The sequence below is a fragment of the Tachysurus vachellii genome, chromosome 19, assembly GCF_030014155.1.
Source record: "Tachysurus vachellii isolate PV-2020 chromosome 19, HZAU_Pvac_v1, whole genome shotgun sequence".
In the NCBI taxonomy this organism is placed as follows: Eukaryota; Metazoa; Chordata; class Actinopteri; order Siluriformes; family Bagridae; genus Tachysurus; species Tachysurus vachellii.
The window spans coordinates 13,805,834-13,945,020 of record NC_083478.1 but is presented as its reverse complement, the minus strand read 5'-3'; the positions used below and the strand labels follow the sequence as shown (position 1 = coordinate 13,945,020).

At 37.8% G+C, this 139,187-nt stretch overlaps 6 protein-coding genes across 12 annotated transcripts in view; 3 read left to right on the top strand and 3 right to left on the bottom strand.

Moving 5' to 3' along the window:
• The first annotated feature begins 22,310 nt into the window (after positions 1–22,310).
• On the top strand, positions 22,311–32,484 carry gss (glutathione synthetase). Its single transcript, XM_060894656.1, has 13 exons — positions 22,311–22,464; positions 26,266–26,410; positions 26,520–26,665; positions 26,847–26,922; positions 27,312–27,448; positions 27,565–27,681; positions 27,876–27,956; positions 28,476–28,553; positions 28,652–28,721; positions 28,838–29,032; positions 29,117–29,198; positions 31,489–31,675; positions 31,854–32,484. The coding sequence occupies exons 2-13, from the start codon at positions 26,270–26,272 to the stop codon at positions 31,975–31,977; spliced, it is 1,434 nt and encodes a 477-aa protein (XP_060750639.1). The 5' UTR covers positions 22,311–22,464; positions 26,266–26,269; the 3' UTR covers positions 31,978–32,484.
• Positions 32,485–36,168: 3,684 nt separating this feature from the next.
• Positions 36,169–38,724, bottom strand: rps21 (ribosomal protein S21). 2 transcript variants are annotated; one of them, XM_060893918.1, is made up of 6 exons: positions 38,604–38,724; positions 37,748–37,836; positions 37,589–37,652; positions 37,098–37,169; positions 36,637–36,692; positions 36,169–36,231 (listed from the first exon to the last, which is right to left on the bottom strand). In XM_060893918.1, the coding sequence occupies exons 2-6, from the start codon at positions 37,795–37,797 to the stop codon at positions 36,222–36,224; spliced, it is 252 nt and encodes an 83-aa protein (XP_060749901.1). In that variant the 5' UTR covers positions 37,798–37,836; positions 38,604–38,724; the 3' UTR covers positions 36,169–36,221. The 2 variants fall into 2 exon arrangements, with proteins under 2 accessions (XP_060749901.1, XP_060749902.1); XM_060893919.1 differs by lacking the exon at positions 36,169–36,231 and having other exon boundaries at positions 36,633–36,692.
• Positions 38,725–39,078: 354 nt separating this feature from the next.
• acss2 (acyl-CoA synthetase short chain family member 2) lies at positions 39,079–58,143 on the top strand. Of its 3 annotated transcripts, none has more exons than XM_060893709.1 (20): positions 39,079–39,178; positions 39,748–39,895; positions 40,030–40,225; positions 43,035–43,126; positions 43,206–43,309; positions 44,105–44,177; positions 45,349–45,424; positions 45,508–45,622; positions 46,158–46,202; positions 47,651–47,788; positions 49,209–49,379; positions 49,682–49,815; positions 51,574–51,706; positions 54,079–54,135; positions 54,281–54,361; positions 55,214–55,322; positions 55,678–55,746; positions 55,830–56,006; positions 56,663–56,737; positions 56,912–58,143. In XM_060893709.1, exons 2-20 carry the CDS (start codon positions 39,769–39,771, stop codon positions 57,037–57,039), a joined length of 2,100 nt encoding a protein of 699 aa, XP_060749692.1. In that variant the 5' UTR covers positions 39,079–39,178; positions 39,748–39,768; the 3' UTR covers positions 57,040–58,143. The 3 variants fall into 3 exon arrangements, with proteins under 3 accessions (XP_060749692.1, XP_060749690.1, XP_060749693.1); XM_060893707.1 differs by having other exon boundaries at positions 46,155–46,202; XM_060893710.1 differs by lacking the exon at positions 46,158–46,202.
• Positions 58,144–60,497: 2,354 nt separating this feature from the next.
• On the bottom strand, positions 60,498–61,828 carry LOC132862353 (protein BTG1-like). The gene is made up of 2 exons (XM_060894334.1): positions 61,711–61,828; positions 60,498–60,724 (listed from the first exon to the last, which is right to left on the bottom strand). Exons 1-2 carry the CDS (start codon positions 61,826–61,828, stop codon positions 60,498–60,500), a joined length of 345 nt encoding a protein of 114 aa, XP_060750317.1.
• Positions 61,829–80,995: 19,167 nt separating this feature from the next.
• Positions 80,996–127,204, bottom strand: mtcl2 (microtubule crosslinking factor 2). 4 transcript variants are annotated; one of them, XM_060894983.1, is made up of 14 exons: positions 126,084–127,204; positions 123,149–123,373; positions 116,722–116,880; positions 101,598–101,660; positions 99,934–101,235; positions 95,586–95,714; positions 93,071–93,208; positions 92,190–92,420; positions 89,851–89,994; positions 89,563–89,730; positions 88,004–88,264; positions 87,343–87,401; positions 85,780–87,232; positions 80,996–83,529 (listed from the first exon to the last, which is right to left on the bottom strand). In XM_060894983.1, exons 1-14 carry the CDS (start codon positions 126,903–126,905, stop codon positions 83,377–83,379), a joined length of 5,307 nt encoding a protein of 1,768 aa, XP_060750966.1. In that variant the 5' UTR covers positions 126,906–127,204; the 3' UTR covers positions 80,996–83,376. The 4 variants fall into 4 exon arrangements, with proteins under 4 accessions (XP_060750966.1, XP_060750965.1, XP_060750968.1 ...); XM_060894982.1 differs by having other exon boundaries at positions 89,563–89,733; positions 126,084–127,203; XM_060894985.1 differs by having other exon boundaries at positions 89,563–89,733; positions 93,071–93,196; positions 126,084–127,203.
• Positions 127,205–133,554: 6,350 nt separating this feature from the next.
• The window catches only part of osbpl2b (oxysterol binding protein-like 2b), a 21,966-nt gene continuing 16,333 nt past the window's right edge, over positions 133,555–139,187 (top strand). The window contains exon 1 of the mRNA XM_060893446.1: positions 133,555–133,610. The gene's annotated coding sequence lies outside the window, so the exon portion shown is untranslated. The remainder of the gene's footprint in view (positions 133,611–139,187) is intronic.

Sequence of the window (139,187 nt, the reverse complement as noted above, 5' to 3'; positions counted from 1 at the left end):
TGCTTTCTCTGAACTTTAGGCTTTATTTAAATTTCAGTTTGGATTTTTGCCTTATCCAAACAGATAAAAAAAATCTGCTGAATAAATTTAAGATCTTTCTGAAATCGTGACACTCATGATGAGGGAGCAAATAATGCTCACAAGTTACATGTAGCTTTAACCATGAAAAGAAAGGTTATTTCAGGATTTGACTATTGATTTAAACAAATCAGGATACCAATTAGCCTTTTCTCTCCAGACACACACACACACACTTGTGTATGTGTGTGTATATATATGTATATACACACACGTGTGTGTGTGTGTATGTATGTATGTATATATATATATATATATATATATATATATATATATATATATATATATATATATATATATCTCCAAGTTGTAGGAACAACAAATAATAACTTGTCTTCCAGTCGATCATTCGGAATCAGAAGTAACTTATATGAAAGGCAAAGGCCTCTAGATTACCCTTATTTTACCAAAATAAAATCTTATCATGCCTTGAGTTTTAATTCTTTAATTTGGAGAGAAAGGTCAGACTTTGCTTAAACAAAAGTCTTGTCACTTAACGGAAATAATGTACAGTACAGAACATAAAGTCATGGTGCAGTGGAAAAAGAATTAATATTGTGTATGACTCCCATGAGCTTGGAGGACTGCATCCATATGTCTCGGCAATGACTCAAATAACTTATTAATAAAGTCATCTGGAATGGCAAAGAAAGCATTCTTGCAGGATTCTCAGAGCTCATCAAGATTCTTTGGTTTCATCTTCAATGCCTCCTCCTTCATCTTACCCCAGACACGCTCAATAGTGTTCATGTCTGTTGACTGGGCTGGCCAATCCTGGAGCACCTTGACCTTCTTTGCTTTCAGGAACTTTGATGTGGAGGCTGAAGTATGAGAAGGAGCACCATCCCGCTGAAGAAATTGCCCTCTCCTGTGGTTTGGAATGTAATGGGCAGCAGATCTCTCGCACGCCCCCATACTGAATGTAACCTAAAACCATGATTTTTCCTCCACCGAACTTGACTGTTTTCTGTGTGAATCTTGGGTCCATGCGGGTTCCAATAGATCTTCTGCAGTATTTGCGACAATTGGGATGTAGTTCAATAGATGATTCATCAGAAACATCAACCTACTGCCACTTTTCCACAGTCCATCCTTCCTACAAGCTGTGGGCCTTGGCAAATGCAACACGATTTTTTAGTTGTCTTCTGTTTAATGCTGTTTTTGAGCAATAATTCGGCCATTGAGACCACTGCATGAGAGAATTCTAACTGTTCTTGTAGGTGCAGGGGTTTCTGGTGACCACTTGTTATGTAGCTCTGCTACAGTTGAAAAAGGGCTGGCCCTGGACTGTCGAACCAACAAACGGCCCTCTCGAACAGTTGTCTTACGGGGTCTGTCTGACCGACCTGGGCCTGTTATGAATTTCACCGGTTTCTTCAGATCTTTTTCTTATCCTCTCCACTTGACGTTTAGATACATTAAAGATGTCTGCCACCTCAGCAGGAGACTTGTTCTTCAGGCTCTTGATGATCAGCACTTTGGTCTGTGGTTGAATCTTTGGCATGCTGTCAGAGGTCAGGATGCATTTCAAATGAAGGTTGGGTGTGCTGGGGTTCTTCTTCTACACACCTGGGAATGTGTTAATTACAGTATTTCTCACAGGTGACTCTGTAATCTGTGATTTGGTGGAATCCTTTAAAGATGTGACGAGACTTTTGTCTAAGCAATGTCTGACCATTCTGTCCTAATTAAATAATTAAAAATCGATGCATGATAAGATTTTATTTTGGTAAAATAAGATCAACTAGAAGTCAAGTTATTATTTGTTGGATACTTGGATAGGCGTCAAGACTTTTTTCAGGGTTTTCGTGAGCGTGTGTGTGTGTGTGTGTCTATATATATATATATATATATATATATATATATATATATATATATATATATATATATATATATATATATATATATATAATCAAAGTTCCCTCAGAAGTTTGTTATACTGAGAACAAGTAAATTAGCTTTCATAAAAAGTATGGTTAATTTTCTGAACAATTGAAAAAATGTGAAAAGTGAAAATAGATCTCGCAATTATTTTTGATAAACTGCTATTTTTGTAGTGAACTACAGTGTTAATTTGCAGGTGAGCATGTTGACGGGTACATCTCACTGTAGAACGTGATTTATAGATAATGTAGATATAAGTATGTCTGTACTCCACTGTGATTTTATGAATTGGTTATAAGCATGCCATATTCTACTCACTGACCAAACAGGACTATTAATAGTGAGTGGCCACTATTTAGTCCAAAACTAAACATGAGACCAGAGTCTCAGCCTAAAAGTGTTTCTTTAGATTCTTTTAGATTTTTACATATAAATATGGCCACAGATTTAAATGGTGATGGAGCTTTTCTTGGCAAATACTGTTGAATGTAGACATCACCATATATTCCACTGTGCTCGCTCTTTTCACTCTCAATCTCTCTTTTTGCTGCCAATCAGACCAGCATGGCAAATGAAGACTGTTCACTTGTGACACGTGCATACACATGCCCCTGAATCTGTCCTATCCTAAAATTGCTCTTTTAATGACATTAACATTAATATTGCAATTGTTTGCTTCTTTAACTGTCAGGCATTCTGTCCAATCCAAGCACACAGCAGCCTGAACTTGTTTTGTTTGAGGTTTGTGATGAAAAAGTTGGTTCCCTCTGGTGGTTGAATTTTCACTAAGTGCCAATGAGAAGAACAAAGAGGTTTTTTTACTAAAAAAAAAAAAAAAAACTAAAAGATTTGCACTAACTTGTACTGCACATAAACATTATTTTTATGTGGCATTTTTTATATGGATAAATTGATGCTTTTAAAAATAGAAAACTTTTTTGGGTTATACAGTCACTGGTCTCACTTTTTAAAGTATAGGTTCAGGGATGGAGGCTACACACAGGCTCCACAACAATAAGCTTAACAATAAACTTTCTTGATAGTACAGACAACATCATGCTATTATTGTTAATGGATTAGCCTGCATTTCCTTTTGTCCAGAGTACTTGTATATGGAGTGTCACTGCTTTTATTTTCTCTTTTCTGTTTATCAGACACAGCTTTGTCAGCTTTTGTCAAAACATCTCTCTATGGGAATCTTTCTTTGATAAGTGGAAAGGTTTTTGATTTGTCAAGTCAGTTACCAAAACCCAACTGGTCATATACACACATGCCCACACACAGACATATGCACACAAGAGGGTGATTGATTGGATGGTGCTGTTGAGGAAGCGATCTGTCAGAAAAAGGGGCAATGAAGCATGATGCAGTGACACTTCAAATGCAGGAAGCGTTGTTCAGTTTCAGTGTTGTTCAGAACCTGAAAATGCAGTTACCTATTTTTTTTTTTTTTTTTAATTCTGGCTTATTTGTCATGCCTATTTTTATGATATAAAGAACTTAAAATTGTAAGAAAATGTTTTGTTTTTTTAAACTGAAGATTTTGTGAAAATACATTGTAATTCAACATTTTGTTGGGTACAATTGGAAACGCAAGAATGAATGTAAAATATACAAAAGGAAGCACCTATAAACACCCATCACTGTTCATAAAGCTACATTCTGTAATCTCAGCGATGTTTATAGTCCAAGACCATATCTATGTTTTCATTGTAAAAGACCGTAAGCATACATGATATTACATGAATTATAGTGCTGTTTAGTAGCAAAAAGATCTAGAACTGTTTTGTTGTAAATAGAATGCAGTTTAAATCTTACAGAATGCAGCTTTAACTATCATTTACCATTTTGACAGCCTTACTGTACATTATGCACATCTTTATTTTAGCATAACCAGTAGTCAGTAGTCAATCTGTTTTCAGTTAAAATGCTTTAAATCTGTTCTTTCTCCAAATAGTTTTTTGTTTGTTAGCTTAAATCAGAGTATACTTTTGTGTACATTATTGTACTATTGCCAGACAGGAGATACTTAAACTAGTTAATTTCTTTTTCTGTGTTTTAAGTTGTCATGTCCTGCACATTCCGACAGACTGCTTATGTGTTTTTGTCTGTCTCCTCGCTCATATTGTCACTGTTTGTCTGTCTGTCAGGCCTTACCCAGGAAATTAAGCTAAACACCCAATAAATGTGCAGTTTCTCTTTGCATTCTTTTTTTAATTTGTAGATATTACAGAGCAAATAGAATGTAATGAAATGTAACAGAGCAAATAGCCTTCAGTGCTAAACAAAAACCCAAATGTGGAATCATTTTAATGTTTTATTGAGCACAGTCTTTATGGTGTCATTTTCGTTTGATCGTTTAATTTTTATTTTTATTATTATTATTTTCTTTTCTTTCTTTTTTTTTTGTCATGACCCTGTTGGCCTTTTTCAGAAACAACCGCTCTTTAAAGTTTTCACTGGTCTGTTTGGGTTGATATTTTCTGCATGTTTTCTGTACGGTCTCACTTTATTGGAAACATTTTTGTGCTGTGTCTAAAGTTCACTGTTGTGAGCAAAGCGTGAAAGACTTGTGTGGATGGATATGGAGCTTACGTTTCACAAGCTACATGAGGAAAATATGATTTATATGGATGTAATGTGATTAAATCTAGATTTCAGGAGGACCAGCTTTTGTGTATTTTTATTATATTATTTTTATTTATTTATTTTTTAACATAATGCAATTGCCATTGTTGGGAATTAGAATTATTTGGGTAAAGTACAATATGCTGCACCAAAGTATTACAAATTTCACGAATGCATATTTTAGATTTTAAGATGTAACGGATTGTCGAGCACTGCAACTCCTGCAGCAAGGCATACACTGAAAATTTCATTCGTCACCTGACCAGGTGACCCACACACTTATTCATTAACACCTTTGTTCCTCTCCTAGAACAGGTCAAATTGGTTGGGATTTCTTATCTTACAGGAATGAAAGGCAGGAATGGAAATTATTTAATTTATTTAATATTATTGTTGCTTTTTTAAGATTAACAAAGGTGTACAGCAAACATTAGATATTAGGAGTTCTCTCTGTGCTGTTCCTTTAGCTCTCCAGCCCTTTGCAGATCTTGAGCCTATAAAGCTGTTCCATGATATGTGCAAGGTTAAAACATTAGTGTAAAATACATAAATCAATAGTGTGTATTTTTTATTTATTTAATTATAAAAATGTGCTTATCCTAAATTCAATTAAATTTTATTTGTGTAGTGCGTTTAACAAATGACATTTTCTCAAAATAGAAATTATAAAGTTTAAATTTATATTTATCCCTAATTAGCAAGTCTGAGGCAACTGTGGCAAGGAAAAACTCCCCGAGACAATATGAGGAAGAATTCTTGAGAGGAACCAGACTCAATATAAATAATGTCCTTTTTACAACTGTACATAATCAAGTGAAGCTGTGTAACCTGGAGCTTTTTAGCAACTTATAAATCAGCGTAATTTCTAATTTATAATTTCATTATAGATTTGACATGACTTAAATTCTGCCAAAGCCATCAAACATTCAATGATGGAGACCTGAGCACAAAACTGACCAACAGCAGTTCAAAGTCTGTGTTGTAGTTTTTAAGTTCTATCCATAGTAGTCCCATGTGTCTACAGGCTGTTCACATGGAGTCATCCCCAGCTGCAGTGAGCACCACCAGTTGATGAGACTAGAAGTAGGGCATCCGGATGGATCAGGCAGTTCCAGAGAGAACTAGTGGTCACTCTGGCAATTCTGGACACTGGTAGTAGCATGTGTAGCCCAATGGAGATGGAAACATTATCAGGTATGCTTATGATCATGTAATGTACATTGTATGTCAATGTGGGGGGATCTGCTCCATTACCAAAGAAAAACAGGTTTGTAAAAAGCTTGAACTGAACAAATGTGTATTTAATCTGCAGATCTTGACTAGAATGTGGTGTGGTGATATAACTCACAGCATTGCTGAATTTGCAGGTAGTGCTCAGAAAATAATGTTGTCTTTGTAGATAATTGGAGCACTTTTAAATGAAAAGCTGGCCTGTTAATTCTTGCTGCATAGTACAGTTTTAAAACAGGCCTAGATATTAGATTACAAGCCGGGGCCGAGGAGCAGACAAGAATGCTAATCTGACCCTCTGCTAGCTGCAATGTGTCATCACCAAGGGTTCAAAATATAGAGACTGTGTCTGTTTCCCAAGTTAAACAAAAATGTATAAACACTTGGAAAATTTGTTGATTAAACCTGATTAGCATAAAATTTTATCATATTAAATGCACAGCCAATACCTTTGATCTGAAGATAGAACTGTTAAATATAATCTCTTGCATCTAAAGCACTTATTGTTAATGAAATGATTACTGATTAGAAATTTAATGTCCTATGCTTAACAGAAACGTGGATTAAACCAAACAAGTTTGCCCAGTTATAGTTATATACATCAGCCATGCCAAACAGGCAGCGGAGGAGGTGTCGCCGTTATTCTTAAGGATAAACTAGGCCCCACACAAAAATCTAGACATAAAATCCATTTTACAATCTTTAGACTAAAAAATATGCAGACAAAAGAGTCTACTGAGTCAATTCCACTAATCGTTCCTTACCAACCTTCTGGGCCATATTCTGAATTCCTCTGTGAATTTGCAGATTTCATTTCAAACCTAGTTTCTTTTTCACAAAGCATTAATTGTGGGAGACTTTAATATTCATTTTGAAGAGTTAGAAGATCCTATGACTTGAGGTATTACAAAAAAAGCCCTGCAATTCCTATTAGAGTTTAAGCCTAGGCCAAAAACATATATTTAGTCTAGCTTTTTAATGAATAGTATTTTTTTAGGTAAGGAGATCTGGGATGTTTGGATGCTGTCACTTTACCGCTCGCTCAAGTCACTCAGGTTTACTGACTGGAGTGATTGGACACTTTGTCTCTGGAAGCTCTCATTTCTGTGTTACCTTCTGGTTCTTCTGTTTAGTTATGCTGTCATAGCTAATCTTGCCGAAGTCCCTGCCTGCACTTTGCACATAATGTACATTGTCTTTAACCATCACATGCTTACAGTCATAACTAATATTTCTCTTGTTCTGTCTCTGTCAAGCTATATGTGCCACTCACAAGCTCAGTGTCAGGAACAGCTTGGACTTTTTCCCTGTCTTAACACTAGGGGGATGTTTTTGTCTCGTGCCATGTGATTTTGTTTTGTTCACATGTACCCCTGCCCTTTCTTTATCCGTTCCTTGCCTCTGCACACCTGTCCCTTGTATTTCAATAATTGCCTTCCCTATTTATACCAGTTGTGTTGTGTGTGTTTTTTGTTTAGTCCTTTGTGTTTTTGTGTTCCTGTGTTTGTGGTGTCATGTTTCCATTTTTTTGCCCTGCCCCCCTCCCTTTCGGGACATGGGTCGGCCCATGGCTTGGATGTGGTTGTCGCTATGCCCTTCTGCTCAGCGTTAATGTTTGTGGTGTTTTCGGTTTGTTGTTTTGTTTCCATGTTCCTAGTGCTTGTAGCCTTTGCTGGTTTCCCCATTAAACATTTTTGTGTTATCCCTGCACTTGGGTCTGAATTTTATCTATTAAGACAGCTGCTTTTTCTGACACTCAGTGTTTTGATATACCAGTGGTGACTGCTTCATCTTGCTGGACCTATCGGATCTATCCTGATGTTGGGGTGTCATCGCATGGTGGTGTACTCTGCAGGGGATAGATCTGCATTGACAGCCCGTGACCCATGGGATTGCTGTTAATGGATCTATTTGGAGACTATGACACTCTTTGAAATGGCATTGTTTTGGTCAGCTTTGTGCTAGGACCTTAATCAGTGAACACTTGAACAGTTTGGCAGGAAAGAATTGGTGTGAAGATTATAATTCAATTTATTTGTATGGTGCATTTAACAATTCCCATTGTCTCAATGCAGCTTTACAAAAGTATGGAAACAGAAGACAGAGTGGGGGCAAAAAAAAACACAGACATTACACTGAACTATTACACTACCAGGCAAATATTTTTGGACACAATATAATAGCAATACAATCACCGGATATGCGTTTATACCAACAAATAATATACAGAAAATAAAAATGAAAGAAATACATATTTTGTATATCAAAACTCTTCAAAATAACTACCTTTTGCAACCAAAAAGATTGTAGGCATTCTATTAAGTATTGAATCTAAACATTGTTCTGAAAGTTCAACTCCAGAACTGTTGAGGTTTCCACAGATATTCAGCACTGGTTGGTTGTCTGGCCTTTAACCTTTCTGTTAACTTGATAGGTCAGGTGACTGGGGACCATGTCATGCTTTCCTTCTTGTTTTTTTTTTTTTTCCTTCAAATAGTTCTTACAAAGCTTAGATGCTAATTTAATTCAGCTGGACAGCACAGCCAGTCAACTGTGACACTACTACATAACAAGCACTGCAGTCATTTACAAACAAAATTTAAATCAGCACTGGAAGTTCAAGAATTATGGTGTTCATGTTATTTCATTTCAAATAGCAGATCAAAAATGTTTTTTTCATATTACTTATGAGTACAATATTTGCATAATTTTGTAACATGTATGGAAAGCATCGGGTGTCAAACATTTCACTGGTAGTGTAGTCCCTAAGGAGCTCTTGGTTGCACAATTCCACTTGACTAAAAACAGTTGAACAAAGGACATTGTTTACATGTGCATCTCAAACTCAAATAGTTAAACTCATGTTTTATATAAATTCAGTACACACAGACTGTAGTAGTTTAAGTCTTTGGTTCTTTTAATTGTGATGATTTTGACTCACATTTCTCAAAAAAATTTTATTGTAGTGTATTGTTGGCCTTCTAGAAAGTATGTTCATTTACTATGCATGTACTCAATACTTGGTACTGGCTCCTTTTGCTTTAATTACCACCTCAATTCTGCGTGGTATGGAAGCCCTTGTTTCTCTGATTGTGGCCTTCAGCTCAAAAAAAGCTTAAAAAGCTGGTCAGGAGGAAGCATGAAGTGCTCTAAAATGTCTTGGTAAACGCGTGCAGTGACTTTGGTTTTCAAAAAACACAGTGGGCCAACCCAGCAGATGGCACTGGGCCCCAAATCATCACAGACTGTGGAAACTTAACACTGGACTACAAGCAAGTTGGGTTATGAGCTTCCCTGAAGCAGGGACTAAGAACTATAACAGACTAAAAAAAACACCATCCTCCATAATGGTGAATGCGGACATTTTGTTGGCAGACAAGCTAAACACCAGTGCTAATGGAATTAGCAGTGCTAATAGAACACTGGAGTCATGCCTGAGGAGACTGCTGGAGCGGAAAACACATTTATTATCCCCGAGCATTGGCGTGAGAAAGGCCTTAAAGGGGAGTGAACAGCAGGAAGGCAGCAGGACCAGACAGCATTCTCAGGTGGATTCTCAGAGCCTGCACAAACCAGCTAGCACCGGTGTGGGAACAAGAGAAATATTAAACTCTTAGAAATCAGACATTAAAATTTACATTTACAGATGCCCTTATCCCGAGGGACATACAAAAGTGCTTTTAAGTCTTTATCATTGAATACATTAACTGTGGTTCACTAGATTACAGACTTAAGATACCATAAGCCTGTTCAAAACACTGTTCAAAGGATTTTTTTTAATACACGCATACAAACCCGATTCCAAAAAAGTTGGGACACTGTACAAATTGTGAATAAAAAGGAATGCAATAATTTATTTACAATAGAATATAGATAACCTATCAAATGTTGAAAGTGAGACATTTTGAAATGTCATGCCAAATATTGGCTCATTTTGGATTTCATGAGAGCTACACATTCCAAAAAAGTTGGGACAGGTAGCAATAAGAGGCCAAAAAAATTAAATGTACATATAAGGAACAGCTGGAGGACCAATTTGCAAATTATTAGGTCAATTGGCAACATGATTGGGTATAAAAAGAGCCTCTCAGCATGGCATTGTGTCTCTCAGAAGTCAAGATGGGCAGAGGATCACCAATTCCCCCAATGCTGCAGTGAAAAATAGTGAAGCAATATCAGAAAGGAGTTTCTCAGAAAAAATTGCAGTTTGAAGTTATCATCATCATCATCTACAGTGCATAATATCAACCAAAGATTCAGAGAATCTGGAACAATCTCTGTACGTAATGGTCAAGGCCGGAAAACCATACTGGATGTCAGTGATCTTCGGGCCCTTAGACAGCACTGCATCACATACAGGACTGCTACTGTAATGGAAATCACAACATGGGCTCAGGAATACTTCCAGCAAACATTGTCTGTGAACACAATCTACCGTGCCATTCGCTGTTCCCAGAGTTCCCCAAAACTCTATAGCCTTATCTAAACATGATCCAGAAGCATAGCCGTTTTCTCTGTGCCAAGGCTCATTTAAAATGGACTGTGGCAAAGTGGAAAACTGTTCTGTGGTCAGACGAATCAAAATTTGAAGTTCTTTTTGGAAAACTGGGACGCCATGTCATCCGGACTAAAGAGGACAAGGACAACCCAAGTAGTTATCAGCGTTCAATTCAGAAGCCTGCATCTCTGATGGTATGGGGTTGCGTGAGTGCATGTGGCATGGGCAGCTTACACATCTGGAAAGGCACAATCAATGTTGAAAGGTATATCCAAGTTCTAAAACAACATATGCTCCCATCCAGACGTCATCTCTTTCAGGGAAGACCTTGAATTTTCCAACATGACAATGCCAGACCAAATACAGCATGAATTACAACATCATGGCTGCGTAGAATAAGTATCCAGGTACTGAAATGGCCAGCCTGCAGTCCAGATATTTCACCCATAGAAAACATTTGGCGCATCATAAAGAGGAAGATGCGACAAAGAAGACCCAATACAATTGAGCAACTAGAAGCTAGAAGACAAGAATGGGACAACATTCCTATTCCTAAACTTGAGCAAGGTCTCCTCAGTCCCCAGACATTTGCAGACTGTTATAAAAAGAAGAGGGGATGCCACACAGTGGTAAACATGGCCTTGTCCCAACTTTTTTGATACGTGTTGATGCCATGAAATGAAAACTTATTTTCTCAGATTAAACATTTTATATTTCATCTATGTTGTATTCTGAGTAAACTATTGAAATTTGAAACTTCCACATCATTGCATTCTGTTTATATTCACAATTTGTACAGTGTCCCAACTTTTTTGGAATCGGGTTTGTACAACAAACGGGAGAAAGTGCTAGTTCAAGTATTTCATGAAGAAGTAGGTCTTCAACCGTTGTTTGAAGGCAGCCAGTGACTCAGCTGTCTGGACCCCTAGGGAAAGTTCATTCCACCACCTTGGTGCCAGAACAGAAAAGAGTCTTGTTGTATACTTACCTCTTACCCTGAGAGATGGTGGGACCATTCGAGCAGTACTGGTAGCTCTGAGGATGTGAGGTGCAGAGAGCTGGTCCAATTTTGGCTTTGTAGGCCAGTATCAGTGTTTTGAATCTGATGCCTGCAGCTACCGGAAGCCAGTGAAGGGAGGTATGCAAGAACTTAGGCAGGTTGAAAATGAGTCGTGCTGCTGCATTTTGGATCATTTGCAAAGGACTTTTTGGAATTGCGTTCATAGGTAGACCTGTCAGCAGGGAGTTAGAGTAGTCCAGTCTTGAGATGACAAAAGACTTAACAAGTACGTGGGCAGCCTGTGTGGACAAAAATGGCCAAATCCTTCTAATATTGTAGAGAAGGAACTGGCATGAGCATGTCACATTAGCAAAATGAAAGGAAAAGGACAGTTGAGTGTCCATACTGTAACTACCCCAAGGCTGCAAGCTGTGACTGAAGGGGAGATCAGATCGCAGGGATATTGTAAGATCATGACCTGGAGATGAATCAAAGCATGAAAAACAGTTTCTCTCTGTGAAACGAATGGACAATTATGAGCAACATCAGGGTTTAAAATTGAAATAAGTGATCACAGAGATAATACAGTGTAAAATTCTCTATTGGAGGTTGGCAGCTTTTTTGGTTAACAATGGTTTGTACAGTGCCCGCCTCTCTGGTATAATATCATCATTAAAACCAAGTACGTTTCTCCATGGGGTGTCTACCCTCCCACTCATTTTTTTCTTATTTAAAACTTTAACACAGGCTCTGTAGACACTGTCCCAAAGTCCATCTCCCCCTCACCCCGGCACTCCAGGAGGGGACCTTCGCACTCGTCAAGGTCAGGAGCAATGTTCAGCTAGGGAAAGGGTCCCTCTTCTACAGGATCAGTCTCTATATACTGATAGTCCATGTTCCGAACACACTCCTGTGATGTTAGGGAGGACCTTCAGCGGTGTAAGAGTTGATTGAAAACATGCAGGGACTCAGACCACCTATGCATAGTAATCCACTGGCTGCTGCTCTCCATATCAAATCTTTAGGTCCAATGAGTTCATCTCTGGATGAACTGAAAAAAACTGCGTTTCTGCTGGCTAGCTGGACCAGCCCCTGCCCTCTTTCCTTCTGGGGCAGATGGAGAACTCTGAGGACATCCTTGGGACCAGCTGCTTCCACCTGCTCAGTCTGCCCTTCATATGCTCTACAGTGCCATCCCAATTTTTATTTAAAAACTCATAATTCCAAAGGAAGACATCCAAGTACTTAAAACCACCTTTTTTCCACACTAAACCTCCCGGATGTTTAGGTTGCCCATCTCCCCACTTCCCAACTAAAATGACTTCACATTTTGGCAGAAGATAAAAACTGAAAATCATTTAAAATATCAGTTAAAACATTCAAATCTTTCTGCGATTCAATCATAACTACCAGGTCATCCACATATGCTGAAAGACATAGTGAAGTGAATATTAAAACTAATATTAAACTAATTGTGTGGAATATTAATATTAAAAAGCAAGGCTTTTCCCATTAAAGTTCAGCCATGCAGCGCTTTTCCAGGGTTTTCGTAACTGCAGTGAACTTCAGTCACACTGCCTCTCAGGACAGGCCCGAACAAGATGCCTCATTTTACCACAGTGAAAGAATTTCATTGCAGCATCTGTATATACAAAGATGCTGTAAACAAAACCATCAATGTCGAAGTTAAAAACAGCATTTAGCTCTTCTGTACCTTCCTTAAGAACCATAAAAGCCACTCTCCTTAAAGACACTAGGTGTTTAACAAGTGGGGGCTTACAGCCAAGGGGGATTTTCTTAATGGGGAGACCACTCGCCCGTACCGAGAAAGTTTTTGGTTATCTCATCAGGAATAAAAGGAGGGACATTAGATAGCATAACCTTTTTTAATTGGGGGAAAAATGTTTGTTGAAATCAAAGTTTGTTATTCACCTAATGCTCCTCCACCATGCTGCTCACACACACACAATAAAATGAATCTGAGATGTTAAACGGGATAAACTGCATTAAATACCGAAAAAGCAAGACACCAATCACTTTCCCGCACTCAACATGCCACCCTCACTCTTCGTGGATTTAGCATTAAACCCTGAAGTGAGAGAGCTGTAAAATTGGTAAGTCTTTATTAAGACCATAGAGTAGGTCAACCTGAAATGGTTTGATCAACTAACAATCGGGACTCTATATTTTAGAATGGATTTTTAGAAAATAACAGTGAAACGAATTTGGCTTATTTGCCCTTATTTTTAATATGTAATGGATTATTAAAATGTTTCTCTCATTCTCATAGATCATGTTATTTGTTTTCCAATTGTTTTGTCACATTTATTTAAAAAATGTTTTGTATTAATTTATTGTTCTGTGGTTTTAGAGTTTGCAGACACAATCTAATCTCATTTTAAGAGTTGTAACTTTCAACAATCAATATCTCCTTACTTTAATATAATGGCAGTAAAGCACAATTAATTACAAAAGTTATGATTAGATCATAATATAAAGAATGTTTTTTTGTTCTTTTTGCAAGAGGTTGTATGCACGTTAACCGATATGTAGCACTCTAGAGACTCCATATGCATTTACCTGAAATTGTCAGTGTTTCTCTGGCCTCCAGGAACTTCTGTTCCCTCTGTGATTTCAGTGTAAGAGACTGTTCTATAGCTGAAACTTCTTGTACATAATGAATGCAATGTATAGACCAGCATCACTTTAGTACATTATTAACTCTCACAGTGTAATTGTAAACACCGCAGAGAAAGTACTAGTCCCTAATGCGAGATTTCAATGCGCTTGGATACTTTTATTATACAAAAACATAGACCAACTACGCGAACCATAACATGCATAACACCAAGACTAACATAACGAACCTGGCGACATGGGCATACAACCAATGACTCGCCACCACCTCGCGACCTGGGCAGACATATATAATACACTTAATCACAAACTGACAAGATACAGGTGACGAGACAGAAACAAGGTAAGGGCGTGGCACCGCCCACATAGAAACAACAAACACGTGCGCAAGAGGAGACTCGCCAGCCCGCCCTCCAGTGGTCTGTCTGGGGACCGACAGATCAGTAATATATATACAGGTGGAACATAATAGACTGTTCTATAGCTGAAACCTATAATGAATTCAATGTAAATATATGACCAGCATTACTCTAGTACATTATTAACTCTCATAGTGTAATATACAGGGGAACAGATTTCTCTGGATTCCAGGAAATTCTGTTTCTTCTGTCATTTAATGAATTACATACATTTTCCGTATAAAAGCACATAAAAGAAACTTTATAACAAATAACACAGACCCTACAATATATTTTATTTGTGACTGTTGATTGACCAAAAAAATGTATCTCTGAACAAGAGAATGTTTCTGAAGAATATATTAGTTACTTATATTTGACACGTCAATTCTAGTTCTTACAGACTCAAAAAACGCGCAAACTATAATTATGAAGCATATATGACTAACGATTAAACGATATAACTTCTCATAGGAAAGCATTAAAGCCTATGGAGACTTTAAAGTATGCATGTAATTGCAAACTGTCAAACAAAGAACGCAAAACTGACCTTATTACGCACGCACTAGCGCTTCAATGCAGAACATTAGCGAAAAACGCCATGATTTCACGCATGCGTGCTAAAGGGGAAACAGGAGAACTGCTTTCTCCTCAACACCGGGAAACTTAATTCTCCGGAAATTCCGGATCCACCTGTAGCAAATTATGCAGTGAAAACTGCACCAGTGTATGGTGTTATGCTCTCTGGTCAAGAACGTGTTAATTGTTGCTCTCACTAGTAGAAATTCCCTCCTCTCAGTTTGCTCTTTGGCATTAAAAGATGTGACGTTTCTTCTTTACTTTGAGGGTCATGTGTCACTCTGTATAACCATATAAACTTTAACAATTGAAAAGCACAGGTAGGAGAACACAACCTTTGGTTGTATTCAATGCTGCATGCGCACATCCCACAACATGCCTTTTAGCAGGACAGAATCCCCTCAGTAATAATGGAAATACACATATACTTAAGCTTGTGTTGGCAGACACACCTAGAATTGTAGCGCCAAATGCATACCATTTTTCCTGCTAAATTTTATCATTACATAAGTGAGTCCTACAATCACATGAAAGGGTGGAAGGACGTCAGTGAGGAAGGGGGACTCAAACAAATTGCTGCAATAGAAGAAACATGGTGGTGGTCATAAGACAAAACACAAACTTTCCAGATGGGACGACTATGGCAAAGATAGAGATAGACTCAGGGTTGGTTAGCAGTGTTTGCTCAGCTGGCAAAAACTGAAATATGCTGCCATATTCTGCCATATTCTGCCATATGTCTAAATACAAAATTCTGCCAAGCTTTGGAGGTGATGGTTGGTTTTAGATGATCAGAGAATTTGCACAAACAACCCAGGTGCTCCAGTCAAATATTCCAACACTCTTACAACCGAGCATGCACTACTGCACACCCTTCTTTGAATAGTCATCCCAACATGTTGTTCACCCCATAAATTAACTTTATAAGTACTGGTCTCAGGTGAAGATTATTTTTTTTCCTTTCCTTTCTTTGCTTTCATTTAAAACATGGTAAGTCTACAATAATGAAATTATTAGTGACATTGAAATGGCAGTCAGCTGCCCAATTACATTTTGTGGTCTCATTACTGTCTCTATTTTGCATATTTGAGGACACTTCGGAACACAATTATATTATGATATATAAACAAAAGTATCGTATAGAAACAGCTGACAGGTAGATTTCTTTCGCATTAGACTAAAACTAATTCAAACATTTTAAGGAAAGCATCAACATGCACACCATTTTATGTGTAAAAGGCCAGTTGGGTGGAAACAGGCAGGAGACGTCAGATTTTGCAAAGAGTTATCTTGTAAAAACACATTCACAGATGTCTCAAACCTGATACTTACTTATATTAAGAATAAAATATCTGTAAGGTCCAGCTGCCTCAGAGATTCTGGATTTCTCATTCAACTGAAGGAATCATTTTAAAGGTAAATAGAAAAAATCACAGACATATGTCTATTTTATTTCTGACTTTATTTTTCATTTGTGAAAATGTCTAAATATCCAGAATACACACTACATGATAAGCCAAACAAAAGGACCTAATCATTTATTAAGACACATATTAAGAAAATGGGACAAATATACTCTATAAGAGAAAACAATCATCTAAAAGATTTATTAAACATCAAAATGACCTTATTCATTTAATTTATCCTGAATAACAAACATTCCCTGTTGTGATGAAGGTTGTTTTACAAGGATTTACATAACTTTGAAGATAAATGGTCTCCTAAAAAATGTCTTTAAGAGCTCGTTTCCTTAATACAAGTGCAGCCTACACTAATATTGTATCTTTTTAGAGTCCCGTTGGAGTTTTCATTCTGTTGGTAAACACAGGTTTGAATATATATTGGTACAGGTCTGGCATTCACAATTCCCGAGCATCCCAAATTATCACACTTGGCCTCATGGATGGTTTCTGTATTATCTCTGGAATGGAAAAATAGATAAATCAATAAGATAGAAATTCCTGGATTTCTTGGAGATAATCTAACCAAGCCACATGGTTAGTGGGTGAATTCTACTTACTCGTATGTCCAGGGAGAGAGAGATAAATTGCTCACAGCTTTGTTTAATTTTTTGTATGTGTACAAGATTTTGTTCATGTTGGATATATTTTCAACTGTGATGTGACAAGTAAAGGTATTGGCAGCAGGAATCAAAATCATCACCTAAATTATAAAAAAAAAAATACAGAGATCAGGACAAAAACTGTAATAAACTGTACTTTGCTACTTTTCTGTACTTTTCAAAATCTAAAAATGGTGTAGTGCCCATTAAGACAATATAAACAGATACCTATAATATAAATAATGGTTCCAATATTTTCAAAATTAGATTATTTTCATATAGAATAAAACATATGTTATATACATAATTAAACAAATTATAATAACACAAAAATAAATTCATTTTAAAAAATCCATATTTTGGACTTACCAGTATAGTAGAAATCTTTATAAATGCCTGCATGTTGTGCTGCATGTAGCTCTTTCTGTTGCTTTATGTAGTATGCTATAGTAGTTCTTTCAAATCCAGGCTCAGATATGGAGACATTTGCTACCCTTCACATATATATATATGTAAAAGCTACCAGCATATTTCCTAAACAATTTTGCATACAGCATGGCGCGTTTAGGAGAATCCCTGCTTTGTTTATTTCCATAATGGAATCCGAGCTGAACAAATGAATATTCAATGGCTGTTGACTGTCTTCATTAATCCCCTCCTCTGCTACTGGGTAACCTTTGCACAGTATCAGAAACAAAATAAAAAAATGCAAACATTGTGTACAGTTGCAACTTACTAACACTTACAAAGTGTGAAATTCTACTAACACAATTTCTTTACCATTGCCCTAATGTCCTTATTCAGTTTATGCTTAATTAAACTTGTCGTACATGTCGCAAAAATATACATCAGTGATGAATGAGAAAAGAACCACATCAAACCTAGGGACAGAGGTAAAACTATCATCTGCACCTACACCTGCACTACACTGTAAAGGGTACCATCTCTACTTTAATTTATGCCCATAATTTATTTGATATATTATTAATATACAGTATATATATAATACATGCACATTTACACACATCAATCAGCCATAAAAACCTCCTGCACTACCTAATATTATGTAGATCCCCTTGTGCCACCAAAAAAGCTGTGAACCATTGGCAGCAGATACTTTATGTCCTGAAAGTTGCATTGTGGGAGCTTCATGGATTAGATTTATTTGTCCAGCACTTCCCACAGATGTTCAGTTAGATTGATCTGTGAAGTATTCAGGCATATTCAAGGTCTCCTCAAACAATTCCTGAATATTTTTTGTTGTGTGGCAAGACGCATTATCCTTCTGAAATTAACCAGTGCCATCAGGGGATACCGTTGCCATGAAGGGTTGTACTTGGTCTGCAACAATGTTTCAGTAGGTACTACATGGCAAAGAAACATGAATCCACATCCACGCAAATGGTTTCCCACCAGAGCATTTGGGTAGATATAGATATAGGTATACAGGTACAGGTATAGATATAGGTATATAGATATAGATATACTGCATACCACGGACACCCCACAAGACCTACTGTTTTGGAGATGCTCTCACCCAGTCATCTGGAGCAATATCCTTTTCTTGTGTGAACTCTAAACTTTAAAATGTTTATTCTGTTTCTATATTTATGTAAAGCTGATTTGAGACAATGTGAATTGCCCTATATAAATACATTGAATTGAATTAAATTGAATTGTACAAGGATCTGTAGCACCCCAGCAAATCAAACTATATGAAACTGCATGGTCATTGTCAAAGGTTACGGTTATTAGAACTGGTATCAGATCTGTTACCAAGAAAATGTAATCATCTCTGACAGAAAGGTTCCATTACATTTGGATGAGTGAAAGAGAAAATCCCTTGTGTGAACAGAAATGTTTAATTGCTAGGATCTCCCAGCAGCAGGGAATCCCAATGATGAGTCATACCTATTGCTCTGTTCATCATGGTTTTACCTATTGAAAAACAATAAACAAAACAGGCTGCAAATAGCCGGCAGTAATTTGCCTATTATCTCAACACCACCATTACCACAATACATATGTAGGTTTTGGTTGTACAGTTTGCATTTGAATAACATTCATCACATTGTATATTGTGGTATCACAATACTTTACAATATATAACATGCATACTCTTTTTTTTGCACAGACACACACTCACACACATACACACACAAACAAACACACTTTTTTTTTAAGTAAAAAGCTATTTTAAGTATGTTTAGACAGTTATTTGCATGTACCACACTACCATACCAACACGTCATTGCAACAAATAGTATGGTTTATTATCCTGTACCTACATCCATTTTTAAACTAAAAAATACCCATATACCCATTAATATTATTAAAGAAAAGATGATGTCTCTTGGAAAGATTCCACCACAATTATTTAAATGTAGAAGGAAATCCTCTATGTTGAACGATACTTGCACATCATTATGGTTTGGCTTCCCTGAGACAGAACATCCATATGATGAGTCATACTCTTCACTAAAAACATTTGACTGTGAGCAGAATCAAAGCTCCATACAGGGAGACTGAATGCTTACAAGTAACAATAAGTTATGAAAAAACAGAACCATTTGTGCAATTTACTGAAGATAAATGAAATTATACTGAGAAGTATTTCCATTTTAACGTAAACCTAACCATGGCAATATAACCAATATGAAAAATAGATTTAAATCATCCCCTTAAGTCTATATATATTAATGGTATTCTTTAGAAGATCAGGAAATAATGAATAATATAAATACAAACAAAAATTGTTTGAAGTTTCAGTTTTAATAGTAAGTTAAATATTTTGTTCATTCAGTTTCCTCTTTTTGGATCGTACCTCATGGAGAAAAGAGTTGGCAGTTGTAGAGCATACTGTTATATAATTTTGTAACAATGTTGATGTGAAAAGCAAGTCTGCTGATAACATTTTTGAAATTATTTTTCAAAACAGATCTAATTTTAAAGTGAAAAATCTGAATAGAGGTCTGGGAACTGTGTTTCACAGGTTGTGGAAGGCGAGGAGCTCCCCATGCATAAATTAGCCAAAAGCTGTCTTGTACGTCACTCTGGATAAGGGTGTCTGCCAAATACAAATAAATGGAAATGGAAATGGAAACTGAGTCATTGAAACTGTCCTGTGCACATCCATCATTTGGTGCAGCAACTAAACAGGACAGGAACAGACTGCAACACACATAAAAACAGCAGAAAAAATAATTGGTGCTCCCCTGCCCACTTCCCAGGACTTGTAAGATACAAGAACCAGAAACTGGGCAGGAAAAGTCACTACTGACACTTCACACCCTGGACACAACCTCTTTCAGCTCCTCGCTTCTAGCAGGCACTACAGAACAACAATTCATCATTACTTACCAAAACTGCCAGACCCAGGAACAGTTTCTTTCCCCAGGCAATCACCCTGATTAACAACTCTCCATCAACTGTCCTTTTCCTCTCATGTTGCTAATGTGACTCGCTCATGTCGGTTTCTTCTCTACAACATTAGAAGGATTCGTCCATTTCTGTCCACACAGGCTGCTCAGGTACTTGTTTAGTCTCTTGTCATTTCAAGACTGGATTACTGCAACGCACTGCTGGCAGGTCTACCTACCTGTATGAACGCAATCCGTCCTCTGCAAATTATCCAAAATGCAGCTGCACGGCTTGTTTTCAACCTGCCTAAACTCTCGCATACCACCCGGCTGCTGCGATCCCTCCACTGGCTTCCGGTAGCTGCAGGCATCAGATTCAAAACACTGATGCTGGCCTACAAAGCCAAAAACAGACCAGCTCCCTCTTACCTCAAAGCCCTCATCACTCCTCGCACTGCACCCCGCACCCTCCGATCTACCAGCACTGCTCGACAGGTTCCACCATCTCTCAGGGTAAGAGGCAAGTATACTACAAGACTCTTTTCTGTTCTGGCATCAAGGTGGTGGAATGAACTTCCCCTAGGGGTCCGGACAGCTGAGTCACTGGCTATTTTCAAACGGCGGGACCTACTTATTCAGGAAACACTTCAACTAGAACTTCTTTCCCTTTCTTTTGCATTTATAAAAAAAAACACTTTGAAACTTTTTAATTGTAACTTTGAACAATGTTTTAAACTCATAGTGTCTTAAGTATGTAACCTAGTGAACCAGTATTAATGTATCCAATGATAGAGTTTTTAAGCACTTATGTACGTCGCTCTGGATAATGGCGTCTGCCAAATGCTGTAAATGTAATTGTATATTCCCTGCTTCATATCTATAAGTACTGAATTTTCAGAACAGTCAGCCATCACATCATCCATATATGTTACACACACTACTGCTTCTGCATATTGCACAAAAGCATAATAATGCATAATATTGTTATTTGCATTACCATGCACTTCTCACACTTTATGTACATAACTGATACAGTAAGTCTTATATTTTGTATTCATATTTAATACTTATACTGTCTATTGTATCACATCTGCATTGTCTTGTATAGTCTGTATTATCTTGTTTTGTATAGTATAGTGTTATGTATGTCTGTACTTTTTTTTTTTAGTCACAAACAGCTGGAACCAAATTCCTTGTGTGTGTCAACACACTTGGCCAATATACCTGATTATGATTCTGATAAGCAAACCAGAAGAAGTGGTAGCAAGAATAAGTCCTTGACCTGCGAAAGGCCTCACCGTGATTGAGCAGGAAAGCACTGCCTGTCTAAAAGGGAGTACATATCAGGCCTTGTAACCAGACTATCATCCATCAAAGACTGATTTATCTTCATTATTGGCAGCAGCATTTATAACAACTGAGAGCTGTGCTACAGAGCTGTCAAGTTTTGAAGACAGGCAAGCGTCCCCCCCCAATATATAAATAAATAAATAAATAAATAAATAAATAAATAAAAATAATGGGGGAGTTGTTGTGTTTGGTAAGGATCACTGACCGCAATTTTACCAATATTTAATTTCCATTTATTAATTTGTGTGTGTGTGTGTGTGTGTGTGAGAGAGAGAGAGAGAGAGAGAGAGAGAGAGAGAGAGAGAGAGAGAGAGAGAGAGAGAGAATGACTGGTGTTGATTATTGTAAGTGTTTGTTGCCTTTTTGGATTCCTTATCATTTGTAATGTTGCTCCCGAGTGGAGGATGAGTGGAAGTACGATATCTGGACTTACACTTGGCCCATGTGCAGATGCATCCCCAAACTTAGAAAACCACAGTGATGGTGTCCTGGCAAATAGAACATTATTTTAAACATTTATTTATATTTCTGTTCAAGAGTTTTACTAGTAGTAGCAGCAGCAATAAGTCGGGGCTCTTATTTTGAAAATCCCGTGGCGTGAACAATGCCGCGTCATTTCTGTTTGCTTGTGTGTTTAGTGGTTTAGTCAGACGGACTTAATACATTTGGAGCACTTCTAAGGTGCACTCATAGCAACGATCTTAAGATTCACTAAAATCAGAGAAACATAAGCAACCTTCAAACGATCTTCATTTCATTGGGTAAGGTTTCTATGAGTAGTTTAATGACATTAAATTTACTGCTTAACGGATCAACAATTCTCTCGTTACTTGTCTTTTATTTTGACACGCAAGTCATTTCGGTGATTACAGAATTAGAGCCCTCAAGTCTTATATAGTAATAGTAATTTTGCTATTTTCAGTTTATTGCTGTTGTACTTTGAACTTTTGTTCCTGAATACAGTTTAAGTTTTTATAGGTAAAATATTGCTAAAGGTTCAGAATTGTTGTACATCACTTATTACTGCCTGATAAATTAGACGTTTTGTATGTGTATACAGTGAGTAGATATATAGAACATCCGCTTATGATAATTCTCCCAAAATACATATCAAAACACATCAAACACAAGTGCGAGCATGTATTCCTGCTTTTTGGTAGCTTTTATTTTGATACAGTGAGTTAATATAAATTCTAATAAATCCTTGGTGGTGAGAAAAACTTTCAGTATCTTACATTTGTGGATAGAATAGTTTGCAATCAAAATAAGTTACAGATCATCAATTTTCATATTGCTGCTCAAATGTGAGAAATCTCACATAAAAGAAACCTCTTCATGAATGCAATTGACATTTAACTGGCAAATAATTCCCAGCGTTTTCTAGTATGTTCACAATGGCAAAAAAGAAAGAAAGAAAGATGCACATCACAACCAGTCTCTGTTTGTGAATCACAAAAAAAGTGCAATTCACATCAATACTCAGTTTAAATCTTGACACAAGGAAGGTTTTTAACAGGATAGTAGTGATGAATAATATTAAAAGAAACCTTTTAAACCTTATTTACAAAGTTCTTGTTATGTAAATAAGTAACTGTCCTTATTAAATAGTTTACTAACTTGATTGATCCTGTTTTTAAACCAGTTTTTAAAAAAAACTTGTATTCCAAGTGAGAAATAGATGAATACAATTTGTCTGCATACAAAAATCATAGACCAAGCTATTAACACTTGTGGAAATTAGAAAGTGCAATGGGGATCTTACACCACAGTTTCAGAAAGATATAAATGTAAAATTTTCCAACTGAGAAAAGACCAGTATAATATTCAATATAGCAGTGGTGTCCAATCTTAGGGGGCACGGTGGCTTAGTGGTTAGCACGTTCGCCTCACACCTCCAGGGTTGGGGGTTCGATTCCCCGTTCCAAAGACATACATGGTAGGTTGATTGGCATCTCTGGAAAATTGTCAGTGGTGTGTGATTGCGTGAGTGAATGAGAGTGTGTGTGCCCTGCGATGGGTTGGCACTCCGTCCAGGGTGTATCCTGCCTTGATGCCCGATGACGCCTGAGATAGGCACAGGCTCCCCGTGACCCGAGGTAGTTTGGAAAAGTGGTAGAGGATGAATGAATGAATGAATGTCCAATCTTATCCACAAAGGGCCGGTGTGGGTGCAGGATTTCATTCCAACCAAGCAGAAGCCACGCCTGATTCCACCTGTTTAATCAGTTGTTCTTGGCTTTTAGTAGACTCTGGTGTGGCTTCTGCTTGGTTGGAATGAAAACCTGCACCCACACCGGCCCTTTCTGGATAAGATTGGACATGGCTGCAATATAGGTTGGATGGATTTCTCAAGTAATTCCTTAACCAGTTGATTAAAAGTATTATTTAATCTTACTGACATTAATGTAGCTATTCAACAAAACTTTACATTAAGGTAGAAGGGAGAAATCCCACACTAATTCTTTCATTAATTACTTTTATTTAAAAGGGGGTCAAGTCTTTTGTAAATCTTGATAAAATTCCGATGTAAATCCTCATCATCGACATCTAGCGATTTATTTATCTTTAAATTTTGTGAAAGACTCGAGAACTTCAGGTAATGTAATTAACTATCATAAAAGGAACACTATTACAATTAATATTGCCTACAGTCTCCATACATGAAGTATTGTTGTCACAGCAGATCTGGCTGCTATACAGATTCTTATAGAATTCTTGGGTCGTCAGCAACAGAGACCAGTTTTCAACTGATCAATGTTGTTTCAGTGTTATTTTTAGTCAGAGATTTTTCTAATCTAAAAATAAACTGGATTTTGTCCACCTTCTCAATAAATTAGAATGTCACTATTCATTTATTTCAGTAATTCAACTCAAATAGTGAAACGTGTATTATATAAATTCAGTAAACACAGACTGTTTAAGTCTTTGGTTCTTTTAATCGTGATGATTTTGGCTCACACTGAATAAAAACCCACCAAGTCACGATCTTAAAAAATTAGAATACTTCATAAGACCAAGAAAAAAAACATTTTAGTAAATTGTTGAACTTCTGGAAAGTATGTTCATTTACTGTATATGTACTCTGTATTTGTCTGTGGCACTGCTGAGGTGGTATGCCCAGGTCTCTTTGATAGTGGCCTTCAGCTCATCTGCATTTTTTTGGTCTCTTGTTTCTCATTTTCCTCTAGACTACCCCATAGATTCTCTGTGGAGTTCAGGTCTGGTGACTTTGCTGGCCAGTCAGGCACACCAACACCATGGTCATTTAACCAACTTTTGGTGCTTTTGGCATTGTAGGAAGGTGCCGAATCCTGCTGGAAAATGAAATCAGCATCTTTTAAATGCTGTTCAGCAGAAAGAAGCATGAAGTGCCCTAAAGTTTCTTGGTAAACAGGAGCTTAAGTGGGGCTTACAAAATGGCACAGACTCAGAAATTCTTTAAAGTAAATTCTTTTTTTTAAAGTCTTTACAAAAAAAGGTTTGAAAATGGAAAAAAGGAATTTAGATTATTCCTTCGTAGTGATGTTATAGATAAAGCAGCTCCAACCACAACTGAATGTTTGTTGTAACATTACAACAGGAGATCATGACTTACTCTGTGCTCAAAGTGATGCTTGCAGCTCCAGTGGTTTTCTCTGTGGGTGAACGAGGATGATGCTGAACAATTCCAGGATATGCTTTTTTTTCCATTGGTTGTTGCGTTTAATCTTACCCAGATACAATAGTGCTATTTTCTGATTGGCTATTGTGTAGCCTCTTTTTTTGATTGGCTGATAAGTGGCAGGCTTGACTAAGAACTCCAGGGGAGACTTGAATCCTGCCCGGTCCCATAGAGACAGCGGTTCCATAGAGAGAGTGACAGATACATATTAAATATATGATAAATAGTAAGTTATTCTGCGTGACAAATACAATGTGTGGTGGGAGAGCGTGACAAAAGACCAAAATGAGTGACTATCACGCTAAATGCGTGACACTTGAGACCCCTGATAAAGATATCAAAATTATGATGAATGGTTTAAATCTTATGGTCTCTATATTCCTGCTATTGAAGTTGTCTTTAAATTGTGGATTATGATACTGTGATACTGTCACCTCTGTGATCTTCACCTCTGTTCTGACAACTGAAGTTGTCTTCAGTGTTTAGCAAAAGCAAAATTATTAACCTTACTGTTCCAATACTTTCAGAGTTGACTGTAATTCATGCTGCTATTTCTTACTCTTCTCTACTAATTTTTATTTATTTATTTATTTATTTTTTTGAGCACCAGCATGTTAAAGTGAGGTCGCAGAATTACGACTCAGATTACGAAGCCTGAGCTCTGAGAAAAACCTGACTTTCCAAGTAGGAAATACAATTTGAAGAGCCATATAAATCAATCTTCTTGGAAACTTTTCAGTTTCCACTTAATTATGAATGCAGCTTGAATAACATCCAGACTGATATTCAATAAAACAGCATTCCTGCTCATATTGTATTGCTTAAATATGGTATAAGTTGAAACAATTAACTTTATTATTATGTTTTGTTCTTTACATTATATTCTTTCATTTCATTCCAGGTTGATGTCAATGGCTTCTCAAAGGATTCCAGATGAGCTCTTAAGAAATGAGGAGTTAATCAAAGATCTGGAAAAAATTGCTAAAGATTCTTTACTGATGCATGGAGTATTAATGCGCACAAAAGAATCACCAAACTCTTCAGAAGTAAACCATTTTTTTATTTTTTTTTATTTTTTTGCTGTCAGTCCCACTTGTTAAAATAGATCAAGCTAGACTTATGTGGGAACTGTTAGTGTGTGTTTGTGTCTTCTAGGTGGTGAGCTATGCACCATTCACACTCTTCCCTTCCCCGGTGCCTACAATACTCTTTAGTCAGGCTCTAAATGTTGCAACTCATTTTAATCGTCTGATAGACAAAGTCAGTCAGAGTCCATGTTTCCTTGAGGAGGCTCTTGCAAGGTACCGCTCATGTGGCACACAAGCTTTTTTGGAACTAAACTTTTTTTATGACTGTCTTTTATAGTAATAAAATGTCTTTTTTCATTTCAGTTTTGTTATTAGTTTAGGAAAATGTACTTTTGTTAAATGGCTGTTGTGTGCATGCTCAGAAGGTTACTAATTGTTATATGTATCTTAACAGCACCATTAAGGTTGACAGTTTTACAGCAAAACTCTTCAATATTTACAGAGAAGTTCAGCAGGAACCTCAGGACATGGTAATATAATGTTTGTGTGTGGTAAATTTACATTACTTTATATCTACACAACATTTCAGAAGCTTGCACCTTCCATTGTTTCTACATGAAAGAATGAATCCACAAAAGATAGTTTTACACAATTCAGTATCAATAATAATAATAAAGAAATAAATTAACAGGAAAAATCTGTAGTTTTTTAAAGGTTTACCATGACCATTCACAGGACATGAAACAGTTTGGAGTCACTTACAGTGGCAAAGAAAGAGAATTAATCTGCGTTATATTTGACTTTATTTTGTTTGTTATAACGGGAGTATCTGTGTAACCTAACACACTAAATGTCTTTGTGGCCAAAGGGTATGCATACTATTGGATTGAATTGGATTTCATACTGTTTCTTATTTTAGGCAATAGTGCTGGGCTTGAATCGTTCAGATTACATGATTGACCATGCTGATGGAAAAGAGGCCTTAAAACAGATTGAAATTAATACTATTGCAGCCAGTTTTGGGGGACTTTCCTCACAAACACCAAATGTTCATCGGTGAGTGTATGCTCTTGAACGTTTAGTAGCATGCAATCAGTGCATTAGCCAGAATGCTAACTGTGGGGAAAAAAGCTGCATTTTGCCGTTTAGAAGTTCACGTGTTCTTATCCCAGGCACATTCTGAAGGTTGCAGACCTGATGGAGGAAAGCAAACTGATCTTAGATAATAATCCAGCAGCAGGACTGGCAAAAGGCTTGGCAATGGCCTGGGAGCTGTATGGCTCTGAGAGGTTAGTTTAACATAATGTCCTTTAATTACAGAAAAAGCTTTATGTATACTGACTGTTAATTTATGAATGACAAATATACATTATGAATTACAAACATTTGATTCAGCAGAACATTGTTAACTGTTTTATGATTCATAAAAGATTGAGCTTTCACTTTTCTCCTTTAATAGTAAATTGATGTATCCTTATAACAGGGCAGTTGTTATGTTCCTAGTTGAGGAAGTTCAGAGGAACATATATGACCACCGATTTGTAGAGAATGAGCTTTGGGCAAGGTAAGATGCTTTGTCATCACATGCTAAATTATTATTTAATGTTTAATATTATTTAATGTGTCGACTTTGGTCTGGACTCACTTGGTAAGAGGTGAACAGAGATGAATGCTGATGCTGAAGCAAGCATGTTGCTTGCTAGCCAGAAACTTACAGAAACTGGCCAGAAACTTACAACACTGGAAATAGAAGGTTCTAACTGAGATTTATTCTCCATATACCATAGCAATTTCACTTTTTAACCACTTAGATACATTTACATTCAAGTTAGCGACATCAACAACAAACATGGCAAACGATACCATTTTTCTAAATATTATTTGTAACTTAAAATATGAGCTCTTCATATGACGATGAAATGGAAGATGGGGAGAGAATTTCACCACATGCAACTTTACATGTACAAATCATTGAAGGCTTGTTAGCCAATTAGACAATATACTGTTAGCTGCTGCTTCTTTGTGATTGATTTGCATTTGCTTATAAAAATAAACAAATTATTTGCATGTTGTGTATTCACAGAAACATTCGTGTAATAAGAAGGAAGTTTGAAGACGTGAGTAGAAGTGGATATCTGGACCAGAACAAGAGACTGTTTGTGTGAGTGTTTTAATTACTTCCCTTAATTAGAAGATACATTTTAACTTTTACAAACTGATTTAACAAATCTGATGGAAAAATTGTTTCTCTGCTTTCAGAGATGGACAAGAGATTGCTGTTGTTTATTTCCGTAATGGATACATGCCTCAAAATTACAAATCAGAACAAGTACAGTGCTTATTTTTAACAGCTGAGACTTTACTTTCACTTCCATAATGTTTCCATTTGGTCTTGGTTTTACTAATCTAAAAACAGTTTTTGCGGCTTATGCATTGTAACTACAGAGCTGGGAGGCTCGGCTGATGATGGAGCGCTCGTGTGCTGTGAAATGTCCAGACATCAGCACCCACCTTGCTGGCACTAAAAAGGTCCAACAGGAATTGGCTCGGCCAGGTGTCCTTGAGACATTCTTTCCTGATGAGCCTGAAACAGTGATTCAGATACGTGCCACTTTTGCCGGCCTTTACACATTAGACATGGTATAGCACTAACTTGCACAACTATAGTCAATTTCTGTGCTTTCTGAAATATGCCAATTGAGACAACCTTTTTCGTCTTATGAGGGAGAGGAAGGGGACAGGAACATGGCTATGGCTTTGGCCAAACCAGACCAGTACGTGTTGAAACCACAGAGAGAAGGTGGAGGTGAGCTTTAACTGTACATTTTCCATCATTTTCTGCTGTTCTCTAACCACAGCTATAGTGAAAACTGTATATTAATACATTGTAATATATTCACTGATGCCTTATACATTCACATTAAAAGCAGGCAGTCAAGAGAACGATTTTTAAAAGAAAACATCTGTTAGATATACTGATGCCTTGACTTGCTGTTATTATTTTATAAAATTCTGTAGTGATAGAATATAGAAATAGCTCTTAAAATTAACCTAAACTTATAACTTATTACAGGAATTTGCAATTGCATTTCATAATGTACAGTTATGAGGCTGTGATCAAAATTTTACTAATGACAGAATCCTGTTTATAAGTGCTGGGGGCTGGGAGTGTACGTAAATTTTTATGTTTAATGTAAATAATATTAGACTTTGAAATGCACTTGCAGTTAGAATTTGCTTTACAGTTTGAAATTTAGCAAATATTGTACAATAATGTAAATTATATACTTGAAGTTATCACAGTTCATGGGTCCACAAAAGGAGGGAACACCTAATGTGTGACTTATCATTGGCAGACTGATTAACTAGAATGAGATCTGAGGGGCTTATAGCGGCTTTCCCTCTTACTTGGGGCCTATGATAAGATCAGGATCTCATGCCAGGAAGGAGATCAATCAATCACCCAATTATTTGATACTTAATTTTAAACCTTAAATTTTATTTATTTATTTATTTTGTTGTTGTATTTTTTTTAACTTCTGTAAAGCTGCTTCGAGACAATGTGAACTGTTAAACATATGCAAATAAATTGAAATTGAAAATTGAAATCCAAAGAACCATATAAGTATAAGTGATGCCGCCACACAGCCAGTAAGTACTTAAAGGTGCCAGAACATGACAAAAATCTATTCCATAGCCAGTTAATTCAAGGAGCAAGAATGATACTCTATTCAATGGGCTGTGAACATTCATTGGGTTTGAGAGAGCTGAGAAACAGCCTTTAGGTCTGGGCTATTCAATTGGCGGCTTGCAGTTAACCTGCAAGGTAATTTGTTCCAGTTCTTCAAGTAGCCTAGTGTGAAAAAGACATCTCTAGAACAAATTTAGTTCATTCGGACAATGGACCCTACAATTATGAAGTGAAGCGTCTCTGTTCCATTCAGCACGAGCCGTAGCTGCAGCACAGACCAGAAGTCATGTGACATTAGTCTCCTTTAAGACTGACAGGACAATGACAACTTTTGTTACTATCATTTCTTCTGTTCTTTTCTTCCTTCAGTTTTTTCACAAATAAATTGGGAAATTCAGTGAAACAACATTAACCCTGATCAATTCTAAATGAGTGTGATATGGCCCTCTGATTTACCCATTTGAATGTAGAAAAAGCTTACTTGGGCATCTTACAATGCACTGCTGTTATGGTTATGCAGTTTCAAAATACAACACAAGCATGTATACATGTAGGAAAAATAGCTTACCTAGGTGTCTTATGGTGCAAAAATACAACACATGGGCTCCTATTTTGTTGTTGTCATTGCAAGCCATATCTCTCTGGACACTCATTTTGGATGCTTGTCAGCAAAGGGAGTCTTCACTTCAAGCTTAACCCCTGTAGACTAAATGGCATCACATCCACTCAAAGCTTCCCTGGCATTCACTCAAACCGGCCCTATACTACTCCTTAGGTAGTAGACCCAGTTTACATCGTGAGCCATGTATCCAAGTCTTGCGTCCCTGGCACAACACTGCTGAATCAGTTACTAAGGGGACCTTTCAGTTTTGCCTCTAAAATCCTGGCTGTGTAATTCTTGAACATTACTCAAGTCAAGAAGTGGTGTTGTCAATTCGACCATATATAGATAACGCAGTACAAAGTGAAATAAAACAATGTTCCTCCATGACTATGGTGCTACATAAAACACAGAGCTACATAAAACAGCATAGAGCAAAGGACTAAAAAGTAAGTTAACCTAGCCACATAAAGTGCAACCTAGTGTAAACATTGCAAGACAAAGATTTTAACCCACTGAGCCTGTGATAAGGACACACCCCCTAAATTCAAGTTCCTTTTTTGCTAATATATTTTAGCATGAGTGTGAACAAAGTGGATTATTTACTCTTAGAATTTTTGCCCTAAAATGTGTTTGTAGAAGAAACAAAAGGTTGGTTACTGTAGCACACATAGTCTAATGACAGTAAAAACACACAGCACACAATTATTTGGGTACACAAAGTATAACATTCATGTTACATTTATCTAGATGCACAGCCTGTTGATGCTGCACAATAATTGCACTCCACATGTCTTCTCACAGGGAACAACATTTATGGGGAGGAGATCTGCCGTGTGCTGGAGAGCTTGAACAGCACAGAGAGAACCAGCTACATCCTGATGGACAAAATCCAGCCCCGGTCAATATACAACTATTTTTGCCGAAATGGGGAACCAGTGGAGCTCAAATTGTGCATCAGTGAATTAGGTGTTTTTGGAGCCTACGTTAGGTACGCTGTGGAAAAAAAACCTTGCTGCTTTCACTCTAAACAGTCAAACCATTTTCTGTTAAAAAGATACATTGTTAGTTAATATCTCATGGTTTGGAGAAAAAGCAAAAAATACAATCAAACTGACTTCTTTATTGCCAGACAGGAAAACCCACTAACCTGTTTCACTGTCATACAGGAGAGGAAAAGAGGTTCTGATGAACGAGTGTGTGGGTCACCTGCTCAGGACAAAGAGTGTGGAACATGCTGATGGAGGTGTTGCTGCAGGAGTCGCACTGCTTGACAATCCATTACTGATTTAAATCTGAACATATCAGGAGCAGAACTGTATGCTGATATAATATATAGATATATATTATCTTATGTTCATTCCACTATTAGCACTTAGCAGGAGAAAATACACTTAATTCATTGAGGCCTGTGCTTAAGTTATACATTCCCTGAATGAAGATGGTGCTCATCAAATTCTGAACTACTGCTTTCCATAAATAGATTACTTTACAACTATTGTCTAAAATTATCCTTTTCTAAAAAATGCTGTTTACTGATTTCAGTAGCTCTATATCAACTCTCTGCTATTGGCAGTGTTAGCAACTTAGCCTTGGTTGCCATTTCAGAGCATTAGGATGCTCTCATTGCAAATTTTCAAGTTTGGGAAATCACCGGTTTTTACTTAAAGAAAAAATATTTTAATGTAGAAGACCAGAGAATGATATTTTGTCAAAATATTACACTTGATGTATCTAGGATTTAAATGAATTAAATCAAAAATTTATGTCATCCAATAAATATCTGAAAATCTGCAGCCATTCAGGTGTATGCTGTATTTTATGCTCTTTACTCTTATGTAAATACACTGCAGCATATGTCTATTACATTTATTTTTAATTCAGCATACATTTAACTTGTATACAGTCATACATTGTAAACATTTAACTTGTATACATAATTTGTATACAGTCATTTTAAAAATAATTAAAAAATAAACTCAACTGAGGTACAGAGAGGCTGGATTCTCCATCACTAAGGGATGTCCATAATTTATTAATTTCCGAGATTCTATTGGATGGTTTCCATGCTGTCAGCAGGCAGTCATAAAATGAAATCAAATCTGTAGCCCTAAATTGACTTCTATTATTTTCAAATAAATAAACAACCACTAAATCTATTTTACAATACTATCTTGAAGGTTATCATACTGACTTTAGAGAGAAACTAGTTAGCTACTTACCCATCTATACACAGATTATCTGTTAAGAAATGGTCCACATATAGTTATTTTTAATAACACCACACTTTTATTATATAAACCAATAATTTCCTGTTACAATTAAAACAATATTTTTCAGTGATATTGTTTAATCTTGCACATTGTTGGTTTGGATGTATGAATTGGGACATTGTCATGCTCTAAGGTCAAATTCAGGTTTGCTTTATTGTGCATTCCTTTTTTCTCAAATTATTATTGGAAAATTGAATAATAATGAACTTTTGGAACTGGCCTTACCAGACCATAATACATTTTGTCACATAGTTTGGTAATCTGGCAGCCAACCTGAGAATATGTGAGATTGCTGTTACATGCAGCGAGTAATCAGTTCTTGTCAGATATTTCTGCTCCTTCAATGACTCCCTGACTGCTATTTTAACAGGGGCATGTAGACCATTGTATTGTAAGGATGAACCCTTGAACAAACTCTCTACTCTACGAAGCATTTATGATTAATTGATTGTTTCATTAAAACCAATTACTGTAAAATATTGCATTAATTATAAAATGCTTCTACTGACTTGCCACTGAATGGTCTTGCATCACAGTATCTGATCAAATTTTGATTTACTATGTTCTACCACGCCTACTTCAAATAAAAGGAGCAACATTTTCTTCTTTCAAAGCCCTGCAGATATGGAACAGCTTTTCTGTACAGTTCATGCTCAGGACTAAGTCTCACTGTTCAGGTCCAGGTTGAAACACAGTTTAGTCCAGCCTTGTTTAGTCAAGTCTTTTATAATAAGCATTTTCATAAGTAAAGGACCAGATATGGATGGGATAATATGGGCATAGATATTTTTTTGAACTTAGATGTTTGGATGTTATTTTCACTCCCACCTCACACACATTCACTCAGTTTGCAGTGGAGTGGCTGGATGCTTAATGTCCAGAGATACAGTATGTCCTCTTCATGTCTGTGTCACTTTCTGTCTCTTTTAGTGATGCTGTCAGATTCCCTGCTTGCACTCTGACATAATGTGCTCTCTCAAGTCAAGAAGTCATGTCAAGAAGCTTTTATTGTCATTTATAAACATATATAGCTGTTGCAGTACGCAGTGAAATGAGACGTTTCTCCAGGACCATGGTGATACATAAAACAAAGACAGAGCTAAGGACTTAAGAGCTAAGGAGAAACGTTGTCTCATTCCACTCTTTGTCTTGCTCTCTCTCATGCACACTGGCACAAGTCCTACTCAAGTGAGTCTGAGTGCTTCTGCTATTTGAGCCTGCCTGATCCATCATGGTGTCTTACATCCGTTTGGAGTCTCATCACCTGGAATGATGGAAGCTTGCAAGCTCACTGATACTAATGATGGCCCCATGCTGACAGGCTGGAGATTGGACATGGGATTGCTACGAATAGTACCACTTGGACACCATGGTTTTGGTCAGTTTTGAGCTTGTGTTCCATTATTTACATTTGATAGATTTGGCAGGAATTAATTTGTTAAAGCTATAATGAATTTAGAAATGCTGATGCTTATTCCCTGTTCAGAGGTCACCACAGCAAATCTTCTGATGCCCTTCCTGACACAACACCCATATAATACAGGCTTGGTCACTGAGCATTAGCACTTCAATGGCTGGATTAGATCCCTGCCCAGGAATCTAACCCAGGCCACAGAAATGAGAATGTGGGTTCCTGCCAATGTACCACCAGCAAGCACAGCAGTTGCTCAAAAGCTCCGTTACACAATTGCACTTGGCTAAATTTTCGAGTCTGGTTCCTCTCCAGGTTTCTTCATCGTATGTTCTCAGGGAGTTTTTCACCGTTGCATCTGGCTTGCTCAGTAGTGATATATATAAATTACAATGCCAAAATCTGTCATTTTTATTCTGCTTTTTGATATTCTTCTACAGCTGCTTTGCAACAATGCCCATTGTTAAAAGCACTATACAAATAAAATTGAATTGTATTAAGTTGTGTGTGACCTGTTTCCCATTTTCTTGTCCTGCCTCCCCCTTTTTTATTGGGTAATTTTAATGCCGGAATGACAAGGTATAGTCATGTGAATAAATTAGGACACCCCATTAAATATTAAGTTGTCCATTAAAAAGTGTCAATTTCTGATCTTGTTATAATTTGTACTTGTAGATGAAAGTGATTGTGTGCTTGTAAACAACAAAAAATGATTCAATTCTCACTTTAACAATTAAAATCAAAATAAATATCTTATGTTTAAATGCAGCAAGCCTTCTTCAAGCTCTGTAACAATGTTCTAACAATTTGCACCAGATGTGATGCACATATTTTACCCATATTAAATGCAAATAAATGTGGGCATGACCTTACTCTTTCCTCTCAAGGATTTCAGTTTGTTTTTATTACATTTTACAGATCATTTAAAAACCCCTTAGGTTTTATTTGTTTAGTTATATTACCTGAATCTTACAATATTAAAAATGGCCATGTTAATTGTCACAACTGTATATATCTGTTGAATAAAATAATGTGATTTGCTGTTTATATTTAAATGTTTAACAATAAACCACTGAATTTCGTATCACAACTTATAATTCTGGCCTTTGGTCATCTAACACCTACACATGGTTTGGAAACTGTCTGCAGACCATGACATCAGCAGTCAGATTAAACCATCATATCAAGGAAATGATTCTGATGAACCCCAAATGAAGACCAACTGGTTCTCTATGATTTTCTTGATAACGCATGCATGAGAAATACTTGTTTCTCCATTTGAATTTTGTTGGTTGCTAGATTACATTAAAGGTGGAAAAGGATCTGTCATTAACAAAATGATGCCAAGATTTAAGCTTCATCATAATACTGAGACATCACTACATAAAGTAAATGACCTTGCTTGATCTGAGATCAGCATTTAACAATCATGAATCATGATATACATCTAGAGAGCACTTATTTTTTTCATTTTTTAAAAAAGGAATTGCCACACTCAAGTTACATAGCTTTGACTCAATAATGACAACACCAAAGCTGAGGAATGGGTAAAGACCGAACACTGGCTCAATGAATCAGGTCATTCTCTAATCAGGTTTCTGGGGTTCTTGGTGCATCTTTTACTCACTTTTTTGCCAAGCATGTGGACACATTCTATAGGAGAGCATACAGTATGCACAAACTCAAATCTGGCAAGTGTTTAAAAAATAAAATAAAAATAAATAAATTAATTTCCATCTAAGATATTACAAAATCTGTAGGTAAACATTGTACAAACAGCATAAAAAACAACACAACTCCTTTTTGTTTACATTTTATTTTACAAAGAAACACCAGATGTACTTTCTTTAAACTTAGATGTTCCTGCAACAAGAAAAAAAAAAGAAATTAGAAACAAGACTTTTATCCCCACTTTGTCTGACCTGCAGCTGTTCAAATGTGAATAATATTTGCTAAAACAAAATTGAACAGCCGTCTATAACGTTAATGACAACAAACACAGCAAACTCAAATCCATGTTTAAATGGAATGCTCAAAATCTAAAATGTTTACTGACAAACATACTAAGGAAGATGCTAATTTTACTAGAGGGAAAGAAAAAAAAAAAAAACACAAGACCAGGTTTATTTTAATTGAACAATCAATCAATGAATGAGTTAAATGTATTATTAATAAAAATAAAATTCCAAACTCCTTCCCATTGCTTTCTGGCCCAAAGAAAATGTTTTAATAATACAGTCATTTACACAATTTTAAATCTGTACTTACTTTGACACAATTGAGTCATTCTTTGCCAGCCTCAGGAGAGAGTCATCGGCTTCACCCTAGGAATAAGAAAGCAGCTTTAAAATCATGTTTTATAGGATTTTTCATGAACCTTGTTGAGATTTAAAACCACCTGAGGATTCAGAGCAAACAGCTAATTGCCTAATATATGGTCATGCTTCAAGGAAAAGGTCAGAACCATGGAAAAGAAATTCTGGGAAGCTTATGCTTTTTTATGGAAAAAGCTTTTATTGCATTTACATATCTACATTTCAGTTTGGGAAACACCAAGGTTATCTTTGAAAAGGAAAAATCCTTGTGATTCTATGGTACTGAAAGCATTTAGTTCATCACCAGCAGACAATCATGCAGAGCATAAAATGTCATTAGACAAAAACCTCACTTGATTCATCCTGATCATACTCCACCTACATGCTTAACGACAAATTCACTGTACATCTTACCATTCTACGAATAGCACCACAGATAGCGTAGGTCTTGAATTGGCCATTGAACCTGCCGGTGACTTTGTCAACCTGAAAAAAGTTGGAAAACAATGGAAAAAGAACTAATAGGTCATTTAATGTCACACAAACTATCAGACAGCACCATAAACACACATGAACAGCATTACTGAGAAAGAACCTGATTCATGTTGAAACTTTAGAGGTATTTATATTGATTTGTAACAATAATACGAAGAGGATGAAAAAAACTGACAGAAATAATAGGCTAGATAAGTGTGAAAAAAAAAAATCTCAATGCATTTGGCAGAATTCATATTTCATTACAAGACCACCAAGTACTTTGATTTGCATTACATCACAGCCTAGGTAACAAATGTGAATCTGTTTAAGCCCTGAAGCCTTGTTTAAATAAGACAAAGACAGAACTTCACTATTGCACATAAAGGCTTTAAGATTACATGGATTTACACAATGATGAGCATGTTTACCTCAGCAATGTTGATCTGGATGGAAGCATGGTCCTTTGCACCAATAATCCTGTTGCTGGCAGAGCTGCACAGAAAAATGCAGAGTGTTTAAATGCTCAATAGTGAACAATATGAAATAACACATCTACAATATGACAACATAAAAAGATTTATATTTACCATTTACGAGGCACGTAAAGGTCCACGAATTCTCCAGCGTCGTTTTGCATGGTGGAGTTTTTTAACGGCCGTTAAAAGGCTTTAAAGACCTGAACACATCACAAGCGGTAGAAACGTTAGTGAACAACTACAACCAAGATAATCTTTTAATATTGTTTTTAGGTCAGTCTCACACACATTATACTATCTATCTACCTACCTACCTATCTATCTATCTATACACCTATATCTATCTATCTATCTATCTATCTATCCACCTATATCTATCTATCTATCTATCCACCTATATCTATCTATCTATCTATCCACCTATATCTATCTATCTATCCACCTATATCTATCTATCTATCCACCTATATCTATCTATCTATCCACCTATATCTATCTATCTATCCACCTATATCTATCTATCTATCCACCTATATCTATCTATCTATCTATATATACACCTATATCTATCTATCTATCTATCTATACACACACACACACAGTATATGCATACATATACACTCACACACATTCTCTCTCTCTCTCACACACACACACACACACACACACACACACACACACACACACACACAAATGTAATGACACTGCTCGAGAAACTAATTAATTCAATCGCACGGCTAACGAAAACTAGCATTATGTAGCAGGTCGGCTAATGCTACATAGCACAGGAGCGTCTGCGCACCGCCTTAAATGTAAAAAGCCGACATTATTTAAGAGGTTATTGCACCTATATACACAAATTACTCCTTACACCGGCGTTACATACAGAACTATCTAAAATAACCTAAATATTCCAGACAACGGACAAAGAAACACAATTTTATTATGGAGCACGTTTTCTTCTTACCGCAGACTACGAGTGGCTGACGGAAAAGGAAGAACTCGATAGCGTCAGGAAATTACGTAAAGGTGAAAGTTTGCATGAGTCGCCTGAGCGCCCTCTAGTGACCGTGGTGCTGCACTACATGTTTGTTACATTGATTTAATAATAAACCGGACGAATGGTGTGCACGAGTGTGATGTCGTGTCATTTATCTGGTTCTCATTATTATTATTATTATTATTATTATTATTATTATTATGAAAACTGTGTTTTTACTTGTAACCATGTGGTATTGATGTGTGCACCTTTAATCTCAGCCAGTTTTATTCAGGCTAAACGTTACGGTCACTGCAACTACGTCGCTGCTCCGTCTCAGCCAATTAGTTCTCGGGGCTTTGTATTACTTAATGAATATTTATAAGCTTACCCCGACTTACCCTCCAATTTGAGAGTTTGTCTTAAGTCCCCGCCTCCTTTTCAGAATCCTAAATGCTGATTGGTTGACTATTCTCCTGTTGTAAAGCTAGTATAGTGAGCGTATTGCATTGTGTGTAAAGGACGTAAGAAAGGATTTTTTTGGACATGCGACCGATGTGAAAGTAGGTTTTACTACGTGCTGTTTTGCATTATAAATGTCGATAAGCTCGTTATTCGAGCGGTGGGGTTCAGTGTGAGTAACCAGGACTAAACGCAATTGCCAAGTTTATTTCAAAGAGCTAGAAAATGATACAAAACGGCCTTCAAGAGCAAAGTGCAATAAAAATGTTTGACTTTAACAGAAAACCTACTACAAAGTAACTAAACACACCGATACGGTGCATCATACAGCCTGTGATCTGAGTATATTTTTACTAGTTTGTCATTTAAACAGAAAAATGTCACCCCATGTCAAGGTTCTTTGAGTAAAGTAGCTCGATTTCGCTACAGGATCCTGGCTGTTATGTAGCTAGCTGTTAGCTTGATGGTTGCTAACAGGTTCTATTCGAACCGTAGATTCGGTCACTTTGCTTGTGTTGTTTGTACGCGGAAGTAACTGTCACAGGACGCCTTTAAACAGGACTGAAGGACGTCCAGTTCAGCAGCTGCTAAGCTACTTCAGTTTGACGTGATTTGGTGCTGAAGGATCAGTAAACAGAACGAAGTGTTGTTGTTGTTTTTACTAAAACAGGTTTGGTTCCTATTAGCCACAATGTTACCTTATAAAGTTCCGTCAGAAGAGACGCTGTACGCCCCCGAGGAGCTGAAGAAACAAGCTCATGTCTGCAGCTTGGAGAAATACACTTATCTCTACAACAAATCAGTCGACTCACCAGAGGGTATTAATATGATTCTTTTGTGGTGTTATATATAATATAACATGTCTGGTGTCTCCTGGATGTTGCTCACATGAGACATCTTTTGAACCTAAGCTTACATTTGCTTTGTAAAACTGGCTTGTCTTTATGTTTAGAGTTTTGGGGAGATGTTGCCAAAGATTTTTTTTGGAAGACCAAACACACTGGCAAGTTCATGGACTACAACTTTGATGTGACTCATGGGGAAATTTACATCAAGTGCATGGAAGGAGCCACCACAAATATCTGCTACAATGTCCTGGACCTCAATGTCCATGAGAGGAAGCTGGGAGACAAAGTGGCTTTTTACTGGTAAGTCTATGTGATTTTTTTTTTCTTCAACCATGTATTGTACAACCACTCAGATCTCCATCAGGACTTGTGTCTGTTGAGAATATGTTTACTGCTCCCTTCTGTCCCATCAGAATTAGAATCAGAATGAGTTATGTGTCATACGCCTCCAGAACACGGAGACAGGACGACACACAGGCCATAAAAATAAGATGAGAATTTAAGGAAATACACATATGTAAATACAAATAGACAAAAGTTTTTAAAAATAAATAAATTGTATGTACAGTTGTGATATTGATTAGAATAGAATGAGATGCAGGGATGTATTAGGATGGAGGTGGTAACAAATAAATATAAAATTATTGCACATTGTTATTGCGTAATAGGGGAACATTTAACTGTTCACGAGCTAGTTTGACTGTTCTTGTGCCTGGTTGTGCTGGTATTTTGGGCTCTGTAGCAACGGTCAGATGGTAAACGTTCAAAAAGCGGATGACTTGGATGTGAGGGATCCAGAGTGATTTTCTGAGCCATTTTCCTCACTCTGGATATAAACAGTTCATGGTTGGAGGGCAGATGAACAACAATAATCCTTTCAGCAGTCCGAACCGTTCTCTGTAGTCTTCTGATGTCTGATTTTGTAGCTGAGCCAAACCAGACAGTTATTAATGTGCACAGAACAGACTCGATGACGGCTGATTTGAAAAATGGCTGTTTTGAGCGTATCGAGCTCCAAGATGTTGTGACTGCACCAGACAGCCAGCTCTTTAAGCTCCTGTCTATAGCCAGACTCGTCTCCATCCTTGATGAGGCCGATGACTGTAGTGTCGTCCGCAAACTTCAGGAGCTTGACAGATAGGTCATAGAGGAGCTGTCGTTGGTGTACCGGGAGAAATGGGGAGAACATAACCTTGAGGGGCGCCAGTGTTTCTGTTTGACATGAATTTCCCTTGTCTCCCTAGCTGCTGCCTATCTGTCAGAAAGCGGGTGATCCACTGACTGATAGAGCTAGGAACAGAGAGCTGGGTTAGTTTGGTCTGGAGGTGCATTGTATATTGTGATGGTGTTATTCACTTATTCTGTAACTTGCACATTAATTTAAAAATTTGACATACATTTTAAGTGTGGTCTTCTGATTTAGCTGGAATGGACTGTTGAAAATTTGGTACAATTACTAATCTTTTTTGTTGTTGTGGCTCAAGAGGTTAAGGCACTGGGTTGTTGATTGGAGGATCAGGATCCTAGCCAACCTGCCACTGTTGGCCCCTTGAGCAAGGCCCTTGACTCTCTTTGCTGTTTGTTGCATTGTGGCTGACTCTGCACTCTGACCCTAACTTCCAAAGTTGGCATGTGCAAAGAACGAATTTCACTGTGCTGTTATGTATATGTGGAAAATAAAAGCACTATTCTGTTTAATACTGTAAATGTATTTAACGTATTCAAGTTTGGATAAAAAACATTTTGAATTGTTCTCTGTAAAGTTAAATCTACCGCAACTATATGTCATTGGAATAGACACAATAATAAGACAGTTTGAAATTGCAAAAGTATGGTATATGAAGAGATAAATAATGGTATATGGAACGAAAATTATATGATTTTAAGTCAAAGATGTTGATGTTTGTATTGGTTTGTGTTCTTATGCGTACATTTACACAGTTTCTGGATTTACAGTATGTTCAGGAATAACAACATTTCTTGAGTAAATGTTTATATAAACCATTTGCGAATAAATCCTTTCACATCAACGTTAGTAAATGAGGCTCATTGATAATGCTTATACTACTATTAATAATTGTAGTAATAATAATAATAATAATAATAATAATAATAATAACACCATAAAACCTGTTGCCATAGTGGCATGCAAGAGCAGACTCTAGTCTGTTTTTTAAGAAGAATAGTTTTATTTGGTGATATGTAGACATGTGGGTAGAAACTGAAAAAAAAACCTGTTCTTCTGTATGTACCCATCTGTTCTTGCCAAGTTCCTAAAAGAAAATGCAAACAAACAGCTAATGTTTGATGTTTTTGCATCCACATGATTTTTTTCCTATTTATGTTCCACTAGGTATTTTACATTATGAGCTTTTAAATATTGGTAGAATATATACGTTCAATTCAAGTTTATTTGTCTAGAGCTTTTAACAATGGACAATTGTTGCTGGCAAATGATTAAATTAAAATGTATTCTTAATGAGCAAGCCTGAAGCAACAGTGGCTAAAAAAACTCCCTGAGATGATGTGAGGAAGAAACCTCGAGAGGAACCAGACTCAAAAGGGAAGCCATCCTCATGTGGGTAACACCTTATATTGTGACATTACATTAGAACATCTTGCAGCATATTGTAGGAAGAAGGGTCGGTTATGTCACAATATTAGTAAACCTTTTACTTTTTAGACAGATAGATAGATAGGATTTTATTCTACTTCATTGCATAGTACAAGTACATAGCAACGAAATGTCGTTTAGCATCTTTGCAGAAGTGCAAATAGAAAATTTGCAAAGGAACAAGTTCAGATAAATATGTTAATATGTGTACAACAAATAAATAAAGGTATGGAAGGTGGTGTGTGCATAAGAATACGTGAATGTGCGAGCTGTATATACTGTATATACAGCATGTTTAAAAATGTGTGCATTATATACATTGTATGTGGAACCGTAACCAAGATAATATTCAGTGTTAGTACAGATAATATACATAAATGGATGTAAACTAGGGTAGGCAATGAATTTGCAGTTATCTACATTTATAATCAAGTAGAAAGGATTATAAACCATGTATTATTATTTATAAATCTGTGTTTTTGTTTATGGATTTAGGGAGGGGAATGAGCCAGGAGTGGAGAAGGTGGTGACTTACAAAGAACTACTACAGCAAGTGTGCAAGTTTGCCAATGTTCTAAAGTCCCAAGGTATGTTAAGTGAGAACCAGCTGACTTTTTAGAAGATGGTAGAAATTTGGAAATTCAAATGATGTACTCTGTCCCAAAGGAGTGAAGAAGGGGGATCGTGTCTCCATCTACATGCCGATGGTTGTTGAACTGGTGGTGGCCATGTTGGCTTGCGCACGTATTGGAGCTGTGCATTCCATTGTGGTATGTTTATCCTGTAATTTGTTTTTCTCCTCAGATTATTGCTTTTACTGTGGTGTTAGCATTTACTATTGCCATACAAAAGTTTTTATCACAATAATTCCAGATGTCTCCAGATTTATTAAAACATGCGGAGAATATGGGCGTCACCAAATACAAATATGTTATTTGAATTGAACAGATAATGCGTCTAAGGGGCAGATGGCTAAATTTTTCTTTAATGTAGCTCATTAAAGGACAGGTCAAAAAGGACCTCAAAAACCACACAAGACATCACAAAAACTGATCCCTTATTAAAACAACATCTCTGCTTATAAGTGGATTGTTCAATGTAGCTCCTAATAAAGTACCCAGTTGTGCATTGTGCATAGTCTCCTAATTAAAAGGAAATCCTTTTAGAATAAACTACTACAGGCAGTATAATGAAGTGCTGCATTAAGGACCCCATTTTGACTTGCTGAAGCACTGCGACCCAGCTTTATAATGTCCAAGTGAATGTCCAGTGGGCTTTCTGTAATGTAAAAACTTAAGTAGGACTTAAAAATCTTATGACAATAAAATAAATGTAATAAAATATTCTGTGGATAGATGTTCTTGATTTCTGAAAGATATCCTTGATTTGAAACATTACATTGATCACAGATACAAAGTTTCACAGGGCCTGTGGTGTTGAATAAAGTTATGATGGGTTAGAAATCATAACCCATGTTTTGGGAGACCTTGGGGTATGCACATATATCTAGTAACATTATAAATAGTATGTGTATTACTTTTTTAAAAATGTGTGTCATGCTCCAGTTTGCAGGCTTTTCAGCTGAATCACTCTGTGAAAGAATTATGGATTCTCAGTGTTGTCTGCTGATTACATCTGGTAAGAATTATGTAATGTTGAACTTTATTTTAGTTATCATTAATAAGTTAAATTTACCAACACAATTGCAGCAAGGCCCTTTAACCAGTAATGGACAATGTAAAAGTTACGTATTGAAAATGAAATGGAATTAATTATCTAAAGCTGTGTTGGGTATTATTTGCCTCAGTCTGTGGAAGACAAGAAGTCAGAATCTATGTAGTTTTTGGACTCACTCTAAGCACCACTGTTAATAAGGATTACTTTTGAGTTTGAATGGAGTTTAAAAGTCAGGTTAGTCCACTTATTCAAATAAAGTGTCAAGTGGGTTTTTATTGTCATTTCTTTATACAGCTTGTAGACACAATACAATAATACAGGACAATAAGCACACAGAACTTGGCCTGTAAACTCTAAACTGTAGTAGCAAGAAGTATAGCTACAATATTGGCAGCAAAAAAATAGTTCCTTAATTAAACATGTCTTATGCAGCTTGGTAAATTGCAGTTTGCGGTCGTATTTGAGTTAGGTGACTAGAACAGATGAACACTGGGAGCCAACGATGTTGAGTAATCTGACTGCCTCAGAGTAGAAACTGCTGCTGGTGGCACAGATACCAGTGCGCAAAAGTTTTAGAGGTTTTTTGTCCATTTTTTTCTTCTATGATGTGAATATTAACTGTAGCTCTTGACCTATATCCACATGTTTTAATGCATTGTGCTTCTGCCACAAGACTTGATTGGATATCTGCACAAATGTACAGGTGTTCCTAATAAAGTGGACTGTGTGTGCATGTGTGTGACCATTACATGACCAAATGTGTCTGGAATATTGAATGAATTGTAATTTGGTGTCTTATGTGTACATAACCAAGTAAATTTAGATCATTTATACCTTTCATTATTGTTCTTGTTCTTGAATTACATAATTATTTAAAGACAAAATAATAATAGTGATAATGACAATGGAATGGTAATGATAACCTTTATTAGAATATGACATTACTTATGTATATCTAATAAACTTTATATCTTTGGTGTGTGTACGTACAGCATTATATAGAACACACAAATCACTACTTTCCAAGGACTAAATATTAGATTGCAATTATTTATTCCTAGTAAGTACAAGTGCCCACTTTAAATTTAAGGTTGTCATCTAATTTTGTTTACTTTCTGTGTTTCTTTCTTAGATGGCTTTTACAGAGGTGATAAGCTCATAAATCTTAAGGTTATTGCAGATGAAGCGCTACAGAAATGTCGAGACAAGTAAGCTATACACCAAATTTATAAGGGTTAGATCTTTAGCTTACTGTCTGAAAGTTGTTTGTTGAATGCACTCTGTGTTTTAGGGCTTTTCCTGTAGAGCGGTGCATTGTCTTAAAGCACTTATCAAAGGATGAACGAGAGATCCCTACACCAAGCTCCATGTCACCCCCAGCAAAACGCTCATGCCCTGACCTGCAGGTGACTATAGATTTTGCTTATTAATCACTTTGGGTTGCAGTTGAAAAGCTGCAGTTCTATTCATTAATGTTGACTTATTTATTTTATTTTATTTTATTTTATTTTATATATTTTTTTTGTTCATAACAGAAATATGGCAACACCCAAGAGTACTTTTTGGGTTTATTATATAAGCCAAGCTGAGTTCAGTTCATCCCAAGTTGCAGCAACAAATGTACTTAAAGTTCCGTTGTTGTTTTTTTTGTTTGTTTTTTTAAACACGCATCCTAAATTTTAAAGGCACTATAGGTTTACCTGCACATTTTTTCATGAATTAAAATTTGAATATAAATGAAATATTGACTGTTATTGCTGTTGGTACAGACAGCATCATCTCTTTAATTATTTCATTCTTTTACTGCTTCTAATTCTTTGGTAATATCAGATGTCGCTGTGTTTTCATTCAGTGTGGAGCTAAATGTCTTCACTTACATTGAAGTGTTGCCATATTTATCCAAATCCTTTCACTTTCACTTCCTGCCCACCCTTTTAGCAGAAGAATCAGAAAGAAAAAGTAAGGAAGGTTCGTCAAATCCCCAAGGTATTTCATGTCCTCCCTCTGTTTAACTCTCCTTATCTCCCCACACTTTCTTTAACACTTGGTTGACCCGATTCCTGGGAGACCATAACGCTAACAGTTCTTGAACCGTTCCTGATGCTTGCATCAGTGTTCAAACGCTAACATTGTGTGTCTGTGTGCATCTGTTCACGCACATTCATACACTTTTCAGACTTGGTACACCTCCGCTGCTTTAAAAAGAAAGCTGTAAAAAATGCCGTTTCTGTTGACGAACTTGGTTTGCACGAGTTTCAAATTAATTGCTTATTTTTTGGTGGTACCGATTCTGAAACGTGATAATAACTTAACATTATATCTGGGGGGGAAACCCAGATAACCTGTGTCCCACATATTATTTGTCCCACTTCATTTGTTTTGGGTTCTTACTAGAATGTCAATACTGTGGATCCCAAACATGTGACCTTAGAATATATATTTTAACAAAATGTTGTTAGTCATTTGTTAGTCATCCACCTCTACAGCAGATGTAAAAAGTATGAAACCAAGATAAATCATGTCAAAGTTGTTTATGTGAAATTGCAATATATTAAAGTGGAAAACAATAAGAGTTGTTATTTTAGGGGAAACATACTGTATATGATTTATCGTGGACTATGTCTATAAGATGCAAAATGTCTGTACTGATATTGTGAGATTTTCCCCCCACTGTTCATAACTGATCATGTCTTAACATTTCACTTTGACCATTTTTCTTACTTAATAAAAGTGCATCTGTCAGGCGTAACAAAACTAAATGTGATTTAACGAGAGAAATGAGATGCAACAGCTGGCCAAAAAAGCGACCAACTATGAGGCCCAGGCTAACACTAATGAGGATGTGACTAGTGTTTCAAAATCATTTTTCTTTTTTTGGTATCATAGTTAAACAATACTTGGGTTAAACCTGTTTAAGACTGAGGGTAAATGTGTCTGGAACCACAGTATTCAGCACAGAATCATTCACATCCCATGGGTTTGTGAATGTCAAAATCTTGCTACTCTTTTCCTTGCCTACTTTCTCATGGAATTGACTGTTCTCTCTTTTTAAAGCTAGCTCGCTATTTATTTTCATTTCAACACTCTTGAAATGTAGTTACCTGGTTCTGTGTGTTCTGCTCTCAGCTACTACCATGCATGCTGGAATTGATCCAACCAACTTGCTTCTGCTCAAGTTCTTATAGTGCTATTAAGATTAGTAGCTCTAAGAGAGTACAACACTATTTTTATTTGGACTTTTCTCTTGTTTGAAATTTTACTCCTGTATTCCAGATTGCATGTAGTTGATTAGAGATATGTGGGAACCCCTGTATGAGAATTGCACCTCAAATGTTTTGGGTTGAATCTTTTTAAACCATATTCCTAAAATTTCAAGGCAATAAAAAAATAAATCTAGATCTGCTCTTCTGTTTCATGGTTCCTGGTTGGCACAGACTCCCTGGAATCCAGAGGTGGATGTATGCTGGCACAATCTGATGGATGGCGCATCAGATGAGTGTGAGCCAGTGTGGTGTGAATCTGAGGACCCTCTCTTCATCCTGTACACTAGTGGTTCCACTGGCAAACCAAAGGTACTGTGTCACTAAACTTATTGCTGTCCTAAAGTCTACGATAAGTTTTTCCTCATGGAGGTTTTCCTTGCCACTGTGGCTTCTGGCTTGCTCTTTGGTCTATATATATTTCTAAAAACGTATGTCTAAAAATATACATAAGTATTTCTATAAAGCTGAAATGTGACATCTATTGTTAAGAGTGATAAACAACAAATAAATCTGAATTTAAACGAAGCATTAAGCATTTTAGGAAATGGTGCCCGGTCGCTAAATCTGTTCACTTCATTTGTCATCAGACTACCTGTAAATGAAGTTTAGGTGTCAGAGTGCCCATGTTGACCCTTGTCCACTGCCAAAAGCACGGAAAGTGTTTGTGAGTGTGTGTGTGTGTGCGCGCGCATTGCTTACTTGGGGGAAGAAATGGCACCACGTGTCACAGTTGCCCCTTTTCTACCGAGGCAGTTTGAGTGCTGGTTCGGAGCCAGAGCCTAATCTAAAATCAGTTCTTTCTTTTTCGACACCCAAAGCTCCGGCTCTGAACCAGGAAAAGTGGTTCTTAAGTAGCACCAAAATATTGTTGGTCTAGACTTAAGAACCGCTTATGTCAGGGGCTGTGGGCGGGGCTACTGTTAGCGAATTTGATAATGTACCTTAGGTTTACTAGTGTTTAATACACTTTTACTTTACTGCAATATGATCAATTATCAGCACACATGATAGTAGGTAGCTACATGGTAAGGCTAACTTTTTTTTCTGTGTTATGATAAAATAATGTTATGTTCTCGATTACAATCTCGATTACATGGAGCTGCACTTACAAGTTGGATTTGCCATGTTGGATGCCAATATAGGTCCACAAAGCCATGAGCATTAACAATAAAGCAACATCCGCCATTGTTTTTGTGTTTGTGTTTGCCGCTGCTGCGCTAAAGTTCCTGGGAAACGTGACGCGTATACAGTGAGTGACCTCAGACTCGGCTCTGTGACGGCTCTCTAGCCCATGGAAAGGCAAACCGGTTCTTAGAAGGTTCACCAGTGGAACCAACTTTGAACCAGCACCAGCACTAGATCTGAACCAGCACCCGGTTATTTTTGGTGGAAAAGGGAATATGAGTAGAAGGCAATGAGGCAGTCTGATGATTCAGTGTGATGCTCCTGGTAATGTTCTTCTAGGAATGCTTGGGTCCATTTGAATGTTGCTTTGACAAATAGCACATGTACCAACTATCTAAACATGATTACAGTGATATACATATTTCATGTACTGATACCACAAAAGATTCTAGAGCAAAACAGAAAAAGAAGTAGAAAGAGTGGACATGCCTCCCTTTTGTCACTGTCCAGTTTGCAATGTGGGGAAATTACTTCATCAGGTTGAAGTAGGTTCAACAGTTGTTCTGTTTTTTAAGTCCTGATCAGTGTTCTTTTTTTTTTTCAGGGTGTTTTGCACACTGTCAGTGGTTACATGCTTTATACTGCTGTAACATTTAAGATGGTGTTTGACTACCACCCTGAAGACATTTACTGGTGTACAGCAGATATAGGCTGGATTACAGGTCACTCCTACATCACCTACGGTCCACTGGCTAATGGGGCCACAAGTGTTCTGGTGAGTGAACAACCTATACACTGTAGATTTCAACAAATTCAGAATATCTGGTGCAGTAGGTTCCTAATACTTGGTCATTTTATTTATCAAATTTTTAAAAGCACCTTTAGTCAGAATCTAACTGCTATACAGAAAGGTAGCAGAAAGGTATAACTGACTTGTATACCTGTATTCTTCCTTACATTGCATTAATAGTTTTCAAAATATTAATTAATAATATTAATATTATCTAATATCTCTTATAATAATAACAATAATAATAATAATAATAATATCTGATTTTTTGCTATCCGTGCTGACAGTTTGAAGGCCTGCCCACCTATCCTGATGTTAGCAGAATGTGGGAGATTGTGGATAAATACAAGGTCTCCAAGTTTTACACAGCACCCACAGCCATTAGACTCCTCATGAAGTACGGCAGCGAGCCAGTCCACAAGTAAGTCCTTTTTTACAACTGCTTTGTTGTTTTTACTCTTCGGATACTGTCATAATACTAAGAATATTATGTTTTCTCAGTCAAGGCACTTAGATCTGAAAACCCGAGGTCCGACCCGAGACCTGAGCGGGTTTAGGTCTAAAAGTTTCACGTGTGCCTCGGACACGGGTCGGGTATAATAATGGCGGCATCGGGTCTCAGGTAATTTAAAATGAATGTGTTTTTACCGAATGGACCCGAGAAGACCTGAACTACTGTATCTCGCGTGTGTACATCGACTCGAGTCCTTTTCCAACCTCTCCTCTGTTTGCCAAGACCGCTTGCAATCCACGGTGTAGCGGTTACTTTTCTGTCGGACTGGTGCGTGCAGGGCTGCATCAGTGTGTGCAACATTCGGGTACAGTCGGGTTAAAAAAAAATTGCTGTCAGTTCGGACTGGGGTCTAATTTTTTCGGATTTGTCTCGGGTCGGGTCTTTCTTAAAAAATAAATAAATAAATGAACGTCGGGTTCGGGTAAAAAGTGATTCGGGTCACTTCGGGTCGGGTACATTTCATTAGACCCGAGAAGACCTCTAGTTTATCCACACAGTCACAGCATGTATAAATGACCATGACATGTAAATGGCATTCTAACAGGGCAGGAAACCGTGGTGGGGTGTAATGATTGATGCATTGGGTTGTAAAAATTTCAAGATGTGTATCGCAGTCTGTTAACTGAACATCTAATTATCACATTGTTTGGAACTGCCCAAGAAAGAGTTCATAGAATCTGGCATTTTTGCTGAAGAGTTTAAATGATGCCTCAGATAGTGAACCTGTAGTTCACTATCTGAGGCATTTTGTTTAAAATATTTAATCTCTCTTTGTAGCATTTTTTAAAAATTATTTTTCTTTTTTTATTCAGATACAGAAAAAAATACAAATTGCTTTGTATTGTTTATAACTCAAGAAAAAAACAAACTATCATCACTTTTCTTCATTCAGATTTTGTTTTTGAATGCAATTCTGCGAATTGTATCGAATCATAAAACCAATATTGCAAATCGAATGGATTTATGACTGGAGTAACAGAAAATTGCCAGACTTTACAACAATCCCCATACAATCTGTGCACATGTTCTCTAATCTGATTACTGTAGGTTGTTTGGATTCGCATCATAACACTATATACGTTGTATTTATTTTCACTTCACTATCTCAAGAATCAGTCAATTTAATTTTATGGATAAATAAGGTAAATTAAATGTGAAATTCCAATCTATATCTTACAGTTTCGGATACAAGCAATTTTCATTTTGTGTCATTTTTTTAAAGATATTACTCAGAAGTCTGAGTAGAAGAAATGTATTTTATTTCTCTCTCTCTCTCTCTCTTTCTCTCTCACACACACACACTCACACACACACTCACACACACACAGGTGTTATGACCAGGGTAATGTTAGCTGTATTTTGGGGACATGGGGGCATGTATTAATTTTAAATAGTGTTTATACATTTTGCCTTAAATGTGTTTTTGTGCCTGCAGGTATGTGCATTTTCTTATTTAAATGTATTGTATCAAAATAACTTAAATCATTATGTAATTTAATGGCTGATCGATGTGCGAATGTATATGTATGTATGTATGTATGTATTTATGCATGCATGTGTGTATGTGTATGTGTGTATGAATGTGTGTAGTCAGATAGTAATTTGAATAAAAAAAGATTTCTTTTTGGTGACTGAGGTATAATGTGTGTGTTTGTGTGTTCTCAGGTATAAGCGGAGCTCTCTGAAGATCTTGGGTACAGTGGGGGAACCTATTAACCCTGAGGCCTGGCAATGGTACTACAATGTAGTTGGGGAGAAGCGATGCCCTATAGTGGACACCTTCTGGCAGACTGAGACAGTAGGTGGCTACTTTTTTAGTGTCTCGGACTGAAATTAAGTATGGTTATACTCATCCTGTACCATTAAGCAACTCAAGAATTAAAATAAATCTAGCATGATCTTAATTTTTTTTTTTGCTTTTGTCAGAGGTTTACACTGGGCCTGGGATCCCTTAAGACACTGAGACACAGCTGGAGGTTTTTACTCTCATTGAGTGGTGCTCCGTTTACTGCATTCTTTTATTCACCTATGCCCCTTTTCCACCTATGCAGTTTGAGTGCTGGTTCGGAGCCAGAGCCTAATCTAAAATCAGTTCTTTCTTTTTTGACCGCCAAAGCACCGGCTCTGAACCAGGAAAAGTGGTTCTTAAGTAGCACCAAAACGTTTCTGGTCTAGACTTAAGAACCGCTTGTGTCAGGGGCTGGGGGCAGGGCTACTGTTAGTGCTTTAATTATGTACCTTAAGTATATCAGTGTTTAATACACTTGTACTTTACCGCAATATGATCAATTATCAGCACACGATAGTAGTTCGCCACATGATAAGGCTACCATTTTACCTGTGTTAATGATAAAATAATGTTATGTACTTTCCGTTATTCTCGATTGCAACCTCCGTTTATACAAATTACATACACCTTATTTGTTATGCCTTGAGTATGCTTTGAATTTTGCTTACTTTTTTGTGACTGTCACTGGTGGCTGGGTGTCTTTTGGTGTCTGTTTCTTGTTTCAGCCCTTCCAATTACGTCACGTTTCCGCCTGTAACTTCATTGGACGATATTCATATTACACGATATGCCCTGCCTCTTCGCCGTGCTATTGGCTGGATGGGAATTTCAGGCGGACATTTAAACCACGTCAGAGAGTTCCAGAGAGGGGAAAAAGCCGGTTTTGAATGGTTGTGTACTGTGGCTTGCGTGCCGTGTTACCTCGTTGTGCGAAGCACCGTGTGTTGTAGAGCTTGTGTGGAATTAGTCATTTTGTGTTTTCTGCCTTGTTGTATGTGTGCCCTGTTGTATGTGTTTCCATGTAGATTTTGTAAATACGGTTCTATGTAGATATTGTAAATACACCCTGTTTGGTGGTTTGTAGGAAGTCAGTCCCAGTTTTGGTTATTCTGTTTATATTTGTTTTTGGCTAGATAGGGAGCGAGGGAAGGGCATGTATTTTCTTTTATTTTCTTTGGATCAGGTTAACTGAGTTGTATTTGTTGAGTTAGAAGGAGTTTTATTTATTATTTTGGCCTTGCCGACTTCTGAAGCCGTCACCACCTAAAAAACAAAAAAGAATCCAAGAAGGAAACTGTGTCGTGCCACGTTTTTTTTTCTCCTTTCCTATTTTCATCTTGGTCTGACCTAGACCAGGTTGTAACAACACTTTTACTTTACCGCAATATGATTAATTAAAATAAAAATATTTTAATATTCACACATGATAGTAGGTAGCTACATGATAAGGCTACCTTTTTACCTGTGTTAATAATAAAATAATGTTATTTACTTTCTGTTATTCTTGATTGCAACCTCCATTTATACAAATTACATTGAGCTGCATGTACACGTTGGATTCGCCACGCTTGGATGCCAATGTAGGTCTGCAAAGCCATGAGCATTAACAGTAAATCAACAATATTGATGTTTGTGTTTGCCGCTGCTGTGTTAACTTTGCTGGGAAAGATGAGACAGATACAGTGACATAAGTCTTGTCTCTGTGATGGCTCTCTAGCCCATGGAAAGGCAAGCTGCTTCTTAGAAGGATCGCCAGTGGAACCAACTTGGAACCAGCACTAGCTCTAAACCAACACCCGGTTCTTTTTGGTGGAAAAGGGGCACGACAGACAACGGTTTATCGTGGTTATAAGTGTGGTCCTTTTAACGGCTAATTTTTATATTTTGGGTAACAGAATGACTGGGTTATTTAAGAATAATTTTAAATATATAACTTGATTATAATATATAACTCAATTACTCAATTATTTAAAAATAAGCCCTTGATGAAAATTTCAAGTAATTTACCAGATAACACTGGTTGTGGAGCTTGTCTCAGTGAATATATTTAAACTGAGATGCTTTTATCCGTTACTATGCTTGGACAATATGATTACTGGATGCAACAAGTGGAAATGTTATTGTTTGCAATTTATTGTTTAGCATCTCCTCAGGTATACTTTGGACTCTAGACAGCATTTCTTCAATCATTTTCATTTCATCTGTTTTTTAATACTTTTTTGCCCTTACTCACCTTCTCATTTGTATAAGAACCTTTTGCTTGAGTATTTTTTTCTGTGTACTAGTAGTTTTATTTGATCTACACCATCTGCACACTGCCACTTACAGCATGGTACTAGATTGAATTCAGTATTAACTTACTCTGTATTTGTGCTTTTCAGGGAGGACACGTATTAACACCTCTTCCAGCTGCAACACCTCTGAAACCAGGATCTGCAGTGAGTGTTTCTAGCTTCTGATCTTCTGTCATAGTTGTCTAAAACTAGTGGCGCTGAGGCTTTGAATGTGGTATTCTAGAGATGTCCTATTTCTGTTGGATTTAGTTTATGATTTTGGCCAAGACTTGTTTTATTGTGTCTACAGACATTTCCATTTTTTGGAGTCGTTCCTGCCATACTGAATGAGTCAGGAGAGGAACTTGAGGGACCAAGTGAAGGTTACCTGGTAGGAGGCCACTCTGAAGATTTTTAATAATGTTTTATCATGTTTGCTACTAAAATCTCTCAGAAATAATGAAATATGAAGCATGTACAATTTAACATCTGAATATCTCTCAGCTGCTGTTTTAATTAAATTTTGAATTATTTGTATTTGTTTATGCGCAAATATATGCACCAAAAATCCCAAAATCACGGTGAAAAACTAAACGGATCTTCAGTGCAGCTGGCTGGGGGTTTGGGGGGAGCCTTGGGGTGGACGGACCATTTTAAAAACATTTCTTGGGACATCCAGATTTTTATTTTAGATTTAAATGTCTCAATGTTTCAAGTGCCTGGCATTTCTCCAGGCCAGACATTCAGTTTATGTCCTGTGGCATAGGTTAACAGCATCTACCAAAAATGCTGCTTGCAACCCAATATGCACATCATGATTTATGATTTACTTCCAACAGTTGGGTTGATCCAAGATCTAATTGCTTCCTTAGTGCAATTGAAGGAGTGTTTTTATGTAAAATGCCCATCCCTAGATGATAGCAATTAATACAATCCATTTGTTGACCTCCAATGTGTGTAATTATTGTTTAGGTAACCTTGTTCGTTGGAGGATTTTTAATCAAACCAGGACTCCTCATTACAAATTGCAGTAGCAATCGTATTAATGTCTGTATTCTTTATTTAACAATGAAGCAAAATGCTGATATCTGTAAATTCTTTTTATTGTAATGTTGTTAATAAGTATTATTATAAGTGTTTTAAATTGATTAGCATGTCTTAGTGCATTGTAAGCAATGTAAGTACATATTATTGTAGTTATAGGGCACATATATCTATGCAAAATATATGTTGTTCTCTTTAGGTATTTAAGCAGCCCTGGCCTGGAATAATGAGGACTGTGTACAGGAACCACCAGAGATTTGAGACTACCTACTTTAGGAAATTTCCTGGATTTTATGTAACTGGAGATGGTAATAATGAACATTAGCACTTAGCATTACACATTGAACATTGTCACTAGCACTGACTAGGTGGTGTTTTGGTCAGTGTGGATGTGAACAGTTCCACTGAATTGAATATTAGTGAAAATATCTTGTGATTGCAAGTGACATGTCATTCTGAGAATGCCTGGACTACTTGGAGTGTTTTAGGGCATTACTTGCTCTCCCTTTATTTCCAATATTAAGTCTATAGGAATTTGCGAATATAGCAAACTCTTGTTTTATGAAGAACTTTCATTTTGTTATGATTAAATGCGCACTTGAACTCCTCAAATATTCCACAACTATATTGTGCACTTTTCACGTTCATATTTTATGCGTTCAGGTTGCCGCAGGGATAAGGATGGGTACTACTGGATCACTGGCAGAATTGATGACATGCTTAACGTTTCCGGTAAGATCACATTTTCTTTGCTGTTTTTCTTTTTTGTTGTTTTGTATAATAATAGCATAAAAATTGTATTAAACTTTTTTCAGGTCATTTATTGAGCACTGCAGAGGTGGAATCTGCTTTGGTGGAGCATGAGGCAGTTGCTGAGGCAGCTGTTGTAGGAACACCACACCCTGTTAAAGGGGAAAGCCTGTATTGCTTTGTCACACTCAATGACGGCATTAACTTTACTGCCGCCCTGGAGGCTGAACTCAAAAAACAAGGTTTGTTTTTGCTTGTTTATGTGGACCCGTTACATAGATTCTAAAATGACTGCAGTGAACAGTGCTTTTACTTTAGTAATAACAACTCTGTTCTCAAAATCGTTCTTTCAAAATTATCATAAAAATATTATTTACTGAAGCTTCCTCTCGAGAATCTCACGAACATTTTTACAAGAGTTCAATTAAATTCAGTTAAATTTGAATTTAATTTAAAAGTGCTTTAGAATAACTTTGATAAAAATCTGAGTTTTTCTGTGAGTTTTAAAAGGCCCTTATTACAGAGAATAAAACAGATGCAGCTATGATCTTGCATGGCATTTCTGAAAAGTACCTCAGCTTTGACCAGAACACGGCTTTGTTGGATAATTTAAATTAAAAGGCAAACTGAAGAAAACATTTGTTCAGGGAATACAATACACATCCATTATAAAACCAGCTATATTTTGTGAAGTACTGATATCTGTTTCTTAGTCTAAACCTTTGAAGTCATTTTAAAGACAGTGATGCATCCAGCTTTTTGAAATTTGTTTAAATTGACATGCTATGCACCCGATGACGCCTGAGATAGGCACAGGCTCCCCGTGACCCGAGGTAGTTCGGATAAGCGGTAGAAGATGAATGAATGAATGAATGACATGCTATGCCCTTTTTTACAGTGAGAGAGAAGATTGGTGCCATAGCTACACCTGATTACATACAGAATGCACCTGGACTTCCCAAAACCAGATCAGGTACCAGAATAACTCTTCAGACTACGTGTGTGGGTGTCTCTGTGGGTGTGTCTGTGTGTCTCTCTGTGCATGTGTCTCTGTGTTTGTCTCTGTGTGTGTGTGTGTGTGTGTGTGTGTGTGTGTGTTAAACATAGATAATGTTCTGTTGATTGAGCTTCTCTGTATTGTCCACAGGTAAAATAATGCGCCGTGTGCTAAGGAAGATAGCATCTAACCAACAGGATTTAGGAGACGTGTCCACGCTAGCAGACAGTTCCGTTATTGATCAACTTTTTGAGAACCGCTGCTGTACAGCTGTGTGAACATTAGTAGACACTATTAAAACCACTTTACTTCAGGGCACATGGATAAAATGAAATGTATAGCTATCTTGGTTGAAGATCATCAGAAGAAGGGACTTGCTACAATTTCTAAGAATTAAATCTCTAAGAATTGAAAACAGTGTTTTACGGGACCTGTTTGTATGTTTCTTCAGGATTATTTAATTCCAACCTTTTCCCCTCGGTACATATTTTTTTTCCCCCATTAAGTACATCTCTGATTGTATTTTTCTGATATTTTAAGCACATACAGGAATTGAGTACTATTTATTGAATTTACTCAATCATCAGTAGGTTTTATATAAGAAATTGTTTTCATGTGCAAAGTGTCAGTCTCTCTCTTTTTTTTTTTTTTTAAGCAAACTGTCTGTACACACTTTGTATCTACATTTGATCATTTTGGTTTTGATCATCGGGTACTAAAATCACTTATATATCTCATGGAAACTGTAAAAATCTATCTAATGTCTACCATAAGCTTGTAATTGTGTCTTTAAAAGAGGAAGGACATGGTTTTCATTAAACTGAACTGAGAAAAGGACAAAAATATCTCGTATAAAACAGCTGTGATAGTAATGCAGTAAATAAATTTTAACTACCACTAAACTAATATTTTCTTTCTTGAGGAAGGTGCTGTGATTCAATGGAGCAACTTGGATAAGATGCTAATTTGTAAATTTACCATCATGTTAAATACATGCCAAGTCTTGACACTGAGCTTATAAACTGTCAGATACCCTGAACTTGAGGCATTTCCAGGATATTTCCTGACATAATTATGTTTTCAAAAATGAGCTTTCATTTGAATGTTCATCAAGCCATAGTTGTTCTGTATTTCATATCTTTATTTAGATTGGGATCGGTTATTGTGACTATTTGTAGTAATATTGTTACAAAGAGTCCTACGTAAATGATTGATTTATGTTTTCTTACCAGAAAAAAACTGATTAATGTACTTTTGTCTTGTAATTGTCTATTTCCCTTTTCTGTTTTAAGCAATATTTTTTAATCAACACATTTTAAGATTGAATTAAATTATGGCTGAAATATACACTGGTGTGAGTAAAATAAAATGTCCATTTCCCATTTTGTCTTTCTGTTCTTGCATTTAGTTGTGTATACATTTGTAAATAAGGTACCTACTCTCACCTTCAAACTTTATTACAAACAAATTCTAACCATTGTAGTGTAGACTTCTAGCTTTATTACAAGATATTTTCCAAAACTATTGAATTGACCATTTACTAATTCCAGACATTATTATTCAGTATTTTTACTACTTGGATGCAGATCCTTTGCAGCCAGATACTGTCTGAAGTCTGGAACTCCTAGACATCTCCAAATGATGAAGCTTCATTCATTATTTTTACATCAGCTGCCTTGTTCTTGTTTGTGGGTTTTTCTTCAGTATTTGAAACCTATGATGAGTTGGGTTGATTTCTGCCATAGATGTCACTGCTCCAGTATGTTTCACAGATTATTTTGTGTGCTTTTATCATGAGCCTTTCTTTTACTTCTCCGTACTCCATTCTCGTACAAGTGGTTTTCCATCTTGGTTTCATTCATCCACAAAAATGTCCATTGCATTTGGCAGACACCCCTATCCCGTGTGACTTAGAGAAGCGCTTTTGAATATGAGGACTGATAACAGTTTGGCTGATCTAGCAACATAGGTCAAAATATAACAACAAATATATCTAAGAGTAAGTGGTTGTCTCGAAGAAAAAAGGCCCCTTTTAATTTATAAATTGGCCTGTACATTTTTGTTTATCCTTTAAAAACATATCCCATAACATATATTATCCCAGTATTGAAATTTGGTTTTATAAAAAATTATTATTTATTTTACTGCCAAGCGCTGACTAGGCATGATAATGTATGTTTAAGTAATGAATAGACATGGAGATGCACAACATGCAGGCTCTCAGGAAGTATAGCAATGGCCTCCAATGCATTGTCACTAAGATAAAGGTTATGCCAGCTTTCAGAGTTCATTCATCATTCATCTTCTACCACTTATCCGAACTACCTCGGGTCACAGGGAGCCTATGCCTATCTCAGTCGTCATTGGGATACACCCTGGACGGAGTGCCAACCCATCACAGGGCACAGACAATTTTTCCAGAGATGCCAATCAACCTACCATGCATGTCTTTGGACCGGGGGGAGGAAACCAGAGTACCCGGAGGAAACCCCCGAGGCACGGGGAGAACATACAAACTCCACACACACAAGGCGGAGGCGGGAATTGAACCCCGACCCTGGAGGTGTGAGGCGAACGTGCTAACCACTAAGCCACCGTCACTGGACTGACCACTTCACAATACACAGATCCAGAGAAGCAAACACAGCAAGCAAGTGGGAAGATCTAGGGGGATATCATTGAATTTATCTTAAATAATTTTCAGACTTAAATATTAACAATGATGTATGTGTTTATATATAAATAAACAATCATAAACAATCACCTGCTTCTTTTTTCTCTACTGCTGAACCTTCAAAGTAGTAGGAAAAAATAAATATTTTTTTTTTCTTGTTATATTTGTCAGCATGCTATTGAAGCCTAAATATGAGCTGTAGGTTCCTAATATGAATACATACAGCCTTTTAGCAGCGCGATTTACATTTCTATCTCATTTTATACAAATAAACAATTAAGTGTTAAAAAACGTGCTCAGGGGCCCAGAAGTGGTAGCTTGCTGGACCAGGGATATGAACCCACAACCTTCCGCTTGGTAATCGAACTCCTTATCCACTAAGCTACTACATTCCCCTGTGCTGATGTTGAATAATGATCCCTTAGACTGCCATTATTTATCAATTATCAATCATTACCGTAAAAATTACTGGAATGACATTTAAAAAGGTGACTGAGTGGGAGCTGGTAAATGTGAAGTTGACAAAAGTATATTAAGGAGTGGAAAGCAGCCCATTATGTAACATACCAACTGGTCAAGCTTAATCCCAATTCACTATTAACAAAGTTAAAATTGAGGAACTGTACAGATTTGTGTCACGTCCCCTGAATAAGATATTTGACTACTGCAGCTGCTGCAAAAAAACACCAACACATTAATTGATGATTTTATATATTGTTAGGAAAATAAATTGTAGCATCCACATGAAAATCACTTTATCATACTGAAAGTTCTTAAATTAACATTAAAGACATTAATTGATTATTTTATATATTGTTAGAAAAAAATGGTAGAAATGGTATGAAAAATGGTAGAAAATGGTATGAAAATCACTTCATCATGCTGAAAGTTCTTGAATTAACATTAAACACATTAAGTGATGATTTTATATATTGTTTGAAAAAAATGGTAGCATCCACATGAAAATCACTTCATCATACTGAAGCACTCAGAAGTTCTTAGTTTTTCATTACAGCTGGCTTCTTGAACTGTTGCAGTGTCTATGGCAGGTGATAAGAACTCCTAAAGGACACAACTGGATCCATTTTCACTGATGCGATAAGACACTTCGTGCGGGTCCACCCACACTGTCAGCTCGCAAGGAAGCAAGACAAAAAGTTCCTCCTTTGTAATGCCAACAGCCCGGGCAGCTTTGTTTATCAAAGGGTCCATTTTGTGGTTTATCCGCAAGCACCTGTAGCCGGACCCTCTGCAAGGGTCTTGGGGAAACCAGTGTTTCTCATAGTAATCTGAAAGAAAAGAGGCAAAGGATGGTAAGAAAGGATCATCAATACTATTTTCTATTTCTGTCACGATGCCCTCACCACCCACAAGCAGACTGCAAGCAGTCCTCACTCTACTACCGCCCAGGTCCAGGATCAGGCAATAAGTGAATTATGGCTATAGTAATCATCAATTTTCTTTAAAAACTTATATTTGTACATGTTATACATCAAGCATCGTGTTAATTCAGGCAGGCCACGTCGTCAAGTATGCATCAACTGTTAATCATCTGTTCATAACGCGCACCAATCCGGTTACTACATCCATATTATCCGACACTTTAAATTCCCATTCATTGAGCTGCTTTCTAGCGCATCGCTGCTGCTGTTATTTAAACTCCCTCTTCCAACCCCGACTCCACCTAGCCGGAACCCGTTGTCCGTTGTACCAGTTTACGTTATAAATCTTCTTCACATATTTTATTTTTTTCTCTCTCCCTCTCTCTCTATTTATTCATGTAACCCCCCCCAAAAAAAAAAAAAAAAAAGAAAAAGAAAAAAAGAAAAAACAACATGTAGAGAGCGTATCTAATACTATGCATGATTAATGGTTCTACGGGGGTCTATTCTATTTTCTAGTTCTGCTCTCCCGGACGCACGGACGGGCGCGTGGATTTTGCCCAGAACAGAACCATACCGCCAACACTAACTGTATGTATAATCATCTAATAAATTCTCATTTGAGAAAGTGGTCCTGACTGAAATAGTTGTACTTGTATATGGAGGCCGACAACAGATTAGAAATTCCCACTTTGTTCTGCTTTGGTTTAAATTGGTTTCCCTTTCAGATCAGGCACAATGTAGACCTTTAGGAAGCCAAATAGCCATAAGTAATTTTATAAGTATAACTTAATGCATTTATCTCATCAATAAAAATCTGATCAAACTATCTGTAGAAATGTGAATGTCTAGAGGAAAAAACAGGCTGTAATGAGTATTGAAACTCCTCGTACCAAGTAGCGTCTTCTGCAGGGAAAAGCTAAAGTGATGAAGACGATCTTCAGTAAGAAGGCCAGTCATCCTGACCAGACTGGTAACGAAGTCAGTAGCCGTAGAGACTTCTGTCTTCATGTTTTCGGCTGCTTTAATATTGATGACTCCTGTAAAAAGAGCGATGGATTAGAAACACGATGGATTCGAGCTACAGTCAGGAAATCCGTCTGTTACTGTTCAGGATGAAAGACTTACCTGAAGAAATGTCTTCTTAGGCGACTTGTATTCAGATAGCAGTGAGTATACACTAATTTCCAGCTCTGCGATTTTATCAAGTGCGCGCAATGTTTCTGCTTTTTGTAAATAAACATTCTGGTTGTCACAGTGCAAAGAGTTCAAACGTCAACAAACTAGATTCGTCTTTAGTCTTGAAGACTCTCATGACGTAGCCAGTGTTTACATTTAAAGCAACATTTAAAACTAATGAAGTATAAACCGAGTAAAACTACAAAGCCACGTACATGAACAAAAATCACACGTTTTTCTACGTGTTTTACATTTTTCTCTCTATTTCCGTCTCCCAGCCTGACGTGTGTTTAAGTCTGAGGTAAAAGTGGTTCAGCTCTCACTCTGTGTGTAGCATAAATCCCTTCAGACTGCTATAGAGTGAATGATCACATCCCCTGTTCTTTGTTAGACGGGAAGAAAAGTCATAATACATGTTAAACGCTATACAATTAGATTTTCGCGAGAAAAAGACAAAAGATTTCCCCATTTCTGATCTAAACTCCTATAGATATGCGTATATTCACAAATCTAGTGCATTAGGGAAGCATGTCGGACCGTGTATTATAAAGAGAAAAAGACAAAAGTTAGCGAGAGAGAGAAAAAAAAAAGTCAAGCTTCAATCGTAAATACAGTACGATAGCCTAACTCATACATTATGGATTTACGACAACAGGCGATTCCGTGGCGCCAAATCCGTTGTGTGTTATTTGTGGTGAAAAACGCAATGAAGCCGTCAAAACTTCAGCGGCACGTAACCACCAAACACCCAACTCTCAAAGACAAAACGGAGGAGTTTTTCGAAAGAAAGAAACGTGAGTAAGCTGGTTTTCGTTCATATTTGTGAAGCAGACCTTTTTCAAATTCCGTTTTATTGTATCCTGGAATACCCTGCCTTGATGCCCGATGACGCCTGGAATAGGCACAGGCTCCCCGTGACCCGAGGTAGTTCGGATAAGCGGTAGAAAATGTGTGAATGAATGATTGTATCCTGGAATTTGTGTGCATTGTTTTGGATGCATATATGTTTTTTATGGATGCCCAGAAAGAACAAATAGGCTATAGTAATATCAATAAGCAGTTCATATTCTGTTCTCATTGGTATGGTCTGGTAGTTTTTGTTAAAGGTTAAAGCTTAATCTCTAATTTAATCTTAATTAGATCTTAAATTAGATTAAAGCTTAATCTCTAACTATACTTTTAAAAATTATTGGCTGAAATCACTGTGTGTTTGCTATTGTATTCTAAAACTGTCTGACTGTTGAAACTGGCTCTTATTTTCATACAATTAGCCTTTATTGTCACCTGTTGTTGAGTGAAAACACTAAGTTGCTGTTGAAGTGAATCTGCAGAGATTTGACAGGTGAAATGGACTGGTATTTTCATACAATTTGCCATTACTGCCACCTGCTAGTGAGTGAGTGCTGTGTAAGTTGCTTTTGAAGTAGACTCAATTGTGTGGGAGAAAAGGAAAACATTTTGTGAACCGGTCTGAAAGTTTAAAAAAATTGGAATATTCCTACACGTTTGTTGCCACCATGTTCATTATGTATGAAATTAAATGATAGGCTGTTACTGTTTTACACTGTGATATGTTCCAAACGATGCATCTTAGAATTGAGGCATTAAAATTGACAACTGGTCCCTGGAATTTTTTTATGAATAAGCTGGTCCCTGGCACAAAAAAGGTTGGGAACCCCAGATTTACTGCTTCCACTGGGAGGCTTTGGGGATTGTGTGCATGTGTATTTAAAGCGTGGATCCTTTATCATTTAACAGCAATATCGCAACATGTTGTCACTTTTTTAACCTCGTACACTGCTGTATGATAAACAGAACGCTATAAACGCTATAAGAAAACAGAATGAGGTTGTGGGAGAAGAAGAAGAGACAAAACCTAGCAAAGTTTCAGAATAAATAGTTTTGAATGAACAAAGTGACGTTGTAGGATAGTGAGATCTGTATACCAGCGTAACTACCAGCATCCTGTAGCATGTAGCCTATAAATGCAGCTATATAACACTTAACTCCAGTCATTTAAACTGCCTATATTTCCTATAACCACACTGGGACATAGGAAATATAACTTTTGGTTTAAAAAATAAGAAAATAAGAAGGATACCAATTTCACCAGAAGCACCTTTCCCCTGAATGTATAAGTGTGAGCTAGTCAACGTGGAATAAAGTGTGGCTTGTTCAGGGTCTGTTTCCAGCAGTAGAGCAAAAATACACAGAGAATTTGGCCATATATTGTGTTAAACTTCACTTAAACAATATTAATTTCTTGTCTATCGGAATGTTTATAAAAGTAATATTGCAGTCATGTGCTTGTACTGAATATCATCATTATCCATATATAATACATTTTTGTGTACTCGTGCTTGTTTAGCAGACATCCCAAGTGTCCCAGAAGTTCCGGGAGTCTCCCGCATATTGATAGCGTCTCACTGATGCCCGCAAATTAGTTAAAATCTCCCCCAATCTAGAGCAAGAGCGCGCGCACGGCAGAGAGGGAGGGGGAGCGAGAGACCTTGCGTGTGTGTGCTAGTGTGCGCGTGTGCTTCATTAAGCGCATGTAAGACAGAGAGCATCCTGATTGGCCTGTTTCGGTAAGTCAACCAATCAATTGTCAGTGTGGGCGGGCTTTAATCTCTTCTCCCGAACCGAATTAATCAGTGTATCTAGAAACAGGAGCGCCATCATGGCCGTGGCAGAGGGAGAGAGCCCCAAAAAAACACAGTATAAGACACATTTTACACCATCATGGCCCATGGCAGAGGGAGAGTGCCCCAAAAAACACAGTATAAGACACATTTTACACCATCATGGCCCATGGCAGAGGCAAAGAGCCCCAAAAACCACAGTATAAGACACATTTCTTATAAACGTTAAACATAATGATGCACGCTGTAAAGTTTGGAACAGTGACTTCAGCATTGCCCATGGCAGGTTAAATGATTGTAAAACACGTGTTGACGTGACTTCAACAAGTTTCATTTCATCTTCAGCTTATATAAATAGTAAAAGTGATCTACATATTTTAATATAATTAACAAATAATTGGGTAACACTTTACAATAAGGTTCATTAGTTAACATTAGTTTACTATGTTAGTTAACATGAACTAATAATGAACTGCACTTATATTTATCTTTGTTAAAGTTAGCATTTGAACATTTACTAATACATTACTCAAATCTTGTTAACATTAGTTAATGTTCTGTGAACTAGTTTACTAATTATTTAGTTAGTTCTGTGAACTAACATGAACAAACCATAAACAGCTGTATTTTTATTAACTAACTTGTCCTCATTTATTTATTTTTTTAAGGGGTGGGGAGGGGGTGATGGTGGGGGGTGGCAGGGGGGATACTTTTTGCAGGTTGGGATGTCTGGTTTAGTATTGCTAAAATATACACAATCAATTACAATAAACTTTCCTGCCTATATTGTGTAGGTCTTCTTTTGAGAGATGGACTATATAAGACCTCTGAAGGTGTTCTGTCGTGACTGGCACCAAGAACCAAGGTTTCTCAGCAGAACATTGCCCAGAGCATCAAACTGCTTCCACTGACTTGTCCCCCCCATGTGTTTCCTGGTGCCATATCTTCTCCAGGTTAGCCACACGAACACCCAGCTGTCTGTGATTCATCAGACCAGACCACCTTCTTCCATTGCTCCATGGTCCAGTTCTGATTCTGGTGGTTATCATGTCCACTCTGACCAGTCTGCAGATATGCAGCCCCATAGTAACCAAGCACATCTGAAAGCCAAGGAGCAAAACAAGAAGTTTTCTTAGGTTTAGTGGACATAGGGCAGGGGAAGTCCATAGCTGAGGAAAGAGATGAGAGGAAAGTATCTGTGGCTGAGTCCAAGGGTAGTGAGGAAAAAGTCTCAGGATCAGGAAGAGAAGAAAGAGTGCCAGAAGCTACAGAAGAAGGAGAGACAGAGTGAAGGTTGCAGCGGGTAAGAGCAAGGGGGTGAAAGGTAGTTTTAGGTGGGGTAGGGAGAGTGATGGTGAAGGATACCAGGTGATGATCGGAGACGTGTAGTGGGGTAGCAGTCACGTCTGTAGCTGGAGAAGGACGGGTGAAAACCAGGTCCAGGACATTGCCTCCTTTGTGTGTGGGGATGTAGCTGTTGAGTGTCAGGGTGAATGAGTCGAGAAGAGTCAGGAGGGGAAAAGATTGAAGCTTGTCAGAGGGGAGGTTGAAGTCACCAAGCACCCAGATACACCCAGATCATGTCCACCCTGACCAGTCTGCAGATATGCAGCCCCATAGTAACCAAGCTGTGATCCGCTTTGTGTTCTGAAAGCTGTTTATCATAGCCAGCATTACCTTTCTCAGCAATTAGTATCTCTTCAGTGGGACTGAACCGGACGGGCAGCCGTGACTCCCCATGCGCATCCGTGAGCCTTGAGTACTCATGACCCTGTTGCTGGTTCACCAGTTTTCCTTCCTTGTACCACTTTTGTTAGGTACTAACCTCTGCTTACCGGAAACATCCTAGATGAGGATTTTATAGACATTCTTATTGTAAAATATCAATGAAGAGAACTGACTGTTTAGTTTTTGCCTGATATGGTGCTATTGTAAGGAGATAATCAGTACTATTCACTTCACCTGGCAGTAGTTTAAATGTTATGGCTGATCATTTCATCTTGTTTAGATATGATTTTAATATGTTACTGAATCCCTGAGTCTCCACTGATCTAGCGGGGACTCTCAAATCAGCAGGACTAGTGTGTACAAATGTGTACATGATCATTTTGTTTCAGTGTAGCCAGTTAACCTACTGATGTTTTTTAGATATGTGAAAAAACCTTAGAACCTGTAGAAAGAATGGATTTTACATCATGCAGTATAATCATGGGACTTTATTGGTACTTGTTTCAGGTTTACTTTCCCTTCCACTGTAACGTCAAGCATAAGGCAAATGATTCATCTTTGTTTTCTAGTTAAGACTTTTGTGGATATTTTGAGAAAATAACACACTGGTAGGCATGGACAAGAGTAAAAGAGTTCACAATTTATTTGTGCTGTTGCACAACAGGACCCAATGCTCCTCGTGTAACCTGAGAGAGGAGGGGCACAGAGTACAGTACACATAATCGATCAAGAATACGAGTAGGTTCATATTGTTAAGCTTGATCACGTACAATCTCATATCAGTGTACTGTGTAAAAGACAAAAATATGCAAATAAGTGTTTTTTCAACATGAGAATCATTGGCCTTGGCTCCTGTTCTGTATAGAACATGTTAAAATATCTAGAAACTTCATTCATCTACACACACATATTTTATGTATGAGGTAATACAAGTGGACATTATATGTGAAATCAAGTAAACATGGTAAAAATTAAAGAAACATTTTACTTCTCCCAACTTCACTTGGTTTCAACACCTCATCAAACCATTTCTGCTAACCATTTCCACACACTGTAGTGTGTGATATTACAGAAACTGTTAAGGTTGCAACAGTTCAAGCACCAGTCTGCTTCTATACTGTATATATTCCACATAGTTTTATTCTCTTATTAGTTTGTTAAACTACAAAAAAAAAAATTTCGAACCTGCATAATATGTTTAAAGCATTATATAATGTTTCTCTCTCTCTCTCTCTCTCTCTCTCTCTCTCTCTCTCTCTCTCTCTCTCTCTCTCTCACACACACACACACACACACACACACATACATACACACACAATAGTGTGTCAAATGGCAAAAGTAGAAGAAGATATATATAGCATAACATTAGACATAACATTATGACCACCATCCTAATATTTGCAATTATTAAATGCATTAAAAATACATTTGTGTGCACACACACTCTCTCTCTCTCTCTCTCTCTCTCTCTCTCTCTCTCCAATTTCTTTAGATCAAAGCCCTTAAACTTCAGTGATGGAAACCTTGTTTTATTTAATGCTGGAGACATTTCTTTGGCCATGCAATTATTGGCCTCTGAGTGGCAGCAGATTCAATGTGATGAAAACTGAAGGTGTGTATAGTAAGGCAAGTTATAGGAATGAGATGAGGCTTGAAGATTTTGACTGTGTTGTGTACCTTGGTACGAGCATGTTTATTATGGGGGACAAGTGTATTTTAACTCTTTTAGGGTAAAGCAAAGACAATGTACTAGAACAAAAAGGATTTGGATTTATTGCATTCATTAATAAACTGTTTACTGTACATTTATATTTGCATATTCAAGATTAACTTTATTTATTCCGCCCATGCCATGATTATATGTATTTTAATTACAAAAATCACATTTTATCACAAAAAAGAAATAAATCTAATCTATGATATAAATGCAAAGATTAACCTGAACATTTGTGTCCAGTGTGAGCACCTTTGGAGCTGTCATGAAAATCCCCAAATGGCTTTATCCTCCTCTGTGCATCTAACCTTTTTTTTATTATGACCTTTCAATAATACAGTTAAATAAATCAGTAAAATTATTAGCCTACATTTCTATGTATTTCATATGCAAAGATGCAGATGTAACTGAGTGTAAAGCAATCAATTTGGCATAAGACAAAAAAATAAAAAACAATAAATAAACCAATGTTGATAAGTAGAGTAATAGTGTTTATAAGTGGCGTGTTTCTCTCAGCATCAAATACTGTTAAGAGTATACTATATATAATAAAAGATCAGTTACACCTTCTCAGATTGTATCTAACAGAGAACTACAATCTAATCTCAACAGAAGTCAAGTCAAGAGTCAAGCAGATAAATAAATAATTGAATAAATACAGTTCACATTTGCTAATTCTGTTTTCTCACAGCCTTCAACTTACATCTCTAATTTCTGACTTCTTTTCTTGCAATTACAAGTTAAAATCTGAAGATTCTGACTTTATTTCTCACAATAACAAATTTTCTTTGTTACCACATGTGGCTATTCAGCCTAATGACCAGGGAGATCAGTGAGTCGAGAGAGTCCAACTACTATAGCAGTATCCTTTTTCGAGTGCATTCATTGTATTTATAGCAGTTATGTACATTTAGAACTAGCTGAACCACAAAATTACAATAACAGGAATGTATGGCACATTACAGAAATATATTCTGATGCACATCATCAATTTTGCAGTTAACCGATGCACTAATAATTGCATATTTATATTTGAACAATAAATAGATGAAAATGAAGAAGAAAAAAGCATTTATTTCCTAAAATCATAAGCTTAGGATATACCATGACTCTGAACAACATAGGCAAAAACCCTGCATTTTCTTTCCTCACCAGCTTAGTCCCATTACATTCTTCTTCTTGCTATAAAATAACCATTAACTAAATGTACGTTTAATGAGACTTATTTCTGGACATTTCACTTATTGAAAGCTTTAAATGCTCATATTTTATTATCAGATAATCCACATTGAGCTCACCCCCACCTCCCAAAAACATGACAGTAATTGGATTGACTATAATTGCCCCGTGAATATGAGATGTCCATTCTAATTCTGTTGCACTGGCATTCCATTGTCATTATTTCTGCCTTCCTTGATTATGTTGACCTTATGTTTCTAATCTTCATTTGTCTCATTACTGCACCTGACTTTATTTATTAGCCAGTTAGCTTATGTTTTTCAACTTATTACAACCAATCAGCCACAATTGTTGTTAATCAATCTATTTTTATTTCCTTATCATTTGTCTGTTCCTTGAACAAGACTTTCAGTTGTGTTCATTGCCTGTAGATTAAAGTTAATACCTTAAGTATTATTTGTGGATTATTTTTGCCTCTTTGTTCATTGACCTTTGCCTGAACTTTGGATAGCACTTTGGATTTCCCAATTGAATTGTTGGCTCCACTCTGACTACACAATGTTCTACTCTGGCCCCATGCCAATGGAAAGTTTTCCCAAAAGAGTGCGGGCTGTTATAGGAGCAAAGAGGAGACAACTACAAAATAATAGCTATGATTTTGGAATCTGTTTTCACAAACAAATAGGTCAGGTATTCACAAACACTGCAGAAACACATGCCTTTTCTACAGATTCTATACATGTGTGTATATATAGACATACACTATATTTCTTATAGATCATGCAAATCCTAAATAAATAGAGTGCCTGGTTAACATACTCGTATTGCATAGTTCTTCTGCAGCCAATAGGTTATTCATGAAAAAAAAATAAAAAAGGAGGACATATTTAGTACAGATTTGATGAAATTTAGTCTCATGAGACTAAAATTGTTTTTTGGTGAGATAGCTGTAGGTGATTTATTTCCTTCATGTGTGAAGTAATCCATTTTTACATAAGTATCATTAATCTTGCTGTATTGGCTACAGAAATGCTTTTTCTGCCACTGTCACTAGTTTTGTGTTGAGGAGTTTTGTATGGAGGGGGAAATAATATTTCACAAATGATTACTTCATAAAACTCCAATCTATTTATGCAGATTTATGAATTAAACATAAGCCTCACTTATGTGTGGCTTATATTCTCCAAGATTTCTGGAGAATGATTAAAAATCTATAGTTAATAGTTAAGACTGAATGATAAAAAGAAGGATTGACAATGGTATACATATGTAGCTTTTCTCATATGGTATAAGAGTTCTCTTCAAGAGAGCTTTTACATTTAAGTCTTCGGTATGAACCACCTTCTGTTTTTTGCAACAAGAAACAAGCATAGTGAAACATGAATAATTTTACACAGACCTATTTTGCTTATCTGTATTATAGAAATTGTGAGTATTTCTGTAGACTTGTGTTATGTGTTTGAGTGTGTTATGGCGTACAAGGTGAAAGTTCTACACTGCCGCATGCCCCTAAATGGCATGTAAACCCTATGTTATTGCAAGAGCTATAAAAAATATCTACACATAGCTGATGTGAATCTCTAAATCTTTCTCTCTGAATCAAGCAGCATAATAGAGAGTTAGGGAAGAGATTTTTTTTCATACTACTTGGAAACCTCTTACATATGCACACACAATGCATAAAAAACATTTACATATAATCCTCTTAATACAATATCTTTTATATAATCCTTAGTGAAACAGTATATAGAATGTTCTGTAGAACTACAGAATTGCATAACAATCTTACTTTAAAACAGACAAGCCACTGAATTTCTCTTTCAAATATGACTAATGATACAGATGCATTATTACATTCATTAAAGACTACAGTTACATAAGCAGTCTTGTGGATAAAAGCCTAAGTATTGATTGACCTTGGCTCCAAGCATTTGCATAAAGTGCTGAAGTACCAATGCATGTCAGCATTTGAACATGAATAATGAAATGAAATATTGCATATCAGCTTGAGCATGTTAGGACACCAGAGCTCATTTGAAAAGAGTTATTATAAGTTTATCTCTACATATAAGTTTATCTCGCTACGAAACAAGACAGATGTATTTTACATAAATGTAATTGTATATTTATAATCACACCCTCTGGTGGGTTCCCCTTTGAGTCTGGTTCCTCTCAAGGTTTCTTCCTTCCATTCCAGGGTGTTTTTCCTTGCCACTGCTGCCTCAGTCACCTCAGACTTGCTCATTGGGGATAAATACAAACACGTTTAAATATATCTAATATTGATCTTGAATTTTGTACTATATTAATCTTTATATTATTCTTTATAAAAACCTTTTGTTCTATGTTTTTGTTCTGTAAAGCTGCTTTGTGACAATGTCAATTAAATACAAATAAATTTAAATTTAATTGAGTTGAATAAATGCATGTGATTAGCATTTACAAAACATGATGGTGGTAGGATGATCTTGAATTCATGTTGCTGTATTTAGGTGACACAGAGTTATGGGGTTTGAACCTGGCTGATATGACATTGATATGTCATATGAATTAGAAGCGTGCAAAGAATAGTGGCCACTATGCCTGGTGAGAGCTCAGTCGCTTAGTTGTCTTGTGATACTCCAAGTTCTTGTGACAAATTGTATTACAAGTGTGTTTGCAAACCAAACCAAAGATGCCCATCCTTCCAAACCAGTATTTACTAAAGGTAGCTATTAAATCTACTGTCGTAATCTCATTCGGCAGATGAGTGTTTCTTTCAGAAAAAGGCCACCAGGTGGAGTTTAGTCCCTATCAAATATGGACTAAAAACAGGGTCACCCAAGACTTACTGTTGCCCATAGCGAGCCCTTCTTGTCCACAAGAGTTACTTTAGCACAAACTGCTGAAAAAGCTTATGCTTGCAATTGGTCCCCATAAAAATAACTACAATGGGCATGGAGCAATTGAAAGAAGGTAGCCTGGTCTGATTGACAATGTTTTCTTTTATGCCATGTGGACAGCCGTGTATGTGCACTGTTTATCTGGGGAACAGTTGTCATTAGGATACACTCTGGGAGGATAGGGGAAGACAGAGGCAGTGTGATGCTTTGGGTAATGTTCTGCTGATAAACTTGCCCTGCTTTTCATGTGCATGTTACGCTGACACATACCAGCCTCTTTCAGCAACATAATGCACCCTGCCACACTGCAAAAAAAGACCTTGTGGAGTCTAGCCTTAACAGATTACTGTTGTTTTGGAGGCAAAGTGGGGACCTATATTATAGTAAGCAGGCGGTTTTAATGTTGTGGATGATCAGTGAATGTTCACAAAACAAATTATGTTACATAACATACATTACAAAACTACATTAAAAAACTAAAAACATTAAAAAACTGAAAATCAAATTTTATTTGTCACATACACATACATACAGAGTACGACATGCAGTGAAATGCTTTTTACATCTGAATGGTATTCAAGCATAAAAAAGGAATGGAATTAAGGATAAAAATAAAACCAAAGGAGGTATATAAATTAAAAGTATACACTATATAAAATATACGAAAATATATGTGAAAATATATGTATATACATAGATGCGTATGGTAGATATTTGCAGTACAAATTAAAGTGATTTTGTGATTGTCCTTAAAGTGTCCATGTGCAGTATGGTGTGTATAGAGTGTATAAAGTGGCACTGTGCTGTGCAAGTCCAGAGTTAAAGTGACAGTCAAGAGTTAAAGTGTCATAGAGCAAAAAAAGGTTGTGCAGATGGAGGGACAGGTCCAGTACTAGATCTTGTGTGTTTCCTGGTTCAAACTTCGAATGGCCTGCTGGAAGAAGCTTCTCCTCATTCTCTCTGTGTTTGCTTTCAAGGAGCGGAAGCGTTTCCCTGAACGCAACAAAGAAAAGAGTCCATTGTTGGGATGTCTGAGGTCCTTTACAATCTTCCTGGCCCTGGTCATTACATTAATAATTACATTATTTTCTTACATACTTACATACTTACATTAATAATTTACTAGCATGTTCACTAAATATTATTTTTGCAGGAAAACTGTGCACATCTGAACCAAACTACGGTGAGCACTTAGACTATATATATATATGTATGTATGTATATATAGACATTGGCAGCCTAATTAAATACTAAATATACTGTACTGAATATATTAAAAGACTTCATGCAGTTGAATAGCCCATGACAATATGTTGTCTACATAAAGTGGATGTATTGAAGACTAGCTTCAAGGCTCTGAGGAAAGCTGGTCATTCTGAACCATGCTAGTTATTAATATCTAAGACATAAGTAAAATTTAGGCTACAAATGGGGGTAAAAATATAAACACCTATTTTTCTTTCTTAAAACACCAATCTGCATAATTAATACATAGATTTATATTCTATTACACTATAATCTGTTGCACATACAGACCACAAGTGTTCAGATACCCTGGCTACTATGCTGTTCTCTTTCTCTCTAGTCATAGAAGGGTGATGTTTCGCATTTTTGCCTTTTAAGGTCTTCTCTCATTCTATTGTCTGTCCTGCTTATTTAAATTGTCCCTGCCTGCACCATCATCAATTTGTGAGCCTTCCAGTAAATAAGCATCTTATTTAGCTGAACACACCTTTGTGTTGACAAACTAGAAATGAAGTGTAGCTTGTCTTATGCCTCAGCTTATTTCACAGTAACCATTATGGCAACCCCAATAAATGTAAAAAAAAATGCTTTTCTATGTTTCTATCTACCCATCCACCCATACGTCTATCTATCTATCTATCTATCTATCTATCTATCTATCTATCTATCTATCTATCTATCTATCTATCTATCTATCTATCTATCTATCTATCTATCAAATCAAGCATTTTGATCAAATGATTGTTTCATTACAACAACCAGTACAACAAATTTCCCAGAGCATAACAGCAGTTCAAATAAATGCTGTAAATGAATAATACATATACACATCATTCATTGTCAGATTTTAACATGCCACTATAGTGCAGGCAAGGGAACATCTAACATTTTTTACTATAAGTGGGGATAAACATTGCTACAAAACAAAAATGGGTATACTGATACCAAAGTTATACTACTTCTGAATATGGAATTAAGTGTTACTTCCCTTCTGCTCTCCTGAATCTTCATTTATGTTAACATCAAAACCCAGGCTATGCATCTTAAAGGTCATTAAAACGTACAATCCCTGTGATCATGCATAAAGCACCTGTGTGGGATGCTCAAATTGCCAAGGCTCTCAAAACCACAGACAATTGCAGCACAGCCTACACACCATTCATACATTGTGTGGGTACTCAAAGTCCTAATGGCTAATGACTTTATTCTTCATGATCACTTCTTCCAACAGTCTTTTTTATTTCTCCTGAGTGGTGCCACTACTTCTATAATTATTCTTTTGGAATTTGACAAGCATTTATACTATATATATATAAAGTAAAGGCCAATATATGTATGTATATATATATATATATATATATATATATATATAGATATATATATATATATATACAGAGAGAGAGTGTGTGAGAGAGAGAGAGAGAGAGAGAGCACTGTTTTACGCAGGTGTGAAAAATGCTGTAAAGTAAGAATACTTTCAAAAATAGAAGTGTTAATTATTTATTTTTATCAACAAAAATAGAAAGAAACAGAAGAGAAATCCAAATCAAATCAATATTTGGTGCGTTAGCCACCCTTTGATGAAATCAGCATCAATTCTTCTAGCGTCACTTGCACACAATTATTGTCAGGTAGGTTGTTCCAAGTTGTTGGAGAACTAAGCACAGATCTTCTGTGCATGTAGGCTGCCTCACATCCTTCTGTCTCTTTATGTAATCTCAGACAGACTTGATGATATTGAAATCAGGGCTCTGTGGAGATCAAATCATCACTTCCAGGTCCTCATGTGACATTGATGACATTTTTTATGCTGTATGTTTGCAGTCATTGTCCTGCTGCAGAATAAATCTTGGGCCAATCAGAAGCCCCCTTGATGGTACTGCATGATGGATAAGTATTTCCTTAGATTTTCCAGCACTGAGGACACCAATAATCTTGGACAAATTGGCAAAAAATGCATTTCTCCATTTGCAGAAATGCAGCCCCAAACCTCCACCTCCACCCTATTCACTGTTTCCTGCAGACACTCATTATTGTATTGCTCTCCATCACATCGGCAAACAACCTGCCTTCTGCTACAGACAAATATCTCAAATTTTGACTCACCAGAGACCAGACCAGAGCACCTGCTGCCATTTTTCTGCACCACAGTTCCAATTTTTTCATGTATAGTTGAGTCAGTTAGCCTTGTCTTTATGTCAGAGGTATGGATTTTTGACCACAATTCTTCCATGAACACCAATTCTGGCCAGACATCTTCCTACAGTGTATAGGAGTCCCACAGGTTTCTGCTAGTTCTTTGCTGATGGTATCACTGGACATCTTTCGATGTCAATAGGAAGATGTGTCTTTCACCTACTGCATTAATTCCATGGCTGACCACTGTGTCTACGGTCCTCAACATTGCCCGTATTGTAGTGTTTTTTTAAATAGTTTTGATTTGAAATCTTTGCCTGGGAGAGTCCATGCTGATGCAGTATAACTAACTTGTGTCATGTTGTTTTGCTCAGTCTTGCCATGGTGTACAACATGAAACTGTCTTCCACAACCTCAACTTAGTAGCAGACTTTGCCTGTTCTCCAAGTTTTAAGCCTTCTACACAGCTGTCTCTGTTTCAGTTAATGGCTGTGTTTCAACCTACATATAAAAATTTAAGATCATTAGCACCTATTTGGTATAACTAATACACCTGACTCTAGCTGTAGTTAATTTGGGGTGATCAGCAGAGTTGTCCAACCACATTAAATTAATTCACTTTATCAAATATCAAGTAATGAAGACATAAACCAAGAATGCCAGCCCACCCTCTAATTTGGTCTTACAAAGATGTGTTCGTCTTGAACCACCCTATGGAAGTGCACTATATTAAGCATACACCTGATACTGTACTGTATACACCGTGTCTACCAGGGATAAATCAGTCAGTATGATTTAGCACACCAATTACACTGCCCGCAACATCCTCATTCATTTGTCATTTTTGCTTCTGTTTATTGAGCAATTCTTTCCAAATGTATAGAGATGCCAAAGAAGACAGCCTTGTTTGTCCAATTGTGTTTCTTGCATAGGTTTTTATCTGTTTGAGAGCCGAAAACGAGCCGAAAAATGTTGCTAGGCAATGGGATTGTTAGCATCCGGCATGTAAGCGCATAAAGTTCTGTCATACTGTCTGAAAGGCCTGTTCTGGTAAGAAAAGTGAGGAGATCACTTATACATTTACGTGAGTATGTGAGAGTTTGACATGTTATACATGACTTTGAGCTCAGATTTGATTCCGCTCAAGTCAAACTGTGTGCCTCTTTTTTGTGAAAAGTTTGGGGCTGTTGCAAACTTTACCATTCCCCTTCTGATATCAGCATTAAAAAGGTCTCTTGCTTTACCCACTTACATTTCAACATATTTAATTCAGTCTTGCCTCATAGACCCTACGTAGGGCACTGGTACTGAAAGTGGCCATTCCATGTGCCACTGTTGATAATAAAATCATCTAAGTAGTCTTCAGTAGTCTTAGTCACTAATAGTCTCAGATTATTGGCGCTGGATGATACCTACCAGTAGCCCTAACAGAGGTCTTGTATGCCCGATTTGCTGGGCTCTACCAATCTTTGTGGCATCAGGTAGGCAGGTTTCTGTAATCCATGAACAGTCTTAAGGTACCCATCCTGTTTTGGGACCAGGACAATTGAGGTACTCTTTTCACTCGCTGATGTCTTGTTCATGGCTAGGTGCCTAGTGGCAACTTCCTTAGTGCTACTAAACTCCTTGGCACTCAGTTCTTGAACCAAGACTTTGCTGGATTGGGGTATGGTCCTTCAGGCACCAGTCCATCCATCCTCACATGGTAAGGGCAGTGGTGATCAGCTGGTGGTTTGTGCAACTGCCACCAATAATTGAACCTATGCAGTTAACATACCTGGAAGTCAGGCATTGAATATATATTGTATTGAATTACTTAAAGAACAATATTCTGCTGGACAATAACAGATTGTTCATTATATGCAACATTATATGCAACATTTAAACATTTTGCTTCACCCACATTAAAACCCCACTTTAGAGGTTAAATACAAAAAAGACATGTCAGTCCATAACTAATGGACAAAATTCATAGCTGGCAAAATATAAAAATCTGCTCAAAGACATTGGATGAATTTTGGCTTGATTTTGTCAACAACTAAATTTTTCATTACAGCTTCTTTGTGACTCCATATAAATATATAATGTATGATTAGTCTGGTATATATACTGGTAATGTGATTCAAGAGGAACATTGGTCATATGACCATGAAGATTTCACTGAATTCTCTTTCGTTTTGCAGGACTAATCCGAGTCCCAGTGACCCGTCAAAGTCACAAAATCTCTAGAGTAACGGAAGTTCTCAAAGTTCTAACGCTTCTTTAATAGGTTTTGTATCTCTTTAATACACTGTTCAAGAACAAAGTTGGTAAATTTTTTTATTTTAGTTTTATTTTAGATGTTTATTTTAATCTAGGTTAAATAGCAAGGATTAACAGTAAGAGTAACTGTAACAGGAACATTTTAAAATCATATACTAGATTTTAGTAGTTTTAATGGTGGTTTAGCTTTTGAAAATTCATAGTATTCATATATTATGAATAATATGAGTATTCACTATTATGACTAATAGTATGTAAGATGAATATATTATTTTATTTGCATGGCTGCCATGTAGATCCAGAGTCAAGCATACACTAATGTAAATTTATAGCAGGAAATAATGTATGATCTCAATCTTTTATAAATAAAGCCATCTGTATTGGTAACCAGTGACAATTATTATGAGTCTCAACTCATTGAACTCATTGTTATGCTGGACCACCCAGTGGGAGTCTCTCCATCAGCAGCACTGTATGCTGGGAAATATCAATTACCACATCCGGCCACGTTGCTCTCTCCACGTTGACAACAGTTTCCATGGAAACAGAGAGGGATGGAAAAGGAGACTAGAGGGATTGAGCTTTGGTTCAGTTATTCGAGAGGCCCATCCATGGGCGGCAGTGTTGAATTATGAACTATGTGAGCCATTCACTTTACAAATTAGCAGAAAAAAAAACAAAAGTTATCATGACAATTTCAAAAATGAGCTTATATGCAAAAATATAAGTAAACCGTGTGTAGACCATTGTAGACAGTGTTGATATTGAAACACTCTAAAAGCAAATGATCACCTCATGTGGTATAATACAATTGAATATACAATGTATTTTATCACATTGTCAGATTGTTTCTATTAAAGCTCAGTTTCTAAAACATCTACTGGTTATTATTTTAATCTACGGTTAATTCTACAGTTAATTATTTTACTAGCTCCTATAACCTGACTGTCTTTAGATGAATCATGGCTCTTCTTCAGGGTGGGTCAGTGGGTGTATATGTGATGGCTGTGTGTAGGGAATTTGTGAATTTGTGCACACAGTGCTAAATGCCTTGCTGTATCTGTGCATGTGTTTTATTTGTTTCAGCAGTTTTAGAGTCACTGTCTGCTGTAGTTAAATCAATAAGGCCTTAGAGAGCCTCTGAATGACACAGTAATTTACTGAACCATGTACATATGTTCTACACCCTGCACCATGTGTGCGTATGTGTGTAAGGTACAGTGCTTTCCATTGTCCTCCTTACCCCTTTTTCATCTTTCACAAAAAAGGCTATATGTTAACTTTTGACCTTTAAACTTAAAAAAGTCTCTTGGATAGACATCTGATTGGTTTGTTAATTAACAGTCTGCAGTTGAATCAGGCTTTGCTTATCTGTGCCATGGTGTTCAGCTATTACAAAGCATTCAAGTTTGGGTTTGACAATAATGCTCATCAACATGTTAATGTTTTTACCGGGACTCACAGGAAATGCACACCCTTCCTTTCATTTAAAACTTGGCAGCATAATTGAAACAAGATTGAAAGTGAAATTATATTTATACAGCCTGGCTGTACGCAGGCTGTTTCATTCTTAATTTGTGCTACTGCTGGCTAGCTAGGCCGTTTCCTCCATTTGTAGCACATCCACATGCTGGTGTTGTGATTCTTAGCATGATGTAGCATGCCAGAGTAATTCAATTTCAAATTCAAATTCAATTTATTTGTACAGCGCTTTTAACAATTCCCATTGTCCCAAAGCAGCTTTACAGAAGTATGGAAACAGAAGAGAAAGAAAATGATATAATGATACAAAGACATTTTTTACATTAGGATATTAAGAATCTCTTTGGAGTCCATTGTTGTGTAGAGTGTATAATATTCTATTGAATTTTTCAATTACATTTTTTAAATTTAGTTACTATTTATCTCTAACATGATAAACATTATCCCTTATGAGCAAGCCTGAGGTGACAATGGCAAGGAAAAACTCCCTGAGATTATATGTGGAAGAAACCTTAAGAGGAACCAGACTCAGAAGGGAACCCATCCTTATTTGGGTGACACTGGACAAATAGTCAACTGGAAGTGGTTAGTGGAAGTATATACAGTAAGTGGTCGCTGATACTACACAAACACACACACATAGATTTCTGATAATTTATCTTGCGTATATTCATTTAGTTGAGTGTGATTTTGTGACTTTATGTGTATTAAATTTCTTTTTCCTCTTTATCTCTACTTCCCCAACTGCTCTCTGATACAGAGCTGAAAACCACCTTTTTCCGATCCTAGATTGTAGCAATGGTGGAGTTCACTTTGAATGTAATCAGTGTTAGGTCACATCCTGTGATGCACATGCTGAGATTTAAATATAAACTTGTATATATTTGAGGGGAAAAAAGTGACAAATGAGTCAGAGGAAAAAATGTCTCATGGAAGAATCGCGGATGTTCCCAGGAAGTGAACCCAACACTCGCACATGCTCCTCCTCCCTTGGCATGATCTCTCTCTCTCGCTCTCTCCCTCTCTTTTCTCTCTCTCTCTCTCTCTCTCTCACACACACACACATTGCCAGTGTTACAGTGATGTAGACACATCTAGTACATGATGGTTTAATTATTATACTGTACAAATTTAATGCTTCATCTTGAGCATGCTGGCAAGTGATCAGTGGGATTGACAGAGAAATACCTTGAGATCAGACTGAAACACCACACTGGATACTGTATCCTCTTGCACCAAAGACAGAGACTATCTCTAGACATGCTTCTTGCTGCTTTTTTATTTTTTTTTAATGAATCCTACCTTCCTCTTTTCCCTAGTTCCGTCACCCTTTGTCAGCATGTGTTGCACGCTATTTCATCATATCTGCTTGCAGCTGCTCAAATCAGCCACTAGAACACATCTGGGCCTGGAAGTAAGACTGGGAAATAAGGGTGCTAAATGTACACCATTATGAAAATAGGCTTCAAGGTCAAGCTTGCAAGATTTTGAGAAACAAAACTAACAATCCACTGGTGAAGTGCTTGCTTTGCCTTCTTTTATAATACTTTTTTTTAATAATGAATATTACCAGCAATAATGCAGTAAAAATATTAATAATCTTTTTTAATAATTTCCATTTAAAAGAAAAGTTTTTGGACCCTACTATATACTATCTATATTTAAGCTAGTAATAAAAGATAAGGTCAAACAAAAAAATACATTTAAAAAACTGTCATCGAAACGGAGACATTTTTCAACAAACATTTATTTGTGAATTGTAACAAACAGGAAAGTATTATTTGATGCAACAAGAAAAGCAATCCTTCCCCAGGCAAAAACAATTTCAGTTTTATTGTGGCATATTCCTTCCCCAGAATAAAGCTACTTACACAATAAAAAGAGATTCTTGTTTTCTTAAAGGGGAGGTCATGAGCTCTGAAGTTCAAGCCACTTTCTAGACTAGACTAAGATAGAAAGAGTATAAATTGTATATGTACAGTATGTTTAAGGTTACAATATTAAAGAGTGTTTTTTCTCACTTATTTAATAAATGTTTACAAAGAGGAAAAAAAACAAAATATACATGCATTCTCAATAATTTACAAAATGGTATTAAGCTACTATGTCATTTAGGTATTGCTGGATGTTATGGGAGGTGGATGTGGAATGATAAGAGAAGATGATTAAGGGCTTGTTTGAGATGAATCAGTTCTTTTGACCTTGCAAACCATGTATTTGTATTGAAATGGGACAATTTGTGTAATTGTTTGGAAGTAATTTACTCAAATTATATGGGTGGAAGTTGTTCCATTAGATTTGCTTTGAAGAATCTTGTGGACAATGTTTTAAAGAACTTGGCTGGAGTTCATGTCTGTATGGTAGCCAAAGCATTTGAGCTCGAGTCCTCCCCCGTGAGTCTATGTGCATTTTAGGAATCATTTAAACCAAGCACAACATACACAATGCACACTGAGGAAAATTATTTATGCAATCATGAATAGTTATAATCAAACGGTCAGTGACCAAAAACAGAGTTGTTAATTGTTGGGAAATTGTTCAGTGGGTCATGGCTGCTACCAGAGTTTGGAGCATAGACTTGGCTTCATGAAATCTATTTGTTCACTGCATGCAGCTCCTCACTGACTAATAGTGAAGGAACATCTGAATTTCTTTGAAAAGAAACAAAGGCACATTTGAGACCTTCAAAACAAACAAAAAACAAATGAACTGGAGTTTGACTGAAAATGCAGAAAGGAGGTAGCAGCAAGAGGTATAATGTATTTAAGTCTTAAAAGACCAGTAATGACATTTGATGGCAGAAAATGTGAACAGTACCATAGTTAATGGTGATGAAAAAAGTGGCTCACCATTAATGCCCTATTTATTAAGGACCTGAGGCAGAGACTGGCAGGACACATTCAAAGGAACCTGACCATACTGCCTTGCCATTAGAGAGGCTCTGATCTGTGTGTGTGAAAAATTGGTGGGCTACAGCAGAACTGTGTGGGTGGGCAGAGCTCTGATCGTTATCATTCTACATCTTATACAGTGTTTAATGCTGACTGCATCATTTATCAGTCAACTAGATCCAAATATGAGCAATTTTATAACTAGCAGTCACTTTCATTCAGCTAAAGGCTGAAATGTCACTTCTCTACAAATAACATAATACATGATAAAGATTTTAATTTGTATAGCACCATACATAGACAGTTATAAATACATAGTTTAATGTGGGGAAATGTGTGTCCAAAAGTAAGAAACTCCTTCCATGGCTTCATAATAGTTAATGTTGATTTAGACTTCAGACTGATAGGTTGAAAAGGGTTCTAATGACAATGACATTCTCAGGTAATCACAATGAGTGACATCTCCATTAAAGTAAATTGTCATTTTAGAAAATCCTTGTTAACCAGTGCCTTTTTTTAATGGTCCCACTAAAATGAGTTTGGTCATGTGTTCTAAATAGACACTTTCAGTCTGTCACACATATTAGTCATTTTACAGTAACACAGCAAAAATACAAATAATGGCTTTAAATAAGCTCCCCAGTGTAACATGATGAATGAGATTCATAAACTGTAAGATTTAAACAATGGAGGCATTTTTGTTTGTGATTATGGCGATGAAATTAAAGGCTGTAGATGTCTGCTTGAGGCCTTTATTATCTAAATCTTTAGAAAGCAAATTTGTAAATACATTAAATCCAAATAGGATTTGAGCAGTTTAAAACACAAGCAGTCACTGTCAGGTTTTAACTTAATTCTACATGTTTTTATTTTACTTGTTACACGGCATATCATCCCATGTTATACACAGACATTTGAGCCTATGTTTGTCCAAAGGTCAGTTCATTATGATGGCAGAATTGAGCTGTCCTGCTGGTTGAATAGGTGTATAGAATGTTGACCATAAAAGGGAGGTCAGGCTGGCTGAAAGATATTTCTTGGCATCAGTCCTTGTGTTAATCAAAGGTTTTTGGAACTGCCCAGACATGTATTCTACTGTGGCTTTGTATGCTTGCTTATGTGCAAGTTTATACATGGCAATGCATTTACACGGTGGTATGTGTGGCAGTATCTGCACGTTTGTTTTAAAGTAGTGATAGAAGCCTTGTCCTCTTTTCCATCACTCATTGCTGACATCCAATCTCTCCTCATTTCCCAAGGCAGTCTCCTGAACACGGTGCTTGCACTGGCTATGGGCTCCATGAACAGTGGAGCGAGACGTGCGAGCAAGACAAGAGGTGGGGGACTGTGATTTGCAGTCACAAGATGAATCCTAAGAAGAAATTACATTACAAATTTACATTAAAATGTTAAACAAATAAAGACTGAATTATACTCAGTACCTAAATACACAGTTAACATTTTTAGGAGTCAATATATGAGTTATATGTCATCATACATATAACATATCAGTTATGTTATATCAAAATTCAGCTATGTTATTCCCAACACATGCACTAATAGCCACTTTACTGAAGAAATGACACTTTGCTACAGTATAAAGTAGTGAGTGTACAGCTTGTGTAACAGTGTAAATTTGTTGTTCCCTCCAAATAGCACAACATCATTAATGTCTAAACCGCTGGTCAGAAAAGTGAGTACACCAATTAACAAATTGGGCCAAATTAGCCATTTTCTCTCAGGTATGAATAGGAATCAGGTGTGTTAAAGTTGGTGTTATCGCTCTCACTCTCTCATACTGCTCACTGGAAGTTTAACATGGCACCTCATGTCAAAGAACTCTCAGATGTTCTGAAAAAAAGAATTGTTGCACTACATAAAGATATCATAGGCTATAGGAAGATTGCCAAGACGCAGAACAGGCCTCGCCATGGTCAACCAAAAAAGTGGAGTGCACATGGTCAGCGTCATATCCAAAGTTTGTGTTTGGGAAATAGATGTATGAATGCTGCCAGCATTGCTGCAGAGGTTGAAGGGGTGGGGGGTCAGCCTGTCCGTGCTCCACACGCCGTACACTGCATCAAATTGGTCTGCATGGCTTTCGTCCCAGAAGGAAGCCTCTTCTAAAGATGATGCACAAGAAAGCCTGCAAACAGTTTGCTGAAGACAAGCGGACTAAGGACATGGATTATAGGAATCATGTCCTGTGGTCTGATGAGACCAATATAAACTTATTTGGGTTAGATGTTGTCAAGCGTGTGTGGCGGCAACCAGGTGAAGGGATACAAAGACAAGTGTGTCTTGCCTACAGTCAAGCACGATGGTGGGAGTGTCATGGTCTGGGGCTGCATTAGTGCTGCCGGCACTTGGGAGCTACAGTTCACTGAGGGAACCATTAATGACAAAATGTACTGTGATATAGAGCAGAGCATGATCTCCTCCCTTTTTAGACTGGGCCACAGGGCAGTATTCCAACATGATAACGACCCCAAACACACCTCCAGGACGACCACTGCCTTGCTAAAGGAGCTGAGGGTAAAGGTGATGGACTGGCTAAGCATGTCTCCAAACCTAAACCCTTTTGAGCTTCTGTGGTGCATCCTCAAATGGAAGGTGGAGGAGCGCAAGGTCTCTAACATCCACCAGCTCCGTGATGTCATCATGGAGGAGTGGAAGAGGACTCCAGTGGCAACCTGTGACTCCATGCCCAAGGCAGTGCTGGAAAATAATGGTGGCCACACAAAATATTGACACTTTGGTCCCAATTTGGACATATTTTTTTTTGGACATTTGGATGTACTCACTTTTGTGGCCAGCGGTTTAGAAATTACATGGCTGTGTGTTGAGTTGTTTTGAGGGGACATTGTACAAAGTGTCATTTCTTCAGTGTTATCACATGAAAAGATATTATAAAATATTTACGAAAATGTGAGGGGTGTACTCACTTCTGTGAGATACTGTATTTGGTTATGCAATGGAGCTGAAATACTGATCTAAAATGTAGCAATCATTCAGTAAAGCTTTGCTATGTGTTTACTATTCATTGCTTATTATCTCTCCATATCACCTTTACACATTTTCTAAGATGTTTTCCTCTCTTATCATTAACTCTTATAGATTGGATAGCTGTGTGGAGAGTGATAATATGACTACATTAAATGTGATTCTCTTCCTGAATGTAAGTAGATATTTTTGGGTGATATCCAATTTGACCAGAAGCCATTGTCGGACAATGTCCAGTCAATTCTAGAAAATATCTAGATCCTACACACTTCTAAGTGTGTCACTTTATGCATAAGAAGACTAATTAATGTAAACGACAACATCATCCACTTGAAATGATATAATTTCATTGACTCCTAAACTTACATTTGCATAATGTTTAATTGTTAATTTTTATGTTTACAGTATTTAGCATTTGCTGTCTGTAGAGGAAAATACCATAACCTTGATCTAGTATCTTCTAAATCTAAAGACCTTAGTACAGGTAGCTTTAGCTTTAAATTAGGGATTCGGTGGAAAGAATTCAAGAAAAAAAATATATAAAAAAATGTGTTTATGGACTTAATTTCAGAAATTATTTTGGACATGGTGAAATTCTACTTATTTTGTCAATCCTCACCTCTGGGCTACTGGCGCTTGCAGCAGACTCCTTCCCACTGACTACTGCTTCATCCCGCAATGTCTGTCTCATGAACCTCCTATTGACAATCTTAGTGACACTGTCTGTTCCCATCAGAGCACCAGTAAGACACTCAGGCTTGGGCTCATCTATGGCTCCAGTCTTCTCTCCTGACAGTGTCTGCACACACACATTTTGAAAGAACTCCTGCACAATGCCATACTTCTGAGTGCCAGAATCACCAAGGATAATGCCGACACTGGGACAAGATGGCTTGCCAGCAGCTTGTCTTCCAGGGCATGTGTCACCCCTACAGAGTGACTCCATGCTGGAGGTATGCTCCACAACGCTGAAGAGGCTGGATAGTCCATCATTGAGGCCACTGAGTACGGGACTATCACGGGTCGTGGTGGACCGAGCCCATGCAGATCCGCTCTGGGCAATGCTACGGTTTGGCAGATTCCACATGCTCCGATCTCTTGAGGAGGTGGAAGATGTCTCCAGCTTGGAGGATGAAGATGAAGCAGAGACCCTTCTTGTGAGCTTGGGTGAGCCATATTTTGGTGAGCAGCAGGGTCGGTCAATGCGACCGTGCACCTTCTCCAGTGATGAGGAGATCTGGCGTGATCGTGCTGAAGTGAGGGAGGTGGATGGGCGGGGAGACCATATCTTCCCATGAAATCCTGCTCCTCGGGAGGTTGAGGAGGCTGGACTCTCCGTCTGCAGGCCCACGCTGACAAATTTAGCTGTCTGTGTTCCTGTGCTGGTGAAGCCCACAGTCTGACTTCCTGCATCTTTGCTGGATTTCCTCTCAAGAGAGCTAGAACGAATGGCCTGCCGCACACAATTGGTCATCTCCTTCATGTCATCACTCAGATTTGCAGAAATCTCAAGGGTGTGGAGGGCCCCAGAGCTGCCTGTCCTGCCCTCAAGTAGGTCTCTATGCTGTTGGGATAGTGAACTTAGCCACTGCTCATATGAGGCTGACAAGTGTGAAGGTGAAGTTTGTGTTGTTGGAGGCAGTATTGCTTGGTCTGAGTTAGGTGCATTGAAAAATTGTTGTCCCAGCTGGGTGTCATTTGAGCTCAGATCCTTGACCTTCCTTTCCATCCTCCGGACAGTTGGAGGGCTGTAGTATATTCGGATACCTGTTTTGTCTGGGGCAGTGTAACTCCTTTGCACATGCTCCATACTCAGCTTTAGCTCTGGAATGTCAGTGCTGGGGCAGTCCCAGGTTTTAAAAGGCTCAGTCTTCGCCAGAGAAGCCGACTCACTACTTAGATACTTCCAGTTCTTCTGGTTGAGGTCTCTAAGGTCTGTGCGGGTTACAAGATCGTTAAATTGGTGCTTTCCAGCCTTCACCTCAGCAATTCCATTGACCTCATGATCTGGAAGGAAAGAACTGACGTCCAGCAAACTCTCAAGGTCTGACAATGACGAAATTAGTTGGGTTCTGCAGAGAAGAAGCAGGATTAAACAGACAGAGAAGAAACAGATGAAAATGTGATGCCAAAAATGAGAACTATAATGTATCACAGGGTCACAAATTATTAGTAATATTACCTTTGCAAGGTTGTTTCATTTGTCGTTGCATCTGTAGATGTTCCCTTGGCACTGGGAGACTAAAAAGCAACAAATTTTGTTTGAGCATGCTTATTTCATTTTCATTTCATTTGTCAGTCATTCAAAGATCACACTGTTTATATTACTTCATGAGGTATGCTCTTAATATACTCATGGGGATAATGAAAAGTAAATTTCCACATAATAAATCTGCTTAACAGGTACATGGGTGTATGTTAAACTTAAAATAATGTCTCTTAAAGAAGCTTGAATCTTGAAAGCACCAATGGAAAGGTTTAGCTATTTTTTCTCTTATAAACAATTCTGGGCAGACTCAGCAAACACAGAATGTTGCTAAATATTACTACGGTCATCCAGAAGCAACATGGACCCCCGTAGTCACAAGTAAATGATGCAACAGCACTACAATCTGTGTGTAATTTTTTAAATTGTTCAACAAGAATGTTACTGTTGCAATGATCTTTTTAAATAATAGATAAACATGTTCAGATAAAGATGGCATTTAGTCAAGGCATCCCTTATATATTAAGTCAAGGCATTTAGTCAAGGCATCCCTTATATATTAAGTCAAGGCATTTAGTCAAGGGCCCTTTTATATTAACTGTTATGACCAGTGACATAAGTGTGCCCTTGCTCTGACCTGTGTTACCTTGCTCTGGGCATCAAGAAGCCTCTGCTCCCACTGGTTCCTCTCCTGATTGAAATGTTCCAGAAGCTCCAGCTTCTCCCTGCTCCAGTTTCTCTCACTTATCTGTAACTGCTTGGTCAGATCCATCACTGCAGCATAGGAGTCTGCCAGCAGGTGTTTGTGCTCTTCACACTCTCTCTTCAAAGCTGCCTTCAGATCTGGAGGATCAGTGTCAGTACCAGTTGCAGACATCTTCCCTGCCTTCCCTTCCAGCTGAAAAGTGTATGGAGAGACAAAACTATGATGGTGGAAAAGTACTGAGCAAACAAAACTATATATATATATATATATATATATATATATATATATATATATATATATATATATATATATATATATATATATATAATATATATATATATACACATATACATACATACATACATACATACATACATACATACATATATATATATATATAATCCAAATATTCTAATATTCTTAATTAAATCAAGACATTTAAAACATATCCATTTTTTGTTTGAGTCCATGTTTTGGGGGGTTTCTCATATGTTGAGCATCAAAGCACACTTTTTATCTGATCAGGAATTAAAACCTATCCCTCTGGGAAGATTATAAATCACACACCCCAGCAATTGTCTGCCAAATAAATCCCCAGAGAAACCTGGCAACCCATAAGATGATTACATAATTAGAGTCAGGTGGGAGTGGATTTTGTCATATCCCCCAAAGACTAATGGGCTTTATTGTGCAATGTTACTGGAGAATTTCATTTTTAGCAAACCTATGCCCCTTTCTCCAAACCTTGTGTTTTACAAAGAACTATGGGGAAAGCCAGACATAGGGTGGAGTAGCAGAGAAGCTAGTGGAACAATGGCATGTTTCCAGTGCTGCTGAGGTGCTTGGCACTCACTTTTAAACTAGTTCCAGCTGAAAGATGCCACGGTGTGCTTTTTATTAATGTGTACACACACACACACACCATATAACAAAAGGAGTATGGAGGGTAAGGAGTGACAGAAAAAGGGAAACTAAAGAGAGTCCGTGCTTATATCAATTAACATTTGCTGCAGTGATAGAGACACAAAATGTGAGTGCTGGGATGTTGTAGATCTCTTTTTTAAATATCCTTAACCCAAATTCCAAATATAAAATGTATAGGATTTTTAGGAACCCCGCTCAAGATTCAATAGTCGTTGGGTTTCATGTTTTTACTGGATAAACTGATAACCACAGGGATTAGTCATGACATAAACAAATAAATATTTACTATTAATTAATTGATATATTATATACTCTGCCTCCTCCATACAGTGAAATCTAGCCGAATGTGCAGCAGATTTATAGGATTTATTAAATGCAAGGCCATTAATTCACCTAGTCAACTCAATGTAAATATCTTAATAATGGGTATCAGCAATGATGACAAAATGTCTTAGGTGGACCATTAGCCTAAGCTCTATGACTCACAACCTTTTAAATATGTTAACCTTCAGATGTTAAATCACATTTCTGTACTTCAGTCACTGAAACAGTTATTAAATCTGTACCTGGGTGATGAGACTTTTGAGCTCAGTGCGCTCCACCTCCCAGGAGGCCTTAGCTCGGGCAAACTGCTGCGTTAGCTCCTGAGAGCTCTGGCGCTCCTCTCGCAGCTCAGTGCTCAGTTCCTGCAGAGCCACCTTCAGGTCAGACAAAGTCGTTCTCAAACCACTAGCCTGCTGGAAGTGAAGGATAGTAAGAAATATTAGAGATCATTTATCGTAAAATTTCATTTGCATTCATGGTTTCAGCTCGTAATGTATCTGCACCCAGTTGCTCAAACCTCATTAACCTACCTGAAGGTTATTATCACTAAGGCTGCGATCTTTCTTTGTGGGACTTAGTGGCTGTTCCTTGGAGGCTGCCATCTTATTGTCTCCGTGGTGAGGGGCAACACCATCGTCCTCCAGAGGGTGGTGAAGCTCCTTAATACTATTAATCTGAAGAGGCATATACAATACCCAAACCTTTAGAAAAAATATTTCATTTTAAACTCTTAAGGTTCTTATATTATCTCTCTGAAAGAACCCATAAAAGGTCGATACAGCTCTACAACATAGTGTTTCTTTATCAGAAATGACTCAAACAACTAAAACCTTATTAAAGGCTGCCCCAAGGCTGTAGCCAGAATAGTGTGCAGATGTTACTGACTTCATATGTGCAGGAATGGGTGACTTTATGAATGGTTCCAAGAGTTAGCAGTATGACAGGGAGTTTGTGAGTTGCTCATTTAATTGATGCTCAGAGAAGTCTGCAACCTGGCCCAACCCATATTTGCAGACCACTAAGATACATTATGATGTTGAATTTTGCAGACCACTTACCTGAACTTAGCATACCTGCAGATTCCTCCAAAATTATTCAAATGGCAAGGACAAATTATTTGGTAGGTAGGTGAAAATGTACACTGGGAATGGTGGCATAACTAATACAACAAATACAACTGCAATACAACATTGTCCACCATCTTGTTTGTTTTCAGCTGAATGGGTCCCATGAGTGCATTATACAAGCAAATTATTTTCATTGTTTTTATTATCAGCATGTTTATCAGTAGTCCACTACAATATGTAAAATATTTTTTTGAATCTATCTGGATTAATGTTGATATAACCTGAGACTATAAATCAGTTTTCGTCCATCATTTCCTGATATTTACATCTAGATTTGTTCAGCAATTTGGAAACTACCGGTTCTTGAAGCCACCCATTTTTCAAGTGATCAAAATTTTGGAACATGTGTAAACAACTAACAGTAATGAATGTCCCTGGGTTTTGCTGGATGAAAAAAGGTTAAACAAACAAAGATCAGAGAGCTGTCTATGGAAAAAAGCAAATCAGAAAAAACTGATAAATCAATCAGTCAGAGCCAACACACAAGCACTGGGCCTGGCTTATGCAAGAATTTGAAAGCAAACCTGATCTATCGCGAGATGTAAACAAATCATAAATAGGAAGAATCCGAAGGAACTGGAATTCTCAAATAAATACAGAGGTGTGCCACAAAAGTTCTGGAGGCAAGACTGATGGAAAGGCAGAAAGTGTGGAGAAAGTAAAGTTCCTCGCATGATCGAAAACATAAGTTTGATGGTCATTAATGGTGGCAGGATACAATTTATAGGGAAATGTATCAAATCTTAAATAGAGTAATTTCGAACACACAGACAAATCATACTGCCAACTCAACAGAGGACTTTAGATTGGCTGAGTCGATCACCAGCCTTAACCCAACTGAGCATGCATTTTATTTCCTGAAAGAGACTGAGGGGAGAAACCCTTTAAAACAAACAATGAAGCTGAAGTAAATGCCTGTGTAAAAAGAATTAAAAAAAAGAAACCAATAATTTAGCGATTTCACTGTGTCAAAGGCTTGAAGCATTTATTGTGAACAAGGTATATGCAACTAAATATCAAGTGTTATTTAGTTTTATTTACTTTAAGGCAATCTGTTTTTGTTTTTTTTGTTCAGGTAAAAATGGGTGTTCTGCCACCAAAGTGTCATGTTCTAAATTAGCACATCTAGATGTAAAAAAATCATAAACTGAATGCTGAAAATCTTTTGATCTTAAACCAAATGAGCAAAAATTGGCCTTACTTTTACAATACTTTCAGAGGGGACTGTTTACATACAAATGAAAAATGAAGCTTCAGATTACCTCCAGAAACTCTAAACCTGTCAAGCCACAAGCCAATATATGTGTTTAATATATGTCACACTAGTCAATACATACTTTCATTTTATTGTGGACACAATGTTTTATTTGGGGTCACTTCTCAGCTCTTCATCTCCAGGAGAGATAACCTGGCCAGGTATTCATTTTGGAAAAAGTGTCATAAATTCAAAAGCCAGATTACTTATTATCATGTATCCTAGCATGTCTCATTCTCATATTTTGGTCACCTTAGACAATACAGTCACTCACTTTCAGTAACCACTTTGTGGTAAATCTGGAAGATTACTATGCGTCTTAGCCAGTCCACCTATTGGCATGTTTTTCAGGTGGAAAGAACCCAGAAAATCCAGACAAAGTGCATAGGAATGTTGATTTAGAACCCTAGAGATTTGAGGTGGCAACAAACCCATCCTACTGTGCCTCTCAACACAGGCAATTGTTGTATAAAATGCCTCTTGGTACCTGCAACATGTCTTTGACCTCTGCATCAAACTTCTTGCCAAGCCTCCACTGCTTGAGCAGCCAACGTAACTTGAGGCTGACAAGCAGTAGGATCTGTTTAAGCTGCTGGGACTCCTGCACCAAGACGTTCTTTTCCTGGCTCCAGAATTTCTGCTGCAGCCGTGTTTGCAGGCTCATGCTTTGCAGCTGAAAATCCCTTTGCACCAACACCTTCTTGTGCTCCTCCTGCAGCTGAAAATGAGCAGACAGAGAAGGTGAGAGGAAGAGAAGAATGCCAGAGTTAATGCCAGTAAAGTGTTAGGGTTTGGTAGCCAAAGGTAGATTCATCTGCACATAATTTATTTTATAAAGTGCAACATATACACAAACAAACAAAACTGTGAAGAAAAATGCATACATAAACTATGAATACAAGGCAAAAAAAAAAAAGCTGTGGCACGCACACACAACAAGCACAGCATTGACAAAAGCTTGAGGAAGAAGTACTCAGAAACCAGAACTTAAATAGGAGTGCTAATGATGAGTAACACGAAAAAGGTGTGAGTGATCGGTGAAACAACCATGACATGAAGAACGTGCTAGAGAATCAAACCATTTCTGAACATGAAGATGATCTCTGCAGAGTGCTTTATGTATGTGAACATGTTTTGGTGCTACATCAGATCAGTCAGATTCCATAATTTACCAAACTGTGCTAGCATGCACTCTTTGCTATGCTAATACTTTCCAATTTGAAACATTATTGTTTTTTTTCTAACAATTGAGCTTTTTTCTAGAACTTAATATAAGTACTGACCTATTACTTCTGATAATAACATTGTTTTTAAGTATGTCTAGTGATGCTCAAGTGCTTTATATGGCAGCCTGAGCATTAGAATTACCTGAGAGAGTTTCTGGGAGTAGGACTGTGTGTAATCATGGTGAGCTAGATTCTCCAGTCCTAGATCCTCCTGAGTTTTCTTAGCCTTCTCCTTTGCCTCACACAGCTGAGCCTGAAGCTCACAAACCTGCTCCAGAAGGTACAAAGGGAAACAAAGCACCTTTAGTGCACATACCGATGACCATGTAGAAATTTGTACTACTGTGGACTAAATAGAGACTTTAGCTACATATTTGTTGTATACTGTTGTACTAGTTATATGTTAAGCCAAACCTAACTTCTGTGCATTCATCATGTTCAACTGGACGTTACATTAACCAACCATAACATTAAAATCAGTGAGAGATAAAATGAATGGCATTGATTAGCTCATTGTAACGGCACCTGTCAAGAGATAGGAAGCTGGCATGTTGGAAGCGGGAAAAATGGGCAAGCACAAGGATCTAAGCAACTCTGACAAGGGCCAAATTATGAATAGCAGTTCAAAACCTTGGGTCTTGTTGGGTGTCCCTGGTATGCAGTGGCTAGCATCTACAAAAAGTGTTCCAAGAAAGGGCAATCCGTAAACTAGTAAAGGGACAAATATTAGCTTGGTTGTTTTAATATTATGTCTATTTGTGAGCTTTTTTCTGAACATTTTGTCAGAATAAGGACATTATCAAACATACTCAAAGGAAAAAGAAAGTATACTGTCCTCCAGTTCTGTGTTGTTCAATAGTAAGACCTAAATAACAATTGTGTTGGCCTCACTAGCTTCTACAAACAAACAAACATATATCTTCAGGTGACAACAACAAAAACCCCTGCAAAGTTATTATGTTGATTTTTTTTTCTCAAAAAGGAAACCAACATTCAGGCAGTATTAAGAGACCTAGCTTCCCTAAAATCTTTTGCATTTATACTACTTAAGTTTAAGGCTTAAGGGCACTTGCTTAAGGGCCCAGCAATTTCAGCTTGAGGGTTCTGATAATTGAACGCACAACCTTCTGATCGGTAGTCCAACATATAATGACCACCATTTAATTAATAATTCTTTCATTACTGTCCTCAAGTGCGCTCATATTTTATTATTAAACAGTATTAAAAGGGCTATAAGAATGAAGACATCCTACACTGGCAATGCCCAAAATTTAGAAAATCAGCTGCACATATCTCAAACTATTTTTGGGTCAGCCACCTACATTTTCTGTGCTCCTCACTTAAATATGTCCGAGCAGAAGTATGCATGGTGCCTGTAATGCATATTTAGTCATACAGACAGGTTTTGAACAGCTTCACATACTCGGATTTATTCCAGCTACCTAAATTACAAATTGCTAAATGTGTTGACGAGAATAAGGACAGTGGATGGACTCAACACAGTGCTTGATGTTTATTATCGACTGATTCAGTTTTTGCAAGAATATGTTCTATTAATACTTGCATGTACTAAATAATACTGTGAGATACAACATCACTGTGACTGAAAGTGGTCCAGCAGTGAATGCTTACGTTTTACCGAGCTTGTTCTTTGTTAATAAAGCTTTCAGCTAAATGGGTAATAAACAGCAGTTCAGCAGTCCCAGTGAGCTCCCAATAATCTTGTTATGAGCCTCCCAAAGACACAGTACCAATGCTTTAAATCAGCAGCCTATATAACTATATTCTCTCTCTCTCCCTCCCTCTCTCCCTCCCCCCTTCCTCCCTCTCTCCCCCTCTTCTGGCTTTCAAGGCCCTGAGGTTGTTTATTCTACACTGTACAGCTGGAACCAGCATTAGCTAACTCACCTTTAATATCACACCAACTGTATACACTTTATGTTAGGCAATCTGGGTTAGTTGGCTGTAAATATCTGAGACCTAGATCAGACATTATGATATACGATGATGCATTAATGCATTATGTAAGGAATAAAACACGATGAATTTTAGGAAAACAATCACAGATGCAGTTGTAAAATATTTTGCCAGATAATCTTTTTTAACTGATCCTTTTTTTCTCTCTCAAAATTAATAAGGGAAAAATGCATTTTGTTACTGATAAATGTAAAAGAGCAAACATTTACCTCAATCTTTACTTCACGTGCTGATATTTAATTACACCAGGTTCTGCTGGCACATGAACCAATATCACAAGTACAAAAGTTCTACACCTTTACTCATACCCTTACTATTATCTTACTATAACATTTTACTGTAAAAACACCAAATGTATAAAATAACAAATCCCATATTTCATTTCTCCATGGCTGTGTTTAGGGCAGATTTTCCTTTAAAATGTTGGTCGATGCAAGATGGTAGCAATATTTGAGTTTTATTTATTTAACACGATATTCAAGGAAAACCACAAACCTGTGTGTGTATGTGTGTATTGGTTCTAATAAATAAAAAGAAAAAGAAGCTCAAATGATAATTCCTTTTCACCATAACAACCTAGACATTCCAAAAAGTCTCTCATGAGTATGTTTTCAGTATATCCACATATCTGATCCCTCTGATTGATTATCATCAAAAGCTTGTTGTTTCTGAGCACCTACCAGTGCACAGTTGGTGTCCGGCAAGTCTGTCACTTGGTCTTTGTTTCTGTCTGTACTGATGTTGCTCTCATCAGCTTTGCACAGGTGTGCAGCTTGACATTTGACATCTGCTTGGTCCCTAATTTTGGGCTGTTGCATGCATGCATGGGCAAGTTAATGAAGGAAACAAAAGCAACAAAAATCAAACAATACAACAAAACATGATGGAATACCAGAAAGACAGGTAATGAAGTACACAGAAGACATGGTGGAAGGTGGACAGTCAAATACAGAACATGAGACAGGACAAGGCAAAGAGGAATTTGAACAGGGAAGCAGGTGAGAATTCATTTTACATAAAATGATACAATTAAATGAAAATTAAGTCCATAAAAACATGTAATTCAAAAAAAAAAACTCACAAGAGAAAAAAAAGTATGCAAAGAAACAACAGCTTGATCAATGTGGCAGAAGACAGAATGACAAAAAGAACCAAAATGCCCATGAGTAGAGTCACTGTTGACTGTGGTAGGAAGGAGAGTGGGAAAATCATAACAAAAGAGAGTAAAAGAGAAAGAGAAGGAGTGAAAGAGGTAAAGACAGAAACCACAGGTCATGGTGCCCGTGCAGAGAAAGAAAGAATGGAAGAAGGAAAGACAGAGTGGTCTGGATTGGGATTTAAAAAGTTGGACCTCAAATGGAGTCTGCACCTAACACACAGCATAAAGTTTTGACCTATTCTGCACAAAAATATTACAGCTTTACACCTTTGCTATTAACTTTACTTATGTACTTGATATTTTTTGATAAAATATACAGTTGTGTTCAAAATGATTCAACCCCCACTGAAATTGATTGTTTTGGTCGGTTTGACATTGATTATGATCATTCAGTCATCCTGCTTACAATTAAATCAAAGAGGCACATGTAGGTCAGACAAATATAACATAACATTTATAATGAAATAACCACAAATGTCTTTTCTGAGCTCACATCATTATCAGTTTTATTCAACCCCCAAGTGACATTCAATCTTAGTACTTAGTACAACATCCTTTTACAGTTATAACAGCTTTTAAACGTGAAGCATAGCTTGACACAAGTGTCTTGCAGCGATCTACGGGTATTTTCGCCCATTCATCATGGGCAAAAGCCTCCAGTTCAGTCACATTCTTAGGCTTGCGCACTGCAACTGCTTTCTTTAAGTCCCACCAGAGGTTCTCAATCGGATTTAAGTCTGGTGACTGCGATGGCCACTTCAAAATGTTCCAGCCTTTAATCTGCAACCATGCTCTAGTGGACTTGGAGGTATGCTTGGGATCATTGTCCTGTTGAAAGGTCCAACGTCTTCCAAGCCTCAGGTTTGTGACGGACTGCATCACATTGTCATCCAATATCTTCTGGTACTGAAGAGAATTCATGGTACCTTGCACACGCTGAAGCTTCCCAGTACCTGCAGAAGCAAAACAGCCCCAAAGCATGATTGACCCCCCGCCATGCTTCACAGTAGGCAAGGTGTTCTTTTCTTGTTCTTCCTCCTCCAAACATAGCGTTGATCCATGGGCCCAAACAGTTCTAATTTTGTTTCATCAGTCCACAGAACACTATCCCAAAACTTCTGTGGTTTGTCCACATGACTTTTGGCATACTGCAGTCGACTCTTCTTATTCTTTGGGGACAGCAAGGGGGTGCGCCTGGGAGTTCTGGCATGGAGGCCTTCATTACGCAGGGTGCGCCGTATTGTCTGAGCAGAAACTTCAGTACCCACATCTGACAAATCTTTTCTCAGTTCCTCAGCAGTCACACGGGGACTTTTCTCCACTCTACGCTTCAGGTAGCGCACAGCAGTCGAAGTCAGCATCTTCTTTCTGCCACGACCAGGTAGCGTTTCAACAGTGCCCTTTGCCTTGAATTTGCGAATGATGCTTCCTATGGTGTCTCTTGGTATGTTTAACATCTTTGCAATCTTCTTATAGCCATTGCCCTTCCTGTGAAGAGTAATCACCTGTTCTCTTGTCTTCCTGGACCATTCTCTTGACCTCACCATGTTTGTAACCACACCAGTAAATGTCTAGAAGGAGCTGAGTATCACAGTCATTTTAAAGCTGCCTAATTGGTGCTTATTAGGCTTTATTGCTGCTCCCTGATATCCACAGGTGTTTTCAATACCTGATTGAAAACACTTCATTGAACCTCTGTTCTTCAGAGTGGTAGTCTTTAAGGGGTTGAATAATTATGTCAATGAAGAATTCACAAAAGAAACATTTACTACTGTATTACAAAACTAATTGATGTCATTTTAGTTGCATATGGTTCTTTAAGAAGTCCTTGTAGGATTTCATTCTGAATACAATTACAAATGTACACTAAATTCCCTAAAACCATTTACAGCATTGGGGGTTGAATAATTTTGAACACAACTGTACATATAAAAATAATAGTTGCTAGCATGCAGCGGGTAGCAAATAGTCGTTTATTATGTTTGCTAAATAAATGAGGTTAAAAAAATGTGTTCATTATATTTTACATATTACACACATACAGCAGCTAATTTGTTCTGTGTTAACAAGGAATTATTCTGAATTACATATTATGTTTATGTAAATTACATAATATTTGTATTTTTAACTGGCTTTCAATTAACTAAGCAACTGTTCAGGATAGTGCAAGTGGACAGCAGGGAACAACAACTCATGAAAAAAAGATCTGATATATAATTGCACTAGTATAGCTAATTAGAGAAAAAGATATATGTAGGTCTAGTTTATCTCCAGTTTTGAAAAATGTGCATCTACTCAAATAGTGAGTAGGACTATATTAACCACCCAGGAAATGGCCACATCAATACTTTTGTCAGCATAAACCAAAGTAAACCAAACTATTCTATCTCTTTAATTAAGTCACTTCTGAAAAAAGGCCACATGTTATTGAAACATTAATGAATGTTCCATTGTCTATTCATGCTCTGGCTATTTCACTGAACAGTAGCTTGGTTACTCAGGCAACACAAAATCTTTACATGATACTTACCTCCAACATTGATCTAAGAAACAACTTAAAATATGAATTAATTAAAATATAATCTTATTATATAAATAAATGTTAAATAATAACATTCTATTTATAATTAGATAAATAATGTTGTGTTTGTCACATGATAAAAGGGACACATATACCAATCAGGCATAACATTATGTCCACCTTCCTAATATTAAATTGGTCCCCATTTGCTGCCAAAACAGCCCTGACCCGTCGAGGCAAGGACTCCACTAGGCTTTTGAAGGTGTGCTGTGGTATCTGGTACCAAGATGTTAGCAGCAGATCCTTATAATAATATAAGTCATAGAAGTTACGAGGTGGGGCCTCCATGGAGTTGTTTGTTCAGCAAATCCCACAGTTGCTCGACTGGTTTGAGATATGGGAAATCTAAAATCAACACCTCAAACTCGTTTTTGTCCTCCTCAAACCATTCCTGGACCATTCTTTCTTTGGGGCAGGGCACATTATCCTGCTGAAAGAGGCCACAGCCATCAAGGAATATCGTTTCCATGAAAGGTTTACATGGTCTGCAACAATGCTTAGGTAGGTGTCAAAGTAACATGGATGGCAGGACCCAAGGTTTCGCAGCAGAACCTTGCCCAAAGCATCACACTGCCTCTGCCGGCTTGCCTTTTTCCTATAGTGCATCCTGGTGCAATGTGTTCCACAGGTGAACGACACACACATTCACGTGATTTAAAAGAAAAACTCACTCAAAATGCTTGCCCATTTTTCTTGCTTCTAACACATTAAATTTGAGGACAAAATGTTCACTTGCTGCCTAATATATCCCACCCACTAACAGGAGCCATAATGAAGAGATAATCAGTATTATTCACTTCACCTGTCAGTGGAAATTATGTTATGCTTGATCGGTGTATATCCATACAAGTCAGTTTTCAGTGATACCATTAGGAATATAAGCAATACATTTATGAGTATACATAGTAAGAGACTATCATACTGAAACCTGTAGGCTGCATCTGTTTGAGTGGATTGTGTTCATTCCACTGTGTTACGATTTTTCAAATAAATCTTATAACTCTCTCTAATACATAAAACAGATATTTGACTCAAGATGAGCAGTGTGACACTAGCCACAATATACTCCATTAGAGGCCAAGATGTCTTAAAAAAGAGCATGCACATTAGTTGCACTGGTTGGCAGGCTTTATAAATAAAATAAACAGATTAATGTTAGTACCTTAGCAATAATATACAAGGCAAAGCAAAAAAAAATGCTCTCAATAATAAAGGAGGGATAAAAGAAAATGAAATGAAAATGAGCATATAAAGGCTTCAAGGCAGTGCTGAAATAAAAGGTTCTTACCTTCTGTTGAACGGTGATCTGATTGACCTGAGTATCTACAGGGCATGGCTCTGCTGACTGAGAGACTAGGGCAAATGTCGGCCGCCCCTTCACATGCTCATACTCAGGGGACTCCCCAAGAACCTCTATCCTCTGACTGAGAGTCAGCAGCTGGGCCTGCAGAGACTGAAGCCTACTGTGAACAGCCTCAACTAGAGACAGGTTAGAATTTTGCACTTGGTTCTTCTCCAGCAACCCAGCTTCTCCAGGTTCCCTAGCTGTTATTTTATGTAAGATTGTGTCTGATGAGAAGGCTAAAAGACAGTTGGAATCAGCAGACATGAGGAGCTGGATTGCTGAGGTAATTAATTGGGCCTGGTCACGAATGGCCAAGAGTTCTTTGATGTTGAGGCACTGATCAGAATGGTTGTTTCCTGTCACTTTCTCACTCTTTTCCTCCAGAGGCTGAATTTCTTCACCATCAATAGGGCTATCGTTACATTCTGGGCTGGGCACACACTCAGCTGAGTCCCCAGCCTCTGCATCAGTTTCCAGGGCAAGCCGAATGTCCACATGTCTGGAAGCCAGGTCGCAGCGCTGGAGGTTGGACAGCAAAATGCGATTCTCATACTGGAGCTTTTTTACTTTACTGCTCAGGTCACTGATTTGAAGTCTGGCTCCCAGGAGCTCTTCTTGTGATGCTTCATTTAAAGATCCTTCTTCAGAAGCTGCCACTCCAGTAGTGATGGATGGAGGAAGGATGGTGGAAGGTGACAAGGATTCATTATCAGAATCAGGAGGAAGTTCTGACTTGTACCGATTAAGTTCATTCATCAGGAGTTTGTTCTGCTCCTCCATCTCAATAAGTGACCTTCTCAGCAAATCTGCTTCTTCTTCTACAAACTGCAGGTGCCGCTGCATCTCCATAACATTCTCAACTGAAGGTGAAATTAGCAGCTGTCCAACTCCTGTCCCAACTGCAAGACCTCCAGAGGTCTCCTGAATCTTCATGTCATCCATTTCAGCACGAAGACCACGATTCTCCACCTCCAGCTCCACTATCCTTCGACTCAGCAAGTTAGCTTCCTCTTCAACCAACTTCAGGTGAACTCGAACCTCGGCTTCACGCGTGTGGGGCGAGTCAGCCACCTCATCCACAGTCAGTGAGGTGTCTATGTCGCCATAGACTGAACGGTATTTGGTCAGTTCTTCCTTCATCGCCTCATTGTCTTTCACCATCTTTGCGAGTTTCTTGCACATAAGTGCTGACTCCTCCTTGGCAAAATGGAGCTGGCACTTCAGGTCAGAATTGTCCTCTGGAGGCTGATAGCAGAGATAACATTTTTTTTTTTTAGTAATCTGATATATAATCACAAACAAATATATGACAACTGTCTAAGCAAAATCAAAACAAATGAAACGGATCTCTAAATTAAATTCTGTAATAATACATGTTAATATACTGTAGCATAAACACTTAAAATCTACACCCTCTTGGACCTTTTGGATCTCTTAAAGGTAGAAAATCTTATAAAAAAGAATTTTCCTATTTCCTATATAAGCATTTCAGGGGAACCATGCAAAACTCTAGCTATCTTTACCTACAGGGTACTTCTTGGACTATGCTGACAATAATCAATAATATACTGTATTAAAAATGTATGAAATAATTACAGAGGTTCTACCTGTGGTGATGTCTTCTTATCGGGTTTGTGGTTTGGCCTTGGACCTCGCTTTTTTAGAGAGTTCTAGGAGAGGAACATGACAGTAAAATTAATTACAAACTATAAGAACAAGTAATAACTGCATAAAACACTGCCCCTCCATATACACACACACCACTCTAAGCATTTATCATCACAGTCACAGCAATAGGAGCACAAAGGTACAGTTAGCTATAGAGCTGCTGTAAAGTAACAAAGTAATTATACGTGAATTATGGTTATAGAAGTAGCACAGTCTTGCACTGTAATGAACAGAGCATGGAGGGGGAAGTAATACCCACACCAGAGTTTGCTGCAGTATAGGATCTGGGGTTTCCATAGAAACTACCATCCCTTGTGTCACTGCAGAGTGAGAGGGAATGCACTATCATCATAATACAAGCCAGTGCAGACAAAACAAAACACAAATCACATTTCCTGGACACTTCAATGCCATCAGAGCACATTATACAAGTATGGCACTTCGTATATAATCAGGAGAGAGGAAAGCTTAGCTAGAGGAGCCTTTATGAATTCTTCTTACAGTAAAAGTACAGCATCAAATCATTTGCTAGCTTAATTTGACAGAATGCCTCAGTAAAGCAGGCAGCAAATGATTGATAAATAGCAGCAAATATTCGTTTTAAAATCAATATGCTTATTCTGAATGATAACAGAAGCCACGATTCAATTGTGGATCTCTTTCAGCACTGCGGTCTCTGTAGAGTCTTTATGGGGCTAATAAGATTACAGAGAGCTAACACCATTAGTTACACAGCTCCTGAAGGCCTCTTAAGGCTGATTTTTATAATTCAGCATCACTGCATGCAAGTCAGTGTTTATGCATATAACATGAGTGTGTCCTCTAGGAGGTGCTATCACAGAACCACACCAGATCTGAATTATTTACTCACAAGAATAGCTGAAAGACAATGATTGTGTTACAGTAGAAATAATAAATAGAAGATAATATGACATAGCTTTAATTTGAAAAGTGTGGGGGGGGGGGACTCGATTAATTAAAACCTAGTTAAACTCATGCAGAAATCCTGTGTCATACTTATATTGTCTGTATTCAGCAATATGAGCCAATTTGTATCAAACTACTTCAATTTAAGTGTTTAAATGCACAGTTCTATCAATCACTAATTATCAGATGATTTAGTTTTCAAGGATGTTATTTAAAAATAACTAAATATAGAAATACAATGTTCGACCTTATACATTTCAATATGTTTTTAATTTAGTAATTAAAATTTTTGGGGAGGAGTCTTATGTTTTTACTCAGGTTTCATAGCTTATAGTTTCTTACATTTAAGCTTCTTTGCTTCATTACTATGCACCATTACACCAAGACAAATTCATTGCACATTCATTTTAAACCCACTGTACTTGGCAATCAAAGGGCCTTTTTACACCTGGTTAATTAAATTTAATATTCAATATTAAGAATTTTAAAATTCAAATCCTCACACTCACATTACATGCATAAATACTGAGCGAGTATAAACACACAATGTCCTAACTTGCATGAAGAGACACGCACTCAGAAGTATAAAATCATTTCCAACTTTCCAACTGCTGTATGCGTCATCTCAGGACATGTACACACACAGATGCATGCGTGAGTCAGCACAGTAAATGGCAGTAAATAACTTGTCCAATATGCTACTGATCATACATAACTCTCTTGTTTATATGTGGTGAAATAACACATTTGAGTGCAAGTGCCCTATGCCTTCTTTAGCTACTCTCTGGATGGCTCAACTGTTTGTTTTGTCATCTGACTCCCACACTCTGGGTTCCATCACCATGAAATTTAATAAGGATCCGAAACCTGACACGTGACGTTCATTTGTTCAGCTCCAGACAGGTCTTGTGCTCGTCACTGCTTGACAGAGCTGATGAAATTTGTATCTTGCACAAAGGTTTAGGATTAATTAGGGCGAGGTTACATTTATAACCTTCTAGACAAGCACACTGGAATCAATATTATCCTACATTTATACTAGCAAGTGAATTAGCAATAGAAAAATCTTTTTTCTATGCAGATGCAAGAGACAGAGACAATTTTACAGAAGTGACAAGTGATACTAAGCAATATTTTAATCGATATTTTCTCAATTCTATGCAAATCAGGTATCACTTGAATCAGGTATGGTCGAATGGTTTTTTGGATCAATAAAGGCTCAAACTAAAAATCATTGGTGCCTCTGGTCAGTGTATGTAGCTAGTACAGTTAGCCTGTTTTTAGCTTTCACATGGCATGCTAAAAACTGTGCGTTTTTGGCTTCAGAATTTATTACTACTATAATTTCTCATCAGACCTAAAAAAAAAAGCTCTAGAGCTGGAAACCAATCTAGTTTCATGAGTTAATGAGTTTCATGAGTGTGCTGAATGCATAGCTACAGGCTAGGAACAGAAGTGCACAAAAAAAAACATTCAGTAGCAGACACAATAACAGAGGAAACATTTTCAAGTTTTTTGATTTTTCACACTCAATACTTGTAAAATGCAGATGGGTGCAACAGAGCATAATAGGTTCCCATGGTGACTGTTAAAGTGCCAGTTGAGGCTCATGGAACAAACTGAAGAGGGAATGGTGAAGGGAAACAGGAAATGGCAGCCCTGAAAATCCTCTTGACAGGAGGTAGCTCCTCTTCGTCCAAAGACATATAATCTCTCTCTCGCTCTCGCTCTCTCTCGCTCTTTCAATAATACACACGTGCGAATACAAATACACACAAACACACAAATGTAAACAATAAAGCCAGCAACTTTGTTATTTGCATCCTTTTTTGCATAAGCTATCTGAATATTAACTGAAATTAAATGTGGGCACAGTGGTGCATTTTGTCATTTCTCTTTAACTGTATAAAAGGAATTATAGAATTTAATGAACATAAGATTCACAATGAAGTGCCTTCTTCAAAAATCCCAACATTTATTTCAGTGGTTTTTATTTCCATTGTTCTCTTCATCTAAAATCCTTATTGGCCCACACTCCTGTCTGTAAACATGTGCTAGCAGTTTATTGGCCAGTACAGATCCCACCCTCATAACCCATAAGCTGCACAATGACACCTGAGATGACGCCCTAGGGAGGGATCATATGCTGAGAACAAAATACAACCAACCAACACAATCAAATGCACACACACACAGCTAATCTCTCTCCCCAGGACTGCTAAAAGTGATATACAAATCACACTTTATGAGAAATTGATTTATTTGTAGAATAAATGACACCAGTTAACATACACTAAGACTCTTGCCATACCATCCAGCAAAACTTGAGCCCGTGTCCAATTTTAATGAGACAGTTATTTTACAATACTACTGGATGTTACTGTTAATTAGAGCCAGGAAGGCTTTTCTAATTAAGATAAATGCCTGTAGGGCTCATGAGATTTGCAGAAATGTGTATAGTATGCACACTGCACACACACACACACCCTGCAGAAGAGGAACTGAACAGTAGTGCATATTAACCGAAGAAGAATGGAGGATAAATCTTGCTTTTTGTTTAAATCAGATACATCACTCAAAGTACAGAGCCTCAAGGTGCAGCTTAAAAGCCTCTGGCATTCACAGTATGTAATCATTCCCCACCATCAACAGCCCAAAGAACAACACAGAGGTCATCTAAATGTCACTGTGAGACACCCCACTCCCCCAGCTCACCCCTGTAATGCCATGTTGAATAAAGATGCAATTTATTGAATATCCAAAATCTACGACAACCCAACATAATAGCCTAGTAGTAAGCGTATTTCTGCCACACAAACACTGCAAAGCCAAACACACTTTCATCTCTACATCAGTGCACCAAACCCTCCTTTCATCTTTCTGTAACATTAAATGGACGGGTTCCACCGCATAGAACGTCTAAATGTCAACAACAGATGTATGCCTAACAGGCTTAAACATGGATTAAATGATTGCTCTTGACCTAACATAGAGTGCAGCCTTTTCTTTCTAACTATAATCCACCAATCACACATCATTAACAGAATATAAACTGACTGCTTTAATTAACAGTTGGCTTTGTCTGGGTGTCTCAGACGCTTTGGTCTTCCATCCAAAGTTTTGTATTGTTGTGTAGATGACGTAAAGCATTTTCTGGATGCACAAAATTCACTGCTGTAAGACAGACTACTGTTTGCTCAATGCCTTTATCTGCCATAAAAAAATACCCTTCCTAAAACACACCACATAAAAATACTTGGTGCAATGCCAATGTGGATGAAAAGCTTTTCAAATGGCACAAGAGAAGGAACTAGAGCTAGAACTCTTTGTTACCCAGGTCTGCTCTAATCAAATGTAATGTCAGCATTCTGGTCCTTATTAATTGAAAAACAGTGGGTTACAGGACTTAAACTGCAGGAAAATAAGTCTGTTTATCGCTCAAACATAGGCAGAATAATGAGAAAATATATTCTCAGCAAAAGCTCTCAATTTACAAAATAAGTATAAAACACTTCAAAAACTGGTAATGCAATTATGAACAGAAAAATTACATTTACTACTTTTGGTAGACACCCTTACACAGAGCAACTTGCATTTTATACAACTATAAAATAAGGGGATAAGGGCCTTGCTCAGGGGCCCAGCAGTGGCAGCTTGGTGGACCTGGGATTCAAGCTCTCACCCTTCTGACTACTACCTTACCCACTAGGCTACCACATCCCCTGTGGAATTTGTGTGGAATGAAAGACGTTATTTTGCGGATGTATTATTCTCATTGGTAACTATTTAAAAACATAATTTAAATATGTTTTGTATGTAAACTGGCCCTCCAGAATGATTGGAACCGTTCATAAAAATAAGCAAAAATAATTGTATAATATTATTTACAATTATGACATTTCAAAAATATGAAAAATATGAATATTTCCATAGAGGTTTCCATTTGCATTCAACCCCAAACAACTCCTTTAATGTTGATGCCTTTAACCATGTCTTGTTTGCATGGGTAGTTACACTTCAAGAACCATCAGATCCCATTTGTCTAAAAGGGCTCTTTGGAGTAAAGGATTTTCATCTCTTTGGGCAAACAACCCTACAAAAGTCTGCCATGGGTGGTCCTGTGTAGGGTTCATTATGTGTCAAACATGCTCCGGTAGAGACTACTAGAAGTATAAAGATGCCCAAACAATCAGTAACAAAAACCAATATGCACCTTCCAGTGTCATGATAAATGAAGAAGTAGGATAAACAAGAGCAGCAGGCTACTCCTATTTAGAGAACACATTCATGCTCTCAAACCTGGCTTATTTATAGCTGTATTTATCTAACCTTTTAAGGCACCAAGAAAACATTATGCTTTTTTCAGCAAGACTTGAAAAGGTACAATTTAATGGAGCATATAAGAGAGAATCTTAAAGGAGCGCTGCTGCTCGTCTTTCGACTACACTCCCTATTTCAGTGGAATTTAATCAGTAAGGCCATGTGTGCATAACATCAGCCAGCATTTGAAACTACACAAGTTATTTGCTACTAGTAATTTACCACTATTGTGCATTTACAGACAGCAGAGTCATACAGCTTAGTGAATATCTCACATACTTCTCAGTTACACTTTCATTTCAATAACACTAACACTGGGATTCAGAGATTCAGAATTTGTGTACATCTGAAGGAGGACTGTGAGAAGGGAACTAGGTCAAATTCCTTGGCGTAAACCTAATAAAGGATGACATGATAAAAGCATGCAGTCAGTCTGACAAAACAAGCACAATCCAAAGCCTAGCCTAAAATTGTCTGTACCATGCAAGCCTTTGCTCAAACACACACTATTGTACGTTTCTACAGTATGTTTCCTGAAATATGTGTGTAATATGTGTGATATGTGTGTGATATGCATTCACTCACTCTACTCCATCGCTACACAAGAGCAATGGAGCAGAAACGTCATCACTTGTTTCACAACAGAAGGAAGAATAACAAGAAAGAAACCTTTACATCGCTAATTCACTCTAAGAGAAAATGTAGCTTCTGAAAGTCACGTATCCGTAATGGAGCTAATCTTGTCCCTCATTTATTATGTCTACAATTTCTTGGCCCTGATTAAGCTACAAAGCCCTTTTAAATGGCAGTTTAATTTTATTCAGTGTGGTTGTTGGCACTTTAATGGCTTGTTAATTGATCTTTTAAACCTTTCTAAGCATCCATCTACTGTCAAACCCCACTGAGGGCTGATTCGGCACTATACATGAAGACTGGATGGCAAAAATACCCGAATAAATGTGGACACAATGGATTAATTTATATTGTTAATACAGTAGTGGAAATAAATTTTAGATTCTTAGCACTTTTATCAGTCTCTCTAATAGATACTAATGAAGTTGATAGCACATGATGGTATAACATCATCGCATTATGTTAAATAACAGAACAGAACCAATGAAATACTTCGTTTTTCCAGCCAGTCTAATATATTGTACAAAAATGTAATTCTGGTCTGACTGAAAGATCATTCTGTTTTCAACTCAAGCATTTTGGTCACATCTAAACTAAAAGCCATATGTTTGCCAATTGTCTCATCATTTAAACCGATTGTCATTGTTTATGTCAAACAGTGTACTTCACAGAGGAAATGTGATGTCTACATTGGTGATGATTCCTGTGGCTGATTTATTTTATACACAATGACTCAACTCACTTTAAGTACCCTCAACTCAACACTCTGATTGATATATTTTAGATGTAATCCAAAACAAATGTACCCACATGCACAAAGTGGTACTTGATATCAATATTAATATACGTATTAGAAGATGGCGTATACATTCAGAGCTACCAAGTAGCTATTTATAAACGGCTGAATATTTTTAATTCAACTGTATTATATTTAGCATTATAATTTATTCATTATTATAGTCTCAGCAAAATATCCTAATTCATCGGAAAGTGTGTTGTGTCCCACACCATTCTGCTTTAAATTTTTTAACAGATTCAGAAAATATCTAAGAATATCCTGAAGCCAAACCCTTGTTTTTAGAGTTTGGGAGTCAGGACAGCTACAAAAACAAATCAGCTGGATTTGCATCCAGAACTACAGTTTTGTAGCATAAATTGTGTGATTAGGGTAATCTGACACATGGATGATGATTATTTAACCAAAAAAGAAAAAGGTGTGGAACTGGATAGGAAAAGACTGGATGGAAACAATATTGCCAACAACATGTGGACAAGAGACCCTAGTCCTCTGTTATGTGCATTTATTTTTTGGCATCAACTGGGAAACGTTTTATACTTCCAGTTAGTGAAAATCTGTACACAGTACACAGTGCATAGTGTGTAGTACATCATTTTGGATGCAGCTAAAGTTTATTATTATTATTATTATTATTATTATTATTATTATTATTATATAATTTGAATGCTCACACTGTAACAATGCTCTAAACTTTACTGTAATCCTGAGGGAGAGAGGGCACAGCCATCTGATCTGTAACAATACCTTAACCACTGAGCCAGATTAACTAGTTCTAGTAACACACAGGGGCATAGTTTCTTGTGGGATAGTGTCCATTCTGTGTTTGTGACATTATGCCTCTTGTTGTCTGTTCTCTGTGTGATGAATACCTAGTTTTGACATTGCTATGTGACCTCAGCCTGTGTTTTGATCTGTTTTTGCCTTGTCAGATCACAGCCTGATTTAGCCTGATCTTTTGCCTGCTGTTTTATGACCTGTTTCTGCCCTTGCATGTTTTTGAAATGATTGGACTTTGAATTGGTTTTTGGAATAAGGTAAAGCCCGTCTGCAGCTCTACCCACTGTCTACATCTGACAGAATACTTTGCCTAAAAAATAGGCATGGCAGATGCCTTGTTGGACGTTGGACAATTTACATAACATTACTGAGGAGAATGCTCAGCTGTTCTCTATCTACTACGAGATCAACCTGGAGCTCTGTGTTCACAGACCACAGTCAGAGGTCAACCTGGTAAATCTCCCAAGCCACACCTAAAGGTGAAACTTGAGGCCTCCTTTCCCGAGACACCCAGATGTCACACTGGCAGTCTGTTCCCAAGCCACAGTTGGAAGTCAACCTGGTGGACTTCTCTGATCCTGAGCCACAGTTAGTGACCAACCTGGCAGCTTCCATTCCTGCTATTCAAGGTCAACAGGGCAGTTAACATAGTATAACAAGGTCAACTTTCTCTGCTCTGGACCTCGCATTCGCAGGATGGCCTCCTGTGCTTAGCTCTGTAATAAACTAATGTAACAAATCCTTGGTGGATCTATGGTTCATCTCTTAGCTACGTGTTATGGTACATCGTTGTTTGCAATATGAGCACATGATTGTAAATATATTTATGTACTCCTAAGAGTACAGTTGTTGTTGTTTATAATGTTATTATACTATTTATAAAATTTCTTTTGCCTTAAAAAGAAACAAAAACAATGTGATATTCTACACAGATCAGTAGTCACTATGGCTCACTATGTTCTGTGCTGTTTCATATCACAGGCTGTTTGGTGCTGTAGCTTAGTGACGGCACTATTAGAACAGCATTAAAGCCATAAATAGAAGTGGCAGATGTTCTAAATAATGTACCATGCAACAGAGAGAGAGAGAGAGAGTGGGAGAGAGCACATGTGTGTGCTATATAGAGGACCTGAGTAGATGACAGTAGTTTAGCGCCGTTATTATCAAATTCTTCAAAATTGTCAATCAAATTATCTCTGATCTTGTTTGTGCGTGTGCATGCACCTGTTTCTTCAGGATAAGAGTATCAGGGCAAGGCTCCATTAATCCCAAACATTAAAGCCTTTCTACTGGTTTGTGATGCACATCAAGTTTTACCAAGGCATCACAGCACAAATGGTAGAGCAAGTGTCACATGGAACACTCTTTCTCCCAGTAAAGATGATGTACCTTTGCCAAATGCTTTTTGGGAAACTCAGTCTTGCAAATTAATCAATTAAAGGCAGGGTGCAGGATGTTTGAAAGCCAGTGTTGACATTTGAAATCACCTAAACAAACATGCCCCTTACCCAAATGGGTGTCAACCCAGTTTTGTTAGCTCTGCCCCACACATACATACTCAACCCAGGCAACTATTATGGCGGAACCTACTGGGGCAGCTGGCCGAGGGGATATTTTTATCAATAAATGAAGTCAATGAGTAATACTATGGTAATACAGGTCAAATGTGTTTTTGTAGTACTGTGTGTTGTACCGTGAAAGGTTTAGCTCCATTTCACACGGTAGACAACAACGTTCAACACCTAGAACCCGAGGCAGGTATCCGCCATGTCAATTTTTGCCCACTGAACACTCTCTCCGCAGCATATTGACAACACACACCCCTTTCTGCTCATTGGCCACACGTTTGTTTTGTTAGTCAGCCCGACTCAGTTTTCTGAAGCATTTTTCAAACATCGTGCACTCCGCCATCGTGCACTCCATAACAGAGCATGGATCGGAAAAATCGCACACGGATTTGAACCTTAGCAAAGATGCCCAGTGTGAAAACCACCAAAGGAAATAGAATTATTGGTCATAGAATGTAAATGATAATATGCTGATACAAGCATATTTGTAATTTGAAATTTGTTAATTTATCAAATCGCAATTCAAGCATCTAAATATAGAATAATTCCTTTATAATATTCAGAAACATGAATTTCTCATTATCTCATAGAGATGCTCCTTTTTATTCAGTGATATTCACATGTACAAGTTGAAAGGCATGGATAAGCAGTTATCACAACTACAAAGGCATAGTGTAAATGTTGAAGGCTGTTAGTTGCAGAAACCTTAGTATCCTTTCAACCCCTCAAACACATACCCACACACACCAACACACAATCACTCGCTTCCCCCCCCACCCCTGCAGCACTCAACATCAACCCAGACAACAATGGCTCCCAACAGACTCCAAAAACCAAGTCCGAGTGAACTTATCTCTGGTCCTTTTAAAAGCTTCTCGCATGGACCATTGTATCCCACTGGGTCTGGCAGCCTGACACTACAAAACACCTCTCATGCAATAAGTGTTTCCGAAGATGAGGATGGGGGGGGAGAAGAAGGAAGAGTAGAAAAAACAACAGCCATGGAAGCATGTAAGGCTGCAACAAATCAGCTGAAAATGTTGAAAAGAAAGGAAACATTAAGATAAAGAGATATTTCAAACATGCACCAATGCTCTTAGTTTTGGATTTATGGATCTTTACGGATCTCCTTCCAATGAGATTAGATTTTCAGTGAGGGTTAGGGTTGTGTGTCTGTTTTTTTAATTGAACCTGACAGTAATTAATCTCTAATCACTGCTTTGTATCTGTGCATGTGTGAGATTTGAATCCCTGAACAAGCCTTTGTCCATTCTGTTATAAACATGTTATTAAGAATTTTTATATTTGTGTGTATGTGCGAGTGTGTGTGTGTGTTGTTTTTTGTTGACCTCTATAGTAAATAGAGCTGTTCAATGTATAATCAATTCTAATGGCCCACAAACACATAATAATAGAACTAAATAACAATCTACTTTGAAGTTAACGGCCTTAGAAAAGACAAAAGAATAGACTAGACTTATACTTTTGTTCTAGAGACAAAACCAGAGACAGATCAGATGATGGATAAACAAGATCTTCCCACTCAACAAACACAAAGAACAAAGAAGGTTATACGTTAATAATAGAATACAACAACAACAGTTCATGTACTGTATGTGAATAATTAGGCATAAGCTGGTAGAGTCTGTATTTTAATTGGCATGTATAATGAAATATTAAAGATATACGTGACCTATAGACATGTGACATGTTTCTTTTCAGTCTTTTCAGCCTGGTGCTTGTTTGATGTCTTAAATCTGATATTGAGCCCCTAATTTGAACAGAATGTCTTTGTTGTCTCATAATGACTCGGCACAAATCTTGTATTTTGACACTGCCCATTGCTTATGAACTTCCTGTTTGGAACTTTAAGTTAAGACCAGTACAATGGTACCCTGCCTAATCTATCCCATTAATTTGAATGGTTACTAAAATCTTTGCCATATCAGCTGTGACAGGTCTGATAACATGGTCACTGACTGAGGCAGAAATAGCACTGAGATCCTATATCAGGGCTTAGGAACCTTTTTTCAACAAAAAGCAATTTTTTTCCCTTTTGATTAATTCATTTCTATTCAGGTTTATTTGTATAGCGCTTTTTACAATTAGAATTGTCTCAAAGCAGCTTTACAGAACATAAACATCGAACAAAAGGTTATTATAAAGAATAATATAAAGATTAATATAATACAAAAATTCAAGATTAATATTAGATATATTTAAATGTGTTTATATTTATCCCCATTGAGCAAGTCTGAGGTGACTCAGGCAGCAGTGCCAAGGAAAAACTCCCTTGAATGGAAGGAAGAAACCTTGAGAGGAACCAGACTCAACGGGGAACCCATCCACATATCTGTGACACTGGGGTGTGTGCTTATAAATATACAGTCTGACAAATGTTGTATTGATGTTGATAATTGTTGATTAATGTTGAATCTACACGTGAGAGTTTAATAACCTTGCAAGTGTGAGAGGTTAGTAAACGGATGTGGTCTGCCATTGATGGGTGTTGTGACAGGGTGTGAAGGGTAAGACACCTGGCAAGCCACATGATATTTGTCAAAGAGCCATATGTTGCTCACAGTCCATAGGTTCTTGACTTCTGTTCTAAACAGACAAAACCTTTTACATATAAAAGTGTTAGAACAAATTAAAAAAACTTTGTTAATTTGTTAAATTACACCTTTATACTTATGATAAAACATTTCTATTCTAATGGGAGTTGTCTCTTCCAGGGCGACCCCACCACAATGCCAAAGGGACGAATCGGGAGAACTGGGCCATGGGTTAGCTTTCAACTCAGCTTTATAAATTAGAGTTACTTACAATAACAATAGCAATACTCACAAACACATTGTTAAATCTAACTATCACACCCCTGTCTCCCTATATAAGAGGCTATGAGACAATGAAACCATCCCCCAGAGATCCCTAACTGGTTGACTGATGGCTGGTTACATGACAAATATACAGCTTTACAGTTAGACCAGAGAGCCAGCTTAGGTTTTTAATCAGTAGTAACAAAAAAAAAGGAAAAAGCTGAGTGAAAATGTCCTGGAAAATTAAATAAAAGAAATGGATCAGAGAAAGACCCAAAATGTACAAACTTGTTTACGACAGCAACAAGCCCAGAGGATAGTGATGAAGCGGCTGAGACTGGTATCTATGGTGCACACAGTGTAACAGGGCACAATACACATGACTTAAGAATTAATGAATTAATGTGTTGATCATCCCAGAGCAAATAAGCTGCAAAAATAGATGCAAATCAGCAACAATCTTCTTCAAAGCATGAGAAGCATATTGCTCAACAGGCAATTTTTCTACTCAGCATATTCACATATTCAAGCTACTTTCAGTCTAGTTTTTAGTCATTTCAGCTCAAAGAATTTTCAAAGCCTTGCTGGGTTATTTATGTAAAAGTGATTTGTTAGTTTTAAAATGGCCATCAAAGGATTGTATATTTTTGCAAACTATGGCTATTTTATGGATAATTTGAATCTCTTTGTGTGAAAGTAGCTATTTTTTGTGTAAACTTGATAATCACCCAATAATCACCTTTAGGTCTTTTGAAGCAAACATAAGATAACAAAGATGGCCAATTAATAACATTCAAAATAAAATGGAATTTACTGTAAATTTGATTCTCGGACCAACTAATGCTTTAAAAGGTCTGTCTCCCCTTTCCTCAGAGACTTAGCACAGAATAATGTCAGCCTCAAGCCATTTTACAAACACGTCACATCCCCCGTTCTGATATCCTTCCATGTCTAAATCCCCCATGAAGCTTTCTAACAGCTGGAAGATTGATGCAGATAAAATGGGGTAGAAAGTAAGGAAGGATTGAAGAGGAAAATAGAGCAAAGCAGGAAGCTATGGCCACAATGTGAAAGACAAGCGTTAAAGTGTGTGAGAGAGTGTGTATGTGCGAGGGAGAAAAAGAGAGAGAGAGAGAAAGCTTGACATAAGACATGAGGTTGGCCATTTTTAATAAGTTCAGTGTGCTTTTTACTGATTGACCCTCTGCAATCACAGCAAGTCGAAGATCAATACGTGGTTAGACTAGTTACCAAAGTTATCAATAAATCCTGTATGCCAATTTTTTTACACACAGCTCATCACTACATTTTATTGATTTTAAATGTAAATGTAGATAAGGCTTCAGCTGTCTCCTCCAAGGGCACACATCACAGAACTACACACTATATAGATTTCTTGATAAATAGGTCAATGTCTCCCAGTTATTGTGAGCCCAAAGCCTAAACTGGCCAAAGCAATGCAAATTAACTATGTAGAAAAGAATAATTACACTTAACTCTACTATTTACTCTATTCCATTGCTATATACTCCATTGCTATATACTCTATTTTATATTCCACTATATATTCTTACACATTTCTAAAATAGTCTGTTAATCGTCTCCACTCCCTATGTTCCAAGTCTTCTTCAAACATTTGCATTAACAAAATAACTCTAATCCTTTGTTTTACATGAAACAACCAATAAACAGGTTCAATCTGTTTGTCACACACACACACACACACACACACACACACACATACACACACATACACACACATACACACACATACACACACATACACACACATACACACACATACACACACATACACACACACACACACACACACATACACACACACACACACACAAACACACACACACACACACACACACACACACACACACACACACACACACACACACACACACACACACACACACCCTGTACCACAAATGATCAGTAAACCGTAGAAAAGCCTAGCACAGGAATTCAGCCACTCTGGCCTTTGCCAGATTTGTGTGGCAGCCCACATACAGAAGTGCAGCCAAGCCACAGCTGAGTATCTGCATATGCAATCCAAATCAAAACAGTCCAAGAATGATTCTAAAATCAAAGTGTAAGCAATACAAGTGATAGTCATTCTGTTACCCCTCTCTGCCAATAAACACTGATAAAGCCCAAATATTCAAACCTTATCCATAAGAAAAAAATCAGTTTGACTTACACAACCATCACGCTGATTCCTACTGACCAAAACAAAGCAGTAGGAACCAATCCGCTCTATATATGAGAGCTTTACAACAATGAAATGCTAAAAGCTTCCACTGATGTCTCACAGAATGACACCATTAAAGTCCATTTGTGTGTATATTATTAAAATTGTGCACTGAGCATTTTATTATTAACACATACACATCTACACATAATATTTGATCAGCCAATCGCATTACTTCTGTATAAGGGAGTTTAGCAAATACTGTAAATATACTACAGATTATGCTAACATCAAACATGTTAGAAAAATAAAGTGACTGTAGCATGTAGAACATAACTGTGGCATGGATGTTAATTCCAGATGGGTTGGTTTCCAGAAACTGCTGATCTCCGGGGATTTTTACGCAGTTTACTCCGAATGGTAAAAAAAACAAACCAAAAAAACCTCTCAAAAAATATCTCAGAACATCAAACCTTGAGTTTGATATGCTACAAGACCAGAAGACAATATCGAGTTCCATATCGAATGTTAAACTATCCAGAAAATTGCAGTTTCTGAAATACTCAGACCATGTAGTCTGCTCCCGACAAACATACCATGTCACTGATATCATATTTTTTCCAGTTCTGATGATTGATGTGAACAATTTCTGCTGGCCTGTATCTGCATGATTGTGTGCATTGTACTGCTTCCACATAATTTGCTGATTAAATAATTGTGTAAATGAGGAGATTTACAGGTGTAACTAAAACGTATATTTAAAATCTGTGTAATAGTTTAATTGTGGTTAAGTGAAGTCTCATATATAGATTTCTTTAATCTGACTTCCCTTCCAAGTTTTTCTTCATTACACACACACACACACACACACACACACACACACACATATATATATTGATCCACAGACTATGGCCTGTTTCATTTAGTTTTATTATTCACAATGGTTAGTTATAAAAGCTCTGAATAAACCAGCAGACGGTAATACTGTATGTTTCAGAAGCCTGGCTTATGTCCTACCTCTCGGCTCTTCTCCAGCTCAGCCTGAAGGACTTGCTTGGCCACCTCCAGGTCCTGGAGCTTCACTTGCAGCTCCTCATTCTCCTGTTCAAGTCGACTCCTCTTCTTCTCCACAGTGTCAAGCTCATTGTGCAAGCGGATGGACACGTCCTTGGCCACCTGGGATGCAAAGAGTGAATGTGAGAGAAATATTTTAAAAAGCTAATCCACTGGTTCCCAATTAACTTTCTTGTACTGACACCTGCTTTGACCCAGGAAGGACTGTTCATAAGCAGACTAAATGAATCAGGTGTGTTAGAACCAAGGAAACAATAAAATGTGCAGGACAGAAGGTTCTCAAAAACCAGGGCTGGCTCATTATAGTCTCTCATTATAGAAACCACATTATAGTCGCTATTCCTCATGCCACTGAATGAAAAGTTGACTAACGTGCAACTTCAGAAATGAAACACAAGCTGTAGAAGAGACTGTTATAGTTAGTTGCACATTGTAATTGCATTTGTCCTACATGAATGTGTGCAAGTCCATGGTAAAGTAGCCAAATGTCAGCCCATAGTAATATAAAGAGAACATCTTGTGACAAATTAAATGGCACTTATTTTGTTGTGGAAATTAATTAGTACAAAAACGTACTCTGTTGAAGTCTATTTGCAGTAATGTTTAAAGATGTTTAGATTAAACATTTTAGATGTTTGGGTTCTCACAGTGACTGATAAGGGAAACAGAATGTAATGAGTCCTTACAGAGCCTCAGCTCGTGTACACAATGACCAAAGGTGCTGATTGAGACAGACCCCAAGATACTTTATACAAGTTGGGACATGATTTTAGGACATGATTATTTGAACAACAAATAACATATCAGAACATATTACCATCAAAAACAACAGCATCCCCTTGACACAACAAAATTCACTGACTGTCCGGATGACTTACAGCAGCTCAGGGACATCAAATCATAAACTATTTTTTGCCCCTTGACTCAATAATAAATTATGTTTATTTAACAAACAAAAAAAAAGCAAGTTTACTGTAGCATTAACAGACTGCTTGTGCAAGATGCAATACAATACAAAAGCAAACCTATATTCCAGAGTGTTGTTATGAAAAGGGACGAGTCAATAGAACGCAACACTAGTTGGAAATTTGTGAGTCGGACTATATAGTGGTTCTCATTTCTCTCTTACCAATCCCTGCTCTGAATCTGAATCAAGGCCAGAGAGCAGCTGGGTACTCACAATACCCCTCTGTGTACATACCATCCTTCAATTTATACCAGAGCTGGCCTTGCCTCTTTCTCTCTGCCTCCTCTCACTTGTGTATCTATTCGTTCTCTATTTTTCTTTCCATCCCTTCCCATTTTTGTTTTGCAGAATAAACCATCACTGTTCATTTCTGACACTCCACCAGTTACTCTTTGTGTTGTCCTATCAATACAGTCATACTCTCAGTTGCACTATGGCCTCACACAGAGTCAGCTATGTTAGTATCAATGCATCAATGTTCTTATTCACTCCACAAGCCTCCTGAGTTTGTTTTCAGCACTTTATGTTGCTTTATAGTGGCAGTGTTTATAATCAGATTCATCAGGAACAGAATACAATAAAAAAAGCTGTAAATCCAAAGCCAAAATGAAATAAATTATAAATAATAATAATAATTTAATCCAAAATAAGATCATATTTTACGTTACATTAAAATGCATAATCTTTTAAACAGTCCTCTGAAAGCAGCTATGATGGATTATTTGCACTCAACTCTCCACTTTCCTGTCTGTCACCACGGACCTGCATCTGTGTGCCAGCTTTAACACATCTAAAAGGTGCTGCTTTGATGTGGTAAAGAGGAGGACACCCGGGGGGTGGATTAATGAGGTAGAGCCAAGATGGAGAAGAGAACAAGGGCTGGTTCAGTGGGGTTTCAAAGGTGAGGAGGAGGTGTTTTATCATGGGGCATTAGAGATGTTAAAAGTGCCTTGCTCCCTCCCTTGTCTGGTTCCCTCCACCCTATAACAGTCAAATACATAATCGGCTGTCTGTGTGTACCATATAAAACATTCAACATGAAGCAAAGGAGTGTAATTAACTATGAAAGAGATGCCTGTGTATGTGTGTGGCCCTGCCTGACCCAGCACCCTGGGTCACAAACAAACAACTGTTTTTAACAACTTGCTCACTGAATGTAATCATGTAGGTTTGTCTGAGGTCATCTTTCATTCAAGCCAGCTGAATTGCTCTTCAGTGAACCTCTGATCATTTCACTTCCCATTACGATTCCCCAAAACACAGACATAGTGTAATATGTTTGATTTACACAGCTCATTAAAATTAAGAGAATATCAAATCATTATACTGTAGCATCAATTTAATTAAGCTTGCCTTGTCGTTCAAATAGGTTCGGAGGGGACTGAACATGTAGAAAATTCCCCGTGCCATGGCCACCATGTGTTCTAATATTCATTTTCATTTAATGTCCTATCTTTTGAATATTTCTAGCATAAGCACTTGTTTATATATCTATCTTTTTAGAGAGACTAGCAGTACATGTGCATGCCTAGAAACACTGGTGCATATCCCAAGAGAGCTGGGGCACAAAGCAGGGTTCACCATGGACGCCAGTCTATGCCAAGGCAAAATCACACAGAATCACACACACACATCCACACACTATGTACAGTTTAAAGATGCCAATCAGACTACAACTCAATTCTTTGGATTGGGACATAGAAACCAAAAGTTAGAAACATATATCTAATATTAATTTCTAATATATATACAGTATAATTGCACGGTGGCTTAGTGGTTAGCACGTTCGCCTCACACCTCCAGGGTCGGGGTTCGATTCCCGCCTCCGCCTTGTGTGTGTGGAGTTTGCATGTTCTCCCCGTGCCTCGGGGGTTTCCTCCGGGTACTCCGGTTTCCTCCCCCGGTCCAAAGACATGCATGGAAGGTTGATTGGCATCTCTGGAAAATTGTCCATAGTGTGTGAATGAGAGTGTGTGTGTGTGCCCTGCGATGGGTTGGCACTCCGTCCAGGGTGTATCCTGCCTTGATGCCCAATGACGCCTGAGATAGGCACAGGCTCCCCGTGACCCGAGGTAGTTCGGATAAGCGGTAGAAGATGAATGAATGAATACAGTATAATTCTTTATATGAATTCAGTCTTGAGTGAACCTTTAGAACCTGTTCCTTTAGAACAGCAAAGTCATTAATCCAACACTGACATGTTTTTCCTTCAACACCCTTGGCCTATTTTCCAAACTGATTTTACCTTCACAGACAAAGAAAACAACGCTGCTTTTGCCTAATTGTAGCACTCCTTCTCTGATGAGCTTCAGGTTCCCAGTTTTGCCAGGCTTCTCTGTGGCCATCATTGTTGCGAGTTATGTCAGATGGTTGGACTGACTGTGACATGTGAACGCAGCACATGAGTCATTATGTATGTGGCTCTTATTGTCTGTGGAATGTGGAAGGAGGAAAAGGAAGGAGGAGGGGCGGCACTTTTCCTGATGTAGATTCATTATATTTTTTTTGGCCTTGTTTTTTTTTTTTTTTAATTACAGCATAGCAAAGATTGCTGTCAGCCATTACCTTAGGCAAGATGTCGAAACTTTAAAAGGTGTAGACATAAATTTAAAGCTCCAGCTCAAACAGGGGACTTGAAACTATCTGCACACAACATCCTCAGAGCAGAGGATTATACTTCTTTTTTTTTTTTTTTTAAATCAGTACAGATATACACATAAACAAAAGTTTGTAACATTTAAATATAACACAATAATGTTACAGCTTTAACAACTCAAAAAGTAGCTAATGTTGGGATGGCAGCTAGCGAGTTAGCTAGCGAGTCTTTGCCAAATTTACAATAATTGTTAACATAGATTTATTCATTAAAGAATACTTAATTCTTTTGCCATGTTAACCAAGAAGACACCTTTAAATGCTGAAGTGACAATTGATGACACTTTTGCTTTGACAGCATCCAATTGTACTGAATACAACACTCCTTTCTGTGTACTGAAGATCTCATTGTTTCTACTTGGAACCGTTACTGATTCACAAAACAGATATTTTAAGACTTTTGATAATTGGTGTAACATGATGACTACAAGTTCCATGTTTAAGAACATTTCCCAAAATAGTCATAAAGTAACCAAGGGTGAACAGAGCTCATGATCAGTCAAGTGTGTGAGCTGGCAGAGATAGAGGAAACACTGATTAGACTGAGGCTCAAGGAAAGCTTCTTCCTGTGTAGGTCTCTGTGATCTCTATATAGTTTAACTATTTCTTGAGAATTTCTCTGTATGATAAACCCTCAATTGTATATGGATGCAGCCAGAAGAGTTTCAGATAAATGTAGAGTGCCTCTTCAAACTACATCCACTAAACCATACCAGGCATCTATCTCTGGCTGTCTGTCTGTCTGTCTGTCTGTCTATCTGTCGGTCTCTCCCACTCTATGTTGTCCGGGTTGTCAGATCCTCTTTCCCTGTCCCTCTCTCCCTAAGAGATGCACTGGGTCTTCGGGTTTTGAAAAATGAGGTCAACGTATAAGGGGGCAGCAAAGCGTACAAGGCTTTTCCTAAAGTCCGTTTCCCATCACGCCTCACAGCACCCCTCATGACCTACATAACATGACATCATCTTGTGCTCTGTGAATCGACAGGAAAAAGCCAAATGTGGGAACTGCTAAAGGCATGCTTCGAAAATCAAACAAAACAGTAGTTACACAGACAGAAAAAGCATGATGAAACTGTGACTGGTTGTCATTCATTCAGAACGTACCAAACAGCAACAGACAGAGGGTTGATAAGTGGCCAATTTACTAAAAACAACAGAAACATCAATATTGTACACTGGATTATACAAATATTTTTAAACCAGTATTGTGCTTTATAACTGAATGAATCCCGCAGTTCAGATAAGGTCCTTAAATAAAGCATTTCAGACACAGATCAGCCAGTGATTTTGTGTTTTTCTGTGGTGTGGTCAGTCACACGACACCATCTAAACTCAGCTGAAACAGCAAAACTCTGACAGTGTACTCAGGACAGTGTAATCTGAACTGCTAACTACTAGCACAGACAGACAATTGGCCCACTGTTAGAGGAGACTCCTGCTAACACTTAAAGAATCTGACACACACTGAGTGTTTACTTTTAAATCCTTCCTACACGCCCATTCTGTCCCATGTGCCAACAACTGCTACGCTTTATGTGATTGGCTAAGCACGATTCAAATCAAGATTACAGGCAGGATGGACTTGAGGTCATTTGGATTTAAATGTCAGCCATGTTAGCCTTGCTGAAGACAGAACACAGCTTCTTTTGTTGTGTGTGTTACTAAGAACATATTGGCTATTTAAAAACAAGACTCGCCAGTAGCAGGACGTGGCTTAAGGGAATGACATCATCACTGAAGTTTCCATAGCTGAGAGGCTTGAGAAGAGAGGCATTGTCCTGGCCACAAGGCACTGAGGCCTAAATAACCTTACACGTAAGCCATTAATGTAATCTCTTAAAAGCCTCGTTAAACAACTACTCCTGGTTAGAACCTGAGGATAAATTTGTAGATCTGATCTTGAATTAGGTAAAAATGAATGACCCTTTCCTGTTTCTATGTAAAGCAGAGAAGCCAGAATGCATAACAACCCCAGTGTTGATTATTTTCCAAAAGCAAATCATTGTGTTTCCTTCCCTTTTTTCAATTTTATAGTAATTTACCAGTGAATAACTTAAATAAATGAAAATAATGACAAGTTGTACTTTTTACCATTTATAGTTGTGAAATGTCCTCAAGACAAGTTATTTCCTGTTAACGCTTACCTTATAGGAGCTAAAACCTCCACCACCCTAAAAATAACAAAAACCTCAGTTTACCATGAAAGCGTCAACTATTCTGTCCTGAAGACTCTCACATGGTGGCTGTAGTGCAAACACACACGATTTTATAACTGAAGACAAAAACCCCTCACCAGTGGAACTGCACTGCACTAAGGAGGGAGAGGCTGTATTTTGTTTATCATCATTTAAACATTCCTAAGATTTGGAATGATGATAATGGCAGCATTGCATGTATATCGTTCTTGGCATAAGCACTGGAAGTCAGTTCCACAAAATTTTGTGCTTTTTTTTTGCAGAAAACTACTTTAATTGTTGAAACTGCAAGCACAGGATTCTTCAACAGTTAATACCCGTGTAATTACTTTCTATGATAGCTATACTCCTGTTCAATGCAATGAAATTGAAGAGGGCTTTGGCTGAAAGCTGCAGAAAAACTCCAAGCTCAGAATATCATTTATTCATTTATCAATATTCACATATTTTCAGTTACACTATTTTCAGATAATATCACAAACCATCATAAAAATACACAAAGAAAGAATAAATCTACACAGAAAAAACATACTGAGGCATTATTTGCGCTCACCTTTACATCTTGTTCCAGGGTACGAATGAGCTCTCCATCTACCTGGCCGGTTTGAGCCACACGCAGGCTGCGTCTCTCAGCCTTCCGCAGTCGATACTGCAGGATGCGACATGTCTTGTTGGTCTGCTCAAGTTGCTGCCTAAGTTCCTGGAGCTGGTATACATCCTCCTCCATGTACATGTCTCTCATCTCCAGCATCTCCGAGCGCAGCTCCTCAACCTCATCCTGATATACACACATGTCAAGTCAAGAGAAGTCAAGAGGCTTTTATTGTCATTTCACACCATATATAGCTGATGTTGTTCACAGTGAACAGACCTTCAGGACTCTGGTACTATATAAAGACCCAGAGCTACATAAGGTGACACAAAAAGGGCTAAAATGTAGGGAAAAAATTAACCACTGAAACACACACACACACACACACAAACACACCCCTTGAATAACTGTCAACAGTCAACAATCAAATTTCTCTTAATATATAATTTATATTCACCTCTATAGATGCATTGCAGCATCACCCACTGAAAAAAATGACACGAAATTTTACCGTAATAAATAAGATTATTGTATAAAATCCTGGTCCAGGCCTTTTTGTTTGACTAATTTTTTTATGTCTTTATAAGGTAACATACTACACTGTTACAGTATCATTTCAAGAATCTGTTAACAACTGAAGTAAGATAGGATTAATGATGCATGTAAGTACTGTTATTTTGATCCTCTTTTCCATGAACAGCCAAATGGCTTGTCTCAGCCCTATCTCAGTTCATCTCAGAGCAAGACATGTAATCCCTTCACACTACTATTTGTACTTTTATTTATGTCCATTTTGTGTTATTTTCTTTCCTTTATCAGCAGCTGCAGTCTAGTTCCCTTTACTCCTGCTTTGCAAAACAGAGCAATGTTTAGGAAACATCAACAACCTGAGCAAGTCGATATAAGGGCTCTTAAGAGAGGTTAAAATAGGACGTGGTACTTAAATGTAAATGTTGGATAACAGACAGAGTTTATGTGAATGTAGGTCGGTTCTGCAGCACAGCAACAGCTAATATATTCACACTAATAATAAGAAATGGTCAGTTCTGGTAGATATATTATTCTGAGGAATTGATGAGCAAAGGTCAAAATGATCTTAAAGCACCAACATACTGGCTATTAAATTATACTTCATAAACTAGGATTCTAATGAATTAAACTTAATTAAGTTGAACTGAATTAACGCTGGGGGGCACAGTGGCTTAGTGGTTAGCACGTTTGCCTCACACCTCCAGGGTTGGGGGATCGATTCCCACCTCCGCCTTGTGTGTGTGGAGTTTGCATGTTCTCCCCGTGCCTCGGGGGTTTCCTCCGGGTACTCCGGTTTCCTCCCCCAGTCCAAAGACATGCATGGTAGGTTGACTGGCATCTCTGGAAAATTGTCTGTAGTGTGTGTGTGTGCCCTGCGATGGGTTGGCACTCCGTCCAGGGTGTATCCTGCCTTGATGCCTGATGACGCCTGAGATAGGCACAGGCTCCCCGTGACCCGAGGTAGTTCGGATAAGCGGTAGAAAATTAATGAATTAACGCTGCATACACTGTACACTGTTCTGAACAACTACACAAAGTACATCCAGACAGAGATGAACATGCTTCTTCTTTAACGAATACCAATGTGTGCTAAAAAAAAAAGGCATGTAAAATGTACACTGAGAAAACTTACATTTAACAGTAATACACATGTAAAGGGGTTACAGTAAGGTACAGTAAAATCTTACATGGTATAAAATAGCACCTAATCAAGCTAATCTTGATTATAAGCTTTGCTCATCTTGCTGATGCCTTTTAAGATAGTGGAGCAAAAGTGATGCAGGATAAAACTGAGCAGAAGGGTAAGTAGTTGCTCAAAAACCCATCCATGGTATTTTGGAAGCTAGCTGAGTTAGTTGCAATGGTTCAGAAGGTTGTGTGTTTACATCCCAGCACAATCATTTACATTTACAGCATTTGACAGATGCCCTTATCCAGAACAACTTACATTTCTTCTCATTTTTATACAACTGATCAAGTGAGGGTTAAGTGCTCTGGTTTTGAGCAAGACCCTTAAACTTCAGCTTAATTGAATCTTGCATAAATCATAAGCCACTATCTTAAAATGCCTCAAGCTAATGTTGTTAAGGAAAATCAAGTACTCGAATATTTGTTTATTGTATATGTTTACAGTTCATTTTGAAACATTATCTGTAAATTTTACAGTATTTTTTTTAAGAAGTTCAATTCACAGGCCTATCCTTTTTAGCAGACTTAAAACAACAGCTTTCTTAGAAGATGAACACCAGCACGGTTATCCATGTTGAACAAGGAGCTTCATGTAGTTGCACAAATTTGTTTATTGCGTGCCACATTCTTTGTATTAACACCTGTCCATGTGCAGCCAGGACTTAGCCTGTGGGTCAGTGTGTTTACCAGCGAGAGTATTCAACCTAGAGGTATTCAAACTGCCTATCTTTAATCAATCATTTGTTCTCTCATCTACAGCCTGTCCGTAACCAAAACCAACCTATAAATCACATTAGATTATCTTCAAAGCTAATGTGAATGACTCAGGATGTGAGAGTTAAAGGAGTTGTGGTAGCCTAGTGGTTAAGGTGTTGGATTACTGACCAGAAGGTCATGAGTTTGAATCCCAGGTCCACCAAGCTGCCACTGCTGGGCCCCTGAGCAAGGCAATTAACCCTCAATTTCTCAGTTGTATAAATAGATATAAAACATGTAAGTCACTGTGGATAAAGCTGTCTGCAAAATGTCTATGAGTTACTAGACAGAGCTGATAAAGACAACAGTTTAGAGGGTAAATTGAAACACTGAAGATTCAGCACATCACTATTTCTCAGTGCAGAACTTGTACAGGTTCCAGCAGGACAATTAGATATCATTCTGATCCACACACTTTTACCTTTAAATAGTCGTTTTCTGATCTTAGTTCTTCGATCTCTCGGAGATATTCCTCGTGCATTGCTTCCGTGAGGTCCTCGTTAAGATCAGAGAAGGCCAAAGACGTGCTAGCAGGCATCCGACTATCGAGCGATGTTAGTGAGCGCTCATCCCCCGGGGAAGTGCTGTCCTGTCCGGCGTCTCCTCCCAGCGCGAGGCGCTCTCCGTCCCTCCCGGCACCAGCAGTGCTCTGTTCCGCGGCCGCGCTTTCGCTCTCGGTTCCACCGCCACGGCTGCTGCTTTCTCTATCGCTGCTTGTTGAAAGTTTATTTTCCTCCGAGCCGCAGTCGGAGAGCTCGGAGCTGCTGTCAGTGGGCGAGAGTTTGCCCGAATCTTTTCCTGAGTCTTTGCTCAGATCGTCGGACGCGTTACTGGCATCTGATACTTTCCTCCGCGCGGCCTTGTTTGACTTGACGCTACTCTTCGTAGCACCGAGCGCAGACAGGGCGGATTTCCCCGGTGATTTTCCCATCTTATCCTTTGTTTCTTTACTGCTAATGGGGCTGCGTCTGGACAGACGGCTACCTAAATGGATCGCCCCCGGTTTCACACTGAGGGTCGGTGTACCGATCCCCCCCCGGATCTTGGTGATGGACCATCCGGGGACGTCTTTGGGTCTCGCAGGCGAAGGAGCGCGGTGCGGTTTCTTCTTCTCCTGGGTTATTGACGGCACAACGTCGCTTGTTTCACGCCCGCTTTCCGTTTCCATTTTGCTCCTGAGTCTCTTGTCTTTAGCCGAGACGAAATGAGTCGAAGACGCGGCGTCAACCTTTGTCTTGGTCATTCATTCCGCTTCTCAGTGCCGACTGTAAGAGAAATAAAAGCCTCCACGCACAGAACAAGACGCTCGGCTTTGGGATAAAAGCCGCGCCCGCAGAATAGAAACTAACTAACAATAAAACAGAATAATAGTTTGATCCAGTACTGATTCACAAAGCGCAATACTGTCTAAATATGGACCACGTTTCAGCTACTACTGGTTTCTTCCTTTTTTTTTTTTCTTCTCCCGACCGGTTCCACTTCCAGTCTTCTGCTCAACAATATAGTGAGTGAACGTAGTGTTGTGTCTCCGCCCACATAGCGGTTCTGCTGATGATCACAACCAAAACATCCTTCACAGCTCCGTGCTGCCACCCAGCGCCTCGTGATGGAACAGGAAAAGACTCACAGCTTATTAGCTTAAATGCTAAATCCATGCCAGGGATGAGTGTCATGCAGGGGTTTCCTTGGTCGATCCAAAGAGACCTTCGCAGTGTTTCTGTAGAGATCCTGCATTTCTAGTGTTATGTGCAGAAACAATAAAATTAGCCTCTCCATCAAGGATTATACTGTAATCAGGTTATTGTATTTCAGTATAGATCTAAGTTATGTGCAAGAGCCTTAATCTGTTATATAATAAGCTACAGAAAACAAAAACAAAAAACAAATGCTGGCCTGGAAAAGAATGGCTTCAGAAATAGTGGAGAAGAGATATGTATTAATTACTGCTTTATCCAAACCCAGGACTATGTAACACACCGTTGACAATTATTTCATGTTATCTCAAAAAGATGGCATTTAAAAAATCTCAAAAATATGCCAGTGATTAAAGTGTGCCATAGAGGATCAGTATTAGTTGTTAAATAATAACTAATTTACATGTCTTATGCAGTGCAAATGGCAGCAGTTAGTGAGGTAGACAGAGTCCAAACCCTGTAATTCAGTTTTAATGACTGCTTCATACAGAAGACCAGGCTTATGCTTGTGCTAGATCAAGCTGGTCCTCTGCACTGAACATGCAGTAAATGTAGAGCTTCTCTAAAGCACTAGGGTCCAGTGTGAGTGTGTGTGTGTGTGTTTGTGTGTGTGTGTGTGAGAGAGAGAGAGAGAGAGAGAGAGAGAGAAATGTGTGAAAATGAATAATTAAGGTTGCTGCAGAATAGTAGACAGCCTCTCAGACACTTTTCTAATGTGTATAATTAATGTAAGATGTCTTTAAGGCTCTTATCTAACCCTTTTCACTTAAATAATAGTTATGAAACTATTGGCAAAGGGAAACGTTGGGAATCGGATGCCTGTGGCTAAACTCTCTGGTTCAGAGTGTGAGGATGATAATGTGGACAGTGCCAGTATGTCATAGCTTCTGTGTACATATAAAAGCTTTAAATCTAGGCACTGGTTTCCTACAATACAGTACTCATGTCTAGCATTGTTTCATGCCCCTGTATGCTATGGCTTCATGTTCTTGTATAAATGATAGTAACTGAATGATTTGCAAGGGGGCACGGTGGCTTAGTTGTTAGCACGTTTGCCTCACACCTCCAGGGTTGGGGGATCGATTCCCGTCTCCGCCTTGTGTGTGTGGAGTTTGCATGTTCTCCCCGTGCCTCAGGGGTTTCCTCCGGGTACTCCGGTTTCCTCCCCGGTCCAAAGACATGCATGGTAGTTTGATTGGCATCTCTGGAAAGTTGTCCATAGTGTGTGAGTGCGTGAGTAAATGAGAGTGTGTGTGCCCTGTGATGGGTTGGCACTCCGTCCAGGTTGTATCCTGCCTTGATGCCCGATGACACCTGAGATAGGCACAAGCTCCCTGTGACCTGAGGTAGTTCGGATAAGCGGCAGAAAATGAGAGAGTGAGTGAGAGTGAATGATTTGCACCAAATGATACAGAACTGAAATATAACAAGATAACATGCTTACTGATGCTTATAAGACATTTTAATCTTAGTTAAATCCTATATTGGTAGGAGAATGTTGGACATGGAGCTGCCAGGCAGGAGGCAAAGAGGAAGGCCAAAGAGGAGGTATATGGATGTAATTAATGAGGATTTGAAGCTAGTGGGTGCAAGTGTTGAGGATGCAGAAGATAGGTGGAGGAGATGATTTGCTGTGGCGACCCCTGAAGGGAAAAGCCGAAAGAAGAAGAAGAAGAAGAATCTTAGTTAAATCCTATACATCCACTTGTGCAGTAAAGCCATTTAAACCATTTAAGTCATTTGTGATGTTATATAATATACACTGCATGATCAAAATAATGTAGATATTTTACCATGGGCATTATCACGGACTTTTGGTCTTGGTCAGCCTCCAACCCTTCTGAGAGGGCTTTTAACTAGTTTTGGAAAATGGCTTTGGGGACTTGTGTTCATTCAGCCATCAAGTGAGCATCCAGTAACAAATGAGAAGGTCCATAGGTGCAAGGGCGTAAGTTTGATTTTGACATTGGTGGGGACATAAATAAAATTGGTCTGCAGAGCCGCATTGTCACAAAAGTACAAAAGCTTATCGCGTTTTACTCGACTTGAACAATAATTAAATTTTTTTTTTTTTTTGTGCCATAACTTTATTTATTAAGGTTACACAGGTCAAAAACAGCAGATATACAATAGGTCTATTTCATTTTTAACTATTTTATGATGCCAGTAAGAATTCTAGCAGGGCAAGTAAAAAAACTGAACAAGCAGATTTCCTCCAGATCTGCTCCAGAAAAACATCACATTACATCACAGAACACAAGGTATTAATTACTTAATTTTGTGAATTAAACAACAATATATATTTATATATACTATATAATTGGAAACTAGCCACATCATAAAAACTGAGAGCTTAGTGTATACTGTATTGTAACTTGCTATTTGAACAAGCCAAACACATGTCTACGTCTGTCATTACCAGAAATAAACTGCTGGCATATTTGTTTCACATCGATTTTGTCCAGTTTGTCCTGGTGGACATGGCAAACAGCAATACTGTTCAGTCTTGTGTCATTGTTGTTCTGAGCCATGTTTTTTAGTCTTCGGAGAGCACCAAAACTTCTTTCAGCCTCAGCTGATGACACTGGGACCAATAAAAGCAGCCTGACAAGGGTTTCAACTTGATCAAAAAGGCCTCTCAATTCAACTGACATTCCTCTTAGAATATTAGCCACTTCAGTACTAGATCTAAAAGTGTTTCTAGAGCGAAATATGGCTAGCTGGACTTTTAGATTGTCTCTTTTCACTTCTGGATACTGTTAAACAATGTCACACGTCTCCAGTCAGTAGAGTTTCCTCTAGCTTCTGCAGAACATCTAGATCTGGTTGACTGAACCTGTCCCTAAGCTGAACATCACCACTATCTAGCATTTTATAGAACTCTGTTCTGTAATGCACCACCGGTGACATGACAGTGTGCTTGCTTGCCCCACCAGTGTATGGCCTTGGTGGATGTCTTTGGTGAGGAATCTGAATGGACATTATTCCAAGGGAGTCAACCGTTGCAGCTTCTTTATTAAAAACCTCCTGAAAACGTTCCTCATTTCTCTTGGCTTGTAAAGTGGACTTGATTCACTCTATTGCACGTCTCATTCCTGCAACAGTTTCAGTTCGTTTTTGCAGAGACTTGTTCATACACTCCAATTCCTCAATCACTTCTAATGCCAGAAAGAGTCCAAGCACAGTTTTACCCTTTTCAAACCTCTCTCGCAGTCCATTTGCCCTCACACGTGTTAGATCCATTTATTTAAGTGACTGTTATAGATATACACAAATTCATACACACTAATGTTTAAATTTGCAACTTATCCGGTTAATATGGGATTGTTATATATATATATATATATATATATATATATTGTTATATATGTTAAAACTGTTGTTATAAGAATACGTTCTTACTCATATACCGGTAGCTGAATAATCACGTTGCATATTGCTTCATACAACGGAATCTAGCTGCAGCCTCCGACCTCAACACATTAGTGAGAAAGACAAAGCCAATCAAACAGCGACGTGGGTTTGAGAGGCGGGACTCTAAAAAGGCAAAGGCCAATCGTTTTAGAGAGGTGACTTACAGAGGCGGGATTCATTGCAGGGGGTAGATTTGTTAACCGTTTGTGTTCCACAAGTTGCGCTATTTTTTCCAGAACTCCGTTGTAAAATATTTTTCATCTTATTTAATGATTCCTGGATAAATGTTAAATGAATAAGTAAAACAGCACAAGACACAGGCTGACATCAGTGGTTATGTATAAATATATATATATAGGCTTGGTCGAATTATTGCTAGGGACAATTGAGTGTTCCCTGGATCCCTACCCAAATCGACGCCCTTGCATAGATGAGGGTTTAAGCTTCTCATGTTCATCCACACCAACCTTATCTAAATAGACCTCACCCACAGTACGAGGAAATAGTACAAGAAAACTTCATAATACAACCTACAAAGACATTTTAAACAATCGTGTGTTTGTGGTAACATTTTGAGTGAAGACCCATATGGTGGGAAGGTCAGGTCAGGTCTCCACACTTGTACGGAGAGATTACATGTGAAGTAATAGGGAAGTTTAATCTTAGACACAATTTAGTCCAGAGAGTTTTGTCCATACATTTATTTTCTGTACCACACACACAGACTAAAGGTACAAGGCAAGCATGCTAACCTAAGCCACTGTATAGTATAATTAAGCCACGAATAGTAAACAGCACACCTGCTCCATCTAGTGGTTATTTTCAGAAAGTACAATTGTAAACAAAGAAAATGCTATAATGTTTATAACGGAATGGGATAATCATAAGAGAGAAAAATATTACAAAGTCATTAGATTATGTTTTTATTTATAAGGACAAACCCCAAATTCAAATGTATGCAAGTGTAAATGTTTCAGTGTGGGTATGAAAGAGATTGTTTTTAATGAGCAGGGAACAAGGCTATGTTGTGCAAAGGTAGTGGGTGTAATTGGCGTGGGTAATGCTGGATGAAAGCCTTTCTTCTCCTCGCTCTATGTTTCTCAAACGTCCACAAATCTTTTGAGCAATGACTCAGCAACATTCAATGATTGTGCACTAATGGTCTCCAGGATTTCATGACCGTGTTCTTCTGTGGAAAATGGCACAAAACACTGTTTTTTAAGTGGGAAGTATAACCAGTGAGGGAGGGCGAGGACAATACAGCCCAAACTGCCCTCTAATTAGAGTTAAACTGCAAAATCAGGCAAGAGATCGAAGGCTGCTGATGACTTAAATACAAATTTTATGGTTTAAACTCAGAAAGCTCAGTGTATCTTAATTCAGTTCTCCTTCTTCATCTCAATGCAGAGAAAAGTTTTGCCAGCTATGCAAAAAGTTTAAGTCATTCTGAAAAGTTATACTGTCTCATTTCTTAGCATCTTGAGAACCTTTACATTCATTGCTTCTCTTTCATTCTCATTCAGTCTTGCACACATCAATGCTTTCTTTTTTGCACACATCAATGCTTTCTTATTAGCACCAGGGTCACTGAAGGTCATGGTGTGCTGCTCTGTTTGTAATGCACAAAAAGAGAAGACTGTATCAGTGATGCCTGCTTAAATTATTAACAAAGAAGGATCATACACAAAGGCCAAACTTATCTCTCATTAATAATGTACAAATGATTCAATACGTTCAGTCATGGCAGTTGCTGACAGGATTTATGTAACTTCATTATCACTTACTGTAACAATTTATTTGATATTAAAAACAGAGATTATGGAGAATAAAATGTAGAAGAGCAAAAACAAATGGAGAAACCTGTACGTTGATGTGACCTGACTTACAAAATATAGCTTATTCGTCTATAGTAAGCACTTCCTCCTGATCAGGGTTGCAGTTGGTCCGGGGCAAGGTGTACTGTAATGCAAGGTGAAAGCACATCATGCATTGTATACCACTATGCAGGGCAACAGGAACACACATATACATTCTCACACACACTCTCACTCACTCAGACCTTGGGGCAACCCTGAGGAATCCCACACTAACATGTGGAGAACATATGCAACTCTACACTCGTGGTAATCCAAGCCTGGAGCTATAAAGAGGCAATGCTACTTGCTTCATCACCTTACAGCCCGAAAAACACAGATGGATGAACTTGATGATCTTGGTCAGGGATGGCTATCATAGGATCACTGAAAACAAGATGGAAATACATCCTGGATGGGACACCATTCCATTACAGGTTACTACACCTGTGCACCTAAATGCAGTTTAGTGTAGCCAATAGACATAGTGGCACATGGGCTGCAGACCCTCACATGGGGATCTCTGGGATCTCTAGGATCTCTGGGATCTCTAGGATCTCTATACATAGGTTCAATTCGGGGTTTGTGAAGGGCGTTACAATGCTGTCTACACAGCAGACATTGGCAGTATTTTCATGTTGGGGAAAGGAGATTCTAAATTTTAAAAAAAGTCGCTTGTCAGATTTTTAGAACAAGCAACCCAAAAAGAAAAAGAAGCCCAAAGTCTACAGATTATAAGAGAAATTGGCAGCTATGCCCGGGACCCTTCAGCTTGAGAACTACACACATCTCCGCCCTAAAATGTACCATTTATCACTAAGGTACAATGTGACGTTTCCTGAAATGATGTCAGGCGACAAAATACAGCGAATACGATTGGCCAATCCGCTGCCAGTGAACCCGCCTCCTTCATTCACTTCCGTCTCTGTGTCAACTGCGTTCAATGTGAATCAGGCGCTGGAACACATCACGTTCAAACCAGCACAGGTAGGAAGTAAACTCTCTGCCTTCACACTTTAGCTTTGTTATTATTGTAACGACTTAAATAAACCATGTCGGTCGGGAGGTATTAATTAGCTTGCTGTTTAGCTTTAGCTCTCCTGTATGGAAGTTAGCTAGCATCCGCAATTTAGCCCTGGTGATGTGAGCATCTGAGTTATTTACTGTATTTACATCTAGCGAGCTAACGAGCTAAAAGTTCATACTGCTGCTTGTTTATAACTACAGTATAGTGACTGTATACTGTGTGTGTGTGTGTGTGTGTGTGTGTGTGTGTGTGTGTGTGTGTGTGTGTGTTTATATGGATCCACTATCCATTTATTGACAAACTCTCTAATGAAACTGTGTGATCTTAATGTCACAGTTTTGGTTAGTGACAGATTAATCACATGCAATATTGAGTTTATAGTTATTTTAGTTTAGTTAATATTGCCTCACATCTCAATTTATTTCATTTGAGGTGTCTAGTGACTCAAGACAGTCATGAAACTGTCCAAGCTCAACATATCATCTTAAATTAAGGCTTGTCATTTTCCCCCCTTTAGCTGTATAACATATTTTCTGAACTGTTTAAACTGACGTTTTAAATGTGTACAATGATATTCTGGCTGTTCATTATAAAAAGTAGAGCAGTCCCACATTGCAATAAGTTTGTGCTATAAAACTGTCTTATACTTTGCTTGTGATGTACCAGATCTCATTATTGAGCTTATCAGCTTATCACCGGGCCCTGGGTTATTGCAGGGTGTCTCATAGGGTGGAGATCCTCGAGCTCGATTTGCTCCACCTGATTGTGTAAACACTCAACTAATAAATAGCAAATACTTTATTATTACTAATTATTTTGTACTATTATGATCATAACTGCCTTCTTAATCTTCCGTTTTTTTAAATAATTTTTGTTTTTGTTTTTCAATGAACTCGTATTGTATTTTACTCCAGAGGACTTTAGATTTTAAGATTCATTCATTCATCTTCAGTAGACACTTTATCTATGTCATGGTCACTGTGGGTCTGGAGCCTATCCCAAGATCATGGGCATGAGGCAGGAATACATCCTGAATGAGACACAAGTCCATTTCAGGGCAACACACACACACACATTCTTTCACAACTAGGTATTTAGTTCAGCAGCATGTTTTTTGGGAGCTAGGTGGAGAAATGAAGAACACTACAGAACTCCCCACAGACATTAACACTAGCTCAGGATCAAACTGGAGACCCAGGATCTGTAATGTGGCAAAGTTACCCGCTGCACTTCCATGCTCTTTAACCACTGGGGTCTTGCACCCAATTGTTCTCAGTGTTGCCTCTTGCTGCTGATAAGTCTTGCACGGGTGACTGCGTGGGTGTGGGTGACTGCGTGGGTGTGGGTGACTGCGTGGGTGTGGGTGACTGCGTGGGTGTGGGTGACTGCGTGGGTGTGGGTGACTGCGTGGGTGTGGGTGACTGCGTGGGTGTGACTGCGCAATGTTCACATCAGTGAGTGTGAGGATCGACAGGTATGCCAGAGTCAAGTTAACTTGATGAATCATGCTGGTGTGTGTATGTGTGTGTGTACAGTACAATTGATTTGAGTGTAAAAGTTGAAGTGTGATTTAAAGGTGTGTGAACTTGGTGCTTTGTAGATGTGTTTCAGATTTTCAGTTGACTTTGTAACAAGAACAGTCCTGACCTTTGTGCTTAACCAACCTGTTTGCATGTGTTTAGTTAATCACACAAGACCATCATTCATGTTTAAAATGACGTGTGTGTGTGTGTGTGTGGATTCCTGTAAAACAAAAGGATTCTTTAATAGACCGCCCTGCTCTCAATAACACTTGTTGTACTACTGTAAGAACTTCTTGCATTTTTAGACCATAACAATCTTCATCTTCAGAGATTTACAAGAAATTCCACAATATTCAAAGGAGCTTGAAGTTTTTCAATATTGCAGATTTGGGCCAAGACGCATCATATGACATCATCACCACTCGCATACAGCCAAAACCCACTTCGAATCACATCTTACAAACACAGCTATCACATAATGGAATGTCACACATTTCTTTAACAGAGGAATTTTCTGCTTCCAATTTCACCAATTTAAGTAGTTTTCAAAAAAAAAACATGGAGGGACTGATAATAGAGGAAAAGATGATTGAGTAGGTGAATACGTAACCAAGCATCTTTTTTTAACTGCATTGAAACTTTACTCCTGTCTCTACACAGATGTACTCTATAGCTGTAATGACCAAAATTATTCCAACCCAGCAGCACACACACTGCCACACAGTTTGGGAGTGAACATGTCTGTGAGTGAACAAACAGCCTGACGTGAACTTCATAAAGGCTAGAAGTGATACTGGGCTCTGTGTGTTTACGTGTGCAAACTTAACGCCCAGTAGAAGCTTTCTCATCCCTGCAGGTTCAAATGATGATGTGACAGACAATACAGCACCTGTACACTGCTGAGGCTTGGTTTATTTAGCCAGGTGTCATTCGACAGGGAGGTTGGACTCGGTTTCCGCTGGAGTTTTTTACTACATCAGTGAACATGTAAAAACTAAAGCATGGATCATTGTCTTATGGATTTCAGCGTTATCTCTTCACAGTTTACAAAGCCCCGAAGTAAAGGATTAAAGAACCAACAAGAACGCAGTGAAACTAAATATACTCATATACACATGCATATATCAATCCCTCAAAGTTTTTATTTTCTTTTTTGTGATTGTTGTGGCCAAAATGCTTGATTATGTTGTGGTTTTCTTCTTCTTCGTCGTCGTCTTCGTCTTCTTTTTTTGGGGACAGATCACTGGAGCTGTGTGAAGTACCTGTCTGCTTCAAATGCTTATCCATCATCCCCGTCCCAAAGAAACCCAAGATAACACAACTACAGACCTGTGGCACTGACGTCTGTTCTCATGAAGTTGTTCTGCTTTATCAGAAACACTTCACTGAACCCTTACTGAGGAAACAGGTCTGTGGATGATGCAATAAATTGGGACTGTATTACATCCTGCAACACCTGGATAAATCAGGGACTTCTGTGAGGATCCTGTTTGTAGACTTCAGTTTGGCATTTAACATTGTCATCACCAGCTTTCTGACAGATAGGCAGCAGCTAGTGAGACTGGGGAAATTCATGACAAACCCACTGCTCTTCTCTCTGTACACCAACGACTGCACCTCTATGACCTATCTGTCAAGCTCCTGAAGTTTGCGGACGACACTACAGTCATCCACCTCTTCAAGGACGCCTACAGACAGGAGCTTAAAGAGCTGGCTGTCTGGTGCAGTCACAACAACTTGGAGCTGGATACGCTCAAAACTGTGGAGATGATAGTGGACTTCATGAGAAACCCCTCTGCACTCCCACCACTCACCATCATGGACAGCACGCACTGTGGCTCCACCATCTCCCAGGACATGAAGTGGGACACTCACATCAACACCACTGTAAATAAGGCCCAACAAAGGATGTACTTTCTTAACCAGTTGAGGAAATTTAACCTGCCACAGGAGCTGCTGAAACAGTTCTACTCAGCCGTCATCGAGTCTGTTCTGTGCACATTAATAACTGTCTGGTTTGGCTCAGCTACAAAATCAGACATCAGAAGACTACAGAGAACGGTTCGGACTGCTGAAAGGATTATTGTTGTTCATCTGCCCTCCAACCATGAACTGTTTATATCCAGAGTGAGGAAAATGGCTCAGAAAATCACTCTGGATCCCTCACATCCAAGTCATCTGCTTTTTGAACGTTTACCATCTGGCCGGTGCTAAAATACCAAATATACCAGCACAACCAGGCACAAGAACAGTCAAACTACCTCGTGAACAGTTAAATGTTCCCCTATTACGCAATAACAATGTGCAATAATCTTATATTTATTTGTTACCACCTCCATCCTAATACATCCCTGCATCTCATTCTGTTCTATTCTATTCTATTCCGTTCTTTTCTATTCTATTCTATCATCTGTAGCACAACTGTATACAATTTATTTATTTTTCCCATTTTGTATTTTGTCTCGTATGTGTAAGCATACTCTCCTTCTGATAACAGTAGCTCCGTCAGCAGATTTCTGTTTGATGTGAAGTTAAGTCACTGCTAAATGATGAGTAGGAACAAGAGCGTTTGCTGTCTTGTTTTCAAGAGCTAAGCGTTCAATCTTCTGATTATCTCTTAAGTGTGGCCACGACCGTAACTAACACCGCAGCTAGCCACGTCTTCCTGTGATGTCAGAACTGCAGGGAAATAAACAACAATACAGACATTTCAGCGTAAACATATTTGATGTCTCCTTTAACATCTCACAGTGGGAATGAGATATAATTGATTGAACGTTCATAATAATAATGTGTCAGGATTCAGTACTGATCTCACTGTAGCCACATAACATAACTGTCGTCTAATAGGGAGCTTTTTTTTTAAATTTTTTTATTATAATTTTTTTCTCAATAGCTCCACAGTACAGGGTGTATAGCATTGTGTGTGTGTGATTTCTTGTAAAGTCATTTCTCTTTGTGTGGGAGTTGGTAAGCATGATCTTTGCCCTTTAAACCTGATACGTAGTTGTGTAGTCACGAAGGCTATGGTGAAATCCGCTAGCTCCGGGTTTTAAAATGCATCCTACATCATCAGACTGTTTTTTGATAGGGGAAGTTTGCCATTGGTTGATGATTATGCGTACACTATCCACTCACCTTGCACTGTACCCCTTCACGTTTCTGTAGATAACTACAGAACTGAAAACTATCAGCCGTTCCTGTTGCATCATGTCATATGGTAACGCAATATTCACATCAAACATCAGAATGAAGAAAATCCTCAAGTACTGAATGGTTGTCGATGCCAGATGAGGTATTTTAATAATTTGTGCTGATGAGGGAATTTCACATACAAAATTCTCCACCTCCACCTCAAGGATTGATGTGTTGTGCTGTGCATGCTGAGATGGTCGTCTTCTCATGGTGGCTTTTTGCACCATTCTGTGGAGTTCAGCAGTTCTGTTCAGTTCAGTTTCTGAAATATTCAAACCAGCCCATCTGAGACCAACAACCATGCCACAGTTACTGAGATCCCACTTTTCTTTCTTCAGACCTGTATCTCTACTCTTGACTTATAGCTGCATGATTTTATGCACTGTGCTGCTTCAGTGTGTTAGGGTTCGGCCCATAATTCTGTGCTATATTTTCCATAAAATGTTGCATAGAGCCTCTGTCATGGCTTTTTAATGTTTATAGAGCCACTGAAGATGAGAGCTCCGGTTAACCTACACCGTCGTCACAGTCAATCAGCGTAGAAATATTAATAGGGTTCAGAGTTCAAACGAGCCTCGCCCAACACACTTCACCCGATCCTGCTGTAGAAAGCTTTATCTCTGGAGATGTGTTCGATATGATGAACTGCACCACACCAACGTGATGATCAGAGTATTATTCAGCACTGTTAAAATATGGCCAGGGAATAATATGATTAAATATCTCTACCATGATTATGAAATATACCATTCAGAAATATTGTAATAAGTTTATGTAATAATAAACTGTGGTGGAACCAGCTGATTTTATGCCAACATT

Excerpts from the sequence above, each read along its gene's own strand:
- acss2 (XM_060893707.1), top strand. The coding sequence starts at position 39,769 with ATGTTACCTTATAAAGTTCCGTCAGAAGAGACGCTGTACGCCCCCGAG. Across the intron at positions 40,226-43,034 it reads GACAAAGTGGCTTTTTACTG|GGAGGGGAATGAGCCAGGAG; the intron begins GTAAGTCTATGT and ends TTATGGATTTAG. Across the intron at positions 47,789-49,208 it reads GTTCCACTGGCAAACCAAAG|GGTGTTTTGCACACTGTCAG; the intron begins GTACTGTGTCAC and ends TTTTTTTTTCAG.
- rps21 (XM_060893918.1), bottom strand. The coding sequence starts at position 37,797 with ATGCAAAACGACGCTGGAGAATTCGTGGACCTTTACGTGCCTCGTAAA. Across the intron at positions 37,170-37,588 it reads TCCAGATCAACATTGCTGAG|GTTGACAAAGTCACCGGCAG; the intron begins GTAAACATGCTC and ends AACTTTTTTCAG. Across the intron at positions 36,693-37,097 it reads GTGGTGCTATTCGTAGAATG|GGTGAAGCCGATGACTCTCT; the intron begins GTAAGATGTACA and ends TCTTATTCCTAG.
- gss (XM_060894656.1), top strand. The coding sequence starts at position 26,270 with ATGTCAATGGCTTCTCAAAGGATTCCAGATGAGCTCTTAAGAAATGAG. Across the intron at positions 26,411-26,519 it reads AATCACCAAACTCTTCAGAA|GTGGTGAGCTATGCACCATT; the intron begins GTAAACCATTTT and ends TGTGTCTTCTAG. Across the intron at positions 28,722-28,837 it reads AAAATTACAAATCAGAACAA|AGCTGGGAGGCTCGGCTGAT; the intron begins GTACAGTGCTTA and ends TTGTAACTACAG.
- mtcl2 (XM_060894982.1), bottom strand. The coding sequence starts at position 126,905 with ATGACCAAGACAAAGGTTGACGCCGCGTCTTCGACTCATTTCGTCTCG. Across the intron at positions 95,715-99,933 it reads AGATCACCGTTCAACAGAAG|CCCAAAATTAGGGACCAAGC; the intron begins GTAAGAACCTTT and ends TGCATGCAACAG. Across the intron at positions 83,530-85,779 it reads CAAGCGCCAGTAGCCCAGAG|GATTCATCTTGTGACTGCAA; the intron begins GTGAGGATTGAC and ends ATTTCTTCTTAG.
- LOC132862353 (XM_060894334.1), bottom strand. The coding sequence starts at position 61,828 with ATGAAGACAGAAGTCTCTACGGCTACTGACTTCGTTACCAGTCTGGTC. Across the intron at positions 60,725-61,710 it reads CCTGCAGAAGACGCTACTTG|ATTACTATGAGAAACACTGG; the intron begins GTACGAGGAGTT and ends CTTTTCTTTCAG.